Below are 138,208 nucleotides of genomic sequence, written 5' to 3' on the forward strand. Positions count from 1 at the left end.
TACACTGCCGGCTTTGTCTCCGGCAGGTCGGCTGGGTGTGTGCTTCCTGGCATACAATTCCCAGATTAGCAGGAGCCGGGCTGCCAGCAGCTCCGCCGGCCCCGCTCACACGGCCGGGCCGGGAACGAGCCGGGAACCGCCGCCTGAGGTCACCGGTTGAAGCGCCCGGCGCTGCCGAACGGTTCGGGGCGGAAGCAGGGGGTGAGACGAAGCCGGGCCGCGTGCACGGGAGCCGCCGCGCTCCGCGGGCAGAGGCATCGGCGGGAGCCGCTCGGAGCGGGCGAGTCCACCTGGGGCCGGATGGGGGATGCCCGGAGCGCCAGGGGATTGGGACACGTCTCTTCCCAGGCGCCCACGGGCAGAACGGAGGGGCAGGGCGGCGTTTCTCCAGCGCGGAGGGGTCGGACGCCCTGCCGCAGCCCTTCTCCGCCACCCCGGCGAGAGGTCCGCTTTGCCTCCCAGCCCCGCCGCCGGGGACGGAGACCACCGCAGGCCAAGCCGGACCCGGGACCTCGCGTCTCCTTTTGCACTGGGTGGGGAACAGAGGCAGGGACCTGTCTCTTCTCACCCCCAAAATAATAATTAAAAAAAGCTTAAAAACCTGAGAGAATAATTAATGTGGAGAACATGAAAAGAAGGAGAGGTGGAGAAAAGGAGGAGGAAAAATAATTCAACACAGAACTGTTTAATAACAGAAAGGGAAGAATCAGAGGGAGAAGCAAGCACAAGCTATTCACATTAAATGCTTAATCTAAACAAATTCAAACCAAACCGAGGCTGTGCCAGTCAGTCCAGTGAGACTTATAGCTCCTTCTCCATGGAACAGGAAGGGGAGAAACGAGGGAATCATGGTACGTTCATTAAAGAGAAACACGGGAAAGCAGAAGAAAAAGCTGGAGCTGAAGGGCTGTCAGGGCGCAGACAGCACCGCGGCGGGGAGCGAAGGAGAAGCGCCGCTCTCTCCTCCGGGCAGGGTGCCGGGGGGCCGCCGACGCGGGGCAACCCGCCAGGGGCTGCTCCCCCATCTCTCCGAGGAGCGGGACCTAGGGATGGAGGGAAGGATGCGCCTTAGTGAGCGAAGCAGCCAACGCAGCGCGGCACTGCCTGCGGGCAGACCTGCTGTCGGGACCCTCGCTCCACGGCCTGACCGGGCTCCTGACAGCGTCCCCGTGCCCCGAAAAGGGCTCTTTCCTTTCCGCTACCTGCAGCTGCTGGGGATGTATGGGAATTTGGGTGCCTCTGGCATCTCTCAGCACTGGAGCGCACGAGACCTGGACCCAGGCTGGCACATTAGCGGGAAGCGAGGTTGCTCCAACATCCTCCTCCTGCTTGCTCTGCTCCTCCCTGGAGCCCTCCAGCCTCCAGCCCCATTTACTGCCTCGGAGAAGCCGGACACCAGCACCTCCCCGCTGACCTCCAGGCCTGCGGGAGCTGCGCCAGGCATGTCCCTGCCTTTATCTGCCCCTGAAGACCGCGCTTATGAATCGGCCTCTGTTTGCAGACGCCTGCTCGGAGGCTGAAAGGAGCTACTGTGCCGGCTCTCGGCACGGGACCCGCTCCCTACAGCTCCTAGCAGCCGGGCTCGGATGGAGCAGGACGGAGAGCCCCAGGCATCCCCGTCAGACTCCAGGTGCCTTCCTAAACGCTCGAAATCTGTGCCTGCCCACGCACTGCAGAGCGAGGTGGCGGGGGAAAGAGCCAAGCAAGGAGGAAAAAAAGCCCAACCAAGCAAACAATTCACTAAAGCTCCTGGCCTGCAACGGTGTGAGACAAAGAAACCGCCTCCACACACAGTTTTCCATTGATATTTGGGAGTTTCCCATCCCCCCGTTGCAGCTACCGAAGAAAAGACAATACAACTTGTCTTTGCACGAGGGGGAAGACAGGAGGTTGCAATGGGACCCCCGCGCACCCGCACCCGCCGGGCAGCGAGGGCGCGCAGCCCCCAGCCCTGCGGAGCGCAGCACCCCCTTCCCCGCCTCCCAGACACGCTCTTCCTGAGCGCGGAGCGGAGGAAGTAGCTTTTTCCTCTCTCCCGGGCTGTCCCTGGCCTCGGGAGGCGCGTGCTGGTGTTCGGCTGCCCTTGTCTCACGCTCGCACCAAGCTCAGGCGATAGGAGCGATAAGTAACGCGCGGATCTGCCTCTGCAGAGTGAGGCTTGAAAACTCCCTGCGTTTCCGCCTCGTGATGATTGAGGGTTTCCTTAGCCGGTTGTTCGGTACTGCCCAGAGCCGTTGCCAGCCTGGATTTCAGAGGCATTTAGAAACGGGGCACTGATCCGTGCTGTGCTCTGGAAGTGAACAGTTAGTACCCAAACCATGTGCAAAAGGAGAAACTGAGGCAGAGAATGTAGAGCCAGACTTCTCAAAGGCAGAGACTTCGAACAAGCTCCTTAATAAACCACCTTTCTGAAAGGGGCTGGATTTCTGCAGAAATCACCTACTCTACCACAACGGATTTATAGGCCTGACACCAAGCAATTTTAAATATACAGGCCAAAGTGTCTTGACCATGGTCCCACAAAGATTTGGTGGAGGATGCAGAAATACAGCCCCAGTGTCTGCCCCTGCTGAGCCCAGAGCACACTCCAGGTGTGAGCTGGTGTAGGAGCTCCAGGTGACAACCAGCAACCCAGCAGCCAGAACATGCCGTGGTGGCACTTGGCTCTAGGAGAGACATCCCGTGTCAGTGTATCAATGGTGTTTTTCTCTTCCAGACTGACCTCAGCCTTCTCTGGGGGTTCCTGTGCCATTTGCTCCCAGCTCTACCTGGCTTCTCCCGAAGTAGCCAATGGTTTCTTCTGCTCTGTTTTCAGGAAACCTTGGTTGGAGAAAGAAGTATGTCAAAGACAGTCACCTCTGTGTATTAAGGCAAATTGGAATAACACTCTGAATGTGTCCTCAGAGCCAGGAAACCACCGCAGACATTAACAGCTTGGCAACGTCACCATAGACCTGCAGGAGCTTATCAGCAGGTTGTCCCAACCTTTTTGCCTGCAGAAGGGTTTGCTAGCATGTTTGACTGCTTTCTGTGGCCAAGGATCTGAGAATTTTCTTGGGGTACTCGCAGGAGCCCTGTGCCTCAGGACTCACTCAGATGCACCAGGATGTAATGGGTTAGTTTTTTTAACTTGATTAGGGAAAAAATCAAGGAGACCATGGTTTGCTTCCAAGAAGGAAGGGATAGGAGTTCCATTATTTATCAACGGTCAAACATCAATGGGCAAAGCCGATCCACTTCAAATCCAATGGGCAAGGTTGAAAAGGAGGTGGGTTTATGAGTCTCTTCCCTCCCCACTTGCTGGGAGTCCATACGATGACACTCGGACCGCACACACAAATTTATCAGCCCTCTGATAGATATTTGCAGTTGCAGAACCCCCTCTCTTCCTGTATTTATACAGCAAACTATCAGAAAGTGTATTTATAAGTTATTTCGTTCTAAACAGATTACAGCTTGACAGCTCTTCCACTGGCTGAAAAACACAAGCTGGTTTAGGCTGGGTTCTTCAGACACAGCAACCAGCCTGTTTGATTAATGTCTAACATGCTCCAATAGCTATTACAGGAACAAGGCCTAGATCTGTTGGCTTTTTTAATCAATTTGATAAATCTGGTGAATGTGAGAAGCGCTTTGCTTGGAGCCTCATATTCTCTCTTCATCCAGAGCCCAGAGACAGCACAGCTGCAATAAACTGAGCGTGGAGACACCCTGCTCCGCGGCCTCAGCGTGGCACAGGGCTTTGCGGAGATCTGGGCGTCCGAGCTCCAAGCTCGGCCCCAGAGCCGCCGGCACTGCTGCTGCCTGCATCCTCCCACAGCCTCACCCTGCCCGGCTGGAAAAGGCACCTCGCAACACCCAGGAACCCCCGGAAGGGGCCGGCAGGGAATTCTGAGGGTAAAACCTGATGGACAACAGGGGTTTTGCTGTTCCGTTTTGCAGTTTCTATATTGGAGAAGCCCTGGAGAGCCGTCACGCCCAGCGCCCTGCTGGGCTGGGTGCTGCAGACACCAGCATCCAGCTCCCTGCTGCCTGTCACGGGACCAGCGGGGCTGCTCGGCTTCAGAGCAAGAAGGGGAGCGGAGAGCAGCTTTCCCTTAGTCACATCCTCTGGACAGTTAAGCAACGCTGCGGTGAGCCGGACGGAGATGTGGGCGGCAAGTGCACGCTGCTGCACTCTGCCGGCCCCGGTCCCGCGTCTGGACTGCGCAGCCCACCGTCCAGTCGCACTGCAGCGACTTTCGAGCAGGAAGGTCTCAGCTGGGTTCGAGTCTCGTTGCTGCCAAGAGCCGGCAGCAGGCGACTCCGATCACCCCCCCCCCCAACGCATGCTATGCTGTTTTGTCCACTGTGGGATATTTAGACCGAATACGTAGGCTGAGAGAAAACTTGTTTGGCCCACGCGGATTTGGTGCACCGGTTCGGGGTGCCCCATCCTCCTGCACCCGCTGCCCCCTGCTCCCCACGGCCTGGACCCAGGCCTGGGGCAGGCAGCCAGCGTGGCACGGCTTGCGTGGGTGTCCCCACCGCCCGGCTGGGTTAGCCCGGCTCGGCTCGGGATGGTTTGAAGTCAGAGAGTGCCATCTGGCGCTGCGAGGAAACCTCTCTTCCCGGCGGGTCCCACGTCTCTGCGCCGAAGGGGCTGCGAGCGCAGCAGCTCCCGGCTGGGCGCGAGGGTGGGCGGTGGGTTTACGCTCCCATCCTTAGCCGGAGAGAGCGGAGGAGCTCACCTGTAGACAGGGACCACATCAGAGGGTTTTGCAGGCAGGAGGGGGAGAACCGGTGCTGCGGGTCCATCAGCAACCGCGTTCAAAGGAGACTCCTCTTCCCTTCCCAGTTGCGTCAAGTTTCCTAGGACGTGAGGCTGCAGTGAAAAAACAGATGCAGTCCGAATCAACAAATCAACAAAATGTCCCTCTAAACAACACTTTGACGCTGATGTAACACTATTTCTAGCAGCTGATCTTGAAAAAAATGCTACTCCCCCCCCCAGCAATTTGCCATCTAGGGATCTCAGAGCACTTCATGCAATTGGGCAGGTGCCTGTCCTCTGGCACAGATGGGAAACTGAGGCAGGCAGGGGAAAGACTGGCCAGGGAGACAGCGAGCGACAAAATCCAACAGAAGTCTGGTCTCCAGGCTCCCATTCCCCAACCATTAAGCCAGCTCTTGTCTCCCATATTTTTCCAGGCAGTTTTAAGACCTGTAATATGGTTATGCTGGTTGGAAAAGGAAAGCTATTAAAAAACTTTTTAAACAACTTCAGGCAGCTCCCCAGGGCTACTGTTAAAATGCTGCCCCGGAGTCCCTCATTGCTGTCTGGAACAAACTATTGATCATTTCTCAAAGAGCTGATTTAACGCACTGCACCATCTAGCAGAGAGGGGGCCTAATTTGTCTTGCATCTACATGCCGCACCATTCCCACACCCACACCCACACCCATGCTCCGACAGAGCCACTTTATTAAACCACTAACCCCTCCACCACCCCGGCTACTTCCTGCAGCTCTGCCAGATCCTGCATCATTTTCAGTGTCGCCCATAGAGCCCTGACCAAGCAACTGGAGTCTCTGCTCTGCTGCAAACCTCCCCAGTTTATGCTGTCTGGATTGGAGAGATCCCTCCTGCTCCATCCGTGGCCTCCTCTCAGCTCACTCAGGCTGCCTTGCAGATATGTGGGAACTCTGCAACACCCCGTTCCGACCCTAAGGTCTTAGATGAAGACCAAGTCAGTGGGATCACCTTTCGTTCTGCTTTGGACCATCCAGGAACTATTGCAATGGGATTGCTAGAGACAGCAAGGTAACTGCACACACAGATTGCTCCAGTGCTGCTGGGTGACCAGTTACCCATGTTAAACAAACACAGTCGCAGCGGGGTCTGTAACAAGACCAGGAAGGGAATCCCAAAGGCCTGGCTCTTGCCACTACTTTTTTACCCCCATGCATCCCAGCTCAGCCAGCACCCCAACACCACGCGCTGGCCATCAGTACCCCACTGTGTCCTGAGGTCATTTGCTGCTCAGCCAGAAGGGACCACGGTGGTGGGCCTTTTCTAAAGCCTGAGGCACTTAGATCTGCTGGCATGTAGGTGCTTCCCAGCAGCTGATCACTACCTTAGCCCCACGCTCCATGTCCTTTCACCAACCTTATCTGAAGTCCGTCGATGTCTGTTCATGGTGATGAGCCTGTTCCATAGAGACAGCTCTGCTTTAGGGGATTCTGCACCCTGATCTGTTGTTTAAAACAAGCCCAAAGAAAACTATGACTCCCTAGAGCTGTCACCTCTGTTCCTTCATACTGTCCTTGACAAAGAAAGCCATGAAAAGTGCCCCAGCTGGAGTGTCTGAAAGAGGACACTGGGCCAGGTCCAGATCCCCTGCTACCATACCTCCAGCAAAGCAAACAGACTCATTGCCAGGCAGGCCTGGCATTAAATTCAGGAGGACAACAGGCTAAAGTGTCCCATCCCTCCCACATCCTGGGCAATTTTCACTGCTCTCTGCCTTGGCCCTGGGGTCCTCTCCCCAATGACCTGACTCCCTGGGCAATCACCCTGGTTGCTCTTCTCCAACACATGGCTTTGATGCCAACATTTATCCAGCAAACAGTGTGCAGCACCAGCCCCAAGGCTCCTACCCAAAAACCAGCATAGAGGCTGGGAGAAGGGCCACCAGTCATCCCTCAAGACCTCTCCCAGCAACCAGCCACCCTGGCAGCTCTCAAGCCCACAGGGACGAGGAGGGATCTCCTTCCCCTCTGAGCCATCTCTCACCTTTCAGGAGCTGCTCTCTCTCCTTTTCAGCATCAAAGCCCACAGGAAACATTGGCGGGGGGGGTTGCAATGCAGGTAACTTCATCAGCAGCACCTGGACCTTGGAGGAGCCCAGCCCTGGACCAAAGCACAGTTAGGCCTGACTGAATGAAGGCCAGCAGGACCAGCACTGCAATTTCTGACCCTCTATTAGCAACGCTAACAGAGCTGGATCTGGTCGCGTCCCTTGTCAGCAGCCTAGAGAGGCCAAGGGCTGCAAAGGGCCATAACTCAGATTTCTGCGGGGGGCCACAGTCCATACAGAGCAACCTGGGGATCTGCCGCTGCTGCTTGGGATCTGACGAGGCCGACACAGCCGAGGGGGCTTTGCCCCATCCCTCCAGGGCATCCCTCCCTAGCAGGATGCGGCCCCCCGAAGGGGCACTGAAGTGAGCCAGGCCCTCGGCCCCACGTCACTGCCCAGACTTACGACTCCAGAACCGCGTCACCGAGAGCTTCTGGCACGACCTTCCCCTCCTTGCCGGCCACCCTGCTGCCCACGTGCTGCCGCGACGGGGCCGGGCTGCTCGCAGGAGCGTCCGCCACGTCCCCGGCCGCATCCAGCTCCATGTCGCTGGTGCTCGGCGTCGGGCAGCCTCGGCTCGTGCCGCTCCCGAGGGAGACCTCCAGGCTGATCTCCTGCAGCTCCCCCAGCGCCTCCTCCACGCTCTGCCCCACGGCACCTTCCCGGGGCTCACAGCACGGGTGCCGCTGGCCTGCAAGCTCCCCGCTGCCAGGCAGGACCCGCTCCGGCACGGCCACAGTGGGAGCCGGGGGGCTGTTGTGGCCTTGGCCCCACAGGCCACCCAGCTCTTTCCCCCGTGCTGCGGGCTCCTGTGCCCCCCGTGTGCTTCGCCGGAGCCCAAAGAGTCTCCCGAGGAGCTGGAGCAGGGAGGGCCGGTTGGGAGCCGGGGCGGCCCTCGGGGCATCCATCCGCGCCAGCGCTGGGAGCGGGGCTGCAGGGACGGTCGGCGGCTCAACGGCTCGGAACCGGATTCGAATCGAACGGCCCCAAACCGCTTGGAACCCAGAGCCGGGGGCCGAACACGCGCAGCCCGGGGCCCCGGGGGGGAAGAGGGGCCCCGAAAGCCGAAGCCTCCCTCTGCCCGCCGTGACTCATTCCTGCGGCATCGCCACCCTCCACCACGGCTCAGCCTGGCCCTGAACTTCTGTAACGGCGAGAGAGGGTGGGAGGAAGGGGGGAGGCTCGTGAAAATGCGGGAGAACCCCACAAGCAATGCACAATTACGGCCAAAGAGAGAAAGCTAAAATATTACTTCTTCTGCAGGCGGCGGTGGAGCAAACGGCTTTTAAAATCGGCGTCTGCGTTTGCCATTGCAATGCGATACATACACGACAGCAACGGCAGAAACAGCAACGGCAGCAAACTCAGTGACCTGTTTCGGAGGGACTCCCTGCCACCCCTGTCACCAGGCCATTACGGCACATTTTCAAGGAGTGTTTTCCTAGGACAGCAATCTCAGTTAAGGGCATGATTTTTCTGCAGTGTTCCTGTGCCTGACAAAGCCGTGTTACAGCTGCGGTAACACCCGTATAAAGCTGCTTTTGCTGATGTAACGTATCGCTCACGGAGGCGCGCTGGTAAAAGTTCATTTTTGCCTCTACACTAGGAATTTCTTCTGGCTGGCTACGCTGGCTCTGCTAGTGCCCGTTCATCCTTGGCTCAGCTACCCCACAAGCTGCTGGCTGGAGGAAGGCTTTTTTCTCCCCAAATGCATCTAACACTGTCTTGTCATCATGACTGGTCGAAACCGAGAGATTCTCCCACCCCACAGCTGCATCCTCCCGTTTCTTTTCCTCTGCCGTCGCCAGCGCCTGGGAGGCCACCTGGTCGGCCAGCGCAAGGCACAGCTCCCGCAAAACACAGACCTCACCCCTTCTCCCCGCAAAAAGTGTACTTCCAAGGCAGTCCCTTGCTGGCACAGAGCGGGGGGTGCGAACGCGCAGCCGGCTGCAGCGCCCGTTCTAGCAGCAGCACAGATTTAGACTGCATTGAGCAATTTGTGAAACCACATCCTAAAATGCCATGTCAATTCTGAAATCAGAGGATCTTTCTCTGCGACTGCAAGTGTACGTCTCATTATTTACACCAGCCAAAGGCGGCTGCCTGTGCAAGCCGGCAACGTTTCTCACTAGCGTCAGTGATCAAAAAGCCAGTGTGGTAGAGCCAGCTGGGAATTTCTTCCCTATTGCCTTGACACCCTAAAAACACCGCAATAGCAAACCAGGCTGTCTCCGCACCAGCAGAGCCACACAGGATTTAGACCACCTATCAAATGATCTACATATTTAGTTGCCGCCATTATTTCTCGATGTTCACATTGGCCGTTCCCATAACAGAGCTAGAGCTTTCAAACTAATTTCCTGTTATCGCTGATATCTCCCCCTCTCTTTAACACCCCCAATAGCCATTTGCAAATGCATGGCAGTACCAACGTAAAAAGACTCCTGCAGTTTGAGTCCCAGCTGCCCACCTACAGAGCTCAGCCCCCGAAGCGGAGCTGCACAAGCTCTTTGTTTTATTTGCTGTGGGCACTGTGGAGTTGTCCAAGCCTTCTGCATGGTTATTTTCCATGGTTTTTGCTGCTAAATGTGATTAGAAGCAGCTACGAACACCATATATCTGATGCTCACCCAATAGCACGTTCCCAGCTCACTTCTACAGGCAAGCCACAGAGGTGTTATGCAACGTGCTTGAGGTAGAAGGGAAGTGGTTTGCAGGACTGCAAAGAAGATGAAGGTTTTTAGATGAGATCTCCTTTTGCAGAAGTTCTCACTAACATTGTTTTCTAATGAGGTAATGCTAATGATGAATGCTAAAGCTGAAATGGTGGGTACCGTCAGGGCGTTGCTGTGAACTCAGGGACATGGGCGTAATGCAGCTGCGAGAAGCACAGGCTTCATAATGGAACAGTCGGCATGTCCTGCTGTGTCCATGCTAGTATTTACCCTAAAACTTGACCTTACTGCTGTCACGCCAGCAGCTCTGCACAAGAACAGCCACCACCAGCACAAAGCAACAGGAGCACAGAGATAATGCAGCGACAGAGACAGTCGGACCCAGATGCCACCTGGGCAGAGACAAGCAACTACCATTGCTAAATTCACAGACAGAAATCACCCCAAGGTTCAGCGCAGACCTAAGGCTGTTTGCTAGGACCTCGAGGCCTCCTAGGACAAGGAGCTTCTCCGTGAGCATGTCACTGGTGTCCGGTGTCAGGCAGCATCTGCTCGTGCTGCTCCCAAGGGAGCCTTCCAGGCTGGTTTCCCCAGGATCTGCCTCCCCCTGGCTCTGCCCCCCGGCAGCCCAGTGCATCCTCCTGGGGCTCACAGCTCTGGGGCTGGCCTGTGAGCTTCCCTCGCTGCTGGCAGGCAGGATTTGGGACTTCTGGGAAAGAACCAGACACAGCCACTAATGAACCACTTAAGTCAAAGTTCCCAACCTCAGAAATCGCAAGGAGAAGGTGCAATGGGAGAGGGCAGCTCTGGAGCCAGAGCTGGACCCACTGCAGCCAGGGGCCCATTTTCTCTACTGAAACTCAGCTGACTAAGTCAGGGATTCAGAAATCCTTCTGTACAGCTTTCTGGGGCAGGGAACATCTGCTCACAGGGCATGTTGTCCCAGAAGACAAACAGTGCTCCTACCGTTGGACAGACAGGTAATTAGACAATTAGGAGTCAGGCATTTATACTGGCCCCAAACCTCCCTGACTTTTTCAGCTCAGACAGCAAAGTTCCCAGCAGTCTCCCAAGCTGCAAGGGGAAGAAAAAGCGGCTGGGACCAGCTTACTCCGCTGAACAACCACTTCCAGTAATGCTATCTTCCTGCCATTTCTCCAAGGTGAATCACTTCCTTTCTTGCAAAAAATCCTCTTGTTTTTTTCCTAAGCACATCTCAGTGGATTTCGAAATTCCTAGGTCAGTTGGTGTGAACTGTCTCTGCTGCCAGAAACACTTTTTTTCTGGCACAGCAACTCAGAAATTTCCTAACAGCGACCAGAAATGGTCTAAAGACTAACAGGCCTCCCGGCCTTACCTGCTGGGGAAACTCAGCAGAGTGCAAACCAGTCGTGTTAAGAAGCCGCAGGGATGTGAAAGGTACGAGCTCAGGAGATAATCCCAGAGGTTTGCAGTGACAGAAAGGCCATAAAATCACTGGGGAATCCCCAGAGGAGCCAAAGGCTCCGGGGGTGTCGCGGCGCGCAGGGCGCCGTGATGCACCTTGGCATCGCTCAGCACGGCGGGGCAGCCCCAGACCCCGCGCCCAGCGAGGCCTCCTGCGTTGCACGGCATCCCGCAGCTGGGCTCTGCCCCCGGCCTCACCCCAATTCCCCTCTAATCCCCCCAAGCAGCCTCTTTCGCTCAGCCCTCTCCGCCGGGCCCCCAGCGCTGGGGCGGCCCCCCCCCCCCCGCGGTGCACGGCGCTGCACGAAGCGGGAGCCCCGCGCCGCAGCCCCTTTCCCACGCTCCGGCCGGGGAAGGTGCCTCTAGAGGGAGCTGAGCCCTGCCCGGGTCCGCGTTTGCATCTATGGTCTGGGGTTGGGTTTCTAGTTTTTTTTTTTTTTTTCTTCTTCTTCTTTTCCTCCTCCTCCCCGTGTTCGCTTCCTTCCCCCGCGCCGCTGCGCTCCGGGGAGGAGGCAGGAAGGAGGCAGCGGGGATGGAGCAGCTCCCCGGAGGGATGCACTAGCGCCCCGGGACGCCCCGGCCCGCCTGGTCCCCGCCGGGACGCGGTGAGTAGCGGGGACCCCCCGGGACGCCCTTTCCCCGGGCCGTGGCTGCCGGGAGCCCCCGGGGTGCCAGCGGGCTCCGGGGCAGCGCAGGCAGGGCAGGAGGGGAGGGCAGAGCCGCAGGGCCGCATCCTGCACCGCCTGGGGTGCTGCACGCGTGCACAAGGTTAAAACACGCAGGGGAACCTTGCCGAGCGGCGCTGAGTTGTTCGCAATAGCTGGCTGCTGGGCCGAGGCCGACAGGTCTCACTCTGAGCTGGTTGTTGCCCCAAAGAGGGAATGTTGCCTCTTTTAAAAATATATTCTCCAGGTGTTTTTTTTTTTTTCCCCTTGGGAGGTCGTGCCCCAGCTGGCACCCCCACGCAAACACGTAGGGCTCAGGGGTTCAGGGCGGACAAGATGGTTTGAATTGCCAGTGGGAAAAGCTGCGCCTCGCTGAGGACCCTGGTGAGGTCTGTCTCGCCCCGCTCTGGGCTGGGATCTCGGACACGGGCATCGCACGTGTCACTTTGCAGAGACTTGTCCGCGCAGTTTCCCGCCCAGCAGCGCTGGGGCCCGCTGGGTCGTGAGCGCGCAGGCTGTGGTGGGACCCTGGCTGCGAGGTGCGAGTTCCCCTGGGCTTGCGGGCTGGCTTGACCCTGGTGGCTTACCCACCCCGGTGGATGTGGGTAAATACAAAACTGAGCAAACTCACTTGCTTGCTCTTCTAGTCCAGGCTGGGAAGAGCAGGGCCAATTCTGCACTGTCCACACGGGGATGGCAGCGGGGCCCAGGGATCCCATGGGATCTCTGCCTCAGAGAGGGCTAGATGCCAGACATGCCAGGGCAGGTGGCCCTCTGGTCCTGTGTCCACTTGCTTTGCATCCCGTGTAGGAGTCGCCCCCGTGCTCTGGTGCACGGGCCTGAGGCCAGGCCCAAACCGCCTTTCCCAGGGGATGCTCTGTGCATTTCCTGGTACCGGATCTTTGTAACATGTTGACGGGTGACTTCAGAGCCCTGTCAGAAGAGCCAGGCTTATTCACAGGGGTTGGGGCTGCTCCTGCTTGTTTCTGCAGATCCTCTCCCCTCCTGCAGCTTGCAAATCCACCTCCCTTCCTGGGCCAGTCCCACCCGTCCCCCCTGTGCCCAGGGCTCGGGCACTTTCCTTTGGAGAAAAGCTGGGGGAGGTGAAGTGAGGGGTATATCATGGGGACACACAGGAAACGTGCCAGAGACATTTAAGCGAAGGGAATGAGGGTGAAACAAAAAAACAGTGAGGCAAAGGTCCTTTTTACGAGGGACAAGGGACGGCTGAAAGGCTCCAGGAAGGCTGATTCTTTGCATGGCATGTGCTCGTTAATAAAGATAAGACTCCTGTGCCATCTCGGAGGTGTTGCTAAATCCACATCTGAAGTTCTGCCTGCTGCTTTTAACCCTTTATGTCCTGCAGCTGTGAAAAGTCAGGGTGGAGATGAATCTTTTAGCATCTGCTGAAAGTTAGACACTACTCCTAGTAACCCAGTATGATACTGGGGGCCTGCAGCTTCCCACAACCCCTCTCTTTAGCCCTGTCTCAAGCCCTGGCGAGACTTTACTTTCTGCAGCCTTGTGCTGTTTTTAAGTATATGGGCGTCCCATCCTCCTTCACACCCCTCCTTAATGCCTCCCAGCTCTCTCCTGCCATGATATTCTGGTAGCAAAGGGGGAATAGGGCAAATCAAAAGGGCATTGGGCTGTGAAGCAGGAGGAACGGGGGCAGCAGTGCTCTCGATACTGCCGTGAATGGGCTTTGACCCCCGGCAGAAACTGGAAGCAATCCTGTCTTGGGAGTTCATTAGGCTTGCAAAAGCAGGAGTTTTGGGGTCCTGGGGCAGCAGGGAGGTGCAGTCAGAACTCGGCCCGTTGTCACTGGGAACGGGCCGTGGGCTGGGAGTGTGCCCAGTTGCCTGGGACGAAGCTGCCAGGCCTGGGATGTGTGCTATGTGCGAGAGGGCCCAAGCGTCCCATGTTGCAAGGGAAGAGAGCGCTGCAAGAAACTAAATCGAGAAGGAAACTGAAAATGAAAGTTCCTCTTAAACGATGGCAGCAGACGCAGCCTGCCACACTCACTTCCTAAGGGTTTGGCCGACGGTAAGCGTGAAGAATCACGAGTCAGCTGCTTCTCAGGAACTGGACTCCTGAGGGCCTGTGCTCACCAGACCTCCCTCAGATCCAGCAGCCAGAGCCACATCAGAAAGACTCCCTGTTATTCATGGCTGAGGGCTGCATCGGGGCAGGGGGCTGATGTTAAACGGAGTCAGCTGCATGTACAGATGGAACTGTAAAAGCTCCAGAGGCAGTTCAGTTCTTTGGCTGGAAGAGTCCACATCCTACACGAGGCTAAGTGCAGTCTTACTGCAGTGTAGCAGCATGAGGTAGGGTGGGAATTCGTACCACTTTGGTTACCCGCTATATTCAGAGACCTGCCCTATGCCTGTTCTTGCTTCCTCTTGCAATGCACTGAGGCCTTCATGTGAAAGACGGACTGCAAGTTTAGCCTTGCTGAGCACTCTAGGAGGGCCTGGGGCTGGAGATGCTAGCGGAGGAAGTGAGAAAGGATTTCCTCTGTGGAGGAGGGGACGGGGGCATGTGCATCCGGTCCAAATACTCACTGAGCTGTCTCCACCGCGGTCCAGAGCAGAGACTACTAGCAAGGAGAGGAGCCGATCTGGAGGCTGGGTCTCTGCTGATCTGGGCAAGTGGGAGCCAGTTCTCCTTCCAGCTTTATTCTCAACCCCGACTGCCGATCCTCATCCTGTTTGCAGCTTTTCCTTGGTGTCCTTGGGGATGGAGATGTTTGATGGTGGGGAGGAAAAGGGAAGTCCTGTCCTGGGAGGCCTGTAGGAAAGAACAGCACCTCCATCTGTTTGTTACTAGGGCTCAGACTTTGTGAATGCAGATATGCAAATAAATGGTGGTTTCCTAAGCCATCCTGACAAATTTTGCATTTCTAGCCCCCCAGCCCCACCTTGACTGGAGACTGTACTTCACACAGCTGTTTATGGTCTCAATATGTTTGTTTTCTTTTTTTTCTGAATAAGCTTCAGTGTGGGATTGTAAGCTTGCACCACGTGCTGTGCTCCTAATCTTGATGTAGGTGGTTATTTCAGGTCATTAACCAGGTCATTACTGCTTTTTTGCCTAGGATATGATTTAAACTTTTGGGTATCAGTGTGTCTTCATGAATTTAAAGGTGGTACAAATCAGAATAGCACCATAGAAGACCTGCCAGTTTAGCCTCTTAGAAAGTCTGACCCAGGAGCGTGTACTGGCATGTTAAACAAAAGGCTAGGAACTGCGGTGATCTCTATCTAACCCTGACGTTTACCGTGTGGCCTCGCTTCCTTCCCTGCAAAAAGCAGGGGATGATGTCAGTGTGACTAGCAGAGGGATAAAGAAGCTGAGGAATGCAGTGAGAAATTTGCAGAGGCCTAAAACGCAGGTCTGGATTTAGGATGCCTCTGAAGTCTGGGGGCGGTTGGAACTCTGTATTTGGCTCTCATTTAATTTTCTTATTCTGAGTGGAGCTCAGAAGACATGAAGAACAGGGGAAATTAGAGCTTCTGGATGTAGAAAAATAGAGAACTCATAGAAGTTGTGGAAAACGAGTAGGAGGTGCTTGCAAAGAGACAGCACTGTCCCTGGGAGCGACACGAGGGAGCTGAGCAGCTCAGCGCGGTCACGGGTTGGTCTGTGCTTGCCATGCTCTGAAGTGTCGTGACTGCAGTTTGGGGGAGCTGCATTTTGTGGAGCTGCGGAACCCCATGGCACAGCTCCTGGACAGCTCTGCGGAAGTGCTGCCATCCAGGAGAGCCTTCCGGGTGCAGCTGGGGATCTCGGAGCCTTTTGTGTTACGATTTTGCTTTCACCCCAGCATGAAGCTGCTGCAGATGATGCTGTTGTATGGGCTGGGTGAGAGCCAACGCAGTCCCCATGGGACTTGCTGAGCAGGCTGGAGGAAGGCTGGCGGGTTTCCCGTGAGGGTGGGGAGATGATGAAGTGGGGTAAGGAGTGGGCATATTTTCTGGCATATTAATGGCTGCAAAGATCTTACTGAGAAGGGTCCGGAAGAGAGGAGAAATCTAGCCAAGGAACTTGGTTTGGCCAGGAATCAGGGAGAGAGTGTGCAGGGAAGGGAGGAGCCAGGGCACTTGCAGAAATAAAAGCAGGCAGCGTTTCTCCTCTGAGCCCTCGCCTTGGCCAAAGGGGCTTCCTAGTGCTGGCCTGAGAGGTGCATGAAGGAGCAAGAGGCTTCAAGTCTCCAGTTCTTTCCTCCTGTGTTGCTGCTGACTGGTCATAACCTGGTTCACTTATACTGTCTCTCACCACTCCAGGTAAAGCTGTTACTCCAAAGCATCTCTCTGCAATGGCCTCAGGGAACGACGGTGACCCACCAGGCGCCCGTGTACGCTGGGATGGTGATGGGCGCAGGCTGTCACAAGAGGTCAATTCAGGTAAAAAGTTTGCTGTGATATTTGGGGCTGGGGGAGGAACCATTTTCAGCTGATTCCCTTTTTTCCTGCTATGTTTCTTTGAAAAGAACACTTTTTTTCATACCTCCAGGGCCTTTTGCAAGACTGGGATAACAGGTCAGCACTGGATTAGTGCTGTGGGCAGCAAAGGGGACTTGAAAGGCATGGAGAGAAGAGTGTGCAGGGAGCTGTCAAAGACTGGGGGATGCTGGCAACTCTCTGTGTGGACAGGCTGAGGCAGGCATGGGGGCGGGTGCAGAAGGGAGCAGAGGTTTGGGCGTGAGGTGCATTGCCCCAGCTGGTTGCCTGATGTAGAACAGGTGCTTGGCATCATTTACTTTCCCTTCCATGAGCACAAGATAACCAAAGGTATGTGATGTTTAAAACATGCAGAAGAACATGCCTTGCTGAGCAATGCCTGGTCTCAGACAGTTGGTTTCAGTCTTGCTGCATCAGCTGCTGGATAAACTCAGGTCTCCAGTGTGTCTTGGCATAGCAGCAATGAAAAGTTATGGATCAAGAACAGCAAGAAGCATTACCTTCTGTTTCCCATGTGTGCAGAGCCCAGCAGACTGTGTAATTGCATTTCCCAGTAGTGGGCGAAACTGGGAACAGGGCCGAAAGAAACCTGGGAAAAACCTCAACTCCCATTTCATCCTAAAATGATAAAATGCCACTGCACAGAGAGCTTTTAAGCATGGGTGACTTCTTAACCTGTTTTGCAGGTGGACTTGTAAATAAGGCTGAGTCACTGCAGCTCTGTCAATACTGGAGATTAGAAGCTATACCTAACTGTTTATGCATTTGAGTTCAGATACAGCTCAGAGCTGTTTTATTGGCCTGATTATGTTACTTGTGCTGTAGTATTGCCTGCGCTCCTCTCCACCTAGGAGTACCATTTGTGCTGGATCCTGCATGAATACATCAGAGGAAAAAACACATCCCTCCCTTACCAAAGTCTATAAGGCATGAAAATAAATAAATTAGAGCAGTTGTTTACGTATGCTGATTTCCTGTTGAGGCCGATGAGATGCTGATGTGAAAAACAGTGAGAGGATCAGGCCCTAAACTCTAACCACACCATTGCACGGTCACACTTCCTGCACGTTTGCAAACACTTACTGGCAGCACTGGCATCCCTCTGCTTCTCAAAATTCAAGGGAGTCTGCCTGGAACTTGGAGGTGGGATCTCTATGCACCTCTTAGGACAGAAACCACATGGACTCCAGTGGAAGCAGAAATGTGCAGCTTCCACCAACATGTGCTATAGGATTACTGGGTGGAAGAGAGCTTTCATCAACAGATACTGAACCAGGTTTTCATTTAGGGCTCTATTTCTTTGTTTGTTTATCTTTGGATGCGGGAGAGAGTGAAGAGATTTATCTGCTACTCAAGGATTCATTCAAGTGTTGTTCTGAGCCCTTGTTCTGCCAGCTGTTACGTAGGGCATGAACAAGATGCTGCTGTTCCTGCCTAGGCTGGGTGGCAATTTGCACTTCTTCTGTTTTTAGAACATTATAGACAAAGGCAGAAGCTTCATATTCCTGGCAGTATGTGATGAAGAGGAGGAGCAACTTAGCTCATGGACAGTCATGCAAAGGGGAGCGAACATTGCAGAAGGAGGGGTGGGAGGCCCAGCACCAACAGTGCTTAACAGAGCTCAGGAAACAGGGTTCATGCTTCGGAAAAGTAACTCATTAACCTTCCCCTACTTCAATTCTCATCTGTAAAATGGGGGTGGTAGTGCTTCCCTGTTCAGACACATTGCCAGGGTACACACAAAGCTATGGGAATGGTATGTATAAGTGCACCGAGGTTCAGATCTGCGGGCCGCAGCTGAGCTCCCGTGGCAGTCCTCACACTTGCAGGCCATGCCGAATGCAGCTCAGTTCCCATGCATGAACAGAGGCTAGTCCAAATGACTTTGCATTTGCTTCACACTAAAAGTGTGCACCAAGACAGTAACTGCGGCTCAGCTGACCTGTGGGAACTTGTTAAAATGTTAATGAGTGTCAGGGCCATTGGACAGAACTAGACCCAGCTCTGGGCTGGAAAATCCTCATAGTCTTCTCTTTGTTCTCTCCCTCTCATTTTTCCCTTTTTCTTTTGATATACCAGTGATGAGAATATTGTTTGTGTGGTCATACTTAGCTCCTGTGTGGACCATGCTAGCTGGAATCCTAAAGCACTTTGTTAAGAAAGGTGTAAGTATTGCTATATCCATTTTTACTGCTAGGGAAATTGGGAGAGATTTGATGCAACTCTCTACAAGGATGTCGAGCGTGTCGGAGTTGTGCATGGAAACCCAGCCATCCCAACTCCCAGTTTGCAGTGTTAAAGTGGCAGCTGTTTTCTTCCTCAGGTTATCTGGGCTTTCTCATTTGTCTGTGTGTTTAATACTCACGTAACATACCTAGTGAGGATTAAGGCTTGCTCCTTAGTTGTTTATCTTCAGCTCTGGCCTTGATGTTGCATGTGAAGTGAAGTCATGAACTTATAAATAGTTGTTAAGGGATGTTGGTCACACATCTTGAGTGGCTCCATGTCTTCATCTCCAAGACCACCTGTGAAATGAGTAGAAAAAATATGACCTGCCTGTTTAAGTCTAGACTCTCGCAGATTCTGTAGAGCAACCAAAAATACTCGAACATGCTCTTCTCTTGTCTGATGCCTTTGCATTTCCTATCCCCAGCGCAAATAGGCATACAGCATTGGACTTCCCCATTGAACTGCATCTCCCATAGATATGGCTGCATGTGATTTACAGGAAAAAAATAGTCATCCTTAAGGCTGTGCTGGGGAATAACCCTGCTGTGGAACTGCCTTATGGCTCCTTTATCCTGGCCAGCGAAGGATGCTCCAAGGGCATCTTTTCTGAAAGACCTGGTGGAGCAGGGGGAGGCACATTGCCAGAGCTGGGATGCCACCCATCTGTGGGCATCCCCTTGAGCGCTGGGGCCAGCTTCCCTTTGCAGGCTGGTGGCTAAGCAAGCACTGGGGCAGCGAAGTACCAGAGCAAAACCATGCTGCAGCCCCCAGTCCCTACTGCAAGTCTGTAGCTCTGGGTGTGTTGCTGGGATGCCATTGAACAGCTTGTGTTTTCTCTGGCACTGAGCACTGCGGTGACTTGCTGGTAGCAGAGGAGTAATAGAGAAAATCAGACTTTTCTAAAGAAGTCCCTTGACAGTCAGGGACCTGTGCCCACACCTGTAACTGGAGGGGAAACATACACAAGAAAACAGCGTGTAGGAACATGAGAATTAAAGTAGGATCTGGACCAGAAATCTCCCTTATCAATTGATGAAGTTCCATCTTAAAACCAAGGGCATTTGCCTAATAGCTCTGCTGGGAGAAGCTCACTCCTCTTTTGGGTGGGAAAGGTATTTTCTCCAAAGAGCAGAATAGGAGGAAGGGCTTTGTGCTGTGCAGGTGCCTCCAGGGAAGGCAGTTTTTCATTTACCTGTCTAGAAGCTCTGATGGGGTGCAAGCTGGGCAGGATTATGCCAGCATGAGGCAGCATCAAGTTGATCAGCCTTTGGTCCTGGACGGCATTGCTAATGGCAGGCGATGGTTTTCACAGCCTGGCCCATTGGAAGCGAACCCAAATCCAGTCACGCAGCCGCTGCTCGTCCCACGCTTGAATTGCAACTAGCATGAGGTGAAGCTGAGCTTCCCCTAGAGGCAGAAAGCTCCAGAGACCATTCCTGATCCCCTGAGCTGTCTTCTCCCTTTGGATACAGGTTGAAAGGCAGATCTTAAACAACTGCCAAGATGTTTAAGATCTCAAGACACAGGAAATAAAGGTATTAGAAGCGAGGTTGTCTCAAACTTCTGGCCTGGCTCAAATCGTGCTTAAACCTGTGTGAAGTCAAGAGCACCTCTGCTGGCGTCCTGGCGTGTCGGGATTCTCTGGCGGCCTGTCCCCCTTGGAGCTGGTGGATCTGTGAGTGCACAAGTGCTGCCTTGGCACCTTGCGGGCTGCCAGTTGCTGCTTCCAGGCTGGATATCAACCTCTGTGCAAACAGATGCACCTCTTAGTGTAGTTATTGCCTATCTCCTGAGCTCCAAAGGGATGCTGCCAGGTTACATCTGTCATTATTACAGTCTACAGCAGGGCTATTTAATTTAGTTGTAACAAGGTCTGATGGATATCTCTGCTGAGGCCTGCCAGTTTCTACCATAGTGCAGCTGCTCCCTGAGAGACAGGAGCAGTGAGAAATAAAGGATCTTGCACAGAAATGCAGATGTTACCCAGGCCTTGACCGGTCTCAAACATGCAAGGTTATTGATGGTGTGAATCCAGGCAAGACACTGCTGTTGGGAGTAGGTGTGGTCCAGATGCCGAGAGTGCGGTGGGGAACGGAGCAGGTTCTCCCTTGCCGGGCGGGTGTTTCATCCCGTGCTGCAGTGCCGAGCAGCCTGTGAGCACCTTAATGCAGCCCCCAGGATCCCACACAGCGCAAAGATCCCAGCAGAGCTCCAAACCACTTTCCCCCACTCCGCTGTGGGCACTGGGATCCACAAGGCAAATCTTGATCCAGAGCCTCTTTCTTTGAGCAGGAGAGACACTGAGATGGTACCAGTAGGTTCATGGATAGGTTAGCATTTGGGGGAAAGAGATGTATATTCTTCCGTCCTTGTGTTACTAAAAGTAACACCCGGGGTTATCAAAAACAGGAATTTTTTTGTACTCGTTTCCTCTTTTGTTCCTGTAGTTTGTTTACTTGCTGCCTCTCACTGAAACTGTGAGTCAGTCGGTTTCGTTTTCTGGCTCTCGGTGGAGCGCTGGAGCGCTCGCAGGCGCCGCGTCCGGCTCCTCCATAAGGTGGGATTTGTTTACCGCCAAATAAACCTGTTCCTGCAAAACAAAAAACCAATCCCCTGAAAACACAGCGAGCAGGGCTTGTCATTTCCCTTCACCTTTATTTACACAACCCGAACTCTGTGTAATCTGACTCTCCGCACGACAGGTCCCCTCCTGCAGCCCATGTGGGGCCAGGCCATGTCCCTGGAGTCATATATGGGTCACGTAGATGTGGCTATCCCGGAAAAATTCTGCTGTGACTGGCATGGCACGTTTTGGATACTTGCAGGGGTTTACGGGGTTTTACAGGACAGCTGTATCTGTGCTAGGCCAGATCCGCACGTCCCTGCTCTGGGACGCAGCTCGGGCAGGAGCATCTCTGAGCTGGAAATGCAGTTCGCAGCTGCAGGGTCGGGCTGGCTGGGGCTGTCGGTGCTGGGGGGTGGATATACTGGGATGCTGGGAAAGGGGCTTTAGTTGGGCTTGCTGAAATAAGCTGCATCGCTGTTAGAGAGCAATGCTGGCAGAGATCTGCAGATATCTTTATAGTGGTGGAGTGATTTCAGTACAGCGTATTTCTGAAGCAATCACTATTTCTGTACCAAAAACATTTCTGGACGAGGCCTGAACTCTGACTAGGCTGTACTGCAGTAACGGGTGCCTGGGGTCAGGGACTCGCCGTGTGTTTTCAAGCCATAGCCACGTTACCAGCACATCTTGCAGGATGATCGCCCAAGGCACGGGGTCTGCAGGGCCCTGCTCTTCCGACATTCCCGTGAGTAGCTAGTTTATTTAAGGGACCTGGGCCCAGTGCTTTGCACCCTGTTTAATGTCTGTGAAACATGAGGTCTCCAGCCTGTATGGGGATACCCTGTCAGAGGGCAGGGCTCTCATATGTCCATGCTATTTCTGTCTTCTATGACTTTTGCATCATGGATAAGAAACCAGGAAAAACTGCATTAATTTCCCAGTCCCAGAACTGATTCCTCGACTCCTGCGAGGTGACGTAGCTGGGCTGCCGACCGGTTGGGAGCCTGGGCTCTAGGCCAGGTTGCTCCTCGAGCCAGGCTGCACTCCCTAGGCCTGCAGTAACTGTGACCTCTAATCAAAGAAGTCGCATGACAGCCTAAGTACTTTCCCCAGGACCTATGTAATAAGCATGATAAGGTGTCCATCACCATGGTATGTAGGGGACTGAAACACCTAGCTGGGCCTTTCCCTTCCCTGTTGCAGCACATAGCGGTGTGGGCACAGGGGGAACGCTGCCTGCTCGTCCGTGCTGCGGCGTTTGCCCTTGTGCCCTCCGCGCGTGGTTTCCAGACAGTCACAGGTTTGTTGACGCCAGATGCTGGTTCCTTCTGACTCACTTCCTGCTTGTGCGCGGAGCCAGGTCTGTTTTCGCGCGCTGTCAGAGCCGGGTTACATTGCTGCACGGGCGCGTTCCCCCGCTGAACCCTGAATACCTGGCGTGCCAAGCCTCGGTTGTTTATGAGAGCGAGGGGAGGAAGCCGCGGTGCCCAGAAACAACCCCAGCCTCACCCACAACAGCCCCAGCTCGGCCCCTGCCCCGGCTGCAGCCTCCTACCCCCGCGTGCTGCGCCCTGCCAGGGGCTTATTGCTTCCACAGGTATTTGTTATCAAAGCAGGGGATTTGGGTGTCCGCTCACGCAGAGCGGCGACGGACGGCTGTGTTGGAGGAGGAGCAGATATTCTGTCCTTCCTCATCACCTGGCTGTTTATGTGCTTTCAAGGAGCCGGATGGAGAGTCACCTCTCTGGGGCTCACAGTTTACTTCAAAAGCTCGCCTCCTTTCTGTCCCAGCCACGGGCCATGCAGAAGTCACAGACCCAGCCCTGTCATTGCTGCTGCCAGGCTGATGGGTGTATGTGAGACTGACAGCGTGTAATCGAATCGGCAAGATATCTTAAAATGACCAGTGTTACTTCTACTTGCCACATCATTGCTGATACCTTGCAAAAATTCCCTGTGGGACTCACAGGGGCACGATCATGGGAGATATTTAAAAAGAAGAGCAGATTGTTAGGAATTATCCCGTAGGAAACAACCCTGCATTGTCTGCTGGGGAATGATGGGCTGCACTGGATTGAGCCTTGCCTCCAGTTTGTTTGGATCTGAAAATGTTTGTGCTGAGGTGTTCCCTTACCAAGAGGTGGTGTCACATGAAAAGAGCTGCCAAGTGCAAGCATTTGAACATCTGGTTTGTTTTATGACAGTCCTAGGACTGTGTCTTGCCAAAAATGGATCCAAAATGTAGGCCTTTGCCCCTAAAAATCAAGAATAGCTCTCAAAAAGCTCAGTTTGAAGCCAATTTATGTTGGATTCTGTTTGTTTTACCTTCTGCTGTTCAAATGTTTAGAGCTATGATCCCCAAGCATTGCTCTGCAACTGCAAGGGGAGAAATACTGGTAGTCTTAGCTGCAGTTCTCACATGTCCTGGTGACTTCCAAAATGCCACCAAGTTTTGCAGCTGAGCCCTGGCAGAAGGGTCTTGCCAGCTGATGAGAGCCGCAACTGCCTGAAACGTGAGCACTCTTTGGGCGTTCACGTGGGGAGAGAGGGGCCGGGGGGCAAGACGTGGGGTTGCACAGCGAGGGGAAGGATGCAGATCTCTCTGGGGAAGGGTGTGTGAAATCTGTGGGGATGGGAGGGGTCCCGTTGCCCTGCAGAGCGTGGGGAAGTCTAAGAGCAGGTGCAGAGTCTGGCTGCGAGGATGCTGGGTAGGGGGAGCTTGCACTAAATTAGCTTGCCTCGTTAGCCTGCAGAAGGAAGGCAGCAAAGGGAGAGGAGGACCACCAAGGATACACAGGGAGTTAAGAGCTGGTTAAGCAGAGGGCCAATGTTAGTATAAACAGCACAAATTTAGGCTGGAAATGAAGGAATGGTCTCCCTCCGACCTGGGGAAGGGGTGGGGAGACGAGCTGCTCACTGGACTTTGCCCCTTGTCTGTCTCTCAGAAGACCAGGTGGCTGAGCAGACCGAGGAGGTGTTTCGGAGCTATGCCTTCCACCGCTACCAACAGGAGAGAGAAGAGAGAGGGGAGGAAGTGCCCATGGACCCAGAGATTGCGGAGATTCAGCAGGAGCCAAGCAGGTAAAACCCTGATACTCACTCTACTGCACATCCCTAAACCCCATCCCGAGCCAGGCTCTGTAATGGACCCGTCACTCCATCCTGCTTACCGGCCTTGCTCTCTTATGCCGTCTCCTCTCTTGGCAGCACGGGGAGCCTGGTGGGAAGACGCCTGGCCATCATCGGCGACGACATTAATGAGCGGTACGACGCGGAGTTTCGCTGCATGCTGAAATCCTTGCAGCCCACCAAGGAAAACGCCTACGAGTACTTCACCAGGATAGCCTCCAGGTAAGGCTGCCAGCTCCCCTGGTGCGGGCAGGACACCTTCTCCTGTAGGAAGCCAGAAGGAAAGGTGAGACTGTGGGCAATACATAAAGCAAAGTGTCCAGCTAGTCTGTTTAAAACCTTGCCACCAACCTAGAGCAACTGCCCTCCAAGCTCTGCCCCAGCACTCGGACTCTGCTGGTCAATTCAAGCTTCATCCCCTGCCCTTCAGTCAAGCTTCAAAGTTCACCAGTTGTTTTCTGCCTGTCTGCTCTTGCTCCTGCTGCTGCACACTGTTTGGACAGTCTTCACATGGAAATCGTCTTGGCTGCACAGCAGCAGTCCTTGCACAAGCTGATTGGGGTCAGAAAGTTTGGGGGACATGGCTGGAAAATATGACTTTGCACATCAGTAGCCAAGCGAGAGTCCCAGTTGTCCTTCAGGGATAAAACCAGTCTTGGACGAAGACAGACCTGCTGCCATTCCCACTGGCGCTTGCTTACTAGCTAGGAATTCCTGATGGTTCAGGCTTTCCAGAGGCACAAAGCAAAGGTGGCTGCAGGGAGGTGGGGCAGGTACTCGCTCTCCTTGGCACTGTCCGCTGAGAACAGGATCAGACTAACTCAGGATGCAGTATCACGCAGAGCCTGCAGCTGTCTAGCGTGGGTGATGCCTGCCCAGCTTTCTCACTCAAAGCACAGCTACAGGGTGAAGGCAAAGAGAGAAGTTTTTGCCCTGATCGTGCGAGGCATAGGCTTGGATCTGTGTCTTGAGCAGGTTCACACCGGTTCCATCGAGGTGGCTCTGGAAGGTCAAACTGTGCTCCGGGGGGTTTAATTCTCGCCTCCATCTCTGCGTTTTGTCTGTAGGGAAACTGAGAGACTGTGAACATTAAATGGTTTGCCCAGGGTCATGAAGAAAACCTCTGGCAGTGCTAGGAGAGAAACCTGGGTCTCTGGGTTCCCAGCGTGGCACCCTGGGCCCGAGCCCTCGCTGCTCCTCTGAGCATGCCTGGCTCTGACGCAGACCCGTCCCCGTGCACACTCTGCTCGGTGTATGTTGTCTAACTGCCTCTCTTCTGTCCTTTTCCTGCTCCCCTGTCCTTGGGAAGCCATGCTGCGCTGTTTTCACCGCTTTGCCACCCTGAGGCGGTTAACGCACCGCAAACAGGTAAATTAACCTCTGTCCCTCTCTTTGTGCCACCTGTTTCGTTGTTGTTCCTTCCCCAGGCTTTAACTTCCCTCCCCCTGTGCAACATGTACTTTGATGACAGCTCCACGCATAGGCTCTGCACAGAGGACAGTTCCCTTCAGCTTTGCAGACAGGAACAGCTGTGATAAGGCACCAGATTAAAACATAGGGCCTGAGTCTAGTCTTTCTTTTTTTTTCTTCTTCTTGCTTGCCTTACTGGAAAACAGGGGGGGAAAAAATTTCAAAAATTTGTCTAGCTAAATCTGTGCAAGACCAGCACCTAGTGATGCAGTTTGTGCCCATAGCAACCCAAACCTGGATCCAGAGCAATAGGTATCAGCAAGGCTCATTTGGGAGGCCCCTTGGCCCATGGAAGCATCAGTCCAAAGCAAGATCAGGTTTTGGCCCTGGAGGGCTTTGTCTATGTTGGAAAAGGGAAAATCCTGTTCTACACACTTGGGCCCTATATTTAAACTTCCTAACCTCTGGGTATGATTGCACAAGCCAGGGATGCTTTGGGACAGGTGGATTTTAGTTCCTGCTCCTGGTTACACGTGTAGCAGCTATGAACATGCTGTAGTCCATGGCCTGATGGCTTAAACTGGCGCCGATTCCTGCTTAACTTGTTATAATACCCTTGTCCATGAAAACATGGGTAGCTCAGGAGCTACTCCACAGGCAGCTGATGTGCCTTGCAGATTCAGGCAGGGATCTGATGGAAAAGCAGGATGGATGGGAGGGTGGCAGGACCACAAAAGCCACCCCAAAGCTTCCATTCTAGTTATTTGGTGATAGTAGCTGTATAGACAACATTTGGAGATTTCCTTTTTCCTAGGATAGCTCTAACCCACCTAACTGAGGCAAACAGTGGTTGTGACTGAGACTATGCTTGTTCTGCTCTGAAAGCACGGCCTGGTTATTCATGACCATTTGTTGCTTAGCCACAAAATCACTACTTTGTCGGTGTGGCTGAGGTGCACCTCAAGGGCCAGTGCAGCATCCCAGGCCCTGCTTTGCAGCCAGCACTGCCCCAGAGCCAGCAGCCTGGGCAATGTAGGGATGGACGGCCGATGGAGGTCCAAGCCAGCTACGGCAAGGTTTTCTTTCCAGATGTGTTACTTAAGCAGACCATCATCTTTGTTTCAGCTTGTTCGAGAGTGGCATTAACTGGGGCCGGGTGATTGCACTGCTGGGCTTTGGCTACCGCATGGCCATCCACGTCTATCAGCATGGCATAACAGGTTTCCTCCGCCGGATTGCCCGCTACGTTGCGGAGTTCATGCTCCGGAACCGCATTGCCCAGTGGATCGCCCAGCAGGGAGGATGGGTGAGTGAGCTGGGGCACAGGCTGTCCCAGGGAAATTCAGGGGCAAGGGGAGCCACCTGGTGAAAAGTACAGGCCAAGGACTACGATAATGCTGGGGTTGGTGGGATTACGCTGATGTGAGCAGAGCAGAAACCTGGCCCAGGCAGAGTGCAGGTGCGTTTAATGGATCTTCTGATAACTCTCTGTTTCCTGTCAGGTGGCTGCACTCGATCTGGACAATGTTTACATGAAGTATATGCTGGCGGTGGTGGCCCTGGTCATGGTGGGGCATTTAGTGGTACGACGCTTCTTCAGGCCCTGACGCAGGGACAGAGGCTGGGGGGTCTGGCCAAGCTCTCTCTCAAATCTCTGCTCTGCAATAACGACGTCTCCCAAGAGGGGAGGATTCAAGGAACCTCCGAGAGAGAGAGCAGCTTGGACCTATGACCCTTCCACCACAGGGCGCAGGGTCTCTACCATTCATGGAAGCACCACCAGGAGCTACGGAGAGAGGCAGCAAGGGGGGAGGTTTGACTTTGTCATCTGTTTTATGCCTCACTTAGCTGCTGAGAAAAGAGCATCATTGTGACACTCCTAGCATGCAGCACTGAGACAGGAGAACAGGTTCCTCTGGCATAGAGACTGGAGGAATGAATGGGTTATGATAATGCTTCTGTATGTGTGTGTATATGTGTGTGCATGTGTGTGTCTTGTCCACTCTGTGCTGTTCTCAAGAGCACTCCTTGGGGCAGGTGCAGAGCTGATGCGTTTGCTGATGGCACTAGCCCAGACTGTGCCTACATTTGAAGAGGGTTTGCAGCCTTGGTTGCTGCAATTCTTGTTTGCAAGTCACCGGAGGGGCAAACCATCATTAGAAAACCTGTGGGGGGGTTGCCTTCACCTTCCCTCTGCTCCTGAGCCCAAATACTTAACCAACAACCCTGCCCCTTTCGAAAGAAACACATTGACTACCTGTCATCCGAGTCGATGGTAATATCTGGCAACGCTGGCAGGCAGGTTTTCCACAACCTGAACCTGGAGACCTGCAGCTCTCCCATGGCTAACGCAGGTACTGGGGCTGCATTGCCTGCTCCTCAGCCCTCCTGCAAGTTCAAAGGCTGCATGCCAGCAGGCCTAAGAAGCACCAGCAGGTCTTCAAACACTAAAAAGCTGTGGAGTGACTAACAGCCAGTACAGGCAACACATCTTCCCTCTGGTTCTGCTGGGTGCTTCCCTCCAGCAGACTTGTGCACGGGCAAAAGAGCAGTCCAGGCAGGACCAGTTGGCCTCCCTCGCTGTCAGCAGGAGGCACTGGAATTACATCCAATCCCTCCATCAGCTCTTTGCCTTTTGAACTCGGCTGGGCTGGATGATCCAGGCATGCGCTGTTTAAGCTCAGGGCTGCAGTGTCCAAGCTGCATAGACAGCAGGGCATAGCACGCTGCCCCTTCTGTGGATGGTTTCTTTGGCAAGTGACTTGACCTTGTCCTGTTCATGACTGATGCTTAAACATGACTTTTGGGGAGGGAGGGAAGCAGGTGCCCCTCTCCCATCCCAAATCTTTATGACTTTTGCAAAAGAGGGGGAAAGTCCCAGTGTGGACCGTGTGGTTCAGCTCTGTCTATTCTTCTTACTCCAGGGACTGTGTAAGGCTTGAAACTGTGACTGGCTCTGTCTAAGCCAAACTCGCCCTATTCCAGCACCCCTATGCTCCTAAAGCAGTTTGGCCTGCTAGGGGGACCTTGGAGGTAGGATGCCTCCTCTCCAAATGCAGACAGAGCCCTTCTAGCCTGGATCTGGGCAAATGGGACTAGCAGTAACATAACCCTAAACAGGCTGAGCTCTCCTGCCCTTGGGGGCCTTGCCTGGTTTTCCTGCTGCAGAGAGGGCTGGGGGGTCACAACTGACACTGCTCTGTGACTGTCTCTGTGGCATGGGGATCACCAAACCAGGGCAGAGCCAGTCCCACCTGCATCCTGCCTGGTGACACCTGCTATGTGAGAGCCCAAGGGCAACGGGGGGGGGTTTCTGAGAGATCTTGAGAGCAGCCCGTCTGCCCCACTGTAACAAAGGCATTCCTGATAGACATTTGTCTAATCTGTTTTTAAAAACCTCCAATATTGCCTCTGCATATCACTGATTCCTACCTTAATCTTTACCTTCAGAAAGATTTTTCCTCAATGTCTATCCCTTGCTTCAGCTTAAGCTTGTTACTCCATGTCCTGTCCAAGCCCAGTGACAGGACAGCTTATTTCCTTTTTCTTTGCAGCTGCAGAGGCTTAGTGGGACCAGCCATAATTTATCATTTATCATGTCCCTCACGTTCCTGTCCATTTTTAACCTAAGAGTTACAAACTTTCCAGCCTCTTTCTGCATCAGGGTCTTTCTGTGCTTATCTTTTTGACCCTGACTGTTTCTGCAGTATCCGTTTTCCTGGTGGAGTGCCCCCGGCTGTGCTCACTAGAAAGGCATTAAAATATTTGCTATAATATTCCTCTTCTATATATCGCTTTGTTTTGGTTGCTTTCTGAGTTACACCTTTGTGCTGAGCAGCACAAATCTCCAGTGGATTGTCTGTGCCCAGGTTTTGCAGTTGTGCTGATACTCTTCAAGTAGTAAAGCGCCCACGTATTTCACTCGCCTCCTTACAAGTGCATTACTTTGCATTTATCCACACACAGCTTCATTTACCATCATGCTGCCTGTTCAACTGTCTTTAGCAGGTCTTGAGATTTCCTGACTCTTCTCTGGTTTGAACTTGTCTATGTAACTTAGTGTCATCTATAGAGTTTACCGTCACCACAGCTTACCTTCTCTTCCGGGTGAAAACACCACCAGATGGAGCCTTTTTGCCACAATGAAAGTGAACTGCTAGTTGTTATTTTCCTTTTCTCTTAATCAGTCACATTATACACATGCCACTGTCCTCTAGGCTAGCTGTTTTCTTCAGTCATGTCTCCAGCAGGACTTTGTCAGAGGTCTTTGGAAAGAAAAAAAAAGAGAAGTACATCAGCATGTCCTTTCATTCACTACTTTACTGACACACTCCAAGAACTCTAACAGTTTGGAGGAAACTTCTGGTCACACGGAAAGCCATGCTGCTTGTAACTTATTGTCATCTTCCAGACGAGATGTTTCACCTTGCTAACCAAATTCAGATGTAAGGCTAGCAGACTTTAAAAAAAAAAAAAAAAAAAAAAAAAAAAGGACATTTTTCAGCCTTATGGTAGATGATCAAGCCTTGGTAAAGTCTGTGATACCAGAACCAAGAAGGAAACTTTAAAAACAGGTGCTGTAACAAAGGAGAGGTTCTATTTTTAACTATTTTCTCAGGGGATTTGCAGGGAGGATTGTCTCAGGATATCAGCATGTTGTCTTGCTCTGCTCTCATCTCTCCTAACCTCAGTGGACAACCTTCCCTGGCACTGGTTTCCAAGTAGAGAAAAGCTTGAGCTGGGAATGTGAATGGGGTGACTGGTCTGTAGTACTGTGTCCTGTCACTGGATGGCATCAGCACTGCAGATAAAGCCACCCAGGTGCTGGCTCCCAGGAGCAGAACTCCCACTGAAGGAGCAACCTTGGTGCAGGTCCCCCTCTGCCCAGGTGACCTTGGTGCTCATCAGCTGTGGGATCTATCACTCTGAGCTGGCTTGTGCTGTGCTCTGACGCACAGCAAAGGGAATATCACTGGGTTTGTATCTGACTGCTGTTTGGGAACATACCAGGTGCTTCGGGGCATCAGGAACAGGCTAAAAGCAGGGTCTTCCCCTCTGGATTTGCTGGGCGCAAGGCAGACTAACATGAGAGGGTCTGGCCCTCCCCAGAAGTTGAGGCTGTCTGTAGGAGTTGGTGGGCCCTTTCTAGAGGGCCACAGCAGGTATGTGCTTAGAAGCCCCACTCAGCAGAGTTCAGGCAGGGGCCTGGACAAGGTACTTTAGGCCACCTTGACTATATGCAGAAGGCTTTTGCTTCTTGGAATGGAGCCAGCAGCTGCTTTTACAAAAAAGTGTTTCTGCTACAGAAATAAAAGCTCTAGAAAAAATAGGTTCTTAGAATAATCCCAGACTTTCCTCACAGGGCCAAATCAGCTGATTTATTCTGATGGGATAAAGACCTGATCAACTACAATATTTTTAACCAGCTTAGTTTAACTGCCAACCCAGTCACATATTGCACTTGTACAAAAACTAGACCATCTGATGCACTGAATAGCAGGGGTCTCCTGTTGTCACCTTCCCAGCCACCGTGGTGCTACTGGGGCATGTCTGCCCCTGCGGCTTTGGCTTGTTCCCCTGGTAAGCAAGGGAAACAGCAGCAGGCAACCCTCAACTGGAAAATGAGGGCAGGAGATGAGGAGAAGGCTCTGCCATGGTTGTTCACAAGGAGAGGATAACCCCAGATTGTTCACAAGAATCACTTAGGTTGGAAGGAAAGTGCACCCCCACTTAGAGCAAGGCTGGCTAAAGCCACTAAAGGGTTTGGTGGACAGTTGCTGAGCAGGCATGCCATTTTGCTAGGATTGGTGACCAAGCCGGGGTTGCATTTGAGGAAGGACTGGCTCTCTGGGATGCTCAGAGCTTAGCTACACACACTGGTACCAGCATCTACCCAGTTTGCTCACTGGGTAGGGAGAGGAACCGAAGGCTTGTGCTATTTCCTTTCTCTCCCCGCTCCCAGGATCCATTGCATGAGGTGGATTCGGTATCCTGGTGCCCAGTGAAGGCCAGGATATATTGCAGCAGAGAGGTGTGTGGGTGGTGCCAGTCTCCAGGTCTCTGCCCTGGAAGGGCTGTAAATGGATGCAAGTCAGGGCAGCTGATAGTAGCCCCACTCAAGGCCACATGCCTGCACTGTTCCTTGTACCTCTCCCTGCTGAGCCCCTACATGTCAAGGATTGCAGGGAGAAAAAGGGGAATTCCTTTCAGCTTAGAATTTCTCTGCGCCAGCAGCTACCCCAGAAGAGGTGTAAGAGAAACAAAGTGCAGGGAGGTGTCCAGAGAACTCCTGGTTCAAGTAGAAGTGTGTGAGATTTGAGGGAGGCAGGGGGATTAATTCAGAAGGCTATAATCATGGGAGGCAGGGGGATTAATTCAGAAGGCTATAATCATTGCATAGAAAAGGGATGAGAGTCTGAAGGGTCTCATTTACTGAGCCTACTTGAGGTCATTTTATACCCCACCCGCTCCCAGCTCTTTCTTCCTGGATGGAGGAAGCTGTTTGAGCCAAGAGTTTACTTGTCTGAACCCCCCTTCCCTTTTTATCCATTTTGCATGCTGTGAGACAGAAGAGCCAAGCCCTCCCTGCCAAACACTGGCTGCATTGGAGCTCTGGCTGGTAGGGGCCAGCGTTGCTCAAGAGAGACAAGTCTCGTAGTGGTCAGGAGTGGTGGCAGCCTCTGTGAAGCTCTGAGTGTGTAACAGGTTTTACATGTATACTTGAAGTCACACTGTCACTATTAACTCTGGTTCTGCCTTGCTTTTTGTCATAGCATCAAAGTGTGTGGTGTTCCACACAGCTCATTCCCCAACCCCTTTCTGTTCTCCTCCAGCAAGTCCTGGTCTCTCCCAGCCCTGCAGGAAGAGGACAGGGTACATGATGGAGCAATAAACCATGCTTTGCACTGACTCCGGAGGGGAGGGACTGATAAACACCTTTCCTTTCCAGAAGGAGGAGGAGAGGAAGGAGGCAGACTGGAGACCACTGGTGGTCCCAGTGGTGACGGGGAGAGGGCGAAGGAGCTCTGTCTACGGGACAGTTCTCCCCCTGGGCAAGCCATCTTTAAACAGCAGGCAAGGGGGCTGTGTGGAACATAGTAGGTTGCTTTTACCAGAAGAAAGTTTCTTTCACAAATAATTCTGTTTTAAAATGATGTAATATATATATATTTGAAAATAAAAAGGTACATGCAGTGCAAGCTCTTCTCCTGGCTGTGCTGAGGGTTTTCTTCCAGGAGATATGCTCCTTTGCAGGGTGTCCTATAGTTAGCTCTTGGCTGCATCATAAGTTCCACTGCACAAATTTGCACAAGCTACTTAGTCTCAGCCTCAGTTTCCTCATTAGTATATGGATACCTTCTTATGCCTCTTCCAGCTGAGGAGCAAGAGGGAGAGAGAGATTTGCTCCTGAACCTTGGCGTGCCATCTCAGAGAGATGGCGTCCTGACAGCTGATGCTGCAGGAATGAAGAAGAGACAGTTATAGAAATCTGCTGTCCCATCAGCTGCTGAACCTGCCCAGAAGTTAAGGATATTATCTCTGATGTGTCCACATTTCCCTGGCAGGAGGCAACAAGAATAGGAAATTGCAAAAGAAAAATCCATTACAGAGGCAGACAACAGGGTTCTCAACTGCCATAAAATACTCCAGCAAAGGAAAGGGCCTATGTGTTCTTATCGGAGACAAGTCCAACATACACAAGACAGGGAGGTAGGTGCTACCACCTTCCTAGATCAGAAGGATTAGGATGACAGCAGTACCAGCTGCTGGCTAACTGTTCTCACCAATTGCACAGAGAAGCTGCACCACTAAGCAGAACTACAGCTGGCACAGAGATGGGCAACTAGGGCTTCAGTACTTCTGCAATAGTCACTGCTTGCCCTAGACTGCCTTTCCCAAGTACCAGCCCAGATCCCTAGGCTATGCTGATTTTAACCCCTCTTTTTTCACATGCCAAGACAGTATACATCCCCATACCAAGCTGTCCTACAAAAGACCTTGTTCTCTTTCCTGTACCACTCTCTATTGCTCAGAGACAAACTTTGCCATTTACCTGATTTTCACCACTCACAGGGCTAGCCTGGATGCCAGCTTCCCCCAGTTCTTCCTACTGGGGCTGCAGGGCTCCAGCAGTGTCCATAATGGGTAAGAGCAAGCAAGGGATACTGAGGAGGCTGTGATGCCCTAACACCACTCCACAGGGTATGACAGGTGGGGCTGTGTGCCTTGTTAATGAGCACATGCTTCACTAATGAGTGCTAACACATCCCACCTGTGCTAACTGCCACCCAGTCATCCCAGCCTGCAGCCACTTCTGCTAATACCACCCCATCTCTGGAGCAGAACACACAGCATCACTACATCCCCCACATTTGGGTTGGGAGAAACCTCCTCCTGGAGCATGAGTTTCTTGGTTGCTGGTTGCGATGAGAGAAACCGAGCTGATGAACACACCGCATCCTTCCAGTTTTCCTTGATAGAGATCTGTTGTACTGGTTAAAAAAAGTAAGGGGGTGGGGGATGGCAGGATTTACAGAGTTACTGTAGGACTGCAGTATAACAGAGGTAGCTTTTCAGTAGGGATGGCTCTACCTTGTCAGCAGGCAGAACAGCACAGCTGTCATCTTTCAACCAATTTAGCAATGAATCCAAGTGACTCAACAACTCCCATCCCATGTCATTGCAAACAAGTCTATCTATCCATCAGAGCAATGGCATTTTCATTCCATTACCCTTCACTCACCCTAGGAGCCTAGGATTTCTATCTCTGAATGCCAGTCTGTTAAAATAAAGGATGAGAGGCCAAGGGCAGAGCATGCTAAGGGATGACGCCTGCTGGGATGATCTGGGACCAGAAGGTGCTGGAGAGCCTGAACCCAGGCCATGCCCCTTTTCTGCAGAATTAATCCTGGGGAATGTGTATGTGAGCATAGGGAGACGGAGAGGAGATTAAGGTTCTAGTTATAAATTGCTGTAGAAAGGGTGGGGGTGCAGGCTTTCCACACAACCAGCCAGCATCAGAGACTAAATAAATACCCTCTAGTTCCTGGCTTCTATAAATAACCATATCACACAGTTGCCAGTTGGTACTTTGGGATCACCGCAGTGAGACTCAAGTTAGATCAGAGTACTCCCAGTCATGCAGTCTTGCGCATACCTGGTTGACCTGACAGAGACAACCTGCACACAAACACACACTGCTAAAGTTATATCCCTCGCCGTCACTGCCTCTCTCTGTGCAAGTAAAGGTTAAACTTTAACAAAAGATAAATGTCCCTAATTAAAAAGCCAGCTGCTCCTGTAATCCACTTTGTGTCTTGCCCCAAAACCAGATCAAGCTCCTAATTAAATTACCAGGAAAAATTAAGGCCGCAATTTTATTGAACTATTTGCCTTTGGCCATTCAAATAGAACTGACCGTAAACGAGAATCCAAGATCTGGTGGCAAATTAAATCTAGATCTGGAATTTGAGACAAGTACCTTGTCTCTAAAATTGGATCAAACTCTGAACCACCCTGAGTTTTGAGGAAATAAAGGTTTTTCTAGTTAATTTCCATCATGTGAAAAAAGAGTGGGCAGGAACTGGGAAACCACACTTGCTTTTATCATCATAATTTTTTAAATATAAATACTTGATTCCCAGACAGGTTTCCTTCATTTGGTATATATTTTAAAGATTTCCAGCCTTTGGCTATGACTCAGCACACTGTCATTACAATGTCAGGGATACACTTCCTCCCAGGGACTTGCTCACATTCATTCATCTCATGCGTCATTTCTACCACTGATATCTAGAATTTCGCATGGGAGCTGGCTGCCTTGACACAAATGAATTGAAGGAAACAGACCTTGATCTCCCATCTGAAATTAGAACACATACAGCAGTAAAGCTCCATGATTGACATGAACCTGTCACTAGCATCTCTGACAGCGATAGTGCCTTTGTGACAGTGCTGTGACAATAACTTGCAGCAAACTGTTTACTAAGCCAATGTTTCTTCCATCCTGTGAACTGGCAGCCAGCAGATCCAGATTCTTCTCCAGTTTACTCCCTTTTCCCACATCTAACTGACTTGCACTGAATAATCTCCCTGATGAATTGTGGTCTGGGCAAATTCAAGAGAAGACAACCCTGGAGGTATGTCTATAAGGTATACCATGGGCTGAGGTGTGCTTCTTCCAGCAGACATGACTCTGCTGACATATATGAAGTTGGGTTCTGTTCTGCTTTCACGGCAGTCATACAGCTTTTCAGATCAAAGCTGGTGTGTGTCCAGATATCAAGAGCTCTGGCAGAGCAAGTGCATGTCTGCATGCAAAATACTATTTAGACAAACCCGTATTATCAGATGGCCATGGGGAATACTGCAGTAATTCAATGCCCTTGGATGGATCTCTGGTGTAAAAGGAGGAACCTCTTCTACTAAAGTTAGAAGACTTGATTCAGCACAAAGCAAGCAATAGATTCACATTTCTCCTTACCCCAGTCATTAACAGAGACCAAACCATAACACTGTGTTTGTACAAGTTATTTTTCTAATTCAGAACTCCCTCACTGCAAAAATGCCCTCACATTTGCTTGTGCCATGTCCCTGCCAGTCAACTTGTTCACTAGAATAGTTGAGGGAAGTACCCTGGCATTTACCATATGCTGATTGTGCTCATTTGGGGGGATTTACACTCGTGATTTAGGTGGGGTCATTCTACACTTACTCTGCAGCACCAGGACCAAAGGTCAGAAAGTTGAAACTAGATGAGGACTAGACAGCTCAGATGACGCCCTCTTTGAGCTCTACAGCAGCACACAAATAGCACAAGATATTTCACAGCCCTTTTTCCTTGTGAACTTCTTGCAAAAATCTCTCTGTAGCTGAACAACAAATAAAATGGCCATGGCTCAGCTGCCTTTCCTTAAAAAATGAAGCAACCCTACCATCAAGGCACCAAGCAGCAAGGCTTTGCCAAGGTAGCATGACAGCTTTCTGAGACGAGATGAGTCATTTTTAGCAGCTGGCATATGTGAGTGAGGGGAAGGCAGACCCACCAAGACAGCAAAATTCTGGCACTCCGCAGCTTGTTCAGACAGATTTTGAACCTTGTCCTTAAAGTAGTTCATAGATGCTCATTTTGTTATTTGCAAGCAATGTTACTCCTGCTGCATCCCCATCTTTGTTACTCACTGATGCAGATGTTGTCAGAGGGAAAACATGACTGAGCGTCATTCCCAGCAGAGCGTTGTGCTCCATCCCTTCCAGACTTCACAGCTGGCAACTCCTCTGTTGCTGAACGTAAAAGACCGCGCTCCTGCAGAGGCCTGTGGCTGTGATAGGCTCGCGCAGGCCACCGCGCCAAGAGCAAGGCAATGGAGTAAATGCCGCCCACAGTTCCCCGAACTGATGAGTAACTGACCTTACCAGTCACCAGAGAAGGGCATCAGGAAAGGATGGTGCGTTTCTCCTGTGATCCAATTACTGTTTCTAACTGGAAGTTGCCCGGATGTGAAGCATCCGCTCTCCTTCACAACTGTCTGCAGCACTCTGGAGAAGGTGTTCTTCCAGGGTTCCACATGAGGCAATATTCACTTTATTCACACATCTCTACAGCTGGAAAAACTATAAACAAGAGAGACAGAATTATAATGATTCACTAATAAAAAACAAGTAGAGGTCCAAAATAATAGTAAAACCAGGATTAGAGCTGTTCAACTAAAGAAAAGGATGCATACTTCACAAGAAATAAATGAAGAGAAAACAAATTCACACCTTCAAAATGTTATTTTTTTCTTTCTTTAATAAAACTCTGATTTTCTGTAGAGTTTTTACTTTTATTTTCCCTTTGCTAGGAATTCCTTCTGCTCCCCATGATCTTTCACCTTCTCACTTTTTATTTCTGTTAAGATTAAAGAAACATTGGGAAAAATTGTTTTTCTCCCAACAAAAATTTTTCAAAGCATTGTTTTGATACACTTTGACAGATCCACATTTCTCAGTGAAATTATTTAGATGAAAAATATACAGTCACTGAAGTTTTCCCTATTAGTAGAAAGGGCATTTTCATTAAAAGAACAACAAAAATACTTTGATATAAATTTCACAGCCAATCTAATCTTTGCCCAAACTATAAAAAGTCAATAAATGTAGATTTAGAGCTAATGTTACTTCCCAGGTCATATGGAAGCCTTGTGTTAATAAATTAGGGTAGAATCTTGCTTCTACTAAAAATCCACGACAGTTGGTCCCTTTCCTCTTCATGCATTATCCGCAGCAATAAAAACTTTTCAGGCCTCCCTAATACCTAGACAAATCTCCCTGTCTCCAGGTTCTGTACTTACTGAGCCCTAGGCAAATCAAGAGCTTGATACCGCTCTCAGGCCTGGACGAGCTCCTGAGCAGGACCTTGGCCCCTCTCCTGCAGGCAGCTCCGCAGTGCTGCATTAGCAGGAGCGAAAGGTATGTTGCAGTCGCAGCCAGGCGGCAGGGTTAGCCAGGATGCGCGGTAGAAAGGGTTATGCTCTCCTGCGCTAGGAATAAACAGAGCCATTCAGTCTCCTAGAGTTGATCATTCAATCCCTGTTGCTGATGGTTGTTGCCGTTTCCCAGTTCAGCACCTGAGGGGAAATATCTGAGAGCTTTTTAGCTGCAGAAAACACAGCTGAGGGTTCAGAGGTTACCTGCTGCTTTTTTAAAACCTCAGGGAGTTAAGTACTGTTCCTTAGTTTCTGACTGTCCTCTGAAAAGGCCAACAGAAAACCCCCACCCCAATTTATATTTTCACTGGTAAACATCATGTCCTTACTACAGAGCTTTGCCCAGCTAGAAACTGGCACCAATGTAATTCAGGGCATGTCAGCATGTGAAAGTGAACTCGATTTAAGTCAGAGCATCACTTGAAACTGCAATAGCTTTTCTCAAATAACTCTACATGTAGGAGAGACCTTGAAATGCATGTTATACTGCTATATTAAGACAATATAAAATCCTTTGTGAACACTATGATTGGTGTTCACTTTAAACCTGATACCCCTGAGCCGTTGTAAATCCAACAGTTGAGAGCAGGACTTAGACACGGCTAAGCAGCTGAGCTGCGATAGCTCTCTTAACCCACTGCAATACAGCACCCTGCCAGTGACTTTGTGCCACTTCTGCAGCTTTTTCTGAGGCAAAGGCTGAGCGCTCAGAGACAAAAAGCCAGCCCTTCTACCCAGGCCACAGAGCGGCATCCTGGCAGTGTCAGAAGTCCAGCATCCTGCCACGCGCTGGGGCAGCACTGGTGGGGGACAGGGTACAGCATGGTCAGGGATACCAGAGTCACCGTGCTATGGGCGCTCGCTGACTTGACTGGAGCGCGACCAAGTACCCTGGTAAAGCAGGTACTACTGGTCTTGGTAGTTGAAGGCGAAATATTTTGTCACATTAGTGCTGGGCTAGGTCTGTGCACGTGGTTAATTAAAGACACTCGGCTAGAGAGCAGTAATTTGCTAAGCTGCAGCGACTTGAGTGTTTGCAATCATCTGCCTATCCCTGTGCTAAGCTACTCTTAAAATGAAAGAAGGGGTTGAACTGTATCCGTTAAAACTCATTTGTTTGGCTACCGAGGTACAATTTCTGCATATAGATAAAGCCGAACCATTCCATTTACGGTTATCACAAGTGGGCAGCCTTCTAGCCTTCACTAGGAATGTTACTAACAAACAAGCAATACTACGGGAGGCCCCAATATTCAAAACTTACCTCGAAACTCAGTCTGGCCTTCCAGTTCACAGCTAGCCGTGAACACGGCCCCTTTGCCCAGGAGGACGCGGAGTCCCAAGCCATGGGAGCCCTGAAGAACCACGACATGGGAGTCAGGAGGTGCGCCTGGTCCTCTCCACTGGCAGCGAGAAATCAAAAGCTGAGCCCTGAAAAGGAAGGGGATTTTTCCACTATTCATCTCACAACATAGTTTGTTCCTGTGACCAGCTATAATCAGCAAAAACAGAAGAAGGAGCTTATATCTTACAAAAGGGCAAGGGTCCCTGTACATCCAGATAGAGCCCAGGCTGTACACAGCCAGTGTCCTGCAGGTAATACTTTCTAAGACACTGCAAATTGCACTTTAATCCTAAGAAAGGTCTGTTTTAAAATTCCCTCTAGTGCAGAGAGGGTGGAAATTCAATCTGCAAGGTACTGGTAGTCAAGAAATCCACATCCAAGTTTTGAGTGACTCTGACGTCTTGCGCTGGCCTGCAGCAGGGCTAATGTTTATCTGCAGCCTGTTTCATACCCTTGCTCCATTGCAGAGGTGGACCTGGACTGGGTTACGGGTTTCATTCCCCCAGGGCCACCTCAACCAGGGGGTAAAGGAACAACGACCAGCTGAAACTTCTTAAATCATTTCATGTTATCCAAAATTATTATTCCTACATAATGGAAAACTTTTCAATGCAAGTTTTTTTCATAAAAATAAAAAAAGGCCTTTCAAACTGAAAACTGAAATGTTTTATTTTGCAATGTCAACACTGGCAGGTTTGAATTTTTCAGATACATGGTGATTGTCACAGAGGTTCCTCCCTGGCCACCTCTGTGTCCTTCGTGGCAACTCTGCAAACATACTCACTGTCTGATCAGAGGTAGACAAAACAGGCCAGGTTTATTGCTGATGTAAATCAAAGAAGCTCTGCTGACTTCTGTGGAGCATTGCAAATTTATGCCAAGAGCTGACCCGGCATCTCTATTTTCAAAACTAGGGCAGATTGAAATATGCTGTTTTTCAGTAATATATTCAGGTTAACAGGGCTTTTATATTTGGGAAATTAATCTTGCATTGACTGAAAACTTCTTGGGGCAACATGCAAAGGTTGCTAAGAAGAGGAAAACAAACACAGTTGTATAACTCAGTTCTCCCTCTTTTCTTTCATGAAAACATATTGCAGTGATATGGTAGTGATCTAAAACCCAGCACTAACATTACTGAAATATGCAGAAATATAGCCTGAAGTAGTACAGAAATGATTTTACTAAAAGGTAATATTACCTCATCTTGTATTACTGTAAAATGATTCAAACCAGAAATATTGAGACATAAATCTGTGGTAACAAAAGAGAAACAACACTGTGTAAGAGAAAGTCTTTCCGGTTCATTGCAAGAGTGTTCTTGCAAAGCATGTGCAAATATGTAAAAAGGGGGGCCCTGGGTATGTGCACACACTTGTGTTGGTTTGTCTGTGCACACGCTCATACTATATTTAAAATCAGTCTGGTCCCAGGACTGATCCTTGGTCAGGGCTACCAAAGACATTTCCCAAACTCAATCCTTGTCTTTCAACACTCGCTCTTACTGTCTCTTCTGCTTATCTACCCAACAGCCCTACTACCATCTCTCTCTTCTTCAGCTTAATCATTACCTAATAAACACCATATCAGATGCTATTCAGAAATCCAGACAAGTGATGTATACATTTTCTTGTTTAGAAAACAGACATTGTCCAGGCAACGATATCAAGTTAGTCTGCTGTGATCTAGTCTGCCGTGATCCACCTACCCCAATTTCACCAATTTACAAGGACTCTTGTGATTTGACCCTTAATTTTTAATTCATCCAGCATATTAGACTCCAAAATGGCCTGAAAATTTCGCTGCTATAGGCCAAGCAGATTATACTGAGTAATCGTGGTTTTGCACTCAAGCCCAGGGAAGGAAATACTACCAGCTGAAAACTGTTGAATTGCTTGCTTTCTGACCAAGTTGCCAAGGCCTCCTGAAGGTAATATTAACCAGCAATCTGCATGATTACTGCTTCAGCGGCCAGTCAGCAGTGAAGTGGCTGAATGCGACAGAAACCACTCTGTCACATACAGTAGCTGCACTGTTGCATGACAGAAGTTTCTAATTGCAGATAGCAACAGACTCTGAAAGGATATGCAGGTGGCTACTGCTAGATTAATGTGTGTTGCATCTGTTATTTCAAAGTGGCAATTACACTATAAAAACACACCATCTCAATAGCAGTCCATTGATTTTATGCTAACTGAAAACCTGGCCCTTTACATAGTTTTTTGTCTCTCTCCTCCCCCCAAAATAATTTTGTTCCAAGTACAATAAAATAAAAGATCTCATTGGTTCTATGTTATAACAGTAATATTATGTTCTGCTAGGAATCAGCAATCCTGCCTCCGGCCATGAAATTCAGGTAATGACCCATAACTGAAGTAAATTAGTGTTTAATTCCCCATTCCTTGCAGACAGCTTACTAATGGCAATTGATTTCTAGCTTTTTTCTTTTCCATTTAACATGCTCATGTAATGTCTTTATTTTAGATTCTAGTGGTTTCCAGTGATTTTAGCCAAAAGGCTAGTGTACAGGAGACCACAGAAAGCATCTAGTTAATCAGTGTTCTGTTAAACAACACGCTGGGGACTGAAACGGCAAACACAGTCTCATATACGCAGCTGGCTCCTTCTGTCTTTTACTCATACCCATGGACACATACATGTGCTGGGCCAGATGCTCAGCTGGAGTAAATCAGTGGAGCTCTGTTAATACCCACATAACATGCACACAAGTCATGCTATTATGCACCTACATACAGCAATCCCTTACGCACCAGCTCTTACACACTTACCATGTTCATTTGTACATGACACACTTCAGCACATACTTTCTCACATGTGATGCACTCCCAGCCAGATAAATAGGTGCTGCCCAGTCGCCTGCAGTCACCCTCTGACCTACAGACAAGACGCTTGTCAGCAAACCAAGCCAAGAGGCAGAGCCTCACGTGTGGCTTCTATGTGGCGTTTGAATGAGGAGCTGGATCCACCCTCTGCAGACAGTTACTCAACCACCACCAAAGATCCCCTGTAATTCTTGCAGAGTGTGGGCTCTCTTGTGTAATCTGATAGAGCCACACACCCACCCACGCCCTTTTTTCTGCTATTTAGGTAAAACTCAGCTGCCAATTTCTTCACTGTACAGAAGCACCAGCATTAGAGAGAGGAGCTGGCCTTGGAAATCCAACCCACTTTCTTTGCAAGGGAGGGAAAGGCAGTAAGAGACGGTAAGGTGTTTATAGCTCAAACCCTGTCCGTTGCAACAGCCGGGAGCCAAAACAGAGCATTATCATAAGGTGTTCTTTTCAACCCTTAGTTACCTCCGCAGCCTCTACCAGGCTAGTTTGGCAACTACACGGCAGTTGGGAGGGGGTAAAAGTCTACTTTTCCCATTTTCCTTTTCTATAGATGCAATATTACAATGCTGTTTTACACTTTAAAAACAGGACTAACAGCTATTATTTTGCTCAGTGTTGGCTGGATTTTCTGGTTCTAAAGACACTTTAATAGTACTATAAATTGTCTGGTAAAGGAGTTGTTAGAGATGGTGTCTGGAGTATTTGTCCCTTACTGATGTGTAAATTGGTTTGTGCTGCTGGTGTGTGTTTCTAAAGATGAATGCTTTGTAGCATGATGATAATAATAATAATTAGCACAGGATATAGCAATGTGTTAACTGTGAATTAAAATCCCAAACAGAGATGACTATGCAGATAAGTTCTTTCCTCCTGCTCTCTGTTCCCCTGACCAGCATTCAGAGTGTCAGGTTCCCAGGGACATTTCTCTGGATGAGGGAATTTTCTGAGTCTGCTTCTCTGTTCTTGCATTGCTAAAAACAACAATCTTTCCCAAGTGCATTTCCTCAGGTGTCTTTTGCACTGATGCTGACAGCAAGTACAAAACTGCTGCACTCCTGGAGAGTCCTATGTGTTATCCCAGATGAATGCTAATTCAGCTTTAGTTCATGAATGGATCAAAAGGGAAGGCCAATGTAGTGGCAGATGGAGGAAGGACACAACACTAACAGGTTCAGAAGCCTACTGATGATGGCAGGGGAAGGTACGGGACAGAATGAAATGCTAGATATTATCCTTATCACAGCTGTCTTGTGTGGGAGCATAATGTAATTATTAAAGTAAATGTTCCTTCCTTTTATGCAATGAAGTTGTAAAACTGTGAGCAAGTCAGGAAACTGCTGGTGTGTCTCAGCTTACCCATTTGTGATACAGAGGTAAGAATCCACCTCTGCCTGCTAGGACTGCGGAGAGGATTAAACAACGTTCATAGATCACTTAAAAATTGGTGAAAGAACATTGTCTTAGTGTAGATCTCATTTAAAATATAAATCCATGGTGAAAAATTAGCTGAAGTCAGAAGAGAGTGGGGTCCTGGGCATGATGTGTCCGAGTTTTCGTACTCAGAGCAGCATGCAGAGGAGAGATAACAGCTCTGCTGAGATGTGTAGCCTCCATGAATGTACATTAAAATTTGTACACTGACTTATGCATTCCGAAGCAGAATGATAAAAGTACCTGCAGTCTTGTCTTCTAAGGATATAACCACCTTAGGTGAACTCTGTCACAAATATATTGTAAGAAACTATGAAATAGCAAGGAGGAGCCAGTTCGCTTAGTAGACCAAGGAGAAAATATAATCACAACAAGAATAATTTCCCCTACGTCACAGGCAGGCAGATGGACAGAGCGGAGTCAGTGGCAGAGCTGAATACAATTTTAAACACTTATCTTCTGGCTTAGCCACTAAAGTGAAATATAGGCATTAGAGAGAAAGCTTGAAAGATGAAGGTGGGAAAAAATGTTCTTTCTAAGTGATGATCAATTATTGCTTTTAATTTACAACAGGCAAAAGACTACTTCAACTCACCAAAGAAGGATGTGGGCTCATACCGTTGGTTTTACTGTCCTGCCTCATGTTGGAGGATTCCTTGGCTGGTTCATTAATCGCAAAGAAGTGCCTGTTTGGTATGAGAAGCTAAAGAAACCTTCCTGGTGTCCACCCCGCAAAGTATTCCCTGTGGCTTGGACTGTCCTGTACACTGGCATGGGGTAAGTTCTGCCTACCACTTCATCTCTTGTCCTGCTGTTTTTGATCCCTAACAGAGCAGTCATTTCAGGCTCTTCATTCATTCACTTTTAGGATATCCCTTTTCCCCAGATCAGCAAGGCATGTCAGGTATACTTATTCCCAGCAGATGAAGTGCAGCCTGAGCTGCTTTCTGGACTGAGTTCCTCAGCTTCACACTGCAGGCTATGTTTTTGGCCAGGGACGCAGCCCACACTTACCGCTGTGAACGCATATTTAAAGCAGTCACTGCCCTGGGAAAAATGTGGGCCACATAGGTATGAAACGGACCATGGGTTTGAGAGTAGTGAGGGACATGGATGCAGCCGACTTTCAGTCAAATAAAACTCTCATGCAAACCCACTTTGCAAGACACTTTTCCATGAAAAGAGTACTTGTATTTGAGGTTTACAGCATTGTAGTCACATTCTTGGAGTTGTCTTGGTCCAAAAGAGGTGAAAAATGCCCTTTGATACTAAATTCCAATAATCCCAGTCTCTGGAAGCCAGAACTGACTGCAGGACAGCAAAACACTAATGTGGGTTTTCCTCTTCACAGCTATGCCTCTTATCTGATCTGGAATGACCTGGGTGGCTGCAACAGCAAAGCCATCATCCCGCTTGGCCTCTATGGGGCTCAACTGGCCTTGAACTGGGCTTGGCCTCCCTTCTTCTTCGGTATACATAACTTAAAGATGGTAATGTATCTAGACATACATTCATCTGCTGGAGACTTGTTTGCTGGTGTCCCTGCTACTGTTTTGGGGTTTGTTGGGAGGGTTTCTAACCAGCATTATATAACAGAGGAGTGTAAACAGAGCTGCAAGAAGGGCTTTTCTCAGATATAGTTCATACTGCACCTGGTTCTAGACAATGATATCAGTCCCTTGCATTTCTCACTCTGCTCTCGTCATTCAGATAGCTGGCTCTGCTGGAGCAGGGCGGCAGATCAGGGAGTCAATAGTCCAGCTGCTGCATCTCCTAGTTAAGGATTCAGGGTTAGAGATAAGTCTCTCTGAGAGTCACACCCTTCCCTAGCAAGCAGCAAAGTTAGGGCCTCTTTAGGGGTGTATTAGCTATGAGTGGCTTATCGGGCAATACAATGCAATGTGCATAGTGGAGTCAGTGGGAGGATACACACCGAAGAAAGATACGGCGTAGCAGCATTGAACACTGGTGGTGTATTCAAAAAGCACTTAGCTCAGGTGTCAAGACCTGGGGATTATGGAGATGCAGAGTAGGGCTTATGCTTCTATCTGAATTTTGTCACTCTGTGCACGAAAGGTACATTTAGAAAGTCTGTGAAGTGATAATAGCTATTCGTACTGCTGTAAGCATGTTGCTGATCTGCCTACATAGGCATTATCAGTAGAAGGAGCCACTGATCATCATAAACAGTCTATTAACCTGCGGAACTTGACAGCAAAAAAAACTGACATTGGCCTTGACTCCTGGTGTGATGCATTCAGATCTCACTGACCAGAGTTCAGAGCCAAGGTTCTGGGGTTTAGGACCAGTCTAGGTGGCTTTTCAGTGCTAAATTTCCCTGAGTGCTATTTTACCTCACTGCCTTTAGTAGGAGTGCTTATGGTCTTGTCCCAAGAGTGAGCATCAGAGTAATTTTCTTCTCTCTGCTCTCCAGGCACTGATTGACATCCTGTGCTTAGATGGCCTGGTGATAGGCACGATGTGCTCGTGGTACCGCATTAACAAGATAGCAACGCTATTGATGGTGCCTTACTTGGGCTGGCTGGCCATGGCGACTTGTCTCACAATCCGCATCTGGAAGGACAACCCTGAGCAAAAACCAGGAAAGACTGAATAAGAGCTAGACAGAAATGAAGACATTTTGTGAAATTAAACTATGCTGATGCGAACCAAGATCTAGTAATCTGGGGGTGATTCACTTTAGGACAGGCATCAGAACATGCCTCCTCCTCCCCCTTTCATCAAGGTTGTGTGAAAGAAAAGTTTGCACCATGCACCTGTGTGTTCCCTTAAGGTAATCATGCATTTTTAACCTGAGAACCTTTTCTTCCAGCACTGTAGAGGTTTTGGGGCTACAGCTGTATGGTGACCTTAATTGTACCAGGCCAAATTCCATCAGCCAAATTAGGATCTCTTATACCAGTATAATTCAGAGTAGCAGTCCTGGAATCAGTGAAACCGCTCTGGACTGCTACCAGTCCCCAAGAGAGCAGAACTTGTTCACACACATGGTAGATCCTATCTCTTCTTCTGGGACCAAACAAAAATGACCTTCACTCACACAAACTAATTTTTAAAAACTTACTTGTTTTTTTTTGCTATTCTTGCTGTTGCTTCATTTTCATGTCTCATCTGGTCTGCACTTTTTACCATAACCTTTTTATCTGACAGTTACTGAGCAAGCAGTAATCTGTCTTGTTCTGCCAGTGAAAGGAGACTGGGCACTTTAACTTCTATTTGTGGAGTATTGCACTTCTTGAGTTTCCTGCTCCAGGATAAAGCAACAATGATTAGAATGCAAATGCTTGTCCCAAGAGGAAATTTCTCTCTTCCACCTGTGTGTGCTATTCCTCACCAGAAAAGAAAAACTAACATCAGTGCCTTTGAAAAAATACTTAAAATATTTTTAAGTACTGAAACACAGGAGCTTTTGTAAAATTAAAAGCTTGCTCACATTGCCTTGAAGGTTGTAATTACATGATTGCCAAAAGGTCCCATGCAAAGTCTGTCAGGTGCAGTACAGATATCTTACTCAGAGTCCTTCCATTACTAAAGATTAATCAGGCAATCAGGAATTAATCAGGAATGATTAAACTATACATAGTATTCAAGAGAAATATGACCAACCCATGATACAGAATCAGACACAAAAGGTGAATGGACTAGCTCTCTCCATGCTTTATTCTGGCCCTTGTGTTTGCTAGATCAGAGACTTAAATGTTGCTGTCTATTGGGGAATATTTACTATTATTTTTGTTAATTGATAGAAGCAATGTATGTGAAGAAAAGCGGTAAGTGTATCTTCTTTCTGGCAGCTGACTGTAGATTAAGGTGGGTGGGTAAAGGAATAGGTTTATTAGGGAAGGGGGAAGGGGGAGGAGGCTTAGCTGGGGATGTAAAATAAATTGTACTTGCTTTTAATAAAACCAAGACATTTTTGTTCGGAAAATAAATAAAACCAAGTTATTCTTGCTTTACTAGTGTGGCACTAGGTTTGCAAAAGGGACTGGAAAAAGCTCAAGGGATCCTGTCTGAAGCCCGTGGTTTGCGCTCTGTCTGCAAAGAGAAGGGGATTGGCAACAAGGCTCTGCAGGGCTCCAGCAGCCAAACTCCTAAGTGTGTGTTAGGAGCAAAGGGGCTGTGTGGGTTTCAAGCCTAAGGGTCCCAAATGTTCCTTCTGTCGGGGTCTCTGCAGAGCAGAGACACACCCACTTGGAGATGCGTTCCCATAACAGGCTTCTCCATTGTACTTCACCCACAGCATTAAGTTAAGGAAGCTAATTCTTGCTGGACCCTTTGATCAGCAATAGGTCGGGGTCTGGAGGTCTTTCCTGAGTCACATCAAGCCTGATTTTCAGGCTGAATCTTCCTCGGTCCAACTAACTTGGTGGAAGAGCTGGGTGCTCAGCAGGGCTGAAAGCTAGGCCCAAGAGAAACAAATACCAATAGTTCACAGCACTTGACATTTGTGGCATCCTTTTAAAATTTGGCATTATATCTTGTTTCATCATTTTGATCCCATCCATTATTTTTCCCTTCCAGCTACAGGACACCTTTATTCAGGACTGCTGTTGCAAGCACATTGCTGATGTCTCCCAAGTAAAGGATACCTAAGAACAGGCCCCTGGATAGATGCGACTGTAAGCAGCTGTAGGGCTATGAAGCACTGAGCACATCAAGCAGCACTAGAAAGATCATAAGCTACTTAAAAACACCCACCTATATATCTCAGGGCTTTATATGGCTGTGTATTACCACTGTGCTTATTTACAGTAATGACTAGTCTGTATCTTCCAGGGAGCCACATGTCAAAGGACAGGAAGACATAAACTATTTCTTTTTAAAAAGAAACTAATATCTGCACTGGAGATTCAGTTCAGTGGAGTTAAGAATGATTTAGGGCAACTGAACGTCATTATGTCTGTCCTTTCCTAGTTAGCACAGCAAAGCCACAAGGACTAGAGATGAGCAGAGCCATCTAGTGAAGCCATGAGGATAAGGCATGTCTGTATAGGGTTCTCTGCTTCTAAAAAGGGAAAGGATATTATTTAAATCACATTTAAGTCGGTAAGTGACTCTAGATCTGGTTAAAACCTGCAACATTTTAATAACATTTCCAAATTGAATATATGGATACATAGGTGATCAGCTTTCATAAATTCCTCCTCCCTCCCCTTCTTCCCATTTTTTCAGACAGGTAAAGTAAAACCTTGTATTAAGAATAACAGATTTTTTTTGAACTTTTCAGGCTTGCCCTCTATGCCTTCCCATTCTCCCAACCAGTGTGACTAGTTGACTTGTTCTTGTCATCATTTCAGTTCCTCTTCCCTCCAGTCCACCTATAAATCTACAGTGAGCTTCTCTTTGCTACTTGCATTTTCTTGCAAGCAACAAAAATAGCAGATGTTCCTAAGCATTATGTGCAATATAGGTAATAGCCTAAAATCAATAGACAAATTTAAATTCTGCAAAGCACCCTCTTGTATTAATATTTAAAGCATTGTTTAGTATACTTGCTATTTAAACAGACACACTAAAACTCTTTGCATAAAAATAACTTTAACAGCATTTCACAGTCAGCCATCTAGAAAATTTCTTATTTATCTTGTGCAGTGCAGAGCAAAAGCAGTCTCTGCCCTTGTGCAGCTCCAGGGCCCGGGTTTCCCCTCAGCGCTACGTGAAATGGCTTTTGCTCCTGGTGACACCCTGGCTGGAACAAGTACACGGCCACGCAGCCCTCCATTGCAGATCTTGCCTGGATCCGGCCCCATGTTACAGTCAAACCGACAAAATGGAAGAGGAAAGAAAGGCCTAGAGAGGCGCTAGAAATCCAACCCAAGGTTAGGACCCTGGCTTGTTGAAATCAGTGAAACTGCCCGTTCACGAGCGAGAGGATTTCACCTGAGGTCTCTTGTGCGTGAGCTCGGGGCCCTGTTCCCTGCTGTACATCGTCTTTCTGAAGGGCCCTTTTCCCCACCGAATCCAGAGGAGCACTGAGAGGTTTCGCTTATGCCAGCATTAACCAGGCGGCCGGCAGAGTGGATCCCTAACACCTCAGCAGGCACGCGAGGCTTTTGTTCAGCCGCCCTATATTAGCTTATGGAGTGGGTACCGTGTTCCGTCCCCGTCGTGGTCCGCCTGATCCAGCAGTGACTCAGATAAACGCCATGCGTTGGTGACAGCTTTCATAGGGTCGTGGCATTTAGAGAGGAGACACCTCTCAGATCACCATGTCTAATAATGATCCCTCTCTTCATCTGATATTAAACCGATTGTACACTTGATCTTACCCCCCTGGGCACACACCCTCTGGCTGCTGGATACACGATATTTGTGCATAAACAAAAGCTTCCTGACTTACAATCCAGCTTTTTTTCCTAACCCTTGTCTCATTTATAATTTACCAGCTGTTTCAGAAGACACTCTAGCTCCAATGGTAGGGAACTTTAATTGAGTTACTGCTGTCTGTGGAGCTATGCTAAAAGGTAGAGTTAAAAGCTAGAGAGGATTTGCTACGGCGCATGCGCAAGCCAAGCTTAAGCAAGTGCCGACTGTGAGCCTGTAGCTCTCCCCACCACCCTTTCGATAGCACCGGGTGGCGCAGAATACGCATTCCTGTGGCTTTGAGCACCCGCAGCGTGGCTGGGGCTGACCTCACCCTTGAACAGCTCCCCGTAAAACTGCAGCAGCAGAAACCCAGCAGGAAGGAGGTTACGCTGCCTGGAGCTGTCATTAACTTTAAATTGGGCTTCCAATTAATCAGACAGCCAGCAGCGTCTGCCAACAAAACGGACTCCTTCCCTGCTCTACAGCAATGTAGTTAATGGGTGTGTGTGTGTGTGTTGGGCACTGGGGATCGAGAGCCAGAGAGGCCAGGCTCCAGCAGCGAAGATAAGGAAGGCAAGGAGGTGAGAGCATCACGTCTCTCTCCCTGCACCACAGCTCACTTCAGCTCTGCTGTACTGCCTTTCGCAGGGAACGAGCATTCAGCACAGAAGAGGACAAGTGCACTATTCAGGGCAAACCTGTAGGATTCTGCAGTGCCTGAAAGCAGTGTTTTCCGACACCTTCTCTTAAATCTTGGCAATATTGTCCCGCAGCAGGTTGGAAGGGGTAGAAGGGGCAGGTGAGGGCCTACCAGGGCTAAGGGAAGGAAAGCTGCCTCTGCACATCACTGTCAGAGAGTGTTTATTTATTTATCACGTAACGGTAGTTACAGCTGGAAAAAGCAGGAGGGGGATTGCTGCCAGACAATGTATCTAGGGAGATGTTTTGTTACTGCCACCAGCTGTCCCCTTGGAATAGAGAGGACGTCTGAGCCATGACTCACGCAGCCAGTATCTTATTTCACTCTCGGCTCCATCCGAAAATGTTCCTCCAGCCTGGGAATGCAACAAAGCCTCCCTTCCCTAGCAAGGACTTTTGCAGCCAGGTCTCTTCTACTGCCCCTCTGTGATCAGGACAGGGTAATGACCATTTGCACGTAGCAAAGTAACTCCTGCAATTAGGAGAGGACCAGCAAATGACTAGGCCAGGAGACAGATCAAGAGAATGAAGTACAATGTTTTTAACTTTATACATGAGATACTCATTTAAGATAGGAGAAAAGTCACCAGATTGTTTGGAGATGTCTCTAAAGTCAGTGGAAAAACTCTTCTGGACTTAGATGGATGCAGGATGAGATCTTAATATCCAAGAATCCAACAAAGCCAGAACGATCTTCCCAGAACAGGTTGCCATCTTAGCCTTGCCCTGCTAGCCCACTTTGCTGGCAGCATTCCCACTTATTGCAGACAAAGCTCTTCAAGTCTTACCGTAGATTTGGCGTCTTTGAGGCCTACCCTTTCCCCTCCGTATTACTTCATCTAGCTCTGCTCAGGCCTTCTGGCCGTGATGCCCTGATACAGTGGATTCAGGCATTTTACAGGGCGGAGACAGCCTGCCAGATGTGGCAGGACACTTCTGTCATAGGATGGAGAACGGCCTCTGGCAGGAAACCACACCTTGGGGTCGTGCCACTGAGAGGCATGTGGCTCCACGGCCCATCTCGTGGCTGCAGAGCAGGGTCCTGGTCCCTCCCGTTGGAGGCTATCTCATGCAAGGTGCAGCTGCCTAACAGGATTACCTACTGGGGAAGAGTCCAGAGCTACCGGCTGCATCCGGCCTGCTGGGTCACGGGGAGAGGCTACACGGTTCTGCTGTAAATGAGCATGATTTAGCCCTTTCTGTGGGGGAACAACCGGTGAGAGGCAACCGGCTCATTTTCATTCTCACCGCGCGAGACCTGACATGCATGCAGATCTCTTGTGCTTCTTCTGTGGCTAAACAGATTCCACTGTGCAGGGCTCTCAGAGAAATTCAGTTTCTCACAGAAATTCACAGTCAACTAAATAAAACATTAAATCAGTGGGGAGAGGGGCAGGGTGGAAAGAATTCTTGATGCAAATGCAGATAGGCAAGTGCAATGATTTTAGTTAAGCTAAGTGCCACTGGGAAGTCCTTACGTGAGGCTAGCTGCATCTCTGGCACCTCTCTGCACCGTACCCTAGCTCCTTCTCTGAACTAGCTGAGGGAAAGAAATTTCCATTACTGGCTTCAGTCATTAGGCGCATGCATGCACACTCTCACACACACGCACCCACTTGGGGGGAACTAGGGTCATTTAAAAACAACTGAACAAAATTGATCAAAGCTTTCGTCCCTGAGGCTAATGCAAAATGTCAGATTGACAGCAACTCGGTGGCGTCCCTTTATATTTTTGGCGCAGGCAGACGCTGCAGGGGGGTGAATCATGACTATTTTTGCACTGCCCTAGATGGAGCTGTGAAGCAGCCGGGTAATGGCTGGGTAGAGGCAGCGTCTCAGTGCCACATTCCGGAGATTAGATTAGAGCTCAGCACTGAACTCTGCAGAGAGGCCAGGCCAGTGAAAGCTAAAGGCTGCAGGAAAGATGGGACCCTAGCAGTCAAGAGCTTCCAAAAATAAAGAAAAGTGGGTCAGAGGGACTGAAGAGGGTCTGGATTGATTTTTTTAAAGTTTAGGGGGAAGAAGGAGACAAGCCATCACTCATTAAGAGAGGACCCCCATCCCCAAAATCACTGCCTGAAATGTCAGAGGTGAAAGTAATTGGACATGGGAGATGGAATTTGAGCATAGTTACCAGGCAAGAGGAAAAACACTACACCTGCCCTCCAGGAAAAGTATTTTCAGTTTAAAAATAAACAGAATCTTGCACCATGAAAAGGAAAGTTATATGTTCCACGGATAGGATGTCTTGGAACTTGTCAAATCCTTGATTGCACTGTTGTCACAATACTCTCCATGCCAGCTGTGTCAGTCATCAAATAAACAACTTCTCATCACTAGCAAACAGTGTGGGAGTAAGAGGGCGGGTGGTGCACTCTGTACCCAGAACAACTGCATTTCAATGATGCTACTAATGAAGAGCTGCAAACAGTACCGTGATTCTCATAGAAACGCAGAAAGGTTGGGCTGTTGTTAGCAAAGGGGCTAGAACAAGTATCCAGGAGACAAATTATCTGCCCAATGGCACAAGTTTATTTAACTTTTTGGTAGTGTAGACCACTCTAAAATTGTAGAAGAGCTGGCTACAACGTTATCATAAAGAATGAGTTTTGCCTGAAAGCAGGAATTTGTGCCTCTTTGATTTCTATGAAGAATACAATCTATCCTCCTCAAACTAACAAGCAGGTCTTCCAATAAGTGTAGACTGAATACTTAATCAAATATAGCTTAATATTTTATATTTATCCAAATCTTGATGATCACGGGTTCTGATATTAGCGCAGAGCCCAAGATATTGGGGGTCTGATTTCCAATATGCTTTGGCTAAGACATGAGTTCTGCACAGCTACACGCTTTCCATTTATTTCCACCCTAATGACATAACAGGATTAGTCTCTGAGAAAAATCTTACTCAGGTTTTCATTCAGCTTGGTTCACATGGGATTTATATGAATTTTCTCTTTAAGTGATTGAAATTCAGAGTGAGAAATTGGAAAGATTTCACATAATCCTGGATACAACCCCCCAAACCCAAACATATAAACCCCTTTTTAGCACTAATGTGAAACCTAAACTAATCCTGAGTATCCTTCCAAGTTAACATAGCTTCTTTGAGAGATTTGCCTGATTCAGTGCCGAGCAAATTGAACATCCCGAACTTGTGTCGATAAAATCTTTACAGCCCCCCTAACGGTATTCCATTTCTCTTTGTATGAAAGACACGTTCCACACCCACACTAGTTCAGGCAAACCACAATAAGCACCTTACCAGAATGTCTCCAGTACTCTGTTCTTGGCACACTGCACACACCAGTCCCAGTTACCGCTGCGTAACGTTCAGGTCCACACACACACTGCACTTCCCATCACGCCACCACAGGCTCCCATCCGCCCGATTCTTTGGCCCCAGTGCAATCACTTGTCCAGCACCTGCATCCTCGGCAACAGCAAAGGCGAAAGAAACAACGAAATACTGCAATAGTCCTTAAACCGAGCAGTTTCCAAATGTTTACTCTTATCCATGCTACCACCCCCCAGTATGCCATGCGCTTTTCAAACATTCAGGCAACAGAGAGAAAAAATAGACAATGCTGGACAGATGCTCAGCACATGTAATTGGAATGGCCCTGCACCACAAATACTGTGCCTCTGTGAATTATAAGCCTAACTTAAAATATTTGGAAGAAGGTTCTGGCTTGCATTTACATCAATAGGAAGGATCTGTGACACTGACTTCAACAAGCCCAGGATTTCATCCCGTTCAAGCCCTGTTTTCAGTGTCTCCCTCAAGGAAGAGCAGGGTGGAAGGAAAAGCAGGTTTCCTGCTCCTCTGGGCACCCCTGCTGTAAAGCTCCACATGGCTCCATTAGGATTCAGCTTGGCCAAATCCACCAACAATGGGGATTTTTCAACAAAACAAATGGAGAGCACCCCTTCCCCCTCTTGCCCTGGCCAAAACAGTGGTCCTTCAAGGTCAGCAATATAATAAACTGGCAAATGAAAGCAGATGAAGAAGCTGCCAGCTTTGCATCTTGCCAGCTATCTGTCATACTAATGGATAAATAGATACTTATGCTTCCAGGATTTTCCATCTATTGCTTAACCCGCCCACAGTGAAGTCGTCACTTAATTTTAAATTAAAAGGGGAGCAAGGGGGATTGTTAAAAAGACCTAGCAAAAGCAAGGCAAGGAGGCGACATCTGAGAGCCCTGGGTCATCCTACTCCATCCAGTCTCTGTCATTGCTGCTTTGTTCCATATTTAGCTCCTGACAACTGCGTCTAGTGCAGGAACTCCCAGCTCTGGTTTTTCCCTCCCTCCACTGCTGTCTCTGCTCCCGGAGAGCTCTCAGAAATTGCTCTTTTTCCCAGTGGCCATAACTGAGTATCCCTATATCCAAGAAGATGGCAGAAAAGCAGGAGGAGCCCAGCAACACCCAGAATGGTGAACCTGACAACGCAGAAGAGGGTGAAGAGAAGAAGAAGAAGAAGGTGAAGCGGGAAGACCTGCCACCATTTGAAATTGTGACAGGGTAAGAGGTTTAGATATAAAGAGGGTGCAAGAGACTGAAGTGGAGATCTTCAAAGGTCTCTGCCTCAGCTCTAATGTTGGGTAATTAAAGGTGAAAAGCGGGTGCAATTCTGTGTATTTGTAAACAGTGTTAAGTATGGGCTTTCATTATTGTGAGATTTTGTTAAAAGTTCCACTGAGTTTCTACAGGATGGATTCACACCAGGCAGGCAGGCAGGCAGGCAGCCAAATCTGTTTGTTTTATACAGGCAGGTCTGCTCCTATTGTTTTCACTGATTCCCTTCCAGTGCAAGCAGTCCTACCGACTGCAGTGGGATCACTCAACTGATAATATCAGGGTAGAAGAAATGGGCCCTTGACAAACACTGAGTATTGATTTCTCGGGGTAATCAATGGCGCTCCTCTGAAAGTTTCTCCATCTGTGGATTAGAAAAAATACCCCTGCTATGGCTGATTTGCTTTATGGACCTAAGTGGTAGATTTTTCAAAAGAGCTAAAACTCCACATTTTCAAGGGCTCCACACCCACAGCTGGAACCTGACTTTCAAAAGAGCCTAACACACATAAAGGCACCAAAACAACAGACAATTTTCAGGATTGCAAAGCAGCAAGCAGCTCCTTTTGTTCCAGTGAGCTTGGCCTTTGAAGGAGGCAGATATGACAGAGATCTACCAGGAGGAAGCTGAACTCTGTGAGAAACCTGGTCCCATTTGTGAATTCTTAATCCTCCTGAAAAGTCCTGCCTAAAAGGCTTCTTATGAAATTCTAATACAAGGGACCATACTGATAATAAGATTATTTTTAATAATTACTAGTCAACAGACAAGTGAATGTGCACTAATAACACATAATGGACAGCTGCAACTAGAAAAAAAAAGTGTAATCTGCTATCTCTAAGCATTTCAAAATGCTCATTGTAGTAATATCAAGATGCCCTGTGTAGTTCTTCCCTCTGGTCTCCCTCAGTAGTCACCAAGGGAATGTTCCCAGTTGATAAACCAGAACCAAGATTTCTTCTAGCTGCCTTTGATGTAAACCTCAGGCCAGACTCTTAAATCCCACTTGGAAGCTTTCTGCATGGGATATTGTCACCAATAAGACAGATACTGCAAACAACTTGGCTGGCAAATCGGAGAATGATGCATAAGGCAGGACAGCACCTATATCTTCTCTCTCACACGACCGGGTTACTTCCTCAGGCAGGGGTGACAAAACAGTTTTCTTCTTAAAATGTGTCTGTTCTGAAAACCATCTCTTGGGGTGAGACTGTTCACCGCCTTTGCTCTATAACTGTCATAGACAGTCACGGAAATAGTACACGCCTGCTGGAGCAGTGACTTTAAGAAAAGCACATCCCTCTGCTGGGAACTGAGTTAAGACTCCCAAAATCATTTGGATTAGCCACTGGACCAACAATACCTATGGTGACTGCTTCTAGTCACTTTAGATGTGTACTGAATGAATCTCGGTGCAAAAATTATATTTTTCAGCTTTGGCGCATTCAGCTTATTATTAGAACTGCAAAGGAATTGGGGAGTATCTTCAAACTTCCTTACTAACCTCAAAGACCTGGATAGGAATTGGTGTGCTAATCACGGATAAAAAGAACTTTCTTAGTATCTTCTTTTGATTAAAATATTTGTTGAAATTATGAGCTGTTGTAGAACTTGCCAGGACTTTCCACCCTGGAAAGGCAATAGTGAGAACGTGAAGGGTGATGTGTGTTTGCAGAGGGAAAGGGTAACAACAGGAAAGGTAAAGTTGCTGAGACTTGGAAGTGAGCTGTGAGCTGCACTGCTGGAACCGCACCATGGCACAGGTACTACAGTAAGACTGGAAGCTGATGCTATAGAAAGTGCCAGATAAGGCTTTCTAGGGAAGAGTTAAAGTCTGTGACATGGTATCTACACACATTAAGCCGGTACTAGCCACTTTTCACATTCTATATACTGATACCAAGCCAGACAGGAGTCTAAGTTTCTGAAATGAAAGTATTTGGATATTTTGGTGAGGGACCACAGAGCTGTCAGTATGTGGGTATTTATACTGTGCTCATCACATCTATTTGGAAACTGCTTACAAATACCTGGTGAACCATGACTAACTCTCCTCTAATGACTGGTTTATTACTAATATGTCAGCTACTAAAGGTGAGAAATGAGGAAGCAGAGCAGAAATACCAAAGGACCCTTCAAGAGGTACAGAAAAATCCAGCAATTTTTACTTTCATTTTAATAAGTACCCTGTGACTGCAGACTGTGTCTCAACCTAGTGTAATCACTGTTTGGATTTTCTAATTATTTACAGATTTTCAGCCAATTAAGACAGTTATGTGAATTATGAGAAAACACATTAATTCCAACTGTCCAAGCACTTAAATTCAATTACGCTGTGTACTATTCAAGCATTTCAGTTTTAGCCCTTGGATTAGAAGCATTTTATGACACACAGCCAAGTTTTCAGCCTGTTGCTTATGGCTCTAAGGAGTCCAGCTTATACAAAAAACACTAAGAACCTAATCACCCTGTTTAAGAATATTAACCCCTTTTTTGTCAATATTTGCTTCAACTCAGCCCTGGATAAATAAAAGCCCTGGCTGTGCAAATTTCATGTCATTTAAGTGGACACATTTACTTACACTTCCCCCATTTATTTACACCTCTCCTCCAGGGTGTAAATGAGGCTCCTTCTAGAAGTGGTAAATCCTTGGCTCCTGTTATAATTGATCATTACAGACTTTCTATAATCAATGAGCCCAGCATGGGTGTATTTATTTGTGAATAGCTGCCAAAGAGCAAGCAAAAGGAGGACACTGTTTTATAGGCTCAAATAACCTAACACCATAGTTCAAATACACACTGAAAAAATAAATGTTTTTAAAAGCTATTTAAATCTAAAGAATATGTCCTACTAGTTTATAGCATCTTTTAGACAATTCCACATTTTTATTTTATCATTAGAAGTTCTCATTCTCTTCTCCCACCAGAATGCAATAATGAGAGGGACATGCTGGGCAGAACAGTCTGACAGCTGCTGCCCTCCTCCAGCCTACCTTATTGCAACAAACTCAAAAGCACATTATCTGTTCAGCCTAGTAGCATTCTTTGGGATTGAGGTTTCTGCCTTAAAGTCTGAATTTTTTCCATCTTGATGTGATCCATAAAGATCACAGAAGAGTTTTGTTACTCAGGGCAAGCACTTGGATAAAGAGTGAAGATCACCAGAGAAGTGCTAGAATAAAGATTTCAGCTTTTACCTTTCCCCTACACTGCAAGGGAGCTGTATAACCATCTGCATCCCATCATTGGAGCAGGGGATTATTAGAGTATTGTGACTGTTCAGTGCCTATAAATGATCTTTTAAGGAGGCTTCCACATACATAAATCTCATATGCAAGTCTTGCACTGAATATGATGTCTTTACCGAAGAGAGAGAAATGGCAAGAACACTTCTCTGCTTCCGTGACTGCACAAAATCAAAAGCAGAAAAGCAATTAGCTTAGTCGCAGAAATATCTGATATTTATGTATTTTAATAAATTGCAGAATCACATGCAAGATGGCACAATTTGATTTTTACGTCTAGCATCTATAGCGGTACAGATCCTGGGAGAAGAAATATGAGAATAGCAATCGGATTTCCTATTATTTTGTTAGCATTATCTTTCCCTGACCTTGGAACAAAAACTTATTTGTGAAATGGGGATAATACTAACATGCATACACCACCTGTCATTCAAACATGGGCAAACAGTCTTGCCAAGAATTAGGGATTTACTTAGGCACAGTCAGTAAGCTAGTCAAAGCTAGACACAAGTTTCCAAAGAAGCAGACTTTTACACACTAGCTAGCACAAATACTTCGAGGATGTATTCTGATGCTCAGTTCCTTGTAAAGTGTTTTTATCTACCCAGATGACAATACAATTGTGGTACTTCACTTTTTAATCAGTCATTAGGATCATCTGCTGTAACTCTAAGGTCAGACTATGCAACACACACCATCTAAGTTTGTGTGCAGTCTTATGGTACACATGGTTTGTTCTTTCCCAGCCTCTCACTGCTGAATCACTTGCCGTGGAATGAAATTTCCAGCTTCTGAGAGGGACAGAGACAACTCACCCAAAGCCCCACTGCTGGGAAGAGAGGCAGCAAGTCATAGAGCAATGACTGAGCTAAGTCCTGTCAGGACAGATGTTTACAATTTACACTTGTGCTGGAATGTCCTCCCTGCTCTGGTTTACATGGGATTAAACAGATTCTTGTTGACTAGTACACACTGCTCATTGTTTGCCTCGTGTATCCATGATCAGCAAAGTTTCCAAGCTCTTAGCCAGCCACTCACAGACTTGGAAAGAGCCCTTAGCTTTGTCTTCTTTACTGGAAACCTATTAATTGAACTGATGCATATTCCCTGTTGCTAGGACAGATTTAGGTGGATGTCCCAGATACTCTTAGACAGATGCCTAGATGATAAACAATAAGATCTGTCTACAAGGCCTGACTAAACACACCTTTGAGACAATACATCCTGAATCAGATCACTCATGTTTAAACAGTTCATGAGAACAAACACGCTCCACTTCCTCACTAATGTAACTGCTTTGCAGTCAAGAGAGTTAAATTAGGAATGAACATCCATGTGACTCTGATGTGCTACAGTTGAACACACAACTTTATTTTAAAATAATTTATTGCAGCCTCACAAACTTATTTTTGAAACAGCGCAATGGGTGGCTTATGTCAGACCCAACATAGCTGGATTTTCAAAGGGAATCATTAATTACCTAGGATGTAAAGCAGGAAAAGTGCTACTCTTAGGAGGATATAAATTTTTTTTAGTCTCAAATAAGAGGAAAGGACCTTACACAGTTCAGGGAAAAGAGACACTATGCTAAATTATATTCTTACAATGTTCTTTAATGAAATTAGTGGAAGTTTTGCAATTCATCTTAAAGAAAAAGAGACTAGCACTTAACAGGTAACTTAAGTCATCTAAAGCAGGGGAAGAGACATCAAAATGGTAAGAGAAGGATGTTAAAAGTAGTCTTGCTGGGTAGTTTAGAATTTGTGCATGCCAGTGCATACTTCCATTATCTAGGTTTGTGCCAACTATCAATGCAAAGCAGGGAACCACAGACGAAATCACACCAAAACAGTATGATTTATTTGCTCATTAATCAAAATAAAAGGCTGTATCTACACTACTGTTTCTCAGCCCCATTAATTCTGTGCCAACTACAACAGTGATAGCATGGAAGGCTCCCAAACAGGCTTTCTACTGTTTAATTCCTGTCTTGTGCAGATCTTATCCAAGCAGAACTGAACTATGTAAGGGCTTAACAATATAGTTTAGGAAACAGCTGAAAACCTGCTCCTAACAGAATTTCTAAAGCCAGACTTATACGCTGAACTTCCACTGTCACGAATCAATGATACATGCAAAGAATTATGGTAGTCCTTGACTGGCAGCAGCAGCAGCAAATCCTGGTGTAGATACAACTCCATGAACAAAATTTTTTGACTCATGTATCTCGTTGCATCTGGAAGACTAATGATCCTCTCTCAGGAAAAAGTACAGCTTGGCCAACCTAGTCACATCAACACTTGCACCATTTGGCTGGTATAGAACACTGATATTCCAAGTGAAGTTGTTCAACTGCAAAATCACACTGTTGGGAAATCCAAACCAGAAGTGTGAACTATAACTCCAGGCTTTTTACCGTGAATCTTTGCAGCAGGCACAAATGCACCCCTAGATACTACTGTGGTATCATAAAAATTAAATAGGGAGGATGTTCTTTTATGTTTTAACTTATCAAAAGCCAGAAATACTGCAGGACTTTGGCAGCAAGAAAATTTCTGGCTGCGTTATGAAGGCAAGAATGGCACATGCACATAGCAATGAGAAATTCCTGACACTTTGTAAGTGGAATTAAACATTTATGGAAAACTGTATTTACCCTTTTAGAATAACACAGCAGAAGAAGCCTGACGATAGCTGTAATTTATTCCAAATTATGCATTTAGAAAGCACATGTTGTCAATCCTTTTCTATGTAAAAAGCCATTTGCTTGCAGTATATAATATTATACTTGCAACCACGTATTAGGGAAGAACTCTGAAGTGGCTGTTCCCTATGCTAGTCCTTCCGTTGAGGCCAAACATCCTGATCTGCACAGAATATCATGCTATTTAGGACATTTCATGCAGTCCTAGCACGGTCTTATTTATTGCACTCTATAGGAAGACACCCACTAATTTTAAAAAGGCATAAGATTCAGCCCTCCACGTACAGTCCTTATTCTGACCCGCAACCACTTCAACATTTTCACTGTGACCCAAAACAGGATTTCCCACTAGCAAACAAACAGTACATTCACTTGCTGTTCCCACACTACTAAGTGAGCATAATTTTTTTGTAGTCTGTTCACTCTTTTCTATACCATACACTTCCACTGGCTCTGGAGACACCTTGTGAGATGGTGCAGTTCAAATTACTCTTTCCTCAGCAGAACAACGCTCTGCCACTTACTCCTGCAGCCTCACTGCTCTCCCCAATTAAGATTTCCAGGAGTCTGAGAATCTCTCCTGACCTTTGCTCAGTGTATCCCCTGGAGAGGCCTGACATTATAATCTGACTATAGATGAGACAGGGATGAATAAGACACTCACTGTTTTACAAAGATTCATTATTGCCTCACTGGGAATATCAAGGTTATAGGTCCACTTAAAGCTCAGATGAGAAGAGTACAACATGCCAGAAGATTACCAGTATATAATAAATGAAATATTCTGTTACTACTTTTCAATACTTCACTTTGGCTACTCTGTGCAATCTTCATTCCCATCCTTTGTAGCATTTACCAAGTCACCAGGCACTTTGTCAGCAGTATATTTTTCATCTTTCCATCTGACATCCTTTAAGCACAAGCTCCTGTACTGATGAAACTCCATAGTTGGATGCTATGGGGGCACAATCAGGAAAGCCTGGGACTCTATTAGAAAGAAACAGGTGCTATGAGATGATGCAGCTTTCCTTTTTCACCTCTTCACTCTGCAGTAAGTAAGAGCTATACACAGTATTTTAAGGAACTAATTTTAACTTCCCTAAATAACAGTGGACTACCCTGTTTGGGTGAAAGAGGACTGCAAACAGGTTATTAACAGCAACACTGTTTTATTTTGGAATATGTTAATTTAGAAATGCAGAAAAGAAGTGACCAAAGTTTATCAGCAGTGTCCATGAGACAACAATCAAACTTCAGTCAGAAATACACTTGCTCATAGCAAAGCTAGATCTGATCTCAGATACTCATATTAAACCAAAAACACAACACAGTTCTACTGAATATTAGTATTCAACTGATACTAGAACAATAAAACCAGAGCACATACATACTGCAAATAGTCAATCACACTTGCCTCTACTCAGAGGAAATTGAGATTGCAAAAGCACTGAGGGTGACATAAATTGGCAATGCCAGAGTTATCATCCTAGCAATTTATGACAAGAGATCCTGCAAATTAACATTGCAACATACTGGCAGAACTGTGTTAACAGCCTGGAAAATAGTAGAGGGACAGTTCGGTCTTCAGGTGCATTAAACCTGGAAAAAAGCCAATAGCTGACCCACCTTGCCAACAGCAAATAGCATAGTCTCAAGAAATACTGTTAAGAAGCAAGTTCCTCTTCAAATACCTGAATACAGATACTAGAAATTCCCAGTAGAAGTCTGTCAAAAATAAGTGAAAAAGACTAGGACGTCAGAATGGGGCTGGAAGTCTCACCACATGGCAGAAGTAGCTGAGCATTTTGTAACTTCTAATGTAATTTTCATCCTCCCAGAGAAAGCATCTCCTTTCAAAATATGGAGAAATATGGCCATGGTACATTGAGTAACTTGTTCAAGATCACACAGGAACTAATGCAATGTTATAACCCTTTATTACCTGCCTGTAAGATAATTCTCTCCTCTCCCCTCTCCACAGGGAACGCCTCCCAGCCATATTTTTCAAATTCCAGTTCAGGAATGTGGAGTACAGCTCAGGTAGGAACAAAACCTTCCTCTGTTATGTTGTGGAGACCCAAGGCAAAGAGTCTGTAACTTCTCGGGGTTATCTGGAAGATGAACATGCAGCAGCGCATGCAGAAATTGCTTTCTTTAACACTATTTTGCCAAAGTGTGAATCAAGCCTCCGCTACAACATCACCTGGTACGTCTCCTCCAGTCCTTGTGTGACCTGTGCTGATCGAATAACTGAGACCCTGAGGAAGAACAAGAACCTGCGTCTGACCATCATGGTAGGCCGCCTGTTCATGTGGGAAGAGCCAGAAATGCAGGCTGCCCTGAAAAAAATGAAGGCAGCTGGCTGCAAGCTGAGGATTATGAAGCCTCAAGACTTTGAGTATGTCTGGCAGAACTTTGTGGAACAGGAGGAAGGACAGGAAGCGAAGTCTTTTGTGCCATGGGAGGACATTCAAGAGAACTTCCAGTATTATGAGGAAAAGCTGGCTGAGATTCTGCACTGAAGCTCACGTGAGTGAGGATTTCCATTTGCTCACCCAGCTCCTTCCATTAGTATTACAGACCCCTCTTTATCTTCAGGTTGTTAAAGGCACATCATGGAGTCATTTTCAGCCACTACTACTCCCATATGTACCTGGCTGGGATTGCCAGTATCTGAATATCATAAATTCTCCTTAGCAGTGCCTTGCCCCTTGAAGGGTAAGGATGGGTTCTTCCACAGCAGGCACTCAAGGGATTCAGAGCTCTTTTTCCCCAGAGTAAACACCTCCAAGAGTAAGAAGTAAAAACATAGGGTCACTAGATGCAACAAGAATGCCTCATTGTTCCCTGCATGCACAGCACTCAGAACACACGTGGAAGCGGTGAAGAAATGTAGAGAAGAGGGGAAACTCTCCCTCTCCCCCACCACCAAAATCTAGCCCTCTACAAAAACACTAAAGGAGATCAGAGTCACCATTGCAGAATTTCTTTTTTTAAGAGGTATTAAGAGTCAGTCACCTATTTTAAGTTATAAAATATGGAAGTATTTGAAGCTTCTAATGTGCCTCTCTCTTTATCTTCCCCTCCCCCAGGACCTATTTAGAAAAGGTCTGTGAAGAGAGATGTGACAAACTTGGACATCCGGGACACTCCTTCAGCTTTCCAAGGCTTTGACTCCAGCAGGATGCAGTATCAACTCCTGGAAAACTGAGCCCTGATGGACTACAAATATATTGACCACACAGCTCTTTGGTGTTTAGGATTTGGGGGTTTGTTTGTTTGTTTTTTTCCCAAACAAACCTGCACCACCTCTGCTGATTGGAAAAGAGAAAGCAATATACTGTGTGGTTAAATCCTTGAATTAAATGGATTGCAGTGGATCTACAGGAAAGAGTGTGGGTCTCACATACTGGGACAATTGTAGGAAAAAGATCTTAGAGCAAAGCTGCCAATTAAAAAAATGCATTTAGAAAGTGTGTACTTCATAAATGTTAGAGAGAAAGGCATTTAAAAGGGGGGAATAAGAGGATTTATTCTGTCATCCCCAGAAACCAGAACTGGGACTTAAATTAGGGCTACCTGGTCTATTCTAGTGCAGGGGATTACGATGGAACCCTTTGGGTAACACAAGTACTTGATTTAAAATACATCAAATATCTTCTCCCCTTGTTCAGAAATGTCTGCAATATAAAACTGGGGAAGCAAAATGAGTGAAATAAAATTGGTAGCCACTGCAAAAATGTTAAGCAGTGTTTATTCCTTTTTCTTTATTTGAAGGAGGTCCTAAATTTAATCTGACAAGTGAGACATCCTGGGACAGCCACATATGAAATATTTCATAGCTGAAGCGCAGTGTGATGAGAAGGGAGAATTACTATATGTCAAAAAATTTCAGGAGTGTGTACAAGCAATACACAGGGAAAGAAAATATGGGCATATGTCTTTCCATAGAAAACAAGATACAGACCAAATAAAGGTCACATGGAAGCTCATTAGCTAGGAAACTGAGTCAGATAGGGTTTGCTCTTCCAATCAGTCCTTAATGCTGGTTTCTGTCTGTCACAAGCTGAATGGTGCTGGACAGACAAAACCACTGACCGCACTTGTCTCTTACCTCAGTCAATTGCACTAAATTCTGGCATAAACTTTCAATGCAGAAAAAACGAGCAGCAATGGGAACACCTTTGTGGAGCCATTGTGGATTTAATCCCTTTGCTGCTAGATATTAAAAACAAATATAAATAAGTACAAGGACTAAAATCAATGAGCAGTCTTGTCGCCCATCCTTGATTAACTCAATACTCAAGCTCCTATTTGTCTTACTCAGTTTATTTTTTTTACAATTGTGTATTTGCTACAGCAATTATCTACCAAAAAACAAGTTTACAAAGAAATAGAGGATGGCCAATGATCAGGGAGAGAAATAATGCAAAGCTGTTAAAGACACCAACAGAATTTGCAAAGAAAACATACAATACATATCCACCCACAATGCTCAGGCAAAAAAAGAAAAGGCCCCATACCTTTAACGTTTAGTGAAAAGTAACCATTATGTCTCATCTGTTAGGTTTATTCAACATATCTGGAAGCACCTGGCATTTTTCCGGGCATTTGGTATAAGGGAAGTCAAAAGATTTGTTATTATGGGAGTGTGTGGGGGGGGGGAATCAAGCATAAAGGATAGTAAGATTATATGACAGTCCTTCAGTACTGGAACCAAACTTTCCAAAGAACCAAATGTTTACCAATGGTCTGATGAATTAAGTGTGCTACTTACTGATTTCCTTTTGCAGTTTGGTAACATCAGACAGCAGCCCACATATAACAGAAAAACTACAAATGCAGTAAAAAAATTAAATATGAAAACCAACCCATAACTTCAGTACTACAATCTTTTATAGCACATCAGGACTTCATAGGTGAGGACTCTCAGAAAATTGAGTTCTGCAGACTACACCAATTATATGCATCTGCTAGGCATTTTCCCCACATCTACAGCTTTCTCTTTCAAAACCCAGCTTTCCTCTGGAACACAGCTACAATAAATACAGACATTGGTATGGTTTTTCACAAGGACTGTGCTCTGATCTGACAGCAGAGTACTGAAAAGCTATTTACTTGATATTGACAGCACGGTTCTTAGCGAGTACAATCTCATAAAAAAAAGCATCTATGCCCAGAAGATAAAAAATTAATTTGTAATCCTTTAAAGAACAAAGTATATTACCTGTATTCTGTAAATGAACATTGCAAAACTTTAAAATAAAGTCATAGGGGCTCCACAGTTCATCACTATGAACCAGAACAACAAACCAACAGATATCTAAGCGCTAGACAGCTCTAATTTTCACTCCACACGGGGACAGCCAATTTTAAGCAGAGGCTCCGGTGCACGCAGGTGCTCGGTGGAGGACCAGTGACATCTGGTGGCTTGCTAGGACACACAGTAAACTCCCTGAGGGCTCCCACAAGACCCCTGCCTTCTTCACAGGATCCCTAAATACTACACCCCAAACTAGCTGCTCTGGGCTTTGTTTGTCTTTTTAAAGCTACTGCCACTGACAACACAACAGTGAGCTACGCTCAGAAGAAGAATGTGCTCAGCATGCAGTTTCCCCCCCAATCAGTTAAGAAGTTAACACTCCTGAAAGCAGGGGGAATAAGGCTATCTTTACAGTGTTTTGATCACAGAGTGTAAACTGTGATCTTAATATCTGTGTCTTCAAACACTTCCCCAAGTATTGCTGAAACTTTATTCCAGTCCAGGCGGTCAAGTCCACATCCAATCCTGGAAAATAAGACACCAAAACAGCTATAGTGAGCTCTTTTGGAGCGTGCTGGAAACAACTAGCCCTTCAAACAGCTACTATTTTATATAGCACTAACTCAGCTCACCACAAAGCAACATAATGCAGTTAAAAAGCAGAAATAATCAAGCCTGAACGTTTTGTTATCGTTTAACTCCACTGAAAAATACAAATTTCATTTGCACAATTGAACAGAAGAGTTATATCAAAGTGGATACTTGAACTCTTATTCGATGGTAGGGAATCATCTCTTAAACATTCCTCTGCCCTAGAAACACTGAAATATTTACATGTCAATACCTAGTTTTCTTACCTAGGCATGGAAATGTCAGTAACTCCATTGTTGAGACAGTGAGTTTTCATGGCTTCTAAACTCTTTCGCATATTCTCATATGTCGGTTTGTGGGAAACTTTCTTCTTTGTAATCTAAGTACAAACACAGAAGGTCAAGCGTGCCTTAGGCATGACCATCGCAAACTATTTTCTTTTTGAAAAACACACTCCACTAAACTCCAAAACTGCAAATCCAGACTTGCTACTTTGAATGGTTACTTGGAATAAGAATTAAGTTCCATAGGTTAAAATGGTGTAATTTAGCAGCTAGTTCTATGAACTAAAAGTCTAAATGCACATATACAAGTTAGCTTGGCTTCTCATCAGCTGGGAGACTGAATGCACCTCACACCTTTTATTTAGAACATCTACAAAAAAACCCCAACTATGAGAGCCCTCACCATCACATCTAATACAGCTTCGTTACAAGAAAGCACCTGAGTTGCATGCTACTCTTACCAGGTAGTATATATATCGGTCTTCTCTTTGGAGAACTGCTACCTCCCCAGTTTTCTTCTCTAAAGTGAAGAAGAACAAGGAGATCTTTTTTAAACAATTAGAATCCAATACCTAATCTCCCCCACACCCCAAGTAGCTTAGAATACTTTTATTGATGGAAATCAAGGTTTGCCCATCAGCTCCTGCACGTCCATCACGTGTATCACTCACGTTGATCTAACAGCTCTTGTACACCTCCAAACTTCTTCTTAAAAAGAACAGCTATGCCTGCACCCATGCGACAGTCCTCGCTGATGCAATGAGCCAATGAGTCCGTCTGGGGGCATGAGAAAAGGTCCCCCTTAACACACTTGATCTGAAAAGCAACACAAACACCAGGGTGAATTAAAAAAAACCCTGCAAATGCAGATTCAGATAAGAGAATACTTGGAATTAGGCAAGCCTGTACAATAAGGAGTGCAAGGCACCAAAATTAAGATAATTTACAAGTAAATGAGTTGTATGGATTATGAACCCAACACATAGATAACTATCTTTTCTACAAGGTCAGTTATGAGTATCACAGGCCAGCTACTCAGTTCACTTTACAAAATCAAGGCTGAATAAGGAAAATGACAAAATACAGAGTACAACTGCTTTAGTGCACACCTTCAGCATACTTTTAGTGCATCAATGCCTGACATCCCCAGACATTTACTTAAGCAGATAAGCTCTATGCTGATGTACAAAATCTGCATCACTGATACAAGCACAGGAACACTGGAAAGCTGACAATAATTACTTTAATATCAGTCACTTTCCCCACAAAAGCAACATGGTACTACTGTTCTGTTATTGGGGGGGGATAAGAAGGTCTCTTTTCAAAGAGACACATCACAGCAGTAGCCCACATAACCCATTTTCTACGCACTCTCTCCCCCTGATCCTTGAAGAAGTGGGTGGCCATGGTAACGTGGGCTATGGTGAAGACTTCTTCAGCTGAAAAGATGACAGAGAGAAAGAGTTATTAGGAACCCCAAACTGGGCAATAAGCTGGTGTGACAGAAGGTGCAAGGCTGAGACTGCCTATCAATGGCACACGGGGGACAGACAAAACAGCCCCTGGGAAGAGAAAGGAAGGGAAGGCAGCTTCCCTGCTGCAGCCCCACAGCTCCAGCCCACTGAGGTGCACTGCGGGCCCCAGCCCGGGGTTACCATAGCAACCAGCACCCACGGGCCTTGCACCTTCCTTCAAGCCACCCCTATCTCTTCAGGAAGCCCTTCAGCGGGCCAGACCTGCAGGCACAGCGCGAAGAAGGAGCTGCCGGGCCGGGCCTTGCGCCACGAAGAGCCTCCCCAGGCCTCCCCACATTGGCCAGCCAAACCCTTCCTCTCCACTGGGGCAGATTCATCGTCACATAAAAATGGCCGCCCCGCCTGCTTGTCTCTCTAGGCAGGCTGGAGGAACGCCCTCTCTATGATGCTTGCCGAGAACATTCCGAAGGCCAACCTACCCGTCCCCATAAGCGCATGCGCACAACGACCCGGGGCGGAGCCTAGGGAGACGACAAGGGGGGGGTGGAGCAGCAGCCGGCGCGTGCGCATTGTTGGCCGCAGTGGCCCGACGAGGCGCGCGCGCTCCCCTCGGCGCAGACGCAGTAGCCGCGGGTGGGCCGGGCGCGGGTGGGCAGAGCCTTGTACGAAGGGCCGCGACAAGAGGGGCGGGGCGATACGGCGCGGGAGCCCCGGTGCGCCTGCGCCGCGGGTGCCCGCCCCCTCCCCTGCCTTTGTTCGGGGTTGGGCGCCATTTTGCGCGGCGGCTGAGTGGAGGCGCTGATTGGGTTTCGGGGGCCGGTAGCGGAGCCAATCAGCGCGGGACCCGAACCGGGGGAGCGAGGCACGGTGAGTGCGAGCAGCCAATATGGAGCCCCCGAGCGCCGGCCCCAGCGCCGGGATTGGCGGGGCCGAGTGACCAGTCAGGAGGCCGCTCGCAGGGCCGGGGCCGGCCGGCCGGGCGCTGGGGGAGCCGAGGGGCCGGGGCCCGGCTCCTGCGGGGGGGCGAACCGGGAGGAGAGGGGCTGGGGGGGGCCGGGCCGCGGGAGGGCACGGGCCTGGGCCGGGGCGAGCGTACCGGGCGGCGCGGGGCCAAGGGCGGCAGCCGTGGAGGGGAAGGCGCGGCCGCGAGCTGCGGCGGCCCGGGCTGCGGCGGGGCCCGGCCTTGCCCGTGCGGGGCCGCTGGGACGGGAGCCGGCAGGGCCCCGCCCTCGAGCGGCCGGGAGGGGGGAGCGGGGCGGGCGAGCCTCCCCGCCGGCCCCGCTGACAGATGGGCCGCGGGCGGCCCGCGCTGCCCCTCCTCCTCCTCCCCCCCCTTCCCCGCCGTGGCCGGGGGCGGGGGGAGCCGCCGCCCGTGCGCCAAGGGCAGGTCGCTGCCTCCGTTGGGCAGCGCCCCCCGGGTTCTCCCCCCCCCCCCCCCCGGTCGCGAAGGACACCTGGACGCCAAACGCCGCCGGCCACGGGCTCCCGCCGCGGGAGAAACCGCCTCTTTGGGGGAGCGAGGGGCCTCGGTGTCGCCTCTGCGCCCCCTCGGCGGGCTGCGGGGCACTGCTTTGTCCGCCCTTGCGCGGCCTCTGCCCGCAGCGAAAATCCTCCGTCTGTGGCTCCGCAATAAAGTAAAAACGTCCCTGGGTGACCTCCCTGACTTGCCAGTTTGATAAGGAGGTCAGGAACGGAATACAGGGACCTCGTGTTGTCTCCTGGTGAGCAGCAGGAGATAAGGCTGTGGCCTGCCTGTGCTGTTGTTTAAGTGAAACCCTGTCGCTGGCTTTGTGCCAGTGTCCTGTCCTTTGAGGACAGCGATTGCAGAGGTGGGCTGAGAAGATCTGCCCTAGAAACTTCTGCCACTTCAGTAACCTTGCTTCAGGGTGTGGCACAGTTTAAAATGATGCTTTCATGCTAACTCAAGCTCTGGCACAGCTTATCCGTGTCAGGAGCTGTTGATGTAGCCGCTGTTAGGATGGCGTGTAGATGAATATAAATATGCTGATGGAACTAAAGCACTAAGTCATGCCTGGTGCGGACAAGGGCCTGGCGTTAAGGCGTGTGGGGGGGAGCTCACCAGTGAGATCAGCTGTGGGAGGGGCGTGCTATCACTGAAGCGCATCACTGATCTTTAAAATTTAACTTTGATAGAGCAACTCTCACTCTGTTTTAATGAAGAGAATGAAACATAATCCTGTGGAGGACTGCGATCCAGCACATGTAAAATCTTCCACTTGTGGTTGTGATTACCTGCAACTCTTAGAGTTAGGATTGCAGTGCTACTAGTATTTTAAATAAACAAGACAGGCGCTTGATGTGGGGGTCTGAGAAGAAGTATTCCTGAATATAAGTAGGTCTGCACTTAATTATTGGTTGTGGTGTTAGGGAAACCAGGGAACTTTTGGCCAATATAATTTAGTGGTATCCTGCGCTTGCTACTGAAATGCTTTCACAAAGAATGAAACGTGGGAGCAGTTTTCTGACAGGCCGGCAGACTTTTAGGGAAGAGATTAATTATGCTGTGCACAATGAAAACCTTGATAGAATCAACTTCAGAAAGAATATTTATCTCCTCTTATTCTGGCAGGCTGTGGAAAACTGTTGCTAATGGGTCGAAGATAGAGTTAAAATTGCGGGAAAATAGCACCTTTCTGTTCCGTGACTCAGATTATTTTTGTGATTTCCAGCGTTAGTATTGTTACATCTTAATTCTGAACAAAATATCTGATAGGGATTGAGAAGGTTTACATTATTATTGCTGTTATGTGTCCTGCAATGAACTTGCTTCTGATCTGTCCTGATACATACTGGTTAATCATTTATTTTTTTGTGGGTAAACAATATTTTGTGTTAATGTACAAGAAATCAACAAAATGTAAAAACATAGTGTGTTTTCTTAGATCACAGTGAGGAATAACTCAATGAAAAAAACTGAAATGTTCTTAAGATGAATGCAAGACACTTAAGTACAAAGGATATTTTAAAATTAAAGAGCAGGAAGTATGAGAGGTGTCATTACAGTAGTAACCACAAAAACTGTTACGGTTAGTGGAAGTTGTGACTAAATGTTATATGCATTTCTTTGAACGCTGAAGGGACCGTTTTTTTTAATGCTTTAAACTTGAAGACGAAGGTCATAGACTGCTTTTTCACTAGTGTAACAGGTACTTTTTCAGTTGTAGCATAAATCAAATCCTTCATTAAAAGTAATGGTAAGAATTCTTCCTTTGTTGATCAACTAAGAGGAGAAAAAATGCGGGGAAGAAAGAGGTAATGGAACTAAGTATTTTATTTCAGTAGTGTGTTCTTCATACGTCTAGGCAAGGGTCCAAGAAAGGAGAGGTAGTAAAAGGATGGAAGCAATGAGAAGTCTGCTGGCTATTTTCAAATTATACAAAAGTGGGAGGAGAAGGGAGAGAGACAAGGAAGGAGTGCTGCATAGTTGGGAAGGAGAGACTATTTCGCTTAGCCTTGTTGAATTCTTGAAATGTACCTTGGTTGTACACTTAAACTTTGTATGTTGTGAGCTTTTTAGAGGACCCCTCCCAATCACAGTAGGCAACTGCCCATAGCCCAGAGTATGCACACTCAAGAGATAAAACAGACATGGAGTAGAAAGAGATTCATAGCCACTATCTGATTTTCTGAAGATTACTGGCAGAACTGAGACTGAGGTCCTTCTGATTCTCAGTCAAGTTACGTGTTACCGAAATTAAAATATCTGTTACTAGATGAAAATAAGACAGAGATAGGTTCTTGATTAAACAGCGGCTCTTACTGAGTGGTTTGACCAAGGCATGTCATCTCAGTGTCAGTAGATGGTTTGCTTTTCAGTTACTGTAAGATAATGCTAATCTTGAAACCTTGGGAAAATAATCACATGCTTTTTTTCTTGTCTTGCCAGATACAGACTGAGGTGTGCCGTGTACAGTATTGGAACTGAAGAGCAATGGAGCAGTACACAGCAAATAGTAACAGCTCCACAGAGCAAATTGTTGTGCAGGCTGGACAGATTCAGCAACAGGTATGGAAAGTTATCATAAGGGGTGAGCTGGCATTCCCAATGCTTAGCTATAAACCTTTTTGTACTTTTTTTTTTGTTTTTATACATTCCACAGAGCCAGCAGGATGCTTCATGATGCTATCTGGATGCGTGTTTACCTGACTTCTGTCACTTAATCAGTGGTTTTGTTTTGTCAGTGAAGTCTGAGTAAATGTGTTTTTAATCTAAATTAATTTAATAAAATTATAGGTATGTAAGTTACCAAGTTTTGGTGGAGTAGGGACTTCACAAACTGGTAGTGACATGAGGAAGATAACAAATCCTTCTTGAAAATGGAGGGAACAGAATATTAATCTGAATAGTTGATTGTCCACAAGGAAGAATGTAGATCCCCCCAAAAAATTGAAATAGATTTTGTCCAAGCAAATAGAGGCTTTCTCCAGCTTTCTCAAAACAAGTGTTTATTGAAATCCTTTGTTCTATTACTAGAGATGGATGAGAATGAACATACATCACTGGAATTGCAAAAAAACTTATAACTTTGGATGCATTCATTCTAAAACGAGGTTTCTAGTTCATGTGTTACAATGTGCACACAAGTAGAGCTGCTCTTTTTTAAAGGACTTGTATATTTTTGTTGTTGATAAGTTTCACCCGTTTACGTATTGTTAGGTATTTTCAGATGAGCTGTGTTGTGACTGAATTTTGGTTTGTTGCATCTGATGTTTGTTTTAGTTCAGGACAAGAGGATTTTCTTTGCTTAAGCCATGCAAATGAATGAGACACTGTGGGTTCTATTTGTAATAAGATATTGTGCTTGCTTTGTTATCAGTCTGTTTGAGTGTTTGATGGGAACAGACCAGGACCAGCATTCTTCTCCCACTGAATTTAGTGGAAGTTGACTCTTTCAGCAAGAACAAGATTATAGTTGAGGTTAAAAAATTACAAGTTAAGAATTGTCAAAAATTCTGGTACTGCTTTCAGCAGGTGACCAAAGATAAGGTATTTGATTGTATTGGTATTTTTTAAGTAGAAGGGAGGTTAAAACATACCTTGACTTGTTTAATTTTTAGTATGTGCTCTCAAAGCCTGTGTTGTATTGTAAGAGAAACTTTTGAATCGGCCAATTTTAGTACAGCTTTTAGAGATGTCCTTCATCTCCCAAAATGCTAACGCAGTTAACACAGATTATTTTGGTACTCTTACTAAAGAGGCTAAAGATAGACTAGGCTTTCAGATTTAACTGCTCTTTCAAATTCTCAGATTGTCCTTCAAGGTCAGTGGTGGAATATTTTGATGTGGGGGTGACATAGATGAAGCTTAGTCTGTAGTTATCTGTGCTGCTGTTCTGCGCATAAAGGAGTTTATGGCCTTCATTGTGACTAACAGGTCAGACAAAAACCTGGAACCCCTTCGCAATAAGAAGGTCGGACAGTGAAAGGAAAACATAAATGGAAAGGTAGCATTCTAAAACAGAGAAGCAAAGATTTTAAATTCTGAAAAATAATCTATCATGTTCTTTGTAACTGATTTTTGTTTAGGGTTGTTGAAGCTGTCAGTATGCATATGCAGTTTTACTGGTGTTCCATTCTTAGGTTTGCTAAGCATATTCACATACCTTATGTTCCAAGAGCAGTGTGTATGAATTTTAAATTCATCCTCTTCCAGCAAAGTGTGGTTGTCTCTTGTCTGAGCTGTGCATTTCCGTGTTTCAAGCTATTCCTGTTCCTATTCCCAGCAGCAGGGTGGTGTCACTGCTGTCCAGTTGCAGACTGAGGCCCAGGTGGCATCCGCCTCAGGCCAGCAAGTCCAGACCCTCCAGGTAGTGGTGATCTCTCTAATTGTGTTTGTGAGCACTGCATGACTCTCCTCATCACCACATATCTAATGCTGTGTTTCTACCAGGGTTTGAAATAGGGACAGGAAAATTTGTGGCCAAAAGCAGCTGTGCTTTTCTGCTAGCTGTAGGGTTTGTTCATGAAGAATAGGTTACAGCTTTTTGTTGGATCTCAAATGGACGTCAGAAACCCTAATGCATTCATGAATTTCTGCTGCTGTAATTATGAAAGTGAATAGTGATTGAAATGGAACTCAAACTCAAAAAGAAATAACATCTTGCAGTTCAGAGAGAACAAGAAATAAAACCCACAGACTTCTGTACAGTTTCAACGATAGGAGATTTCTGATATCCAATGTGATAGGAGTTTTGTATCTACACTGCATGGAAAGAAGCCAGAGATGCAGTGTGTGATCACCAGCCTGAAGAGTGAAACTTCTTCATCTGTGATTAAAAAGGGCAACTGAGGACCTTATTAGATCCTGTGGGATTGAGATATCTGATTTCTTACTTATATTTGGGCAACACAGGAAAATCCAGGAGAGTCATTTTATCATAATAGTAAATGTCACAAATTGGAAAGAAATGCAAGATTATTTCAAACCCTGATTTGTTTTGATGTGAAGTATTGTCTCTTGCAAACTTCATCTCATTAGCTCATGTAGGAGGCTTTTAAAGGAGTTGATAAACCCTGGATAGTTGTAGCAATTTAGTAGAGCTTTCTTCACTTGGTATTTTGGTTTTGCTTGTGTATTTGTTTTTTAAACTCTTCAGAGGAAGGAAGTTCTGGGAGGCTAGAATGGTCTTGCCAGATGTGAAATTGAACACAGCATTTTTTATGTTCAGAGTTAAAATAGAAAAAGCTGGCTGACTTGGATTGCTTGGGGCTCTGTGGCCTCCTAGTCCCATACTGCAATGTTTGCTTTCCTTCTTTTTTTTGCTTGCTCTAATACATTAACAAGAATCCTGGAATTTATCATTTTTCTTTCAACTTATTGGATATTGCACTGCTGACTGTGCTTCTCTGTGGCTGACATGAGCATGCTTGTATCTCTCTACTTGTGTTGTAATTCAAAACAAGTACTACCAATTATGTTAGTGGCGGAACCGAACAGTCTAGCAGGGGTATTAGGTGACCTGTAAAGGCAGAATATTCTATTTATGGCCTTGATTATTGAGATACCATTATGCTTGTTTCCTTAGATATGATGGCATATAATTCACTATGGGTTTTGACCTGTGCAAAGTGAAGCTTTTTTTTTTTTTTTAGGCAATTCAGTATGTGCTGAAAAATCTGTACTGATGTTTAGTTTGATTGGTGTTCTGTAATGAAGGTGGGTTGTAGAGTAAGCTTTGGCTATTGCATACTCTTGAAGTTTTCAGGTAGAAAACCCAGGAATTCGGTGACTTTTCTATCATGTTCTGTTCTTTTTTCCAAATAAGGGAGAGCATGGTAAAGAGCGATTGCCTAGTTCATAAGACTCATTTTACTTTTAAGCTGTAGAGGTATGTTTTTTTCATAGTCTTTTCAAAGATGTATTTTGGGGAGTTTGGGGCTTGGCAGGCAAGGATTTTTAAATGGAGGGGTTTATTTCATGGGCCTTTTTCCTAGTGACTGATTGCTGAGACTCTTGAATGAGTCTTGCTGAATTTATAAATTCTCTGTAAACCTTGATGGTCCAGGAAGTGGTTGCTGCTGGTCTTCATTGACTCTTCCTTACTGAACTACAGTTTGTGCTGTTACGTTAATAATTTCACTTCATAACCATGAAAAGATTCTTTAAGAACATCACATGCTATATATCAGTTAGGGAATGGAAATGTAAGAATATAATTGGAGGGAGTTGAAGCTACTTCAAAATCTCTGTCAGGATAACTTATTTAGAGCTTTTTCTCATTAAGAAGCCCAATTGAAGATTTATAATAGTGTTGTGGATAATGAAGTTTCTTTTACTTTGCTTTGCTCTCAGGCTGTGCATGAAGATAGTTACTGTGTCTGGACAGTTTATCCGACTATTTCATGTTTTGTTGCAATTGGACTTGGAAGTTTTGGTTAGTCTGTGGCAGAAAAAGATAGTTTACAAAATTCAGCAGCATAACACGGAGAAAGTTTTAGCAATTAAAGATATTTGATGCTGATTATGAAACCAGTTTAGTGACTGTTGCTCAGTTTCTCTGGTCACTGCATTAAAATAGGTAAGAATTTAGCCTGATGTAGTAGCCACTTCTGTTCCTGATTTCATGTCACCAGGCTTCTTTTCATTGTTCTGTTTGTTTTTTCTCCTGTTTTCTAGGTCCAGGGTCAACCATTAATGGTACAAGTAAGCGGAGGTCAGCTGATCACCTCAACTGGTCAGCCGATCATGGTGCAGGCTGTGCCTGGGGGTCAGGGCCAGACAATCATGCAAGTCCCGGTTTCTGGAACACAGGGACTGCAGCAGGTGAGATAATTCTAATTTTATTAAAGATAGATCACAAAGAATGAGCTATGAAGTTCTCACCTTTTCAGCTAGAGTATATTTGCCTTAGCACTGTTAAAATAGGCTGGACAAAGATGATTTTTTTTTTTTCCAGCTATGGAACTGTCACAGTGAGCTGCATGTTAAAAATTAAACTAAACTTATTTTTGTATTTGATTTTTTCTTTTATGGGATGGTGCAAACCTTTTAAATGAAGTCATCCATTAAAATAAAGCTAGAGCTTTTTTTGCGCATTTAAATGGCTATTACACTATATGGCTCACTAAAGATTTTTTTTAATGAAAGTTTCTTGAAAATAATTTTTGCATTGGAGTTCCTCTAATATATGATGGCTGGAGCTGAATTTAAACTTTCCCATTACACAGAAAGTAATGGTTTCGAAAGATATATGATGGATTCATTAAAAATAATTATTTTGAAACATTTATTTAATAGACAGTTTTTAAACTTAAGCAAGTGCTCGATATGTGTTCCTCAAACTATAGTAGTGTCATAATGAAAGTGTTTCAGTTATTTGAGAATGGGATTTAGGAATCAAGTTCAGCACAGTCAAGGAAGGCACATGATGTCTTGGTGTTTTGAGAGGCTTATTTAATGATTGTTTATATTTCCTTTGTTGAAAGACTATATTCTTTGTGTTAGGTTCTATACAGCCTGTCTGTTGGAGGAAAGCTTGTAACTGTTTTTTTTTTTATTTTTTTATTTTTAAGCAGAAGCTGCAAAACATATTTCAGTTCCTCTTTTTTAATCTAAGAAATGTTTCAAATTAGTGGAAAGACTTCTTTTCAAAGCTGAAGATGATTTTTATTTATTGAAGACTATATATATATATATATATATATATATATAAATTATTTGGTATACACGTGTGTGTGTGTATATATATATATGGATACTTCTGTATGATGGATAATTAACACTCTATAGATACCTTAAATCTTAGTCCTCTTTTCTTCCTTTGACCTGAGTATTATTATTCCTAGTTTCATGTGACTAATTAATTTCTTTTGACTGTTTTATTGTGTAAGCAGTGGAGAACTGCTAGGGCATGATGACACTAGCATGTTATATTTCCTCTATTCTGTATGGTCCTGCCTGCTGTTGTATCAGTGATTGCTGTGTCACAGAGAGGAATAAATTAGAACTCTTTTCAGTTTAAAATGGAAAAAGAGAAGAAGCAGTGCTTGCTTTTTCTTGGCAACAGTAAATCGTCCTCGGAGATGATTTGGTAATGCTGAGGCCAAGGAGGGAGAAACAAGAGGCATAGTTAATGTTCCTTTCTGACTCTTTCTTCCACAGATTCAGTTGGTCCAGCCAGGTCAGATTCAGATTCAAGGTGGGCAGGCTGTGCAGGTACAGGGGCAGCAGGGCCAGACCCAGCAGATCATTATACAGCAGCCACAGACTGCAGTTACTGCTGGCCAGACACAGGTAACTGCACCAGCATGAAAGGATTTTCTTGAGAGGAATAGGAAGAGAAACTTGACAAATAACTTAAGATGTGGTTAAGTAAAAAGGAAAACAAAAAGAATTTATTAATATTGAGGAGAACTTCAGAATAAAATTAATATTTTTGTGGTGTTTTCACACATAAGTCTGGGGCAGAATAAGTAGACTGCATGTTTTTATCAATTGTGTTTCTCTGTATTATTGGTTCATGGCTGTTTGTCTATATGTTGAAGTTTAAAGACATGAAGTACTGCTAATTTTATACTTCCCACATTTTATGAAATCATCTAGTCATACCTGGTTTTCTGTTGATTCTTCTGTTCAGGACCAAAATTAAATTTTTTAGCAGAACAGTCCTTCCTTTAACATACGCGTAGTGAGATACAAAACCTAGAACTTTTTTTTAAATATATATTAAATACTACACTGTTAAAATAAGTTTGTTCAAGTACTTCATCTACAGTTCGATTGGTTTGTGTTCCATCCTATTTCTTTATGCTGATAATACAGCAAAAGAAATACATGCCTGAAACACCTTAAACACTGTGTGTAATTTACAGGAATTGTAAAATTTGGGAAATAAGCAATTTGTAAGTTTACTGTGTTGTTTGTTTTGTTTAGACCCAGCAACAAATAGCAGTTCAAGGGCAGCAGGTAGCACAAACAGCTGAAGGCCAGACCATTGTCTATCAGCCAGTTAATGCTGATGGAACCATTCTTCAACAAGGTATGAGCTTTAGTGTGAAAAAGATCATGACCTATTAATATCAGTTTTGCAGGTTTTTACTGCCTTGTATTTATTGTCAAGGAAAAAACTGAGATGCAGTGCTGACAGTGCTATGATTGTTGTCATGCCAAAGGTTGGCATAGTGAATGGAAGAAGAAATGTTTTCATTATTCAGCCAGCTTTTAAATTGAATACTGAAGTTCTTTTCCCCAGAAAAATTTGAAAAAAATCTTCTTTGGCAAGGGCTATTAGAATAGAAGCACTTAAGTTTGCTTTTGAGCCTTAGAATATGTGATCTTTTATCTTTGGCTGGGATTACTGTTCAGATGACAAAAATTCAAAAAAAAAATTTAAGTATGAGGACCAGATGATGTAATAAGTAGTAACAACTAATAATTTGTAATGCTTTTTTTAAATCCTTTTGCATGTTATGGAAGGGTGAATGAGTGAAAATGGAAGTGGGACTAATGGTGTTCCCTTCTTTCTGTGTGCGTGTTTTTGTTTTTTTTCTTTTGTGTTTTATTTTCTTAAAGTTACAGTCCCTGTTACAGGCATGATCACCATCCCAGCAGCCAGTTTGGCTGGAGCACAAATTGTCCAGACGGGAGCCAACACCAATACAACCAGCAGCGGACAAGGGACTGTGACGGTGACGCTACCAGTTGCTGGAAATGTTGTCAATTCAGGGGGAATGGTTATGGTATGTTCTTAATTTTCTGTTGTTTAAAGGTTGAGCTTTAAGATGTCTGTGCACAAACCATTGTTTGAGATCCGCGTTGGCTTAATATGGCCATTCTTCTTAGTAGCTATCATTAGTTTAAAGTTTAAATAATATGTTTTCAGCTTTAATGACCTGTTTCCTAGTGTGAACTGTGGATTATGGAGTTCAGAAATCTAGAAACTGAAATTTAAGATAAGCTGTTAATTGGTAAGCAGAGGTTTGAAAAGACTGAATAAAATACTACTTTTTTGAGGATGCCTTAGTATTTGTTTTTGTGACTCTTAAGAAGGCTTTTTCAGCAAATTCTTATTTCTTTATAATGAGATGCATTTTAACTTGAATTTTATTTTTCATCTCCACTAGATGTCAGTAGTTCTATAAGTTGTATTTGCTTAAGAAATGCTTGGAAATAATCATATAAATGAAATAACTGATAACCAAACAGAAAGGGAAGAGATGGACCTATCTTCTATGCCTAACTGTACAAGAAGCAGTAATGTGGTCATTGAACTGTATATTGTATTGATATGTTAGCATTACCAGAAAAAGCAAGCACAAGCTATGTGTAATTGATTTGTTTAAATTTATTCTGTGGTTTGAGACCAAATTTATTACTGCTTTTAACTTAGAGTTGCATTATCTGAACAAAAGGTATACACTTTCCATTTTAAGCTTACTCTTGCATTTAGTAGTTTTTGAATGCACTTCATGTTCTGAGCCACAGGTACTAAAAACATTCTCCTCTATACAGATGGTACCTGGAGCTGGATCAGTGCCAGCTATCCAGAGAATACCTTTGCCTGGAGCAGAAATGCTTGAAGAAGAGCCACTCTATGTAAATGCTAAGCAGTATCACCGGATCCTAAAGAGGAGGCAGGCACGTGCTAAGCTTGAAGCCGAGGGAAAAATTCCCAAAGAAAGAAGGGTGAGACTGTAACTCAGATCTAATACAGGGTTGCTGTATGAGAAAGACACAGAAAACCTTTGGTGGAAAAATGGGGATTGGAATCTAAGTGTTCTTTTTTTTCTTGTTTGTTTTTTGTTTTGTTTTTGTTCATAATCTACATCAGAGTAATTCCTTTAAGTACCTTAGTGGCGGTCCTGCTTGCTTTCCATGCTTTTAATTGTTGAATATATATGTATGAATGTATATGTATTGTATTGCAAAAAGGCATTTACTGGAAACACTGGGCAGGCTTTTCAGTGGTCAGGAACTTCTCCCATGTTCTCATCTATAGGAAGTACTGAACTTGAAATAGTAGGCTGGTCTCTCATTAGTCTTTTCTTCCATATTGTTACAGAAATACTTGCATGAATCTCGACATCGTCATGCCATGGCCAGGAAGCGGGGAGAAGGTGGACGTTTCTTCTCACCAAAGGAAAAAGATAGCCCGCATATGCAGGTAAGCAGAGCTTTGTTCTTCGGACAGCTGACACATTGAGTTTTTCATAATACACTTTAGGGTTGTCTTTCTACTGTTTTTGTTCTTTTGCGCTAGATTGCTGGCCCTTGTCCCTCTCTGCACCTGGATTTGTTTCAGGCATTGCAAAGAAACCTTATCTCTTACTACTTGTAGAGAGCAAGCATCTATTTGCCTCGAGCAGTTAGATTAAAGTAACTTTAATAGAAATGTATTCATTTTGTTTTACAAATAGAGAATGCTTATATTTGTTGTTTGTCCTAAGAAATACAGTCAGCTCGTCCTTTTTGATTAAATAACGTCTTCTCTTAGGACTTGAATTAAAGGTAAAGACAACTTATCTTGCATCTGATGAAAAATTAAAAAATGTGAATATTTGATTCTTAGTTGCATATTGTTTTAAGTAAAAAGTACAAGGTTTTCAAAGGAGGGAACATAACAGAGTAGAAATAGCAAATGCTGTTGTCCATCAGTGCTTTAAAGTATTCCTATGGCTTTAACAGATGAATTTCTTATTCTGAAGTGAAATCCTTCCCAAATACCATATCAGTCCATACGAGGTCTTCCCAAATAGCAGAAACAACACATTCTTAGGAGCTATTAAGATTTATATAACCCAATTCTCTTCTACTCACCTATAAAACCTAGCTAAAAATGTGACATGTTCAGAGATCGAGGGAGGGAGTAGAGGTATCTTTTTGATAAAGGGAGTTGTGCATGATTCTGTGCTGTTATGGAAAAATGCTGAAGTTACAACATTGTATGTATTTTGTATCTGTAGGATCCATCTCAGACCAATGAAGAAGCAATGACACAGATGATAAGAGTTTCTTAACCACTGCTTAAAGAAAAAAATAACTGAATAAAATTCCTGTCCCTCCTACAAGTCTGTCCTACCTTACCAGTGTATCAAGCAAGTCTTTCAATGGGACAATCACCACATCACAGCCTATCCTTTTCTACAGAACAAACACCACTTTTTTCAGTATGTGGCTGAGATTTTAACTGCAGTGGATTCAACAAATAGAAACTTAATGACTTCATTGGTGTACTCTTCTGATCCAGCGCAGGGATTTCAAAGTCTGACTGCTCATGCCTATTTTTTTTTAAAAAAAAAAAACATCTCTTGCATTAAGATTGGCCATAGGTGAGAGTGCCACTGACTTGGTGATCAGCAATAACTCTGGCATGCTGAAGCAGGGCCAGCAAAGACCTGTTGGAGTTATGGACCTTCTGTACAGAGACATAATCTAGTTTATAGCAACCAGCACTGACATGGCTTCACCACAGTGCTTTGTTTTCCCAGTAGAGACTTGTTATTTACATCCACTTCTTACAACTTTGGACTTACTATCAACTGAACTGTTCATTGCTGTTGCATTTTTACTTCTGAAACTGGCAAAACTGAAGGGGGTTCTTTTAAGCTCCATCCTGTGAAATATGTAAACAGCAAGCTCTTCTCTGGGAAAAGTTCAGCCATCCAGTCAAAATGATAGAAATAGTTCAAGATTATTAAAAGACTTGATATATTGCATATCCGTTCCAAGGAATAAATGGGGAGAGGGTCATTGATGTGAGTATAAAAATGTAATTGGAAAAAGCAATCTGTGTAGGTGTTTTTTGATATGTTTATTGCCAGTAATTGACACACACTCTGGAAGAAAAGCAGATGCTAGTATAAAAAGGATCTAAACTTCTAAGTGAGTCTCTTCTAAAGAATTTTTTTTAATCTTCTTTCTAACTTGCCAGTGCAGTGCTTGGTTCCCCCAAAAGAAATAATATCTGCAATCTCAGAGCGATAGGACTTGACCATCTTTGTGACTGTGTTTCCTGATATTAGTTCTGCAATTCTCTGATCCTGCACAGAGTGAGGGATTCTTTCATGACAACAGAAACACAGGACAATTCAGCTCAGCTCATCCTGATGTAATTGAAGAATTGTTAAACAAATGAAGGCAGGTATTGATGAACCTTTCAGGCTTTTTACAGAATACCCTCTTTTAGATAAAAGTGGCACTTAAAGAATGAGGAGAGAATGCTTGCTTTTTAAAAAGGCATTTTTCATTACCTTTAGGTGGCTTCTGGATTAATACCTTGGCAAAACATACCTTTATCTTTAATTCAGTAGCTAATTACATATTTCAAACTTGGTCCATTCTTACTGACTTGAAATTTGGCAATGGAGCCTGTAGTTCTTTAAGCCTTCTAACAGGTGATACGTGCATCTTTCCATGTCCATTTCCTCCCACCTTGACTGAGTTATGTGGACTGGCTATATATCACCTGCATGCTGTAGTCCCATCTCTTTCAATTTTTGTGTTCTGCAATTAAAACTGTATCGCTGCAGTTAAGTATGGACTTGGAAGCATGGCCAGGCTTTGTGATTGAGGGATGCGATTATGATCCTGAAAAGGGAAAGTAGCAGAGGGAGATGTTTTACTGAGGAAGATAGCCAGAGAGGGGCAAGGCTAATTTAAATTCAGTGAAACCTGCTTAAAGTGACAAAGCAAATGCATCTTGGAGAAAGATAGGAGGGAGAGAATACTGGTAATATTTTTTTTCCATTCACTGAAAGCTTATGGCTAAAGTTACAGTTCATACAGAATGGAGGAAAAAATAGTATGTGATAAAAGGCTGAAAGGGTATAAAAAAACAGAACCATCAAACTTCTATTTACTTTAGGTAAAAGACAAATACTAAACATAAAAGAGTAAAAGCAGATGAGAAGGAATGCAAGAGGAGGAAGCAGAAACAGGGAGGAATGTTTGATGCTGCATTCTGGGAGGGAGAGTATGCCTGCCTAGATATTAAGGAAGGCAATGTTAGGTCGGCCATCTGTGAAAGTACATAGACTCTTGCCATTGAAAGTACAAAGAAATGCAGATTTGGCATATGTATTTAGGCAGCTGGATTTTCTAAATTAAGTTCAGGATGTCCCCTGCCAAATTTTTAGTTTCATGTTCTTGGCATTACCACAGTTGACATTGCGACTTAAAGCTAAGCAAGCAGCTGTTCTACACACAAGTGACACCTGCAGCTATGGGAGGAGGTGGAAGCCTAGTTCTTTATATGCAGGTAAAGGAACCTTTCTATTTTGTCTTAAATTATATTAGTAATCTAATACTCTGTTCACAAATCTTACATTTTAAGTTGTTGGATTTTTTTTAATTAGTCAAAAGGCATTTGGTTACCTCCATTGCATTGCTGGCATCTTTGGTGCCTTTGGTTGCTTCCGCCTTAAAATACTTGGCCAATTAGAGCATGGTGCTTATTTTCTTCAGTTGGCGACTATGAAATCCTCACCTAGCATTTCTTGTGAGGTCACCCATTTCAGGAAAAATGTAGCTCTCTTCTAGTGAAGGAATAACGAAACTTTTGCTTTAGTTGAATTTACAGCATTATTGTAAATACTTTTTAAGAGCATCTGTACATTTTGTCAGTCTAGAGTATTCATGTGCTGGAGGAGTATTTCTGTGCTGGAGTAAGACAGCCTCTCCATGACATTTCTGCTCTTCAACTGACAGCTAATCTCTGTCCTGAAGACCCCCCTCTGACAGTTGGAAGTTAGGGAAGCAGAGATTATTGCTCTGAATTTTTTTTTAACTGAATAATTACTTGTTTTCTTAACCTGTAAACTTCTTCAAAACATCTAGAACTTTTTTCCCAGTAAGCCCTTCATATATAGGTTCTCTGATCTGTTGTTGTAGAATATGTATTAAGACCTATGGATTTGTGTTATGTAGGAAGTCTTATCAGTAATACTTTCAATAGTGATGTGAAAGCCTGAGTGCTACTGTCATATTTTTCATTTACTTTGGGTTACATGTATTCACTTCTAAAAGTAGTGTTTGCTTGGTGAGATTGGCGATATCAGTCAATACCATGTTACCAAAAAAGTCCACTTTCTTTTCTTGGCTAAATTTATAAAATTGGAAACATCACCAAGTTCAAATCTCTAGTAATTAAATGAGAGTTCTTTGTGGATTGGCTACACTTGAGCAAAAACTCCACTTTGGATGTGCGTAAAAGAGTGATGAGAATAAAAGCATGGGCTTGGGGAGAATGAAAAACATGGTCGATTGACCCAGAGAGCGCTGGAGCAGTGAACCTATCAAAAACCAGTTTTATACAAGTGTAAAGAATGGGGTGTGGGAAATGGTCCTCAAGTGATGCTAAATGACTTCAAAGCTTTGCATGTTAAAAAAAAAAAAGAGAAAAAAAAATTCTTACTTTGTGAGTGGGGGGGTACTGAGATTTACGTAATGTAAGGCAAAGTTTGTATATAGTTAAAAGTTTATAATTTTTTTTATATGATGCATTTTTTCAAGTGTATTTTGGTCTTTAATAGATGCAATTGTAAGTACTGTGTACACTATCCAGCTAATAAAAATTTATAAACTGAGAACCAGCCTGAGCTCTGTTTTCCAGTCTTGTTGCTCTTTCCAGTCAAGCAGCGGCGCCAAGGGAGAGGGCAGCACCAGCAGGCGCTGCTTCCAGCTCTGCCGCCTTTCCTTGCCCCAGGGAGTGGAAGGGGGCGGCTGGGCACTCCTGCCTGCTCTCCTGCCCCATGATGAAGGGCCCGGACGTCCTTCAGAGGCCAGTAGGTACCTTTTTCTTTTCTCCTCCGTCGCTCTTCAGCCGCGAAATGGCGGCTGCCCTGCCTGAGGTGGTGCCTGAGGCAACAGTTCCGCCATTGAGGTGTGCCTGCTGGTGAGTGAGTGGTGGAAACTGATTGGCTGAGGGAAGCCGGGACATCCAGCCGTGAATGCTCATTGGGTGGGGGCTGCTCTAGGGCAGCTCTGATTGGCTGGTGAAGAGGCCTGTTTTCCATCTTGCCCCTGCTCTTCCTCACAGGCTGGGGCAGCAGCACCTCAAGATGGCGGCTGTTGGGTGGGGTGGCAGGAGCTGGGGAGGGGTTTGTGCAGGCCTGGCCTCCGCTGGCCTCTCGCCGCTCTGGTGCCAGGGCAGCCGGCCAGCATCACCCCCTTGGCTGAGGAAGTGGCCTTGCTGGGCTGAGGAGGAAAGGAAGGCTGCATCGAGCTGGCCGATGTTGCTTTCGTGTGTCCATCCGAGCGTGAGGAAAATAAGCATTAGGTGAGTGTTCGGGCGGAGAGGGAAGAGGATCCGCTGTAATTATTATTTCAAAGAAAAATTACCATTTTAATTAATAACAGAAATGTGCCCAGTACTCACAGTATGTGCCTTCCTTACCCAACCATCTTCTGGATAGCCGTTGGCCGAGTGCCCCAAGTGCCTCGGGGTGACAGTTCCGTCTCCTGTATACCCTTCCTGCAGGATTCATTGCACACCTTGAATAATTATCCCTGAAAGGTAGTGCAGGAGGATCCAGTGATTATAGAAAGCTCCCCTGGAGCATAGGGAGTGCCCTATAGGTGCGTCGCATAAGCGTAAGCGATGAGAGTCCAACTTCCTGTTACCCAAATGTTTGTTTTTTTTTCCCAAGATGTGCCTACCTTTATATTCTTTGCTACCTTCCACGAAGGTGGTGGTGTTTCTTGTCTCCAAACTCCAGGTATCATGTTGTTATTTCTTTGTCCAAATATGATTGAATGGACACCCTTATAAAGAGCTTAGTTCTTGTGTTTTGGTACAAAAGGAAGTTTTCCTCTTAAAAGGATTGGGCATGCTTTCAAAGGTTTAAGAGATACTCAGGCTCCATGTCTGTCTGCTAATCCCTCTTGGGCATGCTGTTTCTTCCATGCAAGCTGCTCAGGATCTCTCAGCGCTATTGTACCTTAAACATTAAAAATATGATAAAGTAAATACTATTATCAAGAATGAGGTCATGCACAGTTAGGCAGTCTTTCTGTGTGGTAAAAAGTAGTTGTATGTTGTCAGAGTATTATTTAAATAGTTCTTGTGCATGTTTAGAGTTTACAAAGCTCTTTGGGATAAAAGCAGCCAAATAAAAACCAAAACATCATGCTCTGTCTAATTTCTTCTCTGTGTTCTTGGGATATGCTCTCTTTTAGAAAGAATACCTTGAGCTTTACAGGTATTTGTAGCTATACACTGTGCTCTAGAAAGAGCAGTAGTCACCACTGCTGTTCTTGGGGCTGGATTCTGCCTTTGCTGATGCAAAAATCAGCTCCCCACCAGCAGGGGTTCAGAGCCTACCTGAACATCACCAGCTGGCAACAGACAACAATAAAAAAATTTTGTTCCAAATACTGTTGTGTTTCTCTCTCCTGCAATGGATGCCTTAATAATATTTTCAAAGTGAACCAAATGAGTGATATCTTTACCCTATCTGTAAAACAGCTTGGAAACACTGGCTGAGTCTGTATTTAGGTACACTGAAGTGGTCCCAGAGCTCCAACAGAAAATGTGTTTGTGCTTCTAATGTCAGTTATAACAGGCATAGCCACACTGCCTAGGTTTTAAGTGCCTAAATTAGGAGGATGATGTCCCCCTAGGGGAGCTGGGAGTGAAGCTCCTCCAGCAGGCAGTTCAGAGCATCCAGTTCGGTCCTGCTGTTTGGAGTTACCTTCTATACAGGCAGTCTTAGAGGATCTAGCCTCCTAACTCGAACACCGTCGTTATGTGCTGCAAAGCCCCCACAAACTGCTGGTCAGTATGGGTGCTGAAGAAAGCTGGCCTGGTTTTCTGTCACTGAATTGCTGGCAGCTCTGCAATGATGGTGAAATGCAGAAATACTGGAAATGTAATAGCTGGCAAATAGAGCAGAATAAATCCTCAAGGACATCACAGCTGAAGAGTCATGAATGCAGAACAGCATGAAGGGCAGTGGCCCAAGGGAATAAGCAGGCATCGTAGGCTTGGAGAGAATGCCCTCTGGTCATAATAGGTTATCTGATTGCAAAGACATTCAGATATTGATTTTTACAGCTTTTTTTTTTTTTTTTTTGCTTTATTCTTCATTTGAAATTCTTTTCAGTTCCCTAACAAGGCCAGGAGCAGACTAATTTAAAGCAATCCCTTACTTTGGAGAGAAGTTCTTGTATCTGCTAAGCTTGAGCTAGTCACCGTTGCCAGAATCTTCTCCTTGCTCAGCTTTGTTTTCTGGTAATTGATATTCTGCAGTTGCTGGGGATGGGGAAGAAGTAAGGCAGGAAGGTGAGAGCAGTTGACCAGGTATTCTAAAGTGAATAGAATGAATAAAATTCTGCATGGCTGTGAATTAACTAGGCCTGGTGAGTGGTGGGTTTTTCTCTGTTCCTCATGTTCTTCATGCAACAAAACTTTGGGCTCTCTTTGTACTTCAAAGAGTTACTAACATTAGTTCCAAAAACGTTCTCAAGTTTCAGTGCCATTCAGAGGAAGAGGAAAGGTACGGATGAGCTAACCTCCTTCTGTCTAGCAGGAGACTCCTTGGTCTCTATTTTTTGTTCCCAGGCAGTAGATCCAAAATGCAGCTTACTTTTCCATTTTGTTTTTTTCTGGGTCTTCAGAGACATGGAGCAGAATTGGATGGTTTATATAGTGGCTAATATAACATTGTCCTTTCCATCTCTGTAGCTCTTCCTCAAATCTCCATGGTTTCTTATACAGAAGAAACCCAGTGGCAAAATTTACCCAGTTTGTAAATCAGCTATTGGAAGGCACTCAGATGACAGTAATAATGAGCGTAGCAGAATCTACAGAGAATGTGATTTATTATATCATCCTTTTGTTCTGTAGTCTACTTAGGGCAAGAGCTCTTTGCAGTCAACAGGAGGTAAAACATGTAGCAGCTCAGTCATTAGTGATGTGGATATACTTTTACTGCCTATTAAAGTTGAAAGCAGTCCTGTTACTGTGTATTGCTGTTGAAGGGAGAAGAAACAGATTAACATTTCAGCAAAGACTGCAGAGAATGCTTAGATTTGGAGTGAGTTTTAACTATACATCCTGTAAAAGGACAGAGTTATCTGGAGGCACTAGAGCGAAGTGTATTGACAGATAGCCTTGGTCTCTTAAATCTCCTGCCCTCTTACATCCTGTTAGGTGTGCCATGTCCATGTGATAGGCCCAGTTTCTAGAACACTGCAAATTTATTTCCTACTACCATCAAATGAAAGATAAGCTGGGAAGAGTTCTGAGACATTAGCCAATGTCCCAATGGTCCCCACACAAACCATTTTGCCATCTTACAAAAGACCCAAAGCACAAGGGTGTCAGTCATTAATTCTTTCTAGAGTTGATCAATGCAGTGATGAGGAAAACAAAGGAATTAACAAGAACAGAAAATGGGAAGTTAGAACAGGAAGTGAAGAATGCAATCATGGGAGACTCTCTGTTTAGGAAGCCAAAAATTGATCTGTTCAGCAATTGTTATAATGCTATTTCTAGCTTTGTTTTCAGAGAATTTGTAATAGAGGGTTGAACATCAGCTATGAATAAGGATGTTTTGCCAGACAGCCACCTCGGGTGAAATGGCAAAGATGCTGACAGCCCCATCAGACCAGGCAACAAAAGTTTGTTCGTTCATTCTCTCTTTCTCTCTCTCTCCATCCCTCCCTTCTTCCCTTCTTTCCTCCCTCCCTTCCTCCCTCCTTCCTCAGAGTTGCATGAGAACTCATGGGCAGAGTGGAGTTTGTATGCAAATTACATAATTCATGGACTGCTTTTCTCTGTGTTTTCGCAATCCTTTCCTTCCATGCTGCCCAGTATCTAAGTTGGAATCTTCCTCCGATCTTTAATACCAAAAAAGGCATTTTTGTATCATATTCAGCAGCCTTGGGCCCAACTCACAGACTGAGATGAGAATCTCAGATGAATTTGAGGTTTATCTGTAATCCTTCACGGATGTTTGCACCTATCACCATGATAACGGGATTCAGTAGTTTGATCAAAACGTGGGTAACTTACAATAAAGTCAAGATAGATTTATACTGTAGCATGGAAGTGATATTAATAAACAACAAGCACCAGAGGCACGGAAATATAAAGTTATATGCTTAGTCTTAATTCTGTACCCATGTATTTAAATTGAAGACATTTGATATAATAAAGTAGACAAACGTTTTTCAACAAGATACTTGTTTACTAAAACATGTCAAATGCGTGAATTGTCTTTCTGAAGTCAATCAAAGAACTCATATGCTTACAGTTAAGCAGATTCTTTAATACGTTGCTGATTTGGGCCTTATGAGCGTGGGGGATGATTAACATTTGATATATATGTGTATAAGTGAGCTGTTGGAGAAGCTGCAAGTATGAAAGGAAGTGTATCATGTTCCTGTATCTTGCTGTCCTTTGCTGACTAGGACATTGTGGCAGTTGCTATCAGAGAAAACCAGTTTCCTGTATTTGGGTTTATAGTTGGCTGTTCTTTAAAAATAGAGCAATTTAAAGAAAGCAAATATACCACAGTCTGCCACTGGGTTTGCTTATCAACAGTTCAGTTGTGATGCTGTACTATTAGAAAAGTGCAGTTATTTTTTTTTTCAGGGAAGTTCTGTACATCTGTGTGCCGCGTCCTTTTGGCTGCCTTTTGCTTCATATCCCATTTGTATCCAGCTTCAGCAATTGCTTACAAATGGCTTGTTTCTGAGCACTTTTCAGGAAAATTTTATGAATAAGCCCAAGGCTTTGTGCTGCTTTGTTTAGGTGGACCTGTTTGTTTCTTTTCAGTTCCAGATTGAGAAGTTGTGGCTCTAAAGATAATGGTAGCATATTCCACAGGCCCTGAGGAAACTGAGTTGCCTGGTGGTTCTTGAAGGTGGAAGAAAACTTTTGGGGAAGGTTGAGTGTTGACATATATAACATCTTCGGGCTTTAGTTGAGGTTGGTGCCTTATCACAGCATATACTGCATTGTCCTTCAGTTCCCCATCTGGCATTCTACTTGTTTTGTTTCTTCTATCCTTCTGAAAAACTATGAATTATGAGAAGTTTAAAAGAAATTTAGCTTTTTTTGCTTCCAACTATTAGTCTTAGTTTGTCTACAAGTACAAATATTTACTCCTTATATCCTAAAACGGCAGAAGAGGGGAGAGGATGCATGGGAAAATGGAAAGTGTCCTCAGAGAAGTTCAGAGAACCTCTTTTAGACAAAGCTCTGCTCCCTAATATTTAAGGGACTGGGTAGAAAGGTGCAGCAACAGTTAGCACACTGAGTATTTAGGGGGACTGCAACTAGTGAAGTTTTCCTTTGATATGAAACTTTGCTGATGTTACTGAAGATCCAAGGCCAGTAAATTTTTAAATTATTTATTTGTTATTATATTTATTTTCTGGGTACTATAAATAAAGATATAAAGAAGGGATATGACTTATTCAAGCAATTGAGTTAGCTTGTGTCTGCTTTGCAGCCAGAAGTCAGATGATCACAGGTATAGACAGCGAGCTTCAGTCTTGCAGGCCTGAGCGTTCATAGCAATGCGTCCACTGTAGGATGCATGCTACTGCGTGCTTTTTAACCCCTTCTGAGTGGTGACCGCAGAGCTGGCGTGGCTAGCTCAAGGCAAAGCCCGCAGGACCACAGCTTTGTTGCTGTTATTCAGTGAGCTTGGCTAGACTAGAATGAGCTGGATATATCTATCCTGTGGAATAACCATAGCTCAGACTGCAGAGCATAGCTGCTTTACTGATGGCAAAAGTGGGCATGGACAATGGGAATCCTTCTCACTGTACTTCTCTCTCTCCCTTCTATGTCTATTTACTATGCATGGCGGAGATGAAACAAAGCACCAAGAATGTGGAATATCTGATGTCCTCTTACCTGTGGCACTGCTTGTCTGAAAGCAGGATGTCTGCCAAAGTCCATCCCCTTTTCTGGCAGGAAGGACAGAATCTCCTTTGAGTGTAAAACCACACCTTTACCTTTTCACTTTAGAAGCGAATACCCCCTTCTCCCTTCCTTTATGTTCAACTCGCATCTTGCATTTCACTTTCAGCTCAGTCTCATTGCCTCCATGGACAATGATACCTATGAATAGACCTTCCTTACATTCAGGACAGTGGGAAACCAACCCCTAAAGGCAGGAAAACTAGGCAAGGGGATTAGGGAGCTTTACCTGCCCTTTTCCTTCTGATGTAAGTGGTGGCGAGGAGTATAACAGTAGCAATCAGAGCAGTTGTAGTCAGGAAGGAACTCAGTACCATGAGACCATAAAGATTCCTGCAGGGAAGGGCATGATATCAGTATTACTATTTACAGCACCGGAGGTGACTAGGTTGATTTGGGGGGGGGGGGGGGGGGAATTTGGTGTGTTTGAAAATGGATTATGGTTCCAGGATAAAAATTCAGCATGCAAATACTACTCTTGCTGTCCCTAACAAATATGGTTCCACTGAGGTCAGCAGTGATCTGCAGTCGCAGAAGATCCCGCCCAGCTGTATTTTCTTTGGCACATGGCAAGCCTGGGTAGTGTTTGGGAGCTCAAATTCTCTTCCTGCACTCAGTTGAAATGCTACTAGAGTTCAAAGGCATCCCTCATCAGGATGAAGTAGCCCTTCTCAGGGTTTGTCTTTGATCAGGATCATTATTAGGGTCTCCTTTGATCAGGCCTGGTAGTGACTCTCATCTGACCTGCTTTGTTGTTTAGCTGGGGTTGGTCTCAGGCTAGGCTGCTTGTACAAGAGGCAGAGACATTGCAGTATTGCATGGGCCATATAGTCATCCCTTTTTAAGTAGGTAGAAAGGAAGAATACAGTCAAACTGAACATCTTCAGTTGAGGCCTCAGCTAGTGCTTCTGAAACCAACAGAACCTTCTACAGCTTTTTGTGGTACTTGGGGAGGTTGGACCAAACTCTGTAGGAGAGAAGGGGAAACCTCTGTGTGTGTGTGTGTGTGTGTGCGCGCATGCTTCAGCTTTTTGTCACATGATCCCTCAAATCCTGCGGTGTATTCAGAATGCTGTAGCTGGAGTCTGGGATCTTTGGGGTTTTTTGTTTTTTTGTTTTTTGTTTTTTTTTACCTCTGATCCTTATTGCTGTCATCTGTGGGCTTGGCAGTCCCCCACTTCTTGGTGGGAAATGAAATGGCCTCCAAATCTGCATCCGGATTCCAATTTTCCCCTTGAAAAAACACAAGAGCGGGTGATGTTCCCACATACTTCCATCCCTGGTGACTTTCTGTCATACTAAAAAATCCTGCTTTGGAGACTTGTAGGATGCTCCAGTGTTATTGCCTTACTTGTTAGCCATGAAAGGTCATGCCATTTTAGAGAAGGATATGAAAACTGAGATGCTTATTTGGGCATTTGAGTGCTGTTAGAAAGGAGATGTCTTAGAGAAAAGACACTTCTTGTGATTTTTTTTTCTATTTTTATTTTTCTGACATGTCAGAAAAATCAAGGAATTGCTTCCCCTAAATATCTTTTGTATTTCTGCTTCCTGCACTGGCTAAAAGCAGAAGAGGAAATAAAGTGTTAAAATAAATATGCAAGTTTATTAAAGAACAGTGCCAAAGAAGTGAACTCTCAGGCAAATTTTCTCAGGAAATTCAGACAAAAATTTGGATTGCTTAGGTTCCATTTAATCTGCTGATGTAAATGTAAAATTTCATTAGTCAATGAACCTAAGCTAGACAATCCCCCCTGCCCTGAGAATTGGCTACAATTTGTTTATTCCATTAGTATGTATCAAAAAATCTATTTAAAAAAAGGAAATTCAGGAATTCTCTGTATCTGAGGAAATTTCAAGGCTCAGAAGAGATCTCTCTAACACTGACTTGTAATCTTTCTTGTCAAGTGCTGAGAATTTGCTGGCTTTTAGAAGAAGATCATTAATTCTTTGATTAACTCACCCAAAACTTCCAGCATGATCCTCTTCAGTGGTTTGTTTCTCCCCTGGAAATGGCTCTCAAGATGATATTCTCCTGAGTCATTAAACTGGAGCTTTTTCAGCCACACTCTAATCATTTTCCGTGAGAAGTCATTCATCATCTCAGTCCTTCCTACTTTAACAATACTTTGATCAGAGTTGCCTCTGATAATAGGTTGACATCTAATTCGGGATACCATTTTGCACCAAGTAAAATGCTGATGTTTCCTGATGTTGACTATCACAGAATAAGAGCAATGGAGGTACAGGGAGTTCCCTATTTTTGCAAATAGCCTTACAGGTTCTAAAGAAAATAAAGCAATGACTCATTAGAGGTAAAAAAGATTAAAAAAAAAAAAAAAAAGATTGATCCCCACAGCAGTGTACAACCCACCCAGCAAAGGAGCACATCTAAAATCAGCACAAAGAGAATTTGCAAAAGGCATGGAAATAACTAGCCCCAGTGTATGAGGGTGATCCCTGGGAACGAAGCTGGGGTGGCAAATCAGAAGTTTGGATTACTACTGCCATTCCTGAACATGGGCTGTATCATATTCCAAGATTATCATTGCTGTCCCATTCCCCAGATGCAATGACATGAAGTCACCTCAGAATCCTTCTTATGCCTCATAACATGTGTTCAAATTTAAGATGGTATTGCTCCATCTTATGAGTCTTTGACTTGGGTGGATCAGAGCTTTCCTATATGAAAACTTTCTGTGAGTGAAAAATGCTTTTAACAAAATGGAAAATTTTGTGCAGAAGAAAACATTAGTTTTTAGTCTTCATCAACTTGTCTGAAATATTTCCATACCAATTCCACACCCTTTAATGAATGAATGCAATCCAGCAAAATTGTATTCATGTTTTCTGATGATAATCCCTAAAACAGTGATTTTCCGTCTTTGGAACTTTTTGATTTCACATGGAAAAAATAATTTCCCAGCCACTTCTGCTTCTAGATACCTATAGATATATATACTGAGCTATATAACAGAGTTTTACAATGCTCTTGTTAACCTCTAGTGGGATCTTTATGTTTAGATGCACCCTGTTTTGCTGTTAAAGAAGAATGGAAAGGAAACATCACTCTTGATTTACTTTGATTGTCTCCCACCCAGTGCACCATTGACCTCCCAGCTCACCCTCAGCTGAAACCACCATCTGTATTCTTTGCAGTAGAATATTCTGCAGATCGCCCCACATCCCGCACTGATATATGCCAGAGTCGTCTCTTCGAAGTGCTCTCATGATCACAGAAATCCATCCACGTCCAGTGTCTGTTAGGTCAACTGAACGACGCAGTGCATGGCTAAGGTTCATCCTTTCTGTTAAAGGGGAACTCAAGGCTAAGACAGGACAAGATTTCTCTGACAGCTCCTTGCACCAGAATTTAATCTTATGTAAACTCTTGTGCATGTCATATGAGCAGGTAGCTCTGAAGGACTCTCCCTCTGCTTGCAGAAACACTTGCAGGTCCTCTCCTGACATGCGTGATCCTTCCAAAGAAAGAAGAAAATTGATGCTAGAATTAATAATAGCTTAGTATGCCAGTTTTTCTTACATTACATCACTAATATCCCCCTGGGACTCTTACCCTGGGCCTCTGAGAAGAGTAACTTAACTCTGCAAGTTTGTCTAAATAAACACCTATGCTTAGCCTTGGTGCCACTACCCTTTTTTCCATTAAGTTATTCCTTCGTTCCTCTCTGGGGACTCAGTCTTTATTGGCAGTAAGAAAGCAAACAGCAACTAGCCTGTCTATAACACTGCTCACACTATCCGATCCATCACGTATCTGGAGAAAGCAACAAACCACTTCTCTTCCCCAGATGCTAAGTGATTTCAGAGTGAGGATTCCCTGGTGGTACGAGAGCACTCTATTTTAGAAGGCCAGAGTTTGCCAAATGTCCCTCTGTAAAGTTCATTCTTCTGGAGAAAATATAGAACTGCTGAAAACAAAAATGAGGTCCCAGAAGCTTATATAATTAAAACAAGCAAGTTTCAGCCTGAACATTTCCTCCTCTCATTGACAATTGGGAATCTTATTCCATGCCCTGTCATAGGTGGCCTGAGTGAAAAGTGCTCAAGCAAATACACACTGTGTGCAATGCATGCAACAAGACAGAGGGTATCTTGTCCCTTGGAGAAATGTGGGGTCTCTGAGCCTTACCTGGTAGTGCCAGCAAGAGCAGCAGGGCTGGAAAACCCCCCATCCTGAAGCAGAAAGTAGTTTAGGTCATGGAGAAAAAAATGTATCCCACAGCTTCTTTATCACTGAGAAATTCTCTAGTGTGGAGGAAGCTAACTTGCTTTGTCACTTACTGTCATTTGCTGCCCCAGAGTGATGATGCCAGTTGGGAGTTGCTGAGAAGATCTTTTAACCACAATTTTAATATACTTTTTGGACGGGAAGGCTGCATAATGTTTACTGGTTGCTTTTCACTTTAAAGGTAACACTGTTTAGATAGCCATATTTAGCAATCAAACTGTATGGCTGGAAAAGAAATAGGCATTTTCTTTCTCTAGTGCCACCTTAACACATTACAGAGCAGCTTTCAGTTGTATGTGTTCTTCATTACTGCTGCTTTGCACTTCCGTGCAAGTTTTCCACCCCTCATTCTCAAAGCACTTGTACAGTGGTGGAGAATCAGCATTATGTCCACTGGCATAGTAGAGGCGGTGAATGGTGGTTCTGCCTGAGGTCTCTCAGCAGATCGGAGTTGGGAATAGGACCCAGACCTCCTGATTGGAAGAGCAATTCCTTTGTCTTATAGCATATGTCTACACTGGGCACTGCAGTACCATCTAGGAATACCAAAGCTAGCTTTGTGTTGGCAGTACAGCTGCATTGGCGTGTGACTCTATATGGGCTAATTTACCCTCTGGAAGCAGAGGGAATTAGTTTAGACAGAACACAGCCCTGAACAGTCTGGCCTGCCTTTGGGATCTGAGCTGCTGTTTCTGCATGTTGCTAAACGGAACTGGTTGGATGTGTCAAGAGGCTCAGAGGTGGGCTCAGAGCATTTCTGTACGTTATAAACATACCAGCATGTTCTAAAGGTTACCTCTTCTCTGGATGATATATTATGATCTGTAGAGTACTCCAACTCTATCGTGAAGTCACACTAAGCAGGATAATCAAAGCTGATTTTATTTAGCTTTGCAAGCAATGTAGGGAAAAGAAGTGTGAATGGCCCTGGGTTTGGAGTAGAAAAGTGGGCTTAGTTGAATGCTTGTTGCCTTTATATTTTTTGGTGAAGTTCAGTATTATGTAATGAGAACTCTTTCTGGTAGATTGAAATGCAACTTCACTTTTGGGAGCGATGAGCAATGATCACATGTTGGTAACATCCCCCTAAGCAAGTGGAAAAAGTACAGGGAGAAATACAGCAAGACAGTTCATTCTTTGCAAAATCATTTGAGAAATTAGGAAGCAGGCTCAGAGCTGAGTGTAGAATTCACATCCCTTTCTGTTACGTTTTGCAGTTCATTATGCCTTTCCATAGTGACTGTCCAGCAAAGATCCACACCGTCCAAGGTAATCTTTGGGAGCGAGTCCTTTCATCATCTTGAAGACTCTGAGATGACATGAACTCGATGGGTCTCAATTCAGACCCTACTGGAATGATACTAGGGATGACCATCTGGAATAACTCTGTGCAGTTACTGGCCCCCTCTACAGATGATAAGAGAGAATTGCATTGCCATCACTGTGGCAGTGGCTTCAGTCTTTAGAGAGAGGAATCTCAGTTACAAAGCTGATTTCTAGACAAATAGTAATATTAGTTTTTAATACAAACCATCTGCTACTGGCTATATTTCATGCTTTTGGGTGGAAACATTCAAGGGTTTTATAGAGATAGGTAAGACATGCTGAAAAAAGCTATTAGCTCTTTAACACTAATCTTCAATGAATCAGGAAAATTCCTTGGAGATTTGAGACACAGTAAGGTTTTTCCTTTTTTACATCTTATGGATGAGTAGTTTACAGAGCTTGTGAATTGCTCCCAAAAACACATGGTGATTGAGAGACATCACTTGAATTTCTATATATATTCACTGATGTGTCTGTAGTCTATAACTAATAATTTATAACAAAGCATCTGCCAGTAGCTGTGCAGAGCAGCAAAGGTTTATCTGACCTAGCACCGAGCTAGGGGAGAACAGAGCAGAGCTCTTTCACCTTTCCTGTTCCTGCAGAAGCATTTCTGCACGCAGGCAAGTCTGTGCTGGATCTCTTGGTAAAAATACTTTATATCCCCTCTTCCTCCCAGCTCCCAGCCCCGTCCCCTTCCATCAGGTTCAGATCTTACTGGCAGCATCTTTTCAGCTCTGTTGTGTTGAAAAAAGTGTTGGTCAGAGGCAATGAGAAAAGGTAGCAGATGCTGGCATTCGCTCTCTAGAGTTCATTGCTACCTATGTTTAGTAGGCGATCCTTATGGCAGGTGGCAAAGCTTTCTTTGCCTGCGAATATTTGACATTCTTTGCCATGCGATTCCCTGCTGTCTTTGGATCAGCTCTAAGCAGTGTTTTCCCAGGAGGGGCTGATTCCATGCCGTGCATGCTCAGCCAGGCTGCCAGGGAAAGGGAGGAGCTGCTGTTCATTGAGGCTCTGGTTCTGCTCTTTGTCTGTGTCTCTGTTTTTCCTGCTGCTGGCAAGGGTAAAGATCAGCACAGCCACCAGGAACTTAGTAACCAGGAATCCGGTAACAATGTAGAAGACAGTGAAATCAGCTTCAGGAGTGATGCTGTGGGGAACCATAAAAACAACAGTAAGGCTTAACTAGAAAGGGGATTGTTCAACCTTTAAAGGCACTCTTGTATTTTGGCAATATACAATGCAAAGATGATAACATCCCTTTCAGTAGGCAGTCCCCACCTGTGCGCAGCAGAGTCTGGAAGATTAGAACAACTATGATAGGTTTTAACTATAAGATCTCACATATGGATTAATTATGATCTGCAGGAATTGTTTTGCCTGGCATTGAAATGCTGCTTTTTCTGGATTAGGAAACAGCTGCTACTTAGAAAACACACAGCAGCTCTGAAAATTTTCATGGATTAGGAAGAAGTAGAGAGCATAACATGGTGGTATTCCTCTCAGCTTCGAAGAGGGTGCAAATACTAATCTGTTTTAGCCCTAGGAAGGTTAGAGATCACAGCATAAGGAGTTTTACGACTTACCTGGAGATGCTCTGCACAGCACTAGGCTCCTCTGGCATTTCGGTCTGCACTATACCTGATACTAGAAAACAGAGGAGTTTAGTCTGCAAATGTTTAAAGGTGATATGCATTGGTGTTACCAACACCAGTATCCCAGCTAGGCATAGATAACCAAGGTGAGATTGGGCACTGGGCTGTGTGCCCAAAGATTAATCTGGGTGCTGACAAGGGAAGAGACACGCATTGGGTGTCTTGCAACAGTGAGATCATGTTGCTGTAAATCAGGAACTAGAAAGAGGCAAATGAAGCACAGTACCTCCTTGGAGACAGGCCAGACAAGACTAGATGTTTGCCAGAGTGAGGCACTGGCGTCTGCAGACATGCCTGAAATTTAAGTAAGAACTTGTGAACTTATGAAACTCAGAGTCCCAGGACCTACCTGTCAGCACTTCCACTTGCACCTTCCTTAAGGTCTTTGTTTCTCCCAAGTAGTCAGTTTTGCAGTGGTAGAGCCCAGCATCCTGCTTCTTGAGTCTCTTCATGGTCACTGTCAGGACCCCTTCATGGACATTGTCACTGATGGAAGTGGTGCCATTCCTGTTCTTCAGGAACTGCAGCCAGAAGCGGCGGGCACTCACCACATGTTGGCACTTGATCTCATCAACTTGCTTGCACCAGCTCTTTTCTCTCCACCGCTGCTGCCAGGGGTTATAGGTGCAGTTGATAGAAATGGTCCCACCTTCCATTCCATATACCACGGTGATGTTCTCTGCAGCACAGGTCGCTGGGAGAGGAGGAGGAAGCTGTGAGCTAAGTCTCTCTCATACCTATCCCTTATCACTATGTTCATGCTAAACAAATCTCTTTTTCCTCTTTTACAACTCTAGTGATGGCTGCTATCTGCAGTAGAATCTTTACTGTAGGTTTGGGTCACCTGTCCACCTCCCTTGTGAAAGATGAATGTGCTCAGATTCAGTGTCTTCATTCAGACTTTCTCGAAATATTTCTCTACTGGTCCCTCTAATGGGTATGTCATTAGGCTCTTGCTAGGCAGCTGTTCTTTTGTGAGGGACTGAAGGAGGGAGGAGGTATCATCTTCATTAATATTTGCAGATTTTCTGAAGCTCAGAAAATTTTGGTTCTCATCTTCCCCTTCTGGCCTTGTGATGACTGCCCTGGATTGCAATCTGGAGCTCAGCCACGCCATGCTTTCTGTAGCCGTTGGGATCCTGCCCAGTAACAGGAGGCAATTTGTCAGCCTGACTAAAGGATTAGATGTAAACCTGCATTTTCCACTGGTGCTGAGGGCCATGAAGCTGGACATTCAAGTATGTTGTCTTGGGACCAGGCAAGTTGTCCTGATTTTCAAAAGTTCTTTATACAAGGCAGCTCACAAAAACATAGGTTGTCCCAATAATGTCAAATTGTTTCTGAGTAACTCTCAGCTAGACATGTCTTGCTGTCACATCACACCGCTCCTTTGCAGCATCCAAGCTGCTTACGTGCATACAGCTGCAGCAAGGCAGCTTGCTTCAGGTTGTGGCCTTGTGCCCTTCTACATATGTTCATACATGCAGATTTGATTCTGAAAAGTACTCTCTGCTGCTGAAAAGATCCTTTGCAGTAAACGCCCATGAAGTTTATCCCCATTTTAAGGCCCTTTACACAGCCAGGGAGAAGCAACACAGCCCTAGCAAAAGCTGGAATCAAAGTGACAGCTACAAACCAGTGTCCAGTTAGCTGTTACAATGTCTTATTAATCCAGCTCTTGATCTTTAACGCTAGGTCATTGCAATTTTTTTCACCGTATCTTTTAATATCCTACTAATTTTAGTCCTGTTGACAACTTGTGTTCAGCTGCTTGGCTTTCTTGCCTTAGTTCCTTCTTTCTAATTTCCATTCCTCTTTATGGTAGGCAAATGGGGAAGGGACAGTCAAAACTATTAATACTTCCAGACAGAAGTGTAATGTGGTATTTGTGGAAATCTGTATATTTCAAGGGAAAAAAAATCAGAGGCTAGTGGCTTCTGTGAAACCCTAGGTAGTGCTAAAAACAGAAATAAATTGAAAAATAGGTTGTTGACTTTGTGCTGACTGAGCCTTTTAATAACACTTCTTAAAATAATTTCTACCTTCTGAGTGAATTGTAAACTAAAAAAAAAGAAAACAACTGAAGGATTTTCAGGCTTGACTAGAGGAAGGCATAAAAATGGATCTTTGCTTTCCAAGTATCCAGCACCTACAGGTCTTCATCCTGATATATTGCTTCACCCAATAGTTTGAGCCCTGCAAGTGCAGCCTGTGTAATCCATCTCAACATTGTAACCTCCTCTTCTATTTCTATTGTGGCCCCCTCCCCGCCCCTAGTTCTACCAGATCCTTCGTTCCTGATATGGGGTGGCCCCAGGTATTTCTTTTTTTGACCAGGAACAGCATTGCAAAAATCTCTTGATCAGAATCATGGCTTTTAAAGATTTGCTGATGCCCCCATGGAAAACTTTGTGTCATTAACTTGCTGAGCAAGTTTGCTGACAGGCCATTTACTATTTGTGTTTTTCCTGCCATGTTCTTCATTACTGAAAAAAGTATAGTGGACTTTTTTTCTGAACTCATCCAGATTTTTTGTCATAACTGAAACAGATTTCTGTGCTCCCAAAGCCTAAATCTGTTATCTTTCTTTGCACTGCTGTAAGTATCTGGATCTCCACAGTGTGGCTGCAGAAAGAAAGCTCTCAACTGAAAATACCAGCTGGATCCTGTGCCTTGTTTCTCATTTCAGATAAACATTGCTCTCTGAGCTGAAAATAGTCAGAGACTGGGAGAGTCATGCTCTACAGAGACATGCTCCCTAGCTTAAGGGTTTCATTTCATTGTCTCCAAGATTTCAGAGCTGTCCCTACTTCATTGAACTTTGTTTTGTTCTGCGTGAACCCTAGCTGCTGCAATTTACATCCAAACCCCTACAAATGCCAAACAAATAGGATTTTGCAATTTCACTTTCTGAGGAGGCACATAAGACTTCTGTCAACAGTGTTTCCTGTTTTGACTCAAAGGATTCCTCTGAGAAGAGCTGAGCACTTGGATCATCACTGGCCCTTCATTAAATCAAGGGAAAAGACAAACCCTGAGGAAGGAGTCTGATATCGCTGCAATACAGTCGAGGAGGATGACTAGAGTGCAGAACACACTGCAATACTCTAGTCTCCCTCTGCTTGCATCGCACTGGATCTTGCAGTGCACTGACAGGCAGCAGAGCTCTTTATCCATAGTAAGTGTATTGCTCTCCTGAAGAGCTGCATGCTACAATGAAGTTGTCTTTGCATCCAGAACAAGCTATCGTGTCTCAAGGCTTGTGCAGTCTTTTCCCATAGCCTTATTGGTACCTCATGCTAGGTGCAGGAAAAGATGAAGTTTTGCAGTAATCCTGTACCCTATCCCTTAACCGAAACCCAATGCCTTGTACGCTCTCTTACCTGGCAAGAAAACCAAGAAGATGAGGTGTACGAGCTTTTCCATGTCTGTCCAGCAGAGCAGGGGACAAGAGTGGAATCTGAACAAAAGTAAAAAGGACTCTTGCCCAAGAGCAGCTGGCTTTTGCTCCCTTCTTGCTCAGCCGGAAGGAATGAGCACAGGAACTTGGCATCTTTTTCGTCCTGCGCATTGAGCAATTTACCAGGGACAGGCATTTCTCTTGCAGACTGAAAATTCAGGCATCAGCATTGCCCGCTCACAGCCAGAATTTAGTCTAGACAGCCTGAAAGAGAGCATCATGTGATGGCCTGAAACCATGGTACTTGGAGTCCCTCTGAGCTCAGCAATGGTGCCTATCCATCAGAGCAGTCTTTACATGCAAGCTTTGCGTGGGGTGAATTTCTGGAATGCCAAAAGGGAAAGGGCGGCACTTATTAAGACACTGTCAGGTAACTCAGCATCAAGAGAGTGAAGTGAAGGCAGGGACATAATCTTGGAGGTCATCTTCAGTGGAAAGGAGATTTAGAAGAAGCTGTGTATGAGACGTTCCTATTTGACACATGACTGAGGACAGTAAGGGAAGAACACTGTGTTGGGGTGAAGCTGTGAGATGCTCTAGAAGAGCAGAACAGACAGGAGATGTAACATCTTTATTTTGTACCTAGAGGAAAGAGCCATAAGATCAAGGGATCAGGGCATTAGTTTAACTTGCATTGGTCATCAGTGCCATGCTGACTCAGAAGTTAGGATTGCAATGAAGGGAGCTTCCTATAGCATTAGCAAACTGATAGACCGTGGATGGGCTGCTATTTTTAATTTGCTGAATTTGTTTACTTGGAGACCTTCCATGCAAGTACTAATAGATCCTGGCTTCTTAACACATGGAAATAAGTAGATAAATCTGCAGATCTATCCATTAATAAATGAGCCTTCTTTTTCTTTCTTCTAAATTATGTTTAAGGAAATGGTCCCTTGCAGCATCCAGAAATTCTCTGTGGGGTTTCCTGACTCCAGCTAGGGTTCATTCTTGCTACAATGAGCTTCTCTTTGGTCAGAAGGAACTGTCTCCCTGAAAATGTATCTCTTCCACTTAATCATCTTCTAGTCTTACTATTCCACTGTCTTATTTTGGTCACTTTGCCCAACCTTTCTGGGCTTTTTTCAGATTCCTCCCAAGTCTTGCTTCTTTTTGAGCTACAGTTGGAGTTGGTCAGGAAACTATATTTTCTTCCCCCCTTTTTAATTTTTTAATGATTTTTTTTTTGTTCCATGGTCTCATCTCACTTTTCCATGCAAACCTGAACATTCTTGACAAAAAATGACATTTTCTACAAAATGTCCTTTTTTGTCATAAAGTCATTTTCTACTATAAGGGATTTTTCAGTTAATTTTTGACTCTGAATTTACAGTGAAGTCCTGCTCTTGGCTCCATTTTCAAGCCTTGCAGAGCCTGCCCACTCGTTATTCTCCCTGAGCTTCCTTTCTCAGGCATGTTCTGACCCTCATGTATATCAGAAGATTTATTCTCTGCTGTCTTGTACCTCGTGTTTCTTGATGATTAGTAGCATTTTTGACCCACTGACTGCATGAATGGCAGAGAGTTAGGGAGGAATCATGAGTTAGATTTCTGGAACTATTTTCTTTTTCCTTCTTTTATTTCAAGTTAAAAGTGTCAACTCTGAAAACCTCAAAGAATAAATCAGCTTCCCTGCTGCAGCCGTAGCAAGAGAGGTCTATAGGAAAGCTGGGTTTGAGTGGCCTGTGAGGAGAGGGTAGTTCAGGCCCTTTGATTTGCTACCTGTCTGTGGGGTCTGCAGAGCTTGGGGAGGACAAAAAATGTGTGAGGTTTTTGTGTTTTGGGGAAACTGGGCTGAGCCCCAGCAAACTCATTTCACATCACTCACCAGATGATTACTAGATAAAGGCAGCGAATGTATCATGTGGAGTATTTCCAGGAGAGCTAGGGTGGTAATGATATCACTGTCCAAGCCCCTAGTGAGCTTGAGCTCTCCCATGAAGTCTTGCCTGCATTCTGGTCTCCTGCGACTGTGCAAGAAGCCACAACAGCTAGCTTTCAGCTTGCTAAAGTGTAGGGAAAAAAGAAAAAAAAGTTCTGGGAGTAGGCATGCAGGATTTCTCCAGCTGCATTGGTGGATAGGCCGAGAAGAGCTGCTAAAATTACAGCACAGTGCTGCAAAAGAAAAGAGAGCTACAGCTGAGACTGGTGAGAGGACATTCCTGCAGAGATGCAGAGGTGCCTCACAACACTGGGGGCAAGAAATTGAGCGTATTGTAGAAAGGTGTTTGAGAGTTTGTGGCAAGATTATTCATGACAGCAGGAATTTGATGAAGTTCCTGCCTGTCCTCTGTTCCTGTAGCAAGTCTTGGAGATTGCCTGCCTCCACTGGTGATCTGTAGATATATTGCATGTCTGACCCACTTGGACATCTGCTTTTGTAAATAATCCACTCTTAACTGCTGCTTCCCTTCTGTTATACCACCTGATGTTGAAAGCAGCCCTCTTGTGCTCATACTTCTTCCTCTGGTGTCTTTGTCATGCTTCCTGCAGCTTCCCTGCTCAGCCTGCCAGTTTCTTGCTCTGCACCACTGTCTGTACAAACCTTCCTCATATCTGTCTCGGGGCTTGTCCTTGCAGTTGACACAGTAAGGCAAATTCTGTTCAAAAAGTCCCAGTGCCCTGTCCGTTCCTCTTGTGCAGTACTGCACGTTGTTGCCTTCTTTTTTTCCAGAAATATTCATTTTTTGTTCTCCCTACCTTGTCTTTATTCCGCATTGCTTTGGTTTAAGCAGCCAATTTGTGCATCCTCGGGGAAGAGAGGGTATAGGCCAGGAGGCCAGCCAGCAGTTGTTGAACAGAGTAAGGCCCTTTGATGAGGAGCTGGTGGAAGGATGGAGCAGCCTGCACAAGCTACAGATAGGAAGCCATGCCTGTGACTACAGATTTCACTCGCTGCTTCGTTCTGTTTTCAGTGTTCAGGCCATAGAGACTGCATAAATATGCTGTGGCTGTGGACAACCCTGCCTGCGTGCAAATTCAGCCCTCGAATTTGGAAATAATTGAGTTGTGTAGAAGGTGCAGTGTTGGAGGCTCTCACTAGTGCTATCCACAGCAGCTGCAGTGAATCTACCCCACAACTTTCTGCACTCCATAATGGGACACTTGTGCATGCACTCAGAAGTCACATCACCATCTTTCTCTCCTACCCCAAACTTGTGTGTGCACACTCTATTTCTTGCTCTAAAGCTAAACATTTACTTTTATTTGAAAGCCTCTTACCATCTTATTTCTCTTACCTAAGCAGACCGATAAATTGAGGCTATGCAGGGATTTGCACATACATGCAGTGGTTTTGTAGCTAGAAGACCTTCTGATGCTCTGATTCATACAGCAGTTTGTAAAGTTTGCAATGCAGCATTTCAGCTTGCTGCCATGCACCCTCTAGATATTTCCCTTTAGACAGATGTTGGTTCTGCTTATTCCTGTAGCTCCAGTAGTGATACCCCCACACCTGTTATGTGGCAAATGAACCCAGTCACATCAGGATTAGAGTTTTATACAGCAGCATTGCAATGGGCTTCCCTGGCCATAGTTGCTGAACCCTTAGGAGGATAGAGCTACCAGTGAACATAGTTGAAATACCAGACCCACCCACAGCCAGGCAAGTACTGCTCTTCTTAAAAAGGTCATTCCTCCATACCTGCCTCTCCAAAAGAATCTGCATTTTAATAGAATCCAAGAAAATTGATGTGCAAGGGATCCTGAGAGTTACCCAGCACCTCCCTCTGACCTGAGAGAATCTGCACAGCAGTGACAAAATTTGCTACTGGCCTCCCATAGGAGGGAGGTCTTAAAATGCATTTTCAGGTATACATGGCAGCAAAACCTTAGCTCTTTTCCCCGTATCCTTGCAGACACTTGCTACTCCCCATTCCCTCTCTGTGTTCCATTTCTTTTCTCCCATTTCTGGATTGTTTCAGTCCTGTGCTTCATCCTTTGTCATTCGTTGGTAATTGCTTAAGTGCAATGTTAGCATATTCCACAGTTTCAGCTTTGGGTTTCTTGGGAGCCTGACTTGGTCCAACATTAGCGTAGAGAGGTTCCTCGGGGCTGAGCTGGGTTGTAAAGTCCAGGGTAACATATTTTAGGTCTTTGCTGTCATTCCTGGGACTTCCCATTCTTTCAGTGCTCTGAAACTATGAAAAAAAAAGGGAAAACACTTGTCAGCATGAGTCAGTGCCAGGCCACAGCAGTTGTCAAAAAAACAGGGTTGTCTCAGAGGGAAAGAGAGTCATGTAGAAAGTTACCTTTTGTCATGGCAGAGGTGGAAGAGCAAACCCTTTCCTTCAGCTCCTTTCCTTGATACATATTACAACTTCAGCTTCCAACCTTTACTTCTAGTCTAAGTAGTTGAGTCATTTCTCAGAGACTGATAGAATCTGCTCCACTAGATTTTTTTTTTTCCAGTGGAGTTTCCTAACATTACCCCTCTCTGTTCACCTAAGAACATTCCTCTCTCTGGTGGCATATTAAATATCACCTTCCCTCCTGCTCAAAACCAAAATGAACATGAAGTTTCTTATCACATGAGCCAGCTAGCTCCTCACAGACTATTGGTAGGGGATTCAGGTACCATATGGGAAATCTGTTGTTTTCCTTACCTGTGCTGTGTCTTCTGGTTTGTCATAAATGTCTTCTGCTTGTCTGTTACCTTAGGAATGAGCCAAAATCAGAGGTTTTAGAAGTAGAGAAGTCCATGGAATGCCTGAGCATTTACTATGCTATAGGAGTTTAGGGAAAGGCTGTGGGATGGCCCAGTGATGGATGTGATGGGAGGGATGAGTGTGCCAGTGAGACCCATCTACCCTGAATCTGCCAGTGAACATGTTGCTCTCACTTTACTTCTCCCCTAGAATGTCCGGCCTGGTTGGATTTAGGAGGTGTCTTGTGGGGAGTCTGGAGGAACAGGAGCAGGAGGTTGATTTATTGTGAGAGGAGATCACAGCGTAAGGCCTGCCTTGAGGCTTCCCAGGCTGCACCTGCCTTATATTTTCCAGGGCATTGTGAGCTGGGGATAAGCTCAGTTGGACTGGAAAATTGATGGCCAGAGACAACTCTATTTAGTACTGACTAGAACATGGGAGGCATCTCCAGTCTCCACATACCTCGTCTCGGTTGCCTGCACTTCTTGATGTACAGTGTTATCATGCTGATAAGTGCCAGGATGAGCAGGATGCCCAGGACCACAGAGAGGAGGATGAAGATATTTACACTGGAGCTGAAGTTGGAGGAGCAAAGGAGTTATCAGTGTTAGATGGCAACACAGCAAGATGCTGGCATGGCCTGTTGCCAAAAGGTGACCAACAAGGGGCAGGAATAGCTTTTATGCACTTGTGAGGAGAGCTTGGTTCTCATGGAGCAATGCTGTCTAGATTGTTATTACTTGGCTGTGCCTTTTGAGCTAAACTACTTTCTAGGTTTTTAAAACAAATCAGTGTTCAAGGTTCAGAGCACAATTCCAAGCTCTTTGGAGAAGGTACTAACTTTTCCTCCTATGGTTTTCTGCACTTGGCACACTGAGAGCTGATGTGTGATTATACTCTTAGGTGTTGCTGTCCTACACATGACAGCAGAAGGATGAAATTGCATCTGAAGACTATTTCACTCTTCATGGCCAGGAACGCACAAAGGCAAGGCAGGCTTTGGGGCAGAATCTGAGGGTTTCTATTGCTGCAAAGAGCACAACCCAAAAAGTTAAAGGTAAAAGAGTGGAAAGGCAGCCTCATTCCCAGAACAGTTGCAACTTGATTTCGTCGATCTACTCCCTTTGCAATTGCTTTCTGGGCAGGAGCTGGAAGAGGAGAGGGCACTTTTTGTAAGGACACCTGTCAAACCTAACTTCTCTTTAAGCAGGAGTCTTTGGAATGCACAGAGATTGCCTATCCCAGGAAGAGAGGCATATCATGGATGAGACATTAATAATTCTAATTTGTGTTCAAGCTCAGAGACTTTCTTTAGGTCTTACCTTTTGGGCGGTGCAGTGGTTGTGAAGCTGGCATTGTTGGCAGAAGGAGTTGTTTGACTTATGCTTGCAGTAACCGACAAAGTTGTTTCAGTTGAAACTGCAATCACAAACATGAAGAGAAGAATAATCATTCTGGGGCTACTTTGCATTTAGCAGCTAGACATTCCTGGCATTGCTACCGCTGGTATAAATCCACTCATGCTGTGGCACACAACACAGACAAGTTGCCCAGGCTGTAACCAGTGTCATCCAGACTTGCTGGGAGCAGGGAAAGCAACGTAAGGCTCAAAATGTGTGAGGCAGGGGGAGGGCGCTCAACAAGAGCTGTGCTTTGTGCTCCCACCCCACTACATGGCAGGGGTATGCGCTATAGGTGCAGGAAGATAGGATCTGTGGCACAGATCTTCAGGTAGCAATGAAGTATTTAACAACACTAGGCATAAGCAGATAGGGACTTGTGAAAAGTAAACAAAGAGCATAAAGGCTTAGCGGTAAGAATTGCTTCCAGGACTGCTGCTGTGCCCCAGTGGAGATTGCGCATGCAGTAGCCTGCTCACTTAGAGTGCATTCAGTCCCAAGGGTTATGATTTTCACATAAGAGCTATGCTGTCCCCTTTGCACTCCTCGATTGCTGTATCCCTTCAGTACTGCTCTGCCAGATTCCTGAACGGCAGGACAAAGAAGGGCACTGGTCTGTCACGATGAGGTGGGTAAATATTATCACTTATTGTTAAACATCACGCTGAAAGAAAAAACAAGTCAAAATTCTTTACAATATGGGTCTAAAGGCATGGAATGTGTCGCTTTTGCAACCAAATGTAAAAATCTTAAGAGTCTTTGAAAGCCATGGTGTCAGACACTATAAAGAGACAGAATCGGTAGCATGAGAATGTGAGTGAAAGAAGCACCTCTGTAAAGATGGCTGAAGCTTCTCTCATGTAAAAGAGAAACAACACAGCAAATCCATGTAGTTCAGTGACAATCCCTCGTGCAATTAGATAGAATTTTAAGTGTGAGAAAGTAAAATGGTTTGGGGTTTGGGCAGGGAAAAGAGTCCAAGCATAACCTGGGAAGTGATACAAGCTGGGCAGCACAGCAACTAGAGAGAGAGCAGGAAAGTGGGTCTGGAGTCTGCAGACAACTATGGTTCCCTACAGACTAATACGCACCCCTGGAAATATTGAGTGTAACCTCCACTATTCGGAAAAGATGAGGGTGTTCATAAAGTGCACACCAGTACACGCCAGAGTCCTGTGCCCGCAGCTTCTCCATGGTGACGGTGACAGTCCCCCTCTGGCTGTCATCCTGGATCATGGTTGTGCCTGGCTGAGCCGGCTGCCAGTCTGTACGGGCCAGGACAACACATTCTTCCCCAGCTCCCGCTTTGCACCAGGCTTTCATCACTGCGCCGTAGTCTAGGGAGCTGTATGGACACTGGACAGAGAGCATGTCTGACTCCCTGGCTGTGTATTGTTGAGTCCCTGGAAAACATGAGGCGTGTTTGGTGAGCTCCCAAAACAGGCATAATGGCATCGCCTCACCACGGCTGGAACAAGTGCCGTGGGCTGAACCCTTCCTGGCTGTAAGTCTGCCTCCTCGGTGGTCTGGCGCAGGATGGGAGGGGAGGAAAAGCAGGGGAGGTGGGGCTGAAACCTGCGGGCAGCCATACTTTCCTGCAAAAAGATACTCACTCTTGGACACGGTGAGCCTGACTTCCATTATTTGGGTGCGACGTGCATGTGTGTAGAGCAGACACCGGTACACGCCAGAGTCCTGTTCCTGCAGCTTCTGCATGGTGATGGTGACAGTCTTGTCCCAGGTGTTGTCCCAGATTGAGGTTCTGTTTTGCTGGGCTTTGCTGTAACGCCGTGTTGAAGGGTAATTTGTGCTGACCACGATGTTGCACGAAGTGTGACCTTCCCTTCGGCACCAGGCTTTTGTCGTGCTGTCCATCTGGGCGTTGTATGGGCACTGCACAGAGAGTGAGTCCAGCTCCCGCCTGTGTAACTCTGTGAAACAGCAAATCTGGCCACTGACAGGCGGCCGTGGGCGCATGGGTGTCCACCTCCCTGACTGAGCTGGGCACCCGCGCCAAATCTCCGCTGGGGAAACTCTGCTCAGGGCCTGCATGCCAGTGAGGGAAGGGGTGAGTTGGAGCAGGACGGTTCAGAGCTGGGAGCCCCCAGGGCCAGCCGGGACCGTGGGGCTCCTTCACACCGTGCTCGTGTGAGCCGGGAAGGCAGTGAACAAGGCTTGGGGAGGGTGAGGGGGGCTGTGAGGTTCAGGGGAAGCTGTTCAACTGTGGTGGGAGAGGAGGGATGGCACGGGGGAGGGAATGATGTTCCTTTTTGACAAGACTTGAGTTTGTATGGAGAGGAACATACTCACCCTTGAAAACATTCAGTGAGATTTTCTTTAGTGGAATATATGTGTCAGTGTTATGACTGGAAGCACAGGCGTATAGGCCTGAGTCCTGTACCTGGAGGTTTCTTATGGTGATGGAAATGGTCCCATGTTTGATGTCATCCTCTATTGTAACTCTGCCCGCTGTGACCTGGTTTATGTACTTATAGTTTGAGTAAGTTGTCTCCACTAAGGCTTTACAGAATCCATTACTCAGTCGGCACCAGGTTTTCTGTGAAGGGAAGCCAGCCTGCGTTGTGTAACGACACTGGACGAAGAGAGTGCTTCCTTCCCGTTTGCTCTCCTCAGCACCAGGTATTTGGGCTTGGAGGCCTGCAAAGACCAGAAGTGGTGAGGAAGGGGGGAGCTGAAGCAGGGCTGCCCACCGCCTCCCGATGGGCCCAAGCAAACCCCTTCCTCTGAGGGAGTGGGTGGCTGGAGGGGCTCTGAGAAGAGAGAGATTAATTCCTCTTGCCAAATTCACCTGCTTGGAAACAAGAAGGCTGATGCTTGGTGTGAAGTGTTGAGATTTGAACTGGGATTGCAATTCTGGTTTAAAACCCAGTATCTTTGGTTTAAAACCCAGTTTACATGACGGTATTCTTCTGGAGGTAAATGTGGGACCTGGTGACTTGCAGGTGCTAAAGGCATCTGCCCTTGGAGCCTGACTAGTGCTGTGCATGGGGCAGTGTTTGGGAGCTGCCCCAGCAGCCCAGCGCTGCTGTTAGTGCCTCTCACACCCAGCTAAACGGGGGCCAAACCCCCCCACGTCTGGGGGATCGCAGCGGTGTGCCTCAGCACCAACCTGGAGGAGCTGCAGGCAAGTCTCCCTGGCAGCAGGGTGGCTGTCTGTACTCGGTGCAGGGACGGGGGAGAGGGGAGGAGCAGAGACGGTGATTGCCATGGGGATGAAAGCTCGACCCATGTCCCCAGCGGGCCTGAGGCTGGGCTCCCTGCAGCCTGCAGGTCCCTCCTTACTGCATCCTCGGAGGATACCCAGTGACTGAGGGGAGCAAGGCTGTGCTGTCCCCCCTGGAAGGGCTGTCTCTGCACCAAAGGGTCTGTGCACTGATGCTGAGTGATCCCAGCAGAGGCTTCAGCAGGTCTGAAAGGTGGCAATTGCTGGGGGAGAGGGGGGCAAGACCCACATGGTAGGAGTTGTCCTTAGAGCTCCTCTGTGCCCAGGTGGAGGGCGCAGAGCACTGTACACGCACAGCCACACGTGGGTCCAGCGCCAAGAGACAAACAAGCCGTTGGCCAGGGAAACAAGAAGCTGGCAGCCTTCCTGCCCCACTTCACCAAGCTACCACCAGGTGAAAGCTCTGTGATTTCTGGTGGGAAGGCAGGAGAAGAAGGCAGGTGCTCTGGGACAGCTCTGTCCTGAGCCTGGGACTGCAGTGGGCCCCTTTGCTGGGAGCAGCAGAGTGGAGTCAGGCCATGCCATGGGAAATGCCAGCTGGGGAAGGCACTGATGGCTGCTTGGAGGCAACAGCTCTGTGCTCCCAGGATGTTTGACCTGGCTGGAGCAAGCTGTGCAGTGGTGGGAATTGGGGCTATCGCCTTGCCTTCCCATCCCTGCAGCAAGTTCCCCAGCTCAGAGTCATCCCAGTGTGAGATTCCCACAGTCTGCACAGCTCCCCAGGCAGCCGGGGTGGGGAAGGGTGTCCCGCTCCTCTGCGGTGTGCTGGGAAGCCTCAGCTATGCCCAGCCCCTCTCTTACCTGGGCAGCAGAGCGGCAGAAGCAGGAGGACTCTCAGCTCCATGGCCGACCTCAAGCCCAGGGAAGGGGCATTGCTGGGAGCTACCCAAGGTGCCCCGTTGGAAAGCGTCTGCGTTGTGTGCCCTCCTTGCCTCACACTGACGCGGCTGGAGGAAGTGGCTGAGGTCATGCCTTCCCACGGAAATCCTTCACCATGTTTTGCAACGAGACTGATATCAGGATTAGTTTCAGGGTGCTTTTAGGGAAGTGGCTGAGAGCGGAGCTCAGTCTGTCATGGCAGAAGGGGCCCTCTGCTGCTCTCCCGTGGCCATCGTCACGCTCTCCCCTCACACCAGTGGGAACGGGGCAGTCCTTTCCCTGCCCTGAGCCATGAGAGGTGGAGCAGGCCCTTTGGCCCAGCCTAGCCCTTCTTTCCGGGCTCCCAAAGTGCCCCTGTCCAGGGCTGTGCTGGGAAGGCCTCTCAAGGGCGCAGGGCCAAGGAGGCCGGGCCTGCACCTGCAGGGACCCTCCCGCAGGCCGTGTCATTTGTGGTCCCAGTGCTCCACCACCACAGCCAATCCCCTTGTGTCCCGTGCTCTGCCACGTGCAGAGCCGGCAGGGTGCCTCCCCTAGAGTCTCCAGCTGGAGAAACCAAACCAGAATCACTTGGCTTTTGCATGTTTTATTTGTGGTGAGGCAACATCGTAGAGCCCTGGTGTGGCGTGAGCCTCTGCCCCGCTGAGCTGGTGGGACTGCTCCGAGGCACGAAGCGGTGGCGTTTTTGGTCTGTCTTGCTTGAGCATGATTCAGAAATAGTCCCTTGACCAACAAAGAAATCGCGCTGTGTGGCTCAGTGCCATTTCTCTTGTAGTTCCGTGCAGGTCCCCAAGATAGCTGGTGGGGTCTCTGTGTGTTTGAGAGAAGAGGGAACAGACTATCTGTAGATCAAGTGGAAAACAGTGGACAATGAAAGATGAAGAATTTGCTAGCTTTGGTTACAGCTTAGACCTGTGCTCAGGGACAGATCTTTTCATACCTATTCAAGCTTTGTGTCTAGAGATACAGAGAACATAAATACATATGGAATTATATTCCTGCTATGGAGTAGTTAGTAGGCCTAAACTGGCTCTGCAGAGGCTTCAGAAGAGAGAGGATATAAAAGGCTTGGTGAAGAAATAGAAGAGGATGTCAGTGCTGTGTCTGTGATAGTAAATCTGTGCTAGTCCTACTCGGGGCCTGTGGAAAATATTATTTCACTGCTGCCATTTGAATGATCCCTGTTCTGAAATTGCTAGGAACTTTTTAACATGCGTTTGTGTTTCCTTGCTGCCTCCCAAAGACTCTCCTTTTCCTGGATAGGGGCTTTCATAGGGATCCTTGCCCTCAGAGTTGCTCTTTGTGCTGGACCAAAGGCGCAGTGCTCTGCACTTAGTCTGCTGTGCCTCAGGCCCTGGGATCCTGCAGATGCATCTTAATTATTGACTCCTTAAGCATCATTTAACAGGCATGAAATAAATGCTTTAAGGCATTCCTATCTTGATTCACCCTGATATAGCTTGTCCTTAAGTAGCTGTGGTTTCTATTAAGTATTGCACATGTAGAGAAGGAATCCCACCAGGACAGTCACACCTTGAGCCAGTGACTACGGAGTCCTTCCAGGGAGTGATGGAGCTGGGCCACTTAGTGCTGGGGAAGTGCTGAATGTGTGACACACTTGTAGCTGTTTTTGAGGAAGAAATTGTGTGCTCAGAGTGGCTTGGCTTACAAGCCTGGAGAAGCCAGAATCTCCAGGTGAGAGGAGCTGGAATTGGCCCCTTTCCTTGGCCAGCTGTGAAGAGAGTTTCTCCAACTGAGGAGAAACTTGCTTTGGTTGTAAAAACGTTCAGAAAATTCTTCTGGTGCTGGAATATCATGGATGTGCCAAACCTTAGACAAATGCAGGAGAAATATTGTACCCGACTCCCCTTGCCTCTTGTATCTCCTCACCCCTTCTCTTACCTGAAAAACAGAAGAGCAGAAGCAGGAGGAATCTCAGCTCCATGTGTGTCTTGGAGCTCAGAGAAAGGGCAGTGTCAAAGGCAGAACAGAGAATTAGTGTCTTCTTTCTGTGTCCTCCTGTCTCACACTGGCACTGCAGGAGGAAGTGGCAGAGCTTAGTGGCTTACCACTTGGCTCAGCACAGAAATCCTTCACTGCTGCTTTACAACCAGATTGATGCTTGTATAATTTAATTGTCCGTATCAACAGAGCTTGGCCAGTTCAGAAGACTCAGAGGCATTAGATAGAGTCCAGGGGGAAGCTGTTCACTTCTCCCTGTTGCATCAACAGAAGTCACACTTCACAGTCCTGCTGCACTTCTGGTGTAGTCCCTGAAAGAACCCTGGGGTAGACTCAGTAAGACTGCTTTACACTCACACTAGCAAAATCATTAAAATCAGTTAGCCCTTGGCCTCAGAAAAATGGCAAAAGGTTTCAGTTTTGAGCAGCACATGAACACCCATGTGCCTGATTCTAAGCCTTGGTGCTTCACAGGCCTGAGTTCAACCGCAATGGAGATGAGGGAAGGAAAGATGTGGGTGGTGCAATGTTTGTGCACACACTGGGCAGAGCTAATGGAGGGAATGGGGAATGGCTTCTGTAGCTTTTCCTCTCCTTTCCCTTGACCTCCCAGAGGAATTCCGCCTCCTGGAAGTCAGGAGAAAGCCAGCTCTCCTCAAGGTGAGCAAATCCACCTTCAGAAACCTCTGCTTCAATTGTCAAGCCACAGTGTGCGCATCATAGCTGCAGCCGAAGTCTCCCTGTGGCAATAGCTGTCACACTGCTGGGGGCGGACTCACTCATGGCTCTTCCACAGCTGGTTCGAGCTCAAGTAGACCTCTGTCTGTGTGCTTTCTTTGCCTTAATTTCATTCTACTCCTTGTAAGGGCACTGTCTGTCCTTCCACTCTGCTCTCCAGATATGTCTCCTTGTGCTTGCCATACTGTGAAACATTCAGTGGGGCTTGGCAGATTCCCTTCCACCTCCCCTGAAATCCCCATGCACTTCTCTGCCCTTCAAGCCAGTCTCAGTAAAGAAGTAAAACAACAGTAAAATCTACTGCCTTCCTACCCCCCGAGGATGTGCTCTCAGCAGTGTCCCCTGGGCCAGACCTACCTGCCTCGCTCCATCAGAGCAGTGCAGAGAGACTGTACAGACACCCTGGCTGCAAATAGGTTCCAATTATACGAATAAGCAGCTTATTAACAATACATTCTGGCTAATCATTTTGTATTAGATATCTCTGCATTGTCTTTTCCCCAAATCCCTCTTTCATCAGGCACTTGATGCTCAATAACAAGGAGAGGGAATGCACTGGTTCTCTTATGAACAAATCCCAGGGGTCTGCAGTTACTTCAATTTCTGCAACTGGTTGCCCACAAACTGAGCCAAAAGCTATGCTGCATTGTGATGCCTCATCCTTTCCTATGGCATCTGTATTTACCATGTCCATTGGAGGTCCTGTCTTTGAGGAGATAAGCTTTTTGGGACAGGAAAGGTCACGAGGAGATGTCTGTACAGTACTCAGCATGGTAGTAGAAGGACTTTGGCTTCCAGATTGCCTGCAAGTTGGTCACTAAGTTGTAAAGTTTGTCCTCTTGCTGCATCTCAGGCAGAGGATCAGTGTGGATTTTAATTATAGCATCATAGAAAATAGGATGAGTGCGATCCCAGGAGGTCACTTAATCTATCCCAGTGACACGAGGTAGTATCCATGTCCTATGCCATGTCTAAAGATATCTGTTTAACTAGTTTAGGTTGCACTGTTCTCCAGGTGACATGTTGCAGTGCTGCACTATCCTTACCATCAGAAAGCTTTTCCTAATGTCCGAGTCTCCCTCCTATTTAAATCCCTCATTCCTTGTTGTATCCACTGTGAACACAGAGAACAGATTATTCCCTTTCTCTTGCTTTGTGTGCAAAGACTCCTACCATGTGTCCCCTCAGTTTTTCTCTTCCAGACTAACCATCCCCAGTTCTTCTCATTTTCCCTCCTAAACTGTGTTTCTGACAGCTTGGATCGCTCTGGTTCTTCTCTGAACTTTCTCGTCAATCCACCTCTTTTCTGCACTATTCACTTGGAGTCCTCCAAGCCCCCTGAAGCTTCTTTTAAAGTTTTCATTCAATTAAGGATGAAACTATATACTTCTCTGTTGCCTTCTACAGAAATTGTCACTTCATGTAGATTTACTTGTGTTGCCGTGAAACCCACAGAAACCTCCTTGGATTAGATTTTTTTTTGGTCTGTCAGTGGCCTTACAGAGATTTCCCTGCCTTAGCTCAATATTTACCCGACACATCTTTGGGTCCTTGCTGAACACTTTGGGCCGTTGCAGGGTGACCTGGCAGAGGGGCCCCTGTAGCACCAGTGGAGGGACTGGTCCCTGTGTCCGCAGAAACCCCTGGGGACAGCCGGTGAAGCGGGCTGTGCATCTGGGCCATGCTGGGTGTGCAGAGACCTCAGGGTGGGAAGGAAGGGAAGAAGTTTTTGGGGTGTGAGACCGCTAGAGGGCAGAGGAAGATCAGGAATGGGGTGCAGGGCCGCGGGGACAGAGTGCTGCAGGAGGGGGCTTCACAGGCTAGGGGTGGCTTTGGCAGCAAAGTGCCGTCTCTGCTAGCAAGCAGCTGCAAAGCTGCCTTGAGCTCTGGCAGCCCAGGGTGAAATGCTGGCCTTTACATTTCCTTTGAGATCTTTGTCAAGTTTTGCGGAAGTGGTGGAAGGTCCTGGTCAGCTAACGGTCTGTGCAAAGGCCGCGGTATCAGCCCCCGCCTGCGGGAAGGTTTTTGTGCCTAGCAGAGGGAGCAGACGGGCTGCAGTGCCCATGCCAGGGCATGGTGCAGCCATGGGCCCAGCGTAGGATTGCGGGGCCGGCTGGGAAGATGGGGCTCAGGTGCCGTCCCAGTGCCAGGACAGGTCCCGTGAGCAGTGCCTTGGGGTCTGGAACACGGCCTGACACAGCAGCCTGTCACTCCGCTAAGTTTCCCCTTGCTTTCAGGCAAGCAGGTGCTTGTGTTAGCCTTTCTTGCGGGTGCTACAAAGTTTTTAGAGAAGCTATATGCCATTGCCTGTCCCTGCAGTGTGCTCGAAGAGAGATCTTGGGGTGAACAGACAGCCAAAGACCCCTCTTCCTAAAATGAGAGCAGGCTGCAGTCCCAAGGCACTGGAGATGCTGGAGGCCAGCCTGGCCTTTCCTGGGGACATAGCCACCAGTTGCTTCTTCAGCGAGAAACACAAACCAGGCCCTTCATCCGCATCTGGGCCTGACGCTCTGCAATGATGCAAGGCAGCGGGGAATTGATGCTAAATAATCCTGGGAAAGGGGGGGGGGTTGGGGATAAGGGAGAAGATGGGGGCTCCTTTTTGAACAGGGCGGTGGGAGATGGCCTGGGGAAGCAGTGGCTTTAGAGAGCACGGCGAGCAGGAGCCTGGCTGGAGGAGGAGGCAGGCGGAGCAGGCAGCAAGGGGCTCTGGGCACGGGGCAGGCGCTCTGTAAGCAGCCCATGGGCCGTGGGCTCCGCTCTGCTCCAAAGGAGAAGAGGCCCCACAGCAGCAGCTTAGCGAGAGGCCTGGTGTTTGGTCTGTTCCACATCAATGGGGCGTCCAGCTGTGGCTGAGGATGAAAGCGAGCGAGCGAGAGAGGATTAAAGGCTCCCAGGGTCTCCTCTAACCCGCCTAAGACTTGCCGAGAGGGCAGTGTGCGGCTTCAGGAAGGCTTCTTCATATGGAAAATATTATGTGAGGGAGAGAAAGGGAAGGGGGGAAGGGAAGAGAGCGAGAGGGAGACTTCTGTCCACCGAGCGCTGGGGGGGAACTGAGCATGGAAAGCATTTTGGATCCCCAGCCTCAGGAGCAGGCGCTGAGCTGCACCGTACCTGACAGCACGGCAGGACACAGGTGTGATGAGTTTGGGAGGCCTGCAGACAGAGTGGAGGAGAGCAAAGTCCAAACATGCTAGGAGCACAAGGGGTGGCAGCAGGAAAAGCAAGGGATGAAAGAAGAGGGGAACTAGAGAAGGGGAAAGAGAGAAGCTGAGAATGAGGGGAGGCTGGCAAAAGAGAGGAGAAAGGAGAGAAATGGAGGGGGAGGTGGTGAAAGGAGGAATGAGAGACATGGAGGAGAGCGAGAGGTGGTGAAAGGACAGCTGTCTGCTCCATTGTGTTATTAACCAGGTCACCAGGTGGAAGCGCCCCGCGCGCAGCCCTCCTGGCCCATTTCCTACCCCCGCCAAACTTCTCCCAGGAATGCTTGTGATGGGGAACAAATTGCTAACAGAAGTGAGACATTTTGCACTGAATGCAAGCAAGTTTCCAGTGAAAGGTTTCCTGTCAGCGGGTTGGGGCTGGAGGGTGTGGAGCCTTTCTGCCTGCTCTGGAAGAATAATTCTGCGAGTTAACGTGAAGCTTTGGTTATAGTGCAGAATAAAGGACCTGAGGCTGGGCTTTCCTGCCTTCTGTTTTGGCTGCAGCCGTTTGACTGCTTTCATTCACCGTTATTTTCTGCTTTGCCCGTGTGTGGCTCTCTCAGTCTCATTAGACCTTCTCCGCTCCCTCCGGCCACCCCCCACTGGTGAGATCTCACGAGAATTCACAGGCTTCCACTCTACTTTCCTCCTTGATTTATACTGTTGAGCTGAATGACCTTCCTTGACCTCATTTTCATGACAGTGTGAGCACACACATCAGCACTCTGCGAATGGCAAAGATACTCCCTCCCTTGCAGTCCCACTCTCCAAGCTGCAAGGACACTAATTCATCTGTTTGCACGCGGGGTAGATTTGGTGTGTGCTCGCACACTGCAGAGGGATGCCCCACTGCCTGCGTCTGCAGCGCTCCTGGGCACGCGAGAGTCCAGAGGCATGGGAGATGCTGGCTGAAAAATGCTGACCTTTGTATCCTTGCACATATGGACAGTGTTTAGCCAAGCTGGCGTGCAGGCACAAGTAGTATGCTGGAAAATAGTTGTGTGTATTTTTCTCTGTGTATAGACATCAAGATCTTTTCCCTCTTCCATCATCCACATGTCCCAGGAGTCCAGAAACGTATATGGTGTCTCCCTGGGACAAATGCACACTAATACTGTCTCTCCTTTTTATCTAGGTTGCTGTGCTCTTGGGCATCACTGCAGTAGCTGAAATCCTGCTAGATGGGCCAGGCAAGATAAAATGCAGAGCTGGGAGACGTGCATGGACTCCTCGGTATGGACACACACACAAGGTGAGGGAATCTCTATTGTGAGTGGAATTGAAGGAGTGACAGGCACAAATACATGGTGTCCTGTGACTCCTGATGGGATGAGTGGATTTTAACAGGAGAGAGAAGAGATCACTTCTCCCTCCTCCCTAGAAAACACATACTCTCTGAGTCTCTGCTCCTGATTCTCAGGAAGTTTGCATGAAGTTCCTAAGTGGAACAGGAACAGCTAACCCAAAGATGCTTCTGGGTTTTGGAATAGCAAATCAGCTATGAGCCTGTTTGCTATACCCCAGCTGCATACCCCTCTGACACTCCAAAGCTGAGTGTCTTCCACCCATTTTTTAAATGGTTGGCAAAGGAGCTTTACCCCCTTCCCTAACCCAGCTGCACATAAATCCCTTTGTCCCCTAGCCTGGAAATCTGCCTTCCTGTCCCTCCCTTCCCTGCTTTCCTGGGAAGTCAGTGTGGATATGGTGCTGCCGGCTTGCCTGTCTGAGCTGCTTAGTGAAGAATAATAAACAAACTCCTAAATGGAAGGATATTCTTTAAACCTGCCTTGTGCTGCCTGCCAGGGAATGCAAGCAGCAAAGCCCACCTCCTGTCCCCCTCCAGCCCCAGCTCCAGGCACTCCTGAAACCTGATCTCCTTTGCTTTGGAGCTGCACCATGGCCTCTGTGTGCACCTTCCCCCCTGACCCTGTCTGGATTCTCCCGTCCTTTTCCTGACACACACCCAAAGTGCACATGCTCCTCACTCAGATGCACACATACCACAGAGGGGCACACAGTGACACCGTCACCTCTGGACTCGTGGACGCCCCAGGCAGAGGCGCACTATGCCCACTGCACAGATGGGCATGCAGTGAGGTTACGCACGCGTCCACGCACACCCCTTCACACGGGCACACACACACATGCTGCGAAGAGCGATGCAGGCACTCACTGTGCCCACAGCCAGAGGCTGATCACCTCCTTGGGAAACCCACTTGGGCAGCGTACACAGACTGGGACAGAAACACTCTCCAGAAAGCACATGGACACACGTAAGCAGTGCCCATAGCCCCAGACATAAAAAGCAACATGGCACCAGATTTTTAAAGACCTAGAAAAGTGGCAAACTCAAATCACAGCACGATGGCAGAGCATGTCTAATAGCGGGCACACAGACGAACCAGACCAGCATGTGCCCTGATTTCTCTCAAGCTCACCTCCTTCTGTGGAAGTGTTCCATCTTACCTCTTTCACCATTTTTCTCACTCCCCTTTCGTATTTGTGCGCTCTCTCCTCATTCCTGCACATCCTGGCTTTCACATGTATCCCCACTGCTCCATTCTCCATCCTCTGGTGGTTTACCTCTCCTACAAGGGCATGTCACACACACAACCCTTGCATATAACTCTGTATACACCCCAGTGCCTTGTCCACTGTGTTTATGCACCTCCCTCCTCATACACATTTGAAATACAGACCTTCCCATACACGTGTTTTGCTTTCATACGCTCTCTGCCCTTTACAGCTTCTCTGACACAGGTATGTCCCTTCCCTGCCTCTCCATGTTGCTCGTGGGTCTTTTATTTAGGCAGCCAGCCATCTTCTCCCACCTTCTCCTGCTTGCTCCACTCCTGTTCCAGCACACACAGCCTCCCAGCTTTCCCTCTCTGCGGCTCCTTTTCCTCATGCCAGCATTCACAGCTAGCAGGAAGAGGATGTCAGTTAGAGGCTAAGCAGTCCCTGGGACCCTCCGGCCCTGCCACACTTTTCAACCCACTTCTCATTTTTCTCTTCATAATTTGTTGGTTTTAGCTCTCCTCCTCAGTGCCTGCAAAAGGGACCTCGGCTCCTTGCCTCTTCTCTCTGTTTTCATCTTGAGAGAAAGGGAAAAACCCGTTTTGCTCTTTCCCCAGCTCCAATTCCCCTTCCACCCCCACACCCTCCCACCTCCCCTTCCCAGCCCTGGAACCTTTTCCTGATAGTGTTGCTGTAACTGTTCAATTAAACGAGCAATTACAAAATCAATCAAACCGAAATGTGTGCTGTGCGCTGAGGGGGGACTGACTGCAGAGGGGGGGATGTCGCCTGAGCCTGTCCCAGCCTGAAGGCAGCTCAGCTCACAGCTCAGCTGAAATTCTCTTGTTTGATGGCGAGACACTGCTCTGAGGGCAGGTACCTCGCTCCTGTAGCGCTGCACTCTGCAGTGTAAAGCCAGCATCACCAGCTTCACGTCGCCTCCGAATTGCCCCTGTCTCAGAGAAAATCCTGGCATAGCTGGTAGCAGTAGTTAGCTGCTAACCATGGTTAGGGCCCGGCCTGTGGTTTGATTTGGCTGATAAGGGGTTGCCGGTTGGAAAAGGGCATTAGAGGTGTTCAGATGAGGGTGGTTTATGCAACAATTAGGAAGGAAGGAAAGGGATGAGGACAAAATGGTAAAACCAAGCATGGGTCCTGCTGTGTGGTTTCATGGGGTGACACCTGCTGGCTTCCTCTCTCCTTTTGTGCGTACGTTGCTGCTCCTGCTGCACACTTAGCACCTGCCAAATCAGTGTGTGTCATGGCTCTTTGCCACTCGCTACTGTTTCCTCACCAGGTGACACTCACCCCGTCTTACTCCCCACTGTTTGTGTCTCCTCAGTATTACACCCATGATTTTCACTGCAGGAATTCCCTTTTGACACCTGCAGCCCTTGCTGTGCTGTCATAAGCAAAAGACTAGCCCGTCCCTGACGCAAAGGCTCAAATCCTTCCAAAGTGATCACAAACAAGAGAAGGTGGGCTGGAGAACACATTGTGTTAGGGGAGAAATGTGCAAAGCGCATGTGTTTTGGTTCATGTCTGGGCAGAAGCATGGCAGCCTTTCCAGGGTGCGAGGAAGAAGGCTTTAGTGTGCAGTGTTTACCAAGGAGACCCAGATCCTGCTCTCAGTTACACCAGGGCAACCATGTCTCCATCTCATGCCCTGAAACATTGAGGCAACTGAGAGAGAATTTGGGACCAGAGAGCTTGATGGAAAAGGTGAGGAAAGCTTTCCTGTCATCTTATGAGCAGCATGCACAAAAGGAACATTTTCTAAAAAGCCCTTTGCCCTACTATAATCCATTTGCGTTGTCAGGAGCACACCTTTGTCTTGCCGGCGCTCTTGGAGGAAGACTTTCCTCCAGATATAAGGGAAGCAGTGTTGGAGCTGTTTAATGAGGAGTTCTTATCCCAGACTTGACCCTGATTTTGCACAGTCAGAAGAGCAGCATCCCAAAGGCTTATCATTCCTTTAAGAGCAGAAATCTGGCGAGTTTCCTAGGGCAGGAGTCCAGTTTGGCTTTAATTTTTAGTGAGTAATACTTAAAGCTTGGTCACCCTGCAGGTCCTGTGGAAAGGCAGGATTGTCTTGACACACTTCCTGATGCAGGTTACTGCAGCAGCAGCAGGAGGTATGCAAGTCTTAAAATCAATTTGCAAAGATTCTGCAACATGCCCCCTGCTCCCCATCGTTTTAGTCTGGTCAGGCCCTGATTTTTCAGAGTTCAAATATATATTAAAATGTTGAACATAAGCACAAATGCACGCATGCTGCTTTACCCCTGTGTCAAGTCCCCTGTGTCTGATGGTGACATTCAGGGTGCTGTTGCAAAGCTCATCTATTTCCCCCACCACCTGGAAATGACAGAGCAAAGAAGACTGGAAAGGGAGAGAATTTGGCAGGGGAGCAGTGGGGGGGAGGTTGATTTTATGCCACTTGTCTCGCTGGTGCCATGTTATCTTAAATTCTACTGATACCATTTAGGGTGTATTTATTGGGTATGCCAAGGGTGCCTGGAGTCTATGGCCCTAGTGTTTGCATAAATCTAAATAAATAAGTGTATGTTTAAAAGCGTTTAAAATTCTATGGCTTCAGCCCAGCTGCACAGCCCTCATGCAGGCAGTGCAAGGCTGGGTCTGCAAGCACTGCGTCCCGGCTGGGCGCTGTGATTTAGGTGATCTCAGTTCCGCAGTGAACTCTGCTGCTGGCTGCCTGAGTGATCTCAGGTAAGTCACTTCCCTGCTTGTCCCCAGTTCCCTCCATCATCTGTAAAACAAGGATAACGACAGCAGCCTTTTTTATTAAAGCCCTTTAAGACCTGTGGATTAGCAGCGATAAAAGAAGGGGGTTACAGACTGCTGAGGGGTCTATTCCTTCTCACAACAGCATCTCAGATTCTCTTAGGTATATTTAATTTTTGTTTTGTATATATTTTTGTCATCCAGCTGCCAAGCTTCCTCTACCACAAAGTTTTGGATAAAGCACTTTTCCACACGTTTTTCTTTCTTTCTGCTGTCTCCTGTCTTTCTGCCTCAGAGATGCAGTGCAATGATGAAGGACTAGAGGAGAAGTGGCAGACCCCTAAAGCAGTTTGGAGAGCTGGAATTTCCATGAGAGTAGAAAATGCCAAAATTCTCAATCAAAAAAAAAATTTTTTTAGTTGAGAGGGAAAATACTGTTTTTGATATTTCTCCTGGAACAAAGCTTCTCAAAAGATAATTAAAACAGACAATTTCAGGAAAAAGTAGAGCTCAGGGACTCAGGCTCTGAACTCCCCACTCAGCCAAGGCTCCCCCACCTCCTCCCATACTCCTGCACTAGAGCACAGGGAGCCCAGATGCCCAGTGATTGCTCTCCTGGGTCAGTCCGAACAGCAGAGCAATCCTGCACTAACAGACTTTGGAGACCCCCGGCAGGCAGGAAACAAGGCAGGTTTCTGAAGGAGCTGTTCCGGTCAAGAGTTCATTTGTGCCCATCAATGAAACCATTCAGTTTTACCCAAATAAAAGCAGCTGTTTCCTAAAGAAAATTCCCACCCAGCTCCAGAGAGGCATCCAGAAGGCCCGTCTTGGTCTCTTAGAGAGGAATCCCCGCTGGTTTCATCCGTAGCTCAGGCTGCCAGCGGTGGACAGTCAACCCGGAGCTCTTGAACCACGCAGCTGGGGCACAGTGCCTGCACCGGGGCTCTGCCTCTCGGGAGTCCCATGCCTGTGAGCAGAATTAAGGCAAAGACCAGCTGAAGCTGATGGCTTCAGGAAGGCCAGGGCTGCATGTCCAGCCCAGCCTGACAGGACCACTGCAGGCAGGACTATTTTAATCTCTTCCTGCGAGTTACTCCGGGATCTCCCTGAGGTAGGTGGTGCACGTGTCCTTTGGCTCTTAGTTATAGAAAGATTTTGGCTTGTGACTTTGAGGGTAAGAGAGGTTGCTGCCCATTTCTCAGCCAGCCTTTTGGTTAGAAGGACCAGATCCAGACTCCAAAGCCCATTCTCATTTTTTCTTAGTGGGCTTTGGACCCAGGCATCTTGGAGAGGATGGATTCAAAGAGGCTCGTTTGTGGGAAAGACCCCAAACTCTAAAGAGGGACAGGGAGGGACATTATTTTGCAATGCTTTCATCTCAAAACTACAAATCTCTCCTCCCTGGCTCTGCCTTTCCTTTGGCTCTCCATTCATGGTGGATGCATGCAATCACATCTGTGAGCTTTCGGAGAATCAGTTTGGCCTGTGCCCCTCCCAGACATGAGGCAAGGCCATTAGTCAAACCCCATATGGGAAGAAGGAGGCTACAATTTGCTGATGAGGAGGGAGGAAAACCCAACTGGCTCCTTGCAGGATGAACCCCCCAGCAGCCAGATAAAGGCTACAAAGAAGCTGCTGGCGTGAGAGCCCTCTCGGTTGCTTTGATTTGTTGTGTTTTTTGCTGGAGCTTTACAGAGGTGGATAAAGGGGCCTGAGCCACTCTCACGTGGTTTCTGTAAGGGGGGGAACTATTGTCTCCAAGGGGTTGCCACCTGATTTACAAAGGGCTGACTCCTGACTTGCAGCGAGCTGAGTAGCAGGGATATTTGGCCCCCGCTCCCTGCTGTGGGGAATGCATTGCTTGCTCTGGGAGATAAACACATTGCTCACATGCGTGCGGACGCCAGTCCTGTGCTTCTGTCGGCCCCAAGCTCCCACTGGCTTTGCTAGCCCGCTTCGAGGCCCAATCCTGCCAACCGAGGGGAGGGTCGCTGCGGAGCAGCAGGCAAAACCTCTTCAGTGCCCGGCGCCACAGCGTGCCAAGAGGGTGGCACTGTGCAAAAGCCGTCGGTCGTATCCAGCTGTTGGTTTGCCATCTATCTTAGGTTTAAAAAAAAAAAAAAAGGAATTGTTTGTTTGTGGCTCCTTGGAAACATGCCTCAAGAAATTGCTTCTTTTGTTTGGCTACTTGGGAAAAATAGTTTCCCCTTCTTCTTTTGCTATTTTGAAACACTAAAAAAAGCAAAGCTTTAAAGGGCCTAAGAATATCAAGGACGGACTGTCAATAGCAGCCTCTGCGTCTTTCCGTGAGGCTCAGTGCTCGCCTAGGTCTTTGGCTCTTTCCGACACTCTGCTCCACCTTCTTGTAAATTCTGACAATGAAAACACTATTTAAATGTCCTCGAAGTTTCTCTTTCCATTGAAAAAGGGGATTTATTCTCTTTTTTTTTTAAATCAGAATTAATGTGATTCTAATGTGTTTCCTTTTGATCTTCAGGGGATTTTTTACAGTGATGTTCCCTAATTTTGAAATGATTTTTTTTTGTTTTAATTGTTTTAAAAAGCTTTAGTGAAGGGGGAAAAAAAATCCATCCTACTTCTTTGGCACATCTTTAACCTTTAAGTACCTCCGGAAAAAAATATTTAAAATATATTATACATTTTTAAACAGGGTGCTTTTGACAGGTCAGTTTCAAACCTCTCTCTTTTCTTGTGCTGTGTTGGAATAAGACAATTTTGCAGCTTGGATTTTTTTGACAGTTAAATTGCAATGTAGGCAGAGGGTGGAATAGGGATCCTGTCTCTTTAACTCTCTAACTAGACAAAGACTTTTCCCCTTTGAGAGCTGAGCCCGGGATCAGAACTGTCAGATGATCTCGTAGCACTTGGGAGAGTTTGCAAAGTCATAATTATATCTTTTAACCTGTCTTGCTCTTTGCAAAAGAAAGGTCCTATTATATTGAAATGAGATTATTAGCCATCAAATACTTTCTTTCTTGGGATTCTTCTTCTTTAAAAAAAATTCAAATACCTTAACTACTTTGCAATTGAATTTTTATAAGATTTACTTTTCACTAAATAAATGTTCTGTAGCAGCTATTTTTTTAAGTATTTTTAAAAGGGTGTTTTCAATATGCAGATGCAAAAAAATCAGACTAAATGTCTGAAATGTCACCTGTATAATTAAAGGAAGGTAAAGTTTCAGAGCTCAGTTCAGTTTTTTTTCCCTGGCTTAGTTGGTGAGCTTCACTATTCAAAACCCTGCTTCTTTTGCTGATTCCATTGCCAAAAATATTTTTTTTCCTGAAACCCAATCATTTTCAACCTTCCACTTTCTCTCAATTTTTTTGTGTGTCTTTTCTCCTTCCCTGAACATGAAAAAACTGAAAATGAAACCCCAAATAACTGGAGAGTTAAAAAAAAAAAATCCACACAATTAAAATCCCTGCAGTGCAGTGTCAATATGTGCTTTAGCAAAAGGTGACAACTGCATTGAGTAATCAGGGTAACACCAAAAAAATTAGTAAAATACGATATCAGATTCAAGTAAGAGCATCTTTAAACTAGCTCATCTGAGTACCAGTTGGCAAAATAGTTACATCCAGGCCTAACTTGAAACTTGAGATTAGTTCCAGGTTACACAAACAGTAAATATTTTGCATGTGTTTAAGTATCTAGCTGAATAAGGATTGAAATGAATGTAATGTAGTTGAAAAAATGTGAATAATATGGGCCTGATCCAAAGACCATTGAAGTCAATGGAGGAGCCTTCCACTTGCTACAACAGCTTCGGGTGAAGCACCCCTTTGTTGTAAGTGATTGGTCATTTTAATTGAATGATTAGAGTGCTGTCATTTATAGCTCTATAATTCAGATTGTGTCAGCCTTCCCATTATAAACTCCCTTTCTTTTCAAGGGTGGGTTATGTCTTGGCCATAAAAATTCATTCTGAGATTAAATTTAGCATGTTCCAGTCTAACAAAGGAATCGTTCCTTGTGCAGACAAAACTCCCCATTAAAGTCACAGGAAGCCAGGAGGTCACAACTGTTTTTTTTTTTTTTTTAAGGTATTAGGTATATTTAAAATTTAAAAAAAAAAAAAAAGCTCTGTGGAAGACACAGGGCCCAACCCTGAAAAACTCTCAGTCACGGGAGTCACTTTGCCCGTGTGAGTAGTTTAAGACAATGGAGACTATTGCCAAGAGTAAAGATCCTCATATGTGTATGTGTTTGCCAATACTATAGCCTGCTATTTGTTCAGTACACGCCTTCAGGAAGGTCCTCGCTTGTATGCTGTCACAGTGCACGTGCATTTTCTGTTGACTGTATACGTTTTTTTTATTCCAAATACTAAGAATAAAGGCTGCCATTTAATACGCATTTCCTTAACTTTCCTGAAAAGATGTCTCAGTCATAATGAGAACAAGAAGACTGATGGATCAGAAGAATCTCCCTGATGTTAAATAAGGCCCCGATTCTGAATGAGACCAATCTAGGGCAAGTTTGTTCATGAAAAACCCCAGAACAGGAAAGCAAGAAAGTTCACTGAGCTGCACTTTATATAAACCTAAGCACCTGCTGAATGTTAAGGACAAATTTCTGTATCTCCAGAATTCACCCATTACTTTGGTATTGAAACACCTCCTTGTCTTACATGCTTTTAATCCTCGCAGCCCCATTAAAAACTAAAGATGGTTTTTCCTTGGTTTACAGGACAGATCCAGTGCCTTCAAGGAAACCACGTCACGCTGTATCAGCAGGCATTCTCTGTCAGTCCAGCTTTGGGTTCCCATCTCCAGGCTAAAGCTGCAAAACCAGCTACCTCCAAGTTCACGGTAGGAGCAAACGTCTGGTTTCTGCTTCTGTATTTGGGCTCCTGTATTTCTTTCCCAGCTGGATGAGTCAAGAGGAAAGAGTGGCAGATATTCTGATAGTACCTCAACAAGCCACCTATAATTGTACATGTGTGCTAGAGAGCCAGACAGGTAAAGCTAGCGAGCCAATTCAACCTGTATAAATTGGCAATGTCCCTTTGACTCGCTGGAGCAGCTCCACTTTACACTGCTGAGGATCTGACTTGGAATTTCAAAGCTTTTCAGTCAGTATCATAAATATCTCTTCTTTTTCTTGGCAGTGAAATAATGTATAGAGTAGTTCCAAAAAATTAGAAGAAGTTGTTGGCAGATGTGTCTATTAGTTTGAGCTGGAAATTTTTGGCTTTTTTGAGATTTCAGCTCAGGCACTGGGTAACACGGAGGCTTCATAATGTCCACAGTAGCTTTACCTTTTGCTGTGCAGTCAACTGAGTTTTCCCTAGAGGAAGGTATTTTGCTTCCCTCGGTTGACTGCAGAGAGCCACAGGAGAGCCTTACAGGAGAGATCGTGGAAAAATATAACAAGAATTCTATTCAAAGGATACTCCTTTTCTCACTAACAAGCAGCCCTGCTGTGAGTCCAGAACTCCACTGAAGCCAGTCCCTTTGCTCCAGCTTTTGACACTGAGATGGTGTTTGGCCTATGGAATGTGTGGAGTAGATGATGTCTCACTTTGCATATTGCAACCATGAAAAGCAGTGCCTTTCTCAACTGCAGAGATTCCTATGGAATCTCAGTCTTCTCTGTCTCCTGGCAGGAAAATTCCTCTGCAGGGCAGGAGGTGTTCTGCCGCTGGAAGCCCTGCAAAGTCAGGCCTGTCATTGCAATGGAAGGAGATTGGGGTTGGCGCCTCTGTGGGTGTGAGTGTAAACATCCATCTGGGTGTGCCAACTAAAACGTGCCCTGGCTTTGTTATTACTAAGACCCGGCTCCACTTCAGCTTTCTCCTGAGTGATTATCGATGTGCTTGCAGTTCCGGGGATGTGGAAATTGGCTTGTTTACTCTAATTTGGCAACAGTGAGCTGTGAGCCCTGCAAGGCACTGGAGCACTTCCTTAAAGTCAACAGTTGCTGTTCAGCAACTTTGCAGAATAGATCTGTGAAGGAACCAAGCACATTTTTTGGACAAAAAAAGCAAGGTATCAATCAGTATAACTCATCTCAACTGCACCCTGTGCATTTCTTCCTGCTGATCCTCCCATTGCCCTCACCAGCCTGTGCTCAAGCTCACCAATGCCAGGATGAATCAAGGTGAAAGGCTGTATAAATTCCTGCTCGGAGCTGAAAATGCCTAGATTTTTTAATTTGGTCCTGGGACTTGTTCAGGAAAAACGTCAAAACCTTCTGCTCCGTTATTTGTGCCGAGCTAAAAATAACTTTTGGGGGCCCCACCTTAGCTGAACACACTCTCTTGAAAACGGAGCAGTATACAAATTCCCATATGCTGGTTCTCTCTAGATTTCTGACAGCCAGAAACCAAGGTCATCAGAAGCTAGAAAACTATTACTCTTTGTGTTGTCACACTTTCTGATAGAAATCAACGGGTCTATTGGAACACAGCAAGTAGCAGCTCCAATACATGGAAGGACTTGCTTTATTTCCAGTGGGACATCCCTAAGCCTCCACAGTCAGAGCCACCAATACAGTATCTAACAGTGTTGATGTCTTAACATCAGTGTAAAGAAGAAGCATTCCCCTGTGGGGGAGCTGCCCTCTACATTGTCCTTTTCTTCTAAGGATACTGTGAAAACAGAACTCCTAGGAGCCTGGGTAGCACCTTGAGAGCCCATCTGCCTGCCTTCCGGGCAGTCTTCCACAGGGTTATGTTCTCAAGGCAGTCATAGGACACTGGTCCTGGTTGAATTTATGTTTTCAGAGAGGATGATGCTTTTGCCCTCCAGGCCCTTCATCTGTGGGTGGACACATCCTTGGGGACTACAGTGGGTTACAGTCCTGAATATGTATGTGCCATCTGTGATGATCTAGAGGAGACTGCTGGTGGGCCAGGCAGCCACCCAAGCGGTTTCATGTGTGCACCTATAGCCACCTTGTCCTTGATTCCTGCCGTGCTGGTGATATTCTGTGGGCTGAAATGTCACTTGCAAGCACCAGAGACCAGTGCAGATGGTGTTTCTGTTGCGGGGGAGACCTTTCAGGTCTATATGAACTTCCCAAGCTTTGTAAAGTGGAGCATTTCTCCTAAAGGAGCTCCACTTCTCCTTTCTGGCAGGACAGTCCTATCACCCTCAGATACCCAGCACTGTAGAGGCTGGATCAATGGGCAATTGTTTAAGAAACACATTGAACTTTCCCTGTTTGGTCTCTCTCCTTTTTTTTTTGTTTTTTTCTTTCAGCCTTTAACAAACCCCCCAGAGATTTGAGGAAAAATGGAAAGAAAAAGAAAATGAAAGTTCTGTCATAATTTTTGTCAAGGGCAAAGAAATAATTTCCCAGCTTGCTCTACTCCTTCACAGCCCCAGAAAGATTTTACGAGCTGAAGCAATCAGTCTCTCAGGAGGTGCTTGAGAGGAAAAGGGAGGCCACGAAACCAGGGCCATATTTCCATCTGGTGTAGACCAGCATTGTTTCAGCCGGTGGAAGCTGCATGCTTTCCCCCAGCTTGGACTGGGCCGGCTGACCCCTGTCTGTGGCAAACCTCTTACATCAACGTCAGGGAACTGACACCTGGCTCCTCTCTGTGGTGACCGTTCCTGGGGACCAAATACATCTTGATTTCATATTTTGATTTTACAGGCCCTGCACAATAATCACCTCTTAATTCACCCTTCCACCCTCCCTCTTCTTTTCTCTTTCTGCTGAGGAACAGCAGACGGGAGATTTCATGTGCCATAAATATTTAGATTGTGCCTGTGTGTTTATAACACTTGCCGAGAGTGTAACTAGAGCAGCTCACACTCAGCAGCAACACCTGATGCTAGGGAAAGTTTTCCATCACCTCATATGGACCAAACAGCCTTGTGCCATGAGCAGATCACACACCAGGGACCAGTAGCTGCGTTGTCCCTGCCCCTTTCCCCCCCGCCACACTGGGGAATAATAACAACAATAGCAATACGAATGCGCTTCTTGTGCCTTAGGAGCTGCTGCTCTCAAAGACCCTGGAAAAAAGCTGTGGCTGTGTTTAAATGGAGACTCTTTGTGGTATTTCCCCATGGGTATAAGGCATGGGGGAAGCACATCCCTTATGTGACCCACAGGCTCTAGATCACCTGTGCTACGAGATCCATAGTGCTTGTACATGCTTTGACTTCTCTGTAGCTTTAACATCTTCGGCATGCATGGGCAAGACAGTGGAATATGTAATGCAGGAGGTTTTTAAGAGCAGGGTAGACCTCAGGAAGGAGGACAGTAAAGCTGATCCTTACTTGGAGCATACGAATAGTCCAGCTAAGGTCTTGGCCCCTTTCTGTAGCTGCCTGGATCCAGCCAAGCTGGGCTGTGCTGGTCTCCCTGGTTATACATGGAGGAGAAAGTTTGACAGTTCAGGCTCTTCAGCTCCTCTTTGCTGGAGCAGCAAGTCTGCATGGGCGCATGGCCGTGTCTCCTTAGCCTCGCTGGCTTATGCACAGCGGTCAGCCCTGTGCTTTCCAGATCATCAGGACTCTTAAGTGTTATGGAATTTTTTGTGCTTTAATAAATGTGTTTTTGCTAATGTTTCTTTAGGGGAAAATATTTTTCTTTGTTTCTCTGTGTAGTCTCTCTAGGACTTTCTGGGGAAGTGAAGCCAATAGTACTAGCTTTGGCTCTTTTTTTCCCTGTCCTCTGCTTTTTTCTCTCTTTTTTGGAAAGGAAATAAATCTCTGTTTTCAGTCCCTTCCCTTGCTCCTATTCCATTTTACCTGCTGGGTTCTCTGTTCTGTGGCTTTGGAAGTAGGCATAATGAGTCACTCGCAAACTAAGGATGGATTTTCCTTTGGGCAGGCAATTTGACCCTAGTCTGTTATGAGCATTGCTCAAACCTTTCCCTGGAGCATTTAATACTTGCCACACTGAGAGGTAAGACATTACAAGTGATGCGTTGCAGGTGATGTCCGGTTTGGTCATGGTTGGGTTCTTTAAAGATTGCTTTTCACCAACAATGGCAAATTTTGAATTTGGTGCAGTGAGGACTGGAATCAAGGAGGAAAAAGTAAGAGAGAGACAACCCTTCCTCTTCTTGTTTTAGAACCAGTGGATGGAAAGGAAACATAAACTCAATTTTATGTGGATTATAAGGCACCTATAAAGAGAGTCATATGAACTGAGACACTTGGCTCTGTTACTCTAATGATACCTATGGAACAATATGTGAAATCTATTACACTATTCTGGATATATGTATGTATATATATATGTATATTTATATATATGTACAGAGAAGGAGAGAGAGAGAGACGAAATATGGGGCCTTTATTTTTATTGGCTTCTGCAAAGAATAAATTACACAGCAAGGGCAAGGTTAAATTATTGTAAATGTCTGTATGAAAGACATCACTTAATTATTAACAGTCCGCTACAAATAAAAGGTACATATGCTAAAATGGCTTGACCTGCTGGATTGTGGGTTGTGGGGCTTTTTGTTTAAAATGATTGGTGAGGCCCACAGCTGACTTGTTCTCTGTCAGGCAGGCTGGAAAAAGAGACAGGGTAAGATTTCATTGCAGAATTGCTTATATCCTTCTCTACCAGATGTCAAGTGAATGCCTAGAAAATGGGTAAGGGAAAGGTGGAGAATGCCAGGCTTTCTGAAAGTGAGGACAAACCACTGTGAGGAGTACAGGACCTGTAAAACCACCTGGAAGGAGGGAGAAAGAAAAACTCCAAAAAGCAACTAGTATTACTCACTGTAAATTAGGTGTTACAGTCCTTTCTCTTATGACTTATCCGCAAAGGATATGAGTTTCTTACAGCACAGCTCTTCACCTATCCCAGTTAGGAAAAGGCTGGAACCTCTTTAAACAGCTGGTGAGCCCCATGTCCTATGGACTGGCTGTGCACGTTGCCAGGATTGGGAGCTGGCACAAGGTGAGCAATAAACCCAGGTGCTCCAAGCTTCTATTTGTGGAAAGAGAAGATGAGACCTTGGCTTAATTTGTCTCAGCTCCTGGTTTTATTGCTGGAGGCTCCCGAGTTGGCCACCAGTAGTGGATGTTGCTCTAGTAAAGGCATCCTGACAAGAAGCTGAGGCTGATGCTGCCATGTCACTGTGCCACTTGCCAGACCTGGTCCAAATGCCAGAGTTTCCGCACCCTCCTCTGGAGGATACTGGGCTTGCTGGCCCCAACTCCTCGACTCTGGCAATTCCTCTGTTAATAGGAGTAGGAAGGTAGGGTTTTCAGGACCCTTAGGCACGTTTGTATTCTTTAAACACTCTTTGGACACATACAGAACTGCTTTACTCTAAGTTTTTATTTCAAAAATATCTCTGTGAAGGGAGTAGCACATAGGGCAGAGCCAGCCTCCCTGAGAGACTACCCCTCCCCTTCACAGCCAAGGTTAACAGAGGTGTCCAAGACAGGAGTCTTGCTGGTACAAACCCAGCAGAGTTGGCCTGGATTTCTCTGGAAAGCAGCCCTCTCACCCTCTGCCACTGCGTCCATCGGCAGCCCTCCTGCCTTCTCACTAAGCATTTGACAAGGGTTGGGGTCTATTAGGTTCAGTGATGCTTGGCTCATGGGGTAGGTTATACTAGATGTGTATCGGCTGTGAAGCTCTATTTTGAATGTGTCAAAGGCAGCTTGAATTTATGAACAAGGTGACTTCTCATCACTTGCATCCATTTAAATTAGCAGAGCTTTTTTTTTTTTTTTTTTTTTTGTGGCCCCTGGGGTCCTGTGGTTTACACCTGAGGAATCTGCAAAAGGTAGCTCAAAAGAGCAAACTATTCCAGAGATGGGATTTCCAGAGGGAAACTTGGAGGCTTCAACAGGTTGGAAAAAAAAAAAAGTTAAAAACCCCACCAGTCTATATGAATGAAAGAACTCGGTGGAAAGCTCTCTTTCACTCCCTTACAAAATTAAAACTCCTTTTGGCAAGCCAAGAGACGTCTCTGTGATTTTACGTTCAGCTGCAAGGCCAGATGGACTCCCTCGGACCAGCTGAGCTGACCTCCTGCTTACGGCAGGCCAGGGAATTCCACCCGCCGCTCCTGCACACGCTCCAAGCTGGCCATGGTGGAACCAGGACATTGTCTCCTAGGGAGAGACATCCAGTCTTGATTTAAGGACCTCAAATGATTGGAGAATTTTCTACTTTCCACCCTTGGTAACCTCTTCCAAAGGCTAGGTGTGCCAACAACACCATTTGCTAATATGGAAAAAACAGGATGACTAAGAAAGTATTCAATGTGAGCTTGCTTCTGATGGATTTTAATGCAGTTTGGCATCTGAGGAGAAGGGAAGAGGAGGAGGAGCCCAAACTATGACTGGTCCCTACACCCGTCTCTAAGCGCTCTGCAGAGCATCCCTATAATTGCCTTTGGCCCTTGGAGTTAGTAAAGCCACATCAACTGTTATTGTACTATGTCTTTAGAGTGGCCTTTCCATCTGCTGTCTTCTCTGTCATTAAGAGAGGTTCCCAAAATGTCCACCTCTTCTTCCATACTACTCAGATTCCCATCAGTGGCTTCATCTCTGCTTCCTCCTCTCTCTCTTTCCACTTGACTCTGAACGCTCTCTGCAGGAACATGCACGAAGGCTGCTCAGCATGTGCTGGATGGACTTGTTCTTGTTCCGAGGCTCTGGTCTGTGTGGAAGGTGTTGAAGAAATTGCTCCAGAAAATTTGAATTTTGGTGCAGTTCCTCATCACACCAGACTTCGCTTCTGCGTGAAGGTTTGGAAATGCAAGCCTTGAGTGGTTGGGGAAATTTTGAGTCTAGGTGAAGACTAGTTGGATGGAATTAGTGACAGGTAAATTCTGTGTTCTACACCCTTCATTAGTTCCTATCTGTCTATTTTATCTCCTTGAGAGTCTGATCTTTTCTCATAAAACCTTTGATGACAGTGGGAGCAAGAAAACACTTAACCCACTGCTTCTTTTTGTTTTGATCACATGTGAAAGAAGAGCAGGGCTATTTCACTCTAGTTGCAGACAGGAATAGAATTCCTCACTGAGAAAACCTGACTCCACAGGAGGTATGTCTTAAAACAAGGGGAAAAGTGTGTCATGACCACACAAGCCAACAGTAGCGCAGTCTGCTACAGACCCCATGGGCTGCTGAGAATCTCTATCATTCACATCTTATGAACTGGTTTGGCGCATCTCCAGAGGACATTGGCAGCTGTTCAAGGCCTTGCAAGGTGCTGAACACGCTGAAGTTCCAGTTCCTATTGTCTCCAACTTGTGCATGTGTACAGGGATGGATTACCGGAGCTCGCCTGTGTGAGTGGGATTGGGATTTGGCTAGGCTAGTACATATCAACGGTTAGCTAGGACTAGGAGGGGGAGGTGTTGTTCTATGAGATGTTTTTTTTACCTTGGGTATGAGTTGCAGCTGTATCTCCAAATGCAGTAGCTCATTGTTGCTGCTTATGGTTGCCACATGTAGCTACAGTGTTGGATGGTTGCAGGTAAAGCCATGATATAGGTGCAGGGAGTGTTGATTAGATGTATATATGTGAGACCAGGGATGGTGAGAAAGCCCCTTGCGTTGCGGTGACAGCGGAGGGGTAGGGCAGCCAGTGAGTGGGAGATTATGATGGTTGTTGGTTGGGGGTGTAGCTGCAAGGGGTAAATGACCGTTAGTTTGAACTGTGCATGTTGTCATAGGGTGTGTGATTTTTGGTTGGGCTTGTGCGTAGGCGGGAAGGACTGAACTGAGGGAGCTGGGAGGGGAGCAGCCACCATGGGCTGGGGGCAGGATGCAAAGGAGCTCTGGGAGAGGAGGACCTTTTCCCAGGAGCAAGAGTGGGGTGGGAAGTGGGGCACAGTGCGTGGGAGAGGGCTAGTCCATGAGCATGCTCTTGGTACATGTATTCCCGTGCACCATTCTCTCAATTGGTCCTGAAAAGAGCTGTGACTGGGGGATAAAATGTCATGGTAGCAGCCAGTGGCTATAAAATCTGGGGTCTAAACGAAAGGGAAAAAGTGACAAGGGGAAAAGCAAGGTTGGCCCCACCTTGCAGGGTCTGCTCTGGAATGTGTTTGCACTCCAGGGTGTGCAGTGCCTGAGAGTGCGTTAGCAGCAGTGTTGAGTTAGTAATATGAACCCTATACAAATACCTCCGGGGCAGACAGGTCCATTTCAGGCTGTGTTTATTTAATAAAGAGCCAGTGAAGTAACTGCAATTTCATTGTCAATTTACTAATGCGTTACAGTTATGTTTCTTAACCTCATTGTTTGGGCTCAGGAGCTTGCAGTGCCTGGCCAAAACTTTCCTTTTTTCTCCCCCTCGTTCCCCCCCTCAAGTGTAAAACACGTTTTATTATGACTAGAATGTCTTCTATTTATCAAAAGCTAGGATTAAAACCCTCAACTCCCCCCTTCCATGCACATATCCAACTTGGCAACAGGTCGGTTTATTAAACTCCTAAAAGCCTCACGCGCTTGCTTGCCTTTTTTTCTCTTCTTTCTTTTTTAAGAGAAGAAAAAACACACACACTTGTGCACACACTCACACCACACATATTCACACACACAGACACACACACATGCATTTTAAAAGTTCATCTGGGAAGAATACAATGGAAACTCTGGCTGCAAAGAGATTGAGCTGTGCGTCTTTGTGGTCTGGGAAGTCTGACTTCGGCCTCCTACTCTTTTGGATGGAAATCTGGGTTTGAAACATGCTTGCACGTTCTCAGTAAAAAAAAAAAAACAACCCCTCCCCAACACTGAATCGAAAAGAGAAATGAGCTTTTGGATAAAGATGGAGGCGGGTTGTCAGGCTGCTGAGGAGCTGTTTCCAGCTCGAGTCTCAGCAGGTCCTTCCTGCAGGAGGGGAGATGGGGTGGAGAGGAAGGAAAATTGCCTTCTGCCGAGGTTTGGTGGATTCCCCTGGTCCCACCCAGGCTCATTTTCCCTGAGGGTCCCTGCAGGAGAGCACTTTCTGCCTCTCAGAGCTGTGAGAAGAGCTTTGGTCCATGAGGTCTGACTTCAGGAAAAAGAAACTAAAGCCTTTTTCTTTCTTTTCACTCCATGACAGCTCTTGTTGCAGCTGGTTTCATGGCCAGGCTGCATATAGGAAGGAAGGGCCAGGTTTTCAGCTGGTGCAGATC

The 138,208-nt window shown here is 46.3% G+C and overlaps 8 protein-coding genes and 1 long non-coding RNA gene across 27 annotated transcripts; 5 read left to right on the forward strand and 4 right to left on the reverse strand.

Annotated features, from left to right (window-relative positions):
* The first annotated feature begins 11,450 nt into the window (after positions 1-11,450).
* On the forward strand, positions 11,451-28,729 carry BAK1 (BCL2 antagonist/killer 1). 2 transcript variants are annotated; one of them, XM_067310755.1, is made up of 6 exons: positions 11,451-11,565; positions 15,915-16,034; positions 23,832-23,967; positions 24,094-24,237; positions 26,551-26,731; positions 26,928-28,729. In XM_067310755.1, the coding sequence occupies exons 2-6, from the start codon at positions 15,947-15,949 to the stop codon at positions 27,030-27,032; spliced, it is 654 nt and encodes a 217-aa protein (XP_067166856.1). In that variant the 5' UTR covers positions 11,451-11,565; positions 15,915-15,946; the 3' UTR covers positions 27,033-28,729. The 2 variants fall into 2 exon arrangements, with proteins under 2 accessions (XP_067166856.1, XP_067166857.1); XM_067310756.1 differs by having other exon boundaries at positions 23,835-23,967.
* A 954-nt stretch (positions 28,730-29,683) lies between these two features.
* Positions 29,684-32,624, forward strand: LOC136994218 (uncharacterized). Its single transcript, XR_010886349.1, has 2 exons — positions 29,684-31,749; positions 31,787-32,624. It is a non-coding gene; the product is annotated as an uncharacterized lncRNA (long non-coding RNA).
* Positions 32,625-42,385: 9,761 nt separating this feature from the next.
* On the forward strand, positions 42,386-49,890 carry TSPO2 (translocator protein 2). 5 transcript variants are annotated; one of them, XM_067310761.1, is made up of 5 exons: positions 42,386-42,461; positions 43,088-43,293; positions 44,097-44,300; positions 44,875-45,013; positions 45,958-47,474. In XM_067310761.1, exons 3-5 carry the CDS (start codon positions 44,128-44,130, stop codon positions 46,138-46,140), a joined length of 495 nt encoding a protein of 164 aa, XP_067166862.1. In that variant the 5' UTR covers positions 42,386-42,461; positions 43,088-43,293; positions 44,097-44,127; the 3' UTR covers positions 46,141-47,474. The 5 variants fall into 5 exon arrangements, 3 of the variants coding, with proteins under 3 accessions (XP_067166862.1, XP_013797487.1, XP_013797486.2); XR_010886347.1 differs by lacking the exon at positions 42,386-42,461 and adding an exon at positions 48,772-49,890 and having other exon boundaries at positions 42,468-43,293; positions 45,958-46,317; XR_010886348.1 differs by lacking the exon at positions 42,386-42,461 and adding an exon at positions 48,066-48,768 and having other exon boundaries at positions 42,468-43,293; positions 45,958-46,317.
* Positions 49,891-53,413: 3,523 nt separating this feature from the next.
* Positions 53,414-65,317, forward strand: APOBEC2 (apolipoprotein B mRNA editing enzyme catalytic subunit 2). 3 transcript variants are annotated; one of them, XR_001292492.2, is made up of 3 exons: positions 53,414-55,079; positions 63,068-64,086; positions 64,179-65,317. XR_001292492.2 is itself a non-coding variant. In XM_013942030.2 (3 exons), the coding sequence occupies exons 1-2, from the start codon at positions 54,952-54,954 to the stop codon at positions 63,606-63,608; spliced, it is 669 nt and encodes a 222-aa protein (XP_013797484.1). In that variant the 5' UTR covers positions 53,414-54,951; the 3' UTR covers positions 63,609-63,615; positions 64,179-65,317. The 3 variants fall into 3 exon arrangements, 2 of the variants coding, with proteins under 2 accessions (XP_013797484.1, XP_013797483.1); XM_013942030.2 differs by having other exon boundaries at positions 63,068-63,615; XM_013942029.2 differs by having other exon boundaries at positions 63,068-65,317.
* Positions 65,318-65,397: 80 nt separating this feature from the next.
* OARD1 (O-acyl-ADP-ribose deacylase 1) lies at positions 65,398-69,102 on the reverse strand. Of its 4 annotated transcripts, none has more exons than XM_013942031.2 (6): positions 68,961-69,102; positions 68,596-68,663; positions 67,896-68,040; positions 67,686-67,744; positions 67,207-67,319; positions 65,398-66,874 (listed from the first exon to the last, which is right to left on the reverse strand). In XM_013942031.2, exons 1-6 carry the CDS (start codon positions 69,034-69,036, stop codon positions 66,772-66,774), a joined length of 564 nt encoding a protein of 187 aa, XP_013797485.1. In that variant the 5' UTR covers positions 69,037-69,102; the 3' UTR covers positions 65,398-66,771. The 4 variants fall into 4 exon arrangements, with proteins under 4 accessions (XP_013797485.1, XP_067166858.1, XP_067166860.1 ...); XM_067310757.1 differs by lacking the exon at positions 68,961-69,102 and adding an exon at positions 68,880-68,883; XM_067310759.1 differs by lacking the exon at positions 68,596-68,663 and having other exon boundaries at positions 68,961-69,030.
* Positions 69,103-69,404: 302 nt separating this feature from the next.
* Positions 69,405-85,737, forward strand: NFYA (nuclear transcription factor Y subunit alpha). 8 transcript variants are annotated; one of them, XM_067310746.1, is made up of 10 exons: positions 69,405-69,566; positions 72,607-72,726; positions 74,444-74,530; positions 76,837-76,983; positions 78,322-78,453; positions 79,093-79,198; positions 79,732-79,898; positions 80,671-80,844; positions 81,221-81,322; positions 82,122-85,737. In XM_067310746.1, the coding sequence occupies exons 2-10, from the start codon at positions 72,652-72,654 to the stop codon at positions 82,173-82,175; spliced, it is 1,044 nt and encodes a 347-aa protein (XP_067166847.1). In that variant the 5' UTR covers positions 69,405-69,566; positions 72,607-72,651; the 3' UTR covers positions 82,176-85,737. The 8 variants fall into 8 exon arrangements, with proteins under 8 accessions (XP_067166847.1, XP_067166850.1, XP_067166853.1 ...); XM_067310749.1 differs by having other exon boundaries at positions 79,750-79,898; XM_067310748.1 differs by having other exon boundaries at positions 69,406-69,566; positions 74,444-74,527.
* Positions 85,738-90,372: 4,635 nt separating this feature from the next.
* On the reverse strand, positions 90,373-96,332 carry LOC106483955 (trem-like transcript 1 protein). Of its 2 annotated transcripts, none has more exons than XM_067310585.1 (6): positions 96,246-96,332; positions 95,218-95,571; positions 94,056-94,205; positions 93,226-93,325; positions 92,322-92,425; positions 90,373-91,180 (listed from the first exon to the last, which is right to left on the reverse strand). In XM_067310585.1, the coding sequence occupies exons 1-6, from the start codon at positions 96,286-96,288 to the stop codon at positions 90,876-90,878; spliced, it is 1,056 nt and encodes a 351-aa protein (XP_067166686.1). In that variant the 5' UTR covers positions 96,289-96,332; the 3' UTR covers positions 90,373-90,875. The 2 variants fall into 2 exon arrangements, with proteins under 2 accessions (XP_067166686.1, XP_067166685.1); XM_067310584.1 differs by having other exon boundaries at positions 94,056-94,376.
* A 924-nt stretch (positions 96,333-97,256) lies between these two features.
* On the reverse strand, positions 97,257-102,781 carry LOC106483960 (triggering receptor expressed on myeloid cells 2-like). The gene is made up of 4 exons (XM_013942028.2): positions 102,712-102,781; positions 99,678-100,022; positions 99,260-99,320; positions 97,257-98,823 (listed from the first exon to the last, which is right to left on the reverse strand). The coding sequence occupies exons 1-4, from the start codon at positions 102,752-102,754 to the stop codon at positions 98,595-98,597; spliced, it is 678 nt and encodes a 225-aa protein (XP_013797482.2). The 5' UTR covers positions 102,755-102,781; the 3' UTR covers positions 97,257-98,594.
* Positions 102,782-106,426: 3,645 nt separating this feature from the next.
* TREM1 (triggering receptor expressed on myeloid cells 1) lies at positions 106,427-112,971 on the reverse strand. Its single transcript, XM_013942022.2, has 8 exons — positions 112,877-112,971; positions 111,142-111,489; positions 110,445-110,762; positions 109,923-110,234; positions 108,754-108,850; positions 107,894-108,006; positions 107,390-107,439; positions 106,427-106,924 (listed from the first exon to the last, which is right to left on the reverse strand). The coding sequence occupies exons 1-8, from the start codon at positions 112,917-112,919 to the stop codon at positions 106,718-106,720; spliced, it is 1,488 nt and encodes a 495-aa protein (XP_013797476.2). The 5' UTR covers positions 112,920-112,971; the 3' UTR covers positions 106,427-106,717.
* Positions 112,972-138,208: the final 25,237 nt, after the last annotated feature.

The sequence above is a fragment of the Apteryx mantelli genome, chromosome 25 (genome assembly GCF_036417845.1).
Source record: "Apteryx mantelli isolate bAptMan1 chromosome 25, bAptMan1.hap1, whole genome shotgun sequence".
NCBI classification, from domain to species: domain Eukaryota; kingdom Metazoa; phylum Chordata; class Aves; order Apterygiformes; family Apterygidae; genus Apteryx; species Apteryx mantelli.

Bases quoted from the DNA above. Each gene is read 5' to 3' on its own strand.
- BAK1 (XM_067310755.1), top strand. From the start codon at position 15,947: ATGGCCTCAGGGAACGACGGTGACCCACCAGGCGCCCGTGTACGCTGG. The intron at 16,035-23,831 runs GTAAAAAGTTTG...TCTGTCTCTCAG, and splicing joins GTCACAAGAGGTCAATTCAG to AAGACCAGGTGGCTGAGCAG. The intron at 24,238-26,550 runs GTAAGGCTGCCA...TCTTTGTTTCAG, and splicing joins TTCACCAGGATAGCCTCCAG to CTTGTTCGAGAGTGGCATTA.
- TSPO2 (XM_067310761.1), top strand. From the start codon at position 44,128: ATGTGGGCTCATACCGTTGGTTTTACTGTCCTGCCTCATGTTGGAGGA. The intron at 44,301-44,874 runs GTAAGTTCTGCC...TCCTCTTCACAG, and splicing joins GTCCTGTACACTGGCATGGG to CTATGCCTCTTATCTGATCT. The intron at 45,014-45,957 runs GTAATGTATCTA...TCTGCTCTCCAG, and splicing joins GTATACATAACTTAAAGATG to GCACTGATTGACATCCTGTG.
- APOBEC2 (XM_013942029.2), top strand. From the start codon at position 54,952: ATGGCAGAAAAGCAGGAGGAGCCCAGCAACACCCAGAATGGTGAACCT. The intron at 55,080-63,067 runs GTAAGAGGTTTA...CCCTCTCCACAG, and splicing joins CCATTTGAAATTGTGACAGG to GGAACGCCTCCCAGCCATAT.
- OARD1 (XM_013942031.2), bottom strand. From the start codon at position 69,036: ATGTGGGGAGGCCTGGGGAGGCTCTTCGTGGCGCAAGGCCCGGCCCGG. The intron at 68,664-68,960 runs GTCTGGCCCGCT...TCATCTTTTCAG, and splicing joins TCTTCGCGCTGTGCCTGCAG to CTGAAGAAGTCTTCACCATA. The intron at 67,745-67,895 runs GTGAGTGATACA...TCTTCACTTTAG, and splicing joins ACAAGAGCTGTTAGATCAAC to AGAAGAAAACTGGGGAGGTA.
- NFYA (XM_067310746.1), top strand. From the start codon at position 72,652: ATGGAGCAGTACACAGCAAATAGTAACAGCTCCACAGAGCAAATTGTT. The intron at 74,531-76,836 runs GTGGTGATCTCT...CCTGTTTTCTAG, and splicing joins AAGTCCAGACCCTCCAGGTA to GTCCAGGGTCAACCATTAAT. The intron at 81,323-82,121 runs GTAAGCAGAGCT...TTGTATCTGTAG, and splicing joins AAGATAGCCCGCATATGCAG to GATCCATCTCAGACCAATGA.
- LOC106483955 (XM_067310584.1), bottom strand. From the start codon at position 96,288: ATGGGGGGTTTTCCAGCCCTGCTGCTCTTGCTGGCACTACCAG. The intron at 93,326-94,055 runs GTGAGTTAATCA...TGTTTTTTCAAG, and splicing joins GATCATGCTGGAAGTTTTGG to GGGAAAATTGGAATCCGGAT. The intron at 91,181-92,321 runs GTAAAGCTCCCT...CATAATTCATAG, and splicing joins CATCAGAAGGAAAAGGGCAG to TTTTTCAGAAGGATAGAAGA.
- LOC106483960 (XM_013942028.2), bottom strand. From the start codon at position 102,754: ATGGAAAAGCTCGTACACCTCATCTTCTTGGTTTTCTTGCCAG. The intron at 99,321-99,677 runs GTAGGTCCTGGG...TCTGTTTTCTAG, and splicing joins GCAAGTGGAAGTGCTGACAG to TATCAGGTATAGTGCAGACC. The intron at 98,824-99,259 runs GTAAGTCGTAAA...GGTTCCCCACAG, and splicing joins GCTGTGCAGAGCATCTCCAG to CATCACTCCTGAAGCTGATT.
- TREM1 (XM_013942022.2), bottom strand. From the start codon at position 112,919: ATGGAGCTGAGAGTCCTCCTGCTTCTGCCGCTCTGCTGCCCAG. The intron at 111,490-112,876 runs GTAAGAGAGGGG...TGGTCTTTGCAG, and splicing joins TCTGCCGCTCTGCTGCCCAG to GCCTCCAAGCCCAAATACCT. The intron at 110,763-111,141 runs GTGAGTATGTTC...GCTGTTTCACAG, and splicing joins CTCACTGAATGTTTTCAAGG to AGTTACACAGGCGGGAGCTG.